Raw genomic sequence first — 144,179 nt, forward strand, 5'->3', positions numbered from 1 at the left:
CGCCGGAGCATCACCAGCTCGCGTCTCCCCCACCCGCTCTCAGCCGGGGGGGGGGTACATATAACCTGGGCCCGGCCATTTCAGGGCGGCCCGGGTCAGGGTTCACAAAAACTGCGAGCTGGCAGCAGGGAGGGGTGGGGTGGCGCAGTGCTACTATGGATGATGTGTCCTGCTGGTCCCCTCCTCTCTCCTCCACTGATTGGCGACAGCATCGCTGGTTCCAGCTGGGTCTCCTCCCGGCTCCCGCACTGCATCTGCCACTAGATCACCGGCTCCTCTGCTTCCTGCCGCTGCCACCCACCCACCCACACTCCTCATGGCCCGCTGGCTGTATCCCCGGGGCACAGGGTAAGGAGCAGGCGCAAGGGGAGGAGGCATGGAGAAAGGAGCAGGCATGGGAGGGACAACGGGGAAAGGAGCAGGGTGTAAGGGGCAGGCACAGTGTGCACAGAGTAGACATCAGACACAGGGTGCACATGGTAAGGAGCAGACACAGAGTAGGCATCAGGCACAGGGTAAGGAGAAGGCACAGGGGACACAGAGTAGGCATCAGGCACAGGGGGTATGGGGTAAGGAGCAGGCACGGGGGGGGGGGCGCAAAACGTGCCCTTGCTCCAGGCACCATGGCACCTAGCTACACCACTGCGTCCGGGATTACTCCGGACAGTCCGGTAATTCAGTATAGAGGTGTGGCTTTCCCAGGCTATACACTGTCCATGAGATCTTCTTATTGACAGTGCAGCACGGCCAACCAAAAGATATTGTTAACAACCTGTGGTCGATATGTTGTTCCAATATGCCTGAAAACTACATATCATACCGATGTCATCCTGGTGTGTACCCGGCTTATGGCTGCATACACACTACACACTTATACAAACTCTCTTCCTCGAATAGCCCTCCTCCCACTGAAGAAGCGATAGTCTTCTTAAACCAATGCCACCTTCCTAAACTTCCTTCCTGAGCATTAGATTTACTCTGTGCTAAAATGGAAGCTTCTGACATCTCGTCTGCAATTAAGAACCTCAAATCCAATCCGTATATGTAAATTGTATACTACTGCTTCTAATCGCTGTTGGAGAGGTTGTGGCTTGCAGATCACTTATGTACATATTTGGTGGTCTTGCTTAAAAATTGCTAATTTCTTGGACAAGGTTTCCCCATCTACTCTATGAGGTTCTTCACGTAAGTATAATCAAATCACCCTGGTCTTTTCTAATAGGCTGTCCTATAGAGGGTCTAGATAAGACTGCTGACGAATTATCTATGCCTGGGGTAGCCAATTTAAGTCCTCGAGAGCTACCAACAGTTAATGTTTTCCAGATCTCCTCACAGAATCACAAGTGAAGTAATTAGCTCCACGTGTGGATCTTTTAAAATGTATTAGTGATTAATGAGTGCACCTGCCAGTGACCTGGAAAATGTGAACTGTTGGTAGCTCTCGAGAACTGGAGTTGGCTACCACTGATCTATGCACATACTGAACACTGCCATTGTTTAATTGCCAAGCAAGAGAAATGTATTGACCCAGCCTCTCGCCTGCATCTTTTAAACAAAATATGGTATGTGGCAGCCATGGAGAAAATATTAGCTTATCTTTACAATACTTCCCATAAAGTCCATGCAGCATACTGGCCTACCTGACCCTCTCCATGCGAGAGAAAATGCTCTGCTCCTGGACTTCCCTGGTAATGTATGATTGCCAGCACCTGTGGGGAAACACCTTTACCTAGCTCCCCACAGGTGATGGCAATCATACATTACCAGGAAGTCCAGGAACAGAGCATTTTCTCCCGAATGCAGCAGGGTGTGATTGGTTCCTGTATAATAAAACCACCTCTAATGGTGCCCTCCCATCTGGTTTCTCAGACCTTTAGCTATAATTGAGTACCAATGTAACATTAAGAGATCCTCAAAATATGGTAAAAATGCCACTGCCATTCACAGCATCTATTTATTTATTTTTGGTCGCAATACTTAACTAAAGTTTCATGAATCGTCTTAGCTGCATTTGTATTTATTTAGAAAAAAAGAACAGTCACTGTGAGCGATGCTGGCATTTTTAAACAATATTTTGAGGATCGCTCACGGCAACGTTGGCACTCAAAGGGTTAATGTATTTTTTCACATTTGGGAGTAGTTACTGAAATCCCTATATTTTTTGTATGTTACTTTCGCACTTGTGTAGTTTCACGGCGCCAGTATGGCGCCGTGCGTCTGAGTCCCCTTGCGGGGCTCGGTGGCTCGCCACGCTATTTAAAATCAACTCCATGCCAACACGGATAGTGGAGGTATGAACTATCCATGTTGACATGGAGTGAAGTTACTTTTTTTAACATAGTTTGTGGCAAGCGTAGAACCCGGAAGTAGCACGGCGCCAAGTACCGTTATTTTTGTTCTCCCCATTTTCTTTTTTTGTGGATTATTTGCATACATGTTTGTTTGTACTTTTTTCTTAATTACAAACCAATAAAAAAAAAAAATATATATATATATTCTGTGAAAGCAGGAGAATTTTCCATAGGTGAAACACTTTCTGTCTTGTCAGGTGGTAGCTACAAAGCTGGCCATACACTGGACGATTTACATGTGATTTGGGCTCTTTTCACGCGATTGCAGTAATACATCGCATGAAAAGCATCCAAATCACATGTACTTAACAGCAGGTTGTGGTCCCGTGCCCATCACACCACAGCCTGCGAGTGCCACAACAATATGCCTGGATTTTTGCAATCCCCAATAACATCTCCTAATGGTCAACTCCTGCCAATCAGTTTGCCTCTAAATGCTTATTGTAAGCAGGAATGCAGCAGTACCTTAAAGGATGCACAGTGCAAACACAGAATATGCAGTCTGCTGATAATCGCATTTTTGTGCAAGCATCGTCCACCGTGTGCAAACATGAATTATGCCCATTGTAAGAAATGTTCTCCTTAGAGATTAGTATCTTGGCCCCTGTCTGCTTTATTCCTGTCTTCTTGAAGCCTGCATTGTATTAAGCTCAAGTCATTAGCATAGCTACAAGAATTTGCACTTGTTTCAGTTACATTTAACCATCACTAACAGCACTCTGGGGAGATTCAGTTGAAATTTGTTCTACACTGCAAACTACCAATTATCGGTACTTTTGCTGAAGACCCTTTCGGTGCATGCACAAGCCGAGGATGAGGGCTACACCGTGGTATCAGAAAGGGGGGGGCGGCAACACTTACTCCTGTCACTGTGTAGATATCAGCACTGTGGCCACAGCATTCCCTGGGAGCAGCCCGCACCTCTCTCTGCACATGTTACATCTGCCCCACCTGCAGTGCATATGGTTTTGTCCATTAGAGAGTGATGGTTCCTTCCCAAGTGAATCAGAATAACCCCCTAAATCCTTTGACACTAGACAAATCTGCCTAACAAGGAATCGGTTGTATGTAGTCTAATCATTATGCAACTTTGTAGCAGGAGCACTCCTATGGAGTTAAAAACGTTTCCATTAATCCATAAGAGCCAGCCAAATGTTCATCAAAGAATCACTGTGCTCACACTGGGATCCTCTTACATTCTGGCAGCAGCAGATTGACCCACTACTGATACCAGACATCCGTTTTCTATTTCCCATTTACTGTACTCAGACAGTAGGGCTTGCTCTCCAGGTTCAGATCAATATTACGCAGACAGATGCAAGCTATGCCTATGAAATCTACCTTATTTGACACATACAGGTGTAATCATCCACACTTGCTGTTGCGCGACACATACCAGGAAGAAGCAGTCAATCACATCTGATTTGAGCATTTTCCACACTTTAATTATACACCTATATATGATTTTGGAAACTGTGCCAGTAACCATAGTTTATAAAGCATAACCAATGCAAGAGCTCACCACTCTTCTTTAACCCCTTCCTGACAGAGCCAGTTTTTGCGTTCCTGACAGAGCCCTTTTTTTCAAATCTGACATGTCTCACTTAAGTGGGGATAACTTTTTTTTGCTTTTACTTATCCCAGTGATTTTGAGATTGTTTTTTCGTGACACATTGTACTTCAAATTAGTGGTACATTTGGGTCGATACAGTCTGTGTTTTTTTGTGAAAAATACCAAAATATCGTGAAAAAATGGAAAATTTAGCGATTTGCAAAATGTTAAATTTTCTGCTTGTGAGACAAATAATCTTACCACTCAAAATAGTGAATAACTAACATAGGCCATATGTCTACTTTATGTTGACATCATTATTTCAACTTCCTTTTAATTTTTTGGGACACTAGGAGGCTTACAATATGAATAGCAAATTCTCAAATTTTCAAGAAAATTTCAAACACTGATTTTTTTAGGGACCAGTTCAGTTCTGATGTAACTTTGAGGGACTTGTATGTGAGACACCCCCATAAATGATGCCATTTCAAAAACTGCACCCCTCACAGTATTCAAAACAGCATTTTGGAAGTTTGTTAACCCTTTAGGTGTTTCACAGGAATTAAAACAAAGTGTAGGTGAAATTTCAAAATTTCTTTTTTTTTGCAGATTTGCAATTTTAATACATTTTTATAAGGAACACAGTACATTTTACTAGAGAAATGTGACTAAAAATTGATTCCCCCAATTCTTTTGTTTTCATAAATATCCTATATGTGGCCCTAGTGTGCACGGTGACCAAACCACAGGCTTCATAATAGAAGGAGCACCTACTTGATTTTGGAGCCTCCTTTTTATGAGATTATTTTTTAGGCACCATGTAGGTTTCAAGGCACCATAAGATGCTAAAAGTTAGGAACCCCCCCACAAGTGACCCCATTTTGCAAACTACACCCCTCAGGGAATTCATCTAGGGGTATAGTGTACATTTCAAACCCCCAGGGGTTTCACCAATTGTGGTACAACTGGGCAGTGAAAATGAAAAATTATTTTTTTTACACAAAAATGCAGTTCTGGCTCCAAATTTGTCATTTTCAGAAGGTATGAAGGAGACAAAGCACCCCAAAATCTGTGCCCCAATTTCTCCCGAGTACGGCAATGCCTCACATGTGACCAAAAAATACCAGTTGGGTGCATGGCAGGACTCAGAAGGGAAGGAGTGATTTTTGGATTTTGCAGCTCAGATTCTGGTGGAATTTTGGTGGGTGCTATGTCGCATTAGCAAGACCCCCCAAGCACCAATACAGTGGAACCCCCCCACAAGTCACCCCATTTTGCAAACTACACCCCTCAGGGAATTCATCTAGGGGTATAGTGTACATTTCAAACCCCCAGGGGTTTCACCAATTTTGATACAAGTGGGCAGTGAAAATGAAAAATTACATTTTTTTACACAAAAATGCAGTTCTGGCTCAAAATTTTTCATTTTCAGAAGGTATGAAGGAGAAAAAGCACCCCAAAATCTGTGCCCCAATTTCTCCCGAGTACGGCAATGCCTCACATGTGACCAAAAAATACCAGTTGGGTGCATGGCAGGACTCAGAAGGGAAGGAGTGATTTTTGGATTTTGCAGCACAGATTCTGGTGGAATGAATGGTGGGTGCTATGTTGCACCAATACAGTGGAACCCCCCCACAAGTCACCCCATTTTGCAAAGTACACCCCTCAGGGAATTCATCTAGGGGTATAGTGTACATTTCAAACCCCCAGGGGTTTCACCAATTTTGATACAAGTGGGCAGTGAAAATGAAAAATTACATTTTTTTACACAAAAATGCAGTTCTGGCTCAAAATTTTTCATTTTCAGAAGGTATGAAGGAGAAAAAGCACCCCAAAATATGTGCCCCAATTTCTCCCGAGTACGGCAATGCCTCACATGTGACCAAAAAATACCAGTTGGGTGCATGGCAGGACTCAGAACGGAAGGAGTGATTTTTGGATTTTGCGGCTCAGATTCTGGTGGAATTTTGGTGGGTGCTATGTCGCATTAGCAAGACCCCCCAAGCACCAATACAGTGGAACCCCCCCACAAGTCACCCCATTTTGAAAACTACACCCCTCAGGGAATTCATCTAGGGGTATAGTGTACATTTCAAACCCCCAGGGGTTTCACCAATTTTGATACAAGTGGGCAGTGAAAATGAAAAATTACATTTTTTTACACAAAAATGCAGTTCTGGCTCAACATTTTTCATTTTCAGAAGGTATGAAGGAGAAAAAGCACCCCAAAATCTGTGCCCCAATTTCTCCCGAGTACGGCAATGCCTCACATGTGACCAAAAAATACCAGTTGGGTGCATGGCAGGACTCAGAAGGGAAGGAGTGATTTTTGGATTTTGCAGCACAGATTCTGGTGGAATGAATGGTGGGTGCTATGTTGCACCAATACAGTGGAACCCCCCCACAAGTCACCCCATTTTGCAAAGTACACCCCTCAGGGAATTCATCTAGGGGTATAGTGTACATTTCAAACCCCCAGGGGTTTCACCAATTTTGATACAAGTGGGCAGTGAAAATGAAAAATTACATTTTTTTACACAAAAATGCAGTTCTGGCTCAAAATTTTTCATTTTCAGAAGGTATGAAGGAGAAAAAGCACCCCAAAATATGTGCCCCAATTTCTCCCGAGTACGGCAATGCCTCACATGTGACCAAAAAATACCAGTTGGGTGCATGGCAGGACTCAGAACGGAAGGAGTGATTTTTGGATTTTGCGGCTCAGATTCTGGTGGAATTTTGGTGGGTGCTATGTCGCATTAGCAAGACCCCCCAAGCACCAATACAGTGGAACCCCCCCACAAGTCACCCCATTTTGCAAACTACACCCCTCAGGGAATTCATCTAGGGGTATAGTGTACATTTCAAACCCCCAGGGGTTTCACCAATTTTGATACAAGTGGGCAGTGAAAATGAAAAATTACATTTTTTTACACAAAAATGCAGTTCTGGCTCAAAATTTTTCATTTTCAGAAGGTATGAAGGAGAAAAAGCACCCCAAAATATGTGCCCCAATTTCTCCCGAGTACGGAAATGCCTCACATGTGACCAAAAAATACCAGTTGGGTGCATGGCAGGACTCAGAACGGAAGGAGTGATTTTTGGATTTTGCGGCTCAGATTCTGGTGGAATTTTGGTGGGTGCTATGTCGCATTAGCAAGACCCCCCAAGCACCAATACAGTGGAACCCCCCCACAAGTGACCCCATTTTGCAAACTACACCCCTCAGGGAATTCATCTAGGGGTATAGTGTACATTTCAAACCCCCAGGGGTTTCACCAATTTTGATACAAGTGGGCAGTGAACATGAAAAATTAAATTTTTTACACAAAAATGCAGTTCTGGCTCAAAATTTTTCATTTTCAGAAGGTATGAAGGAGAAAAAGCACCCCAAAATCTGTGCCCCAATTTCTCCCGAGTACGGCAATGCCTCACATGTGACCAAAAAATACCAGTTGGGTGCATGGCAGGACTCAGAAGGGAAGGAGTGATTTTTGGATTTTGCAGCACATATTCTGGTGGAATGAATGGTGGGTGCTATGTTGCACCAATACAGTGGAACCCCCCCACAAGTCACCCCATTTTGCAAACTACACCCCTCAGGGAATTCATCTAGGGGTATAGTGTACATTTAAAACCCCCAGGGGTTTCACCAATTTTGATACAAGTGGGCAGTGAAAATGAAAAATTACATTTTTTTACACAAAAATGCAGTTCTGGCTCAAAATTTTTCATTTTCAGAAGGAATGAAGGAGACAAAGCACCCCAAAATCTGTGCCCCAATTTCTCCCGAGTACGGCAATGCCTCATGTGTGACCAAAAAGTGGCAGGACTCAGAAGGGAAGGAGTGATATTTGGATTTTGCAGCACAAATTCTGGTGGAATGATGGTGGGTGCTATGTCGCATTAGCAAGACCCCCAAAGCACCAATACAGTGGAACCCCCCCACAAGTGACCCCATTTTGCAAACTACACCCCTCAGGGAATTCATCTAGGGGTATAGTGTACATTTCAAACCCCCAGGGGTTTCACCAATTTTGATACAAGTGGGCAGTGAACATGAAAAATTACATTTTTTTACACAAAAATGCAGTTCTGGCTCAAAATTTTTCATTTTCACAAGGAATGAAGGAGACAAAGCACCCCAAAATATGTGCCCCAATTTCTCCCGAGTACGGCAATGCCTCACATGTGACCAAAAAATACCAGTTGGGTGCATGGCAGGACTCAGAAGGGAAGGAGTGATTTTTGGATTTTGCAGCACAGATTCTGGTGGAATGAATGGTGGGTGCTATGTGGCATTAGCAAGACCCCCGAAGCACGGTGAAATTATGAACCTAATATTCCATAGATGTGTGGTATATTTTAAAACACTCCTTTATACATAGGCCGGGTTTGTCGGGGCAAGTGTCACACTGGAAAATAGTTTGCTTTCTTATTCCCTTTTTATAGCAAACTTTGCACCTTTTTTGTGTCCTGCCCTTTTTTCCAGTGGAGGGGATTTCATCAGGAAAATGCTGCCCTGGTACAATACGGGGGCCAGTACTAGAAGTACTGGGGCCCTCTGCCTGCTGGTTCCCAAATATTAGGCCCTTTATGACTTCCTCTTGAAAGTGCATAAATGTCCCCCTCTGGCCGGTAGAACGGAATAGCACGTAAGCGTTATACAGTGCCATCTGGATGATATACACGGCCACCTTCTTGTACCAGATTTTTGTTTTCCGCAGGGCACTGTACGGCTTCAGTACCTGATCTGAAAGATCCACTCCGCCCATGTACCTATTGTAATCCAGGATACAATTAGGTTTTGAGGTGTGGGTACTGGTACCTCGTACAGGGACGGAGGTGGTACTGTCTCCGTGAATTGTTGTCAGTATAAGGACATCCCTCTTGTCCTTATATTTGACCAACAACATATTTTCGGTGCATATTCCCCTGCTTTCACCCCTTCTCATTACTTGGGCAATGTGCGTTTTTGGGAGGCCTCTTTGGTTCTTGCGCACAGTACCGCAAGCTGCTGTACCTCTTGAACCAAGGGCCTTAAACAGGGGGATGCTGGTGTAAAAGTTATCCACATAGAGGTGATAACCTTTATCCAGGAAGGGGTGCACTAAATCCCAGACAATTTTCCCACTAACACCTACGAGGGAGGGGGGGCATTCTGGCGGTTCAATTCTTGAATCCTTCCCTTCATAAACCCTAAACCTGTGGGTGTACCCTGAGGTGCTTTCACACAGTTTGTACATTTTTATGCCATACCTTGCCCTCTTACTGGGAAGGTACTGGCGGAATTTAACCCTTCCTTTAAAATGTATAAGGGACTCGTCGATACAAATAAATTTTTCAGGGATGTACACCTCTTCAAATTTGGCACTGAAATGATCAATGACCGGCCTGACTTTGAATAGCCGGTCAAAGGTGGGATCATCTCTGGGTGGGCACTGTGCATTATCGGTGTAATGTATAAATTTAAGAATTGTCTCAAATCGAGTCCGGGGCATGGCCATACGGTAAAATGGAGTACTGTACAGAACATCTGTACTCCAATATTGCCTAATTTCTGGCTTTTTTACTATGCCCATATGAAACACCAGACCCCAAAACGTCATCATCTCTACTGCATCTACAGGGGTCCACCTAGCAAATGATGACGTGGGGTTTTGAGCAATAAACTGCTGGGCATATAAATTAGTTTGGTCCACCATTAAATTTATAAAATCATCAGAGAAAAATAATTTGAAAAAGTCAATTTCTCTGAGACCTGTGGAATCAAATTGGATTCCTGGCATGGCCAAAAACTCAGGAACCTGGGGCTCAAAATTGTCTGGTGGTGGGGTCCATACGAGATCAATTATTGGGGGGGGGTCTCAGCTGCTCTACGGGGGCGTCTTTGAGGGGGTCCCTCATCACCAGAGGAGGAAGAGGAGCTTAAGGCGAATCCTTCAAATTCCCCGCTTGCATCACTGGCTGTGTCAGAGTCAGAAGCAAGCAGGGCATATGCCTCCTCCGCTGAATACATTCTCCTGGATGACTGGGAGGACATTTGGGAGGACATTTGGGATGCCATTTTTATTTTTGTGTTACTGGTAGTGAAATGTTTCAACACGTGTATAGTGTAGGGGGGGGTACAAACTTTATTTCAATCCGGGGGGTATGTAGTGTGTAGTGTGTATGTGGTGCAGAAAAAAAAAAATACTTTATACCAATAAAAAAAAAAAAAATGAAGGGGTTAAAAATAAAAAATTTAAGGGGTTAAAAAAAAAAAAAAGGTCCTGCGCCAAAAATTGAGCACAGATGTTGGTCAGTAACGTCTGTCACTGAACAGCGCTCAAAGGCAACAGGAATTTGATCAAAAAAAAAAATATATAGATCAACCCTGTACCGAAAAAGATGATCAGTGATGTACGTCACTGATCAGCGCACAGCGGCCACAGGACACCCACAAAATCACAGTGTGTGTAAAAAAAAAATTAAAAAAAGACCCCACAGCACACACACAAAAAAAAAAAAGGTGATCAGTGATGCGACACTGATTACCAGTGAGGTGCAGCAGGTGCACAACCTTTGGTGCAACTGACAGGTATATATAAAAAAAAAAAAACCTCTGTACCCCCAAAAAAGTTGCTGATCACCTCAGATATAGTGATCAGCACAAAAGGCGGGGGCAGCAGACAAAAAATTTAGCACTCTCTATCACTCTCTGTCACTATCTCTCTCTATCTCTCTATCTCTCACTATCTATCACTCTATGACACTGCAGCAGCAGCACTGACAGGTATATCTATATATAAAAAAAAACCTGCGCCCCCAAAAAGTTGCTGATCAGTTAATTTATACTGATCAGCACAAAAGGAGGGGGCAGCAGTCAGTTATATCAAAAATATATAGCACAATCTGTCACTATCTCTCTCTATCTCTCTCTCTCTATCTCTCTATAACTATCACACTGCAGCAGCACAAAATATAGCACTCTGTCACTAGGCCTCTCTATCTATCTCTCTCTCTCTATCTCTCTCTATCTATAACTATATCACACTGCAGCAGCACAAAATATAGCACTCTCTGACACTATCTCTCTATCTCTCTCTATCTCTCTATAACTATCACACTGCAGCAGCACAAAATATAGCACTCTGTCACTAGGCCTCTCTATCTATCTCTCTCTCTCTATCTCTCTCTCTCTATCTATAACTATATCACACTGCAGCAGCACAAAATATAGCACTCTCTGACACTATCTCTCTCTCTATCTCTCTCTATCTCTCTCTATCTCTCTATCTAGCTAGTACACTGCAGCAGCACAATTTCACAGGAAGGCACAAGTAGCAACAGGATCCAGGAAGCAGTGATGAAGCAGCGATCAGCACTCTCTGACACTATCTCTCTCTCTATCTCTCTCTATCTCTCTCTATCTCTCTCTATCTCTATCTAGCTAGTACACTGCAGCAGCACAATTTCACAGGAAGGCACAAGTAGTAACAGGATCCAGGAAGCAGTGATGAAGCAGCGATCAGGTAAGTATGGAGCAAGCTATGGAGCAAGGTTCTGGTCAGTATGGCGGCAGGGAGGTACGGTGACCGCACTGCACGCTATTCCAGACCGGAATGGCGTCTGCAGTGCAGTCACCGTTAGTTTAAATCCCCCTCCTTGGCTGTGATTGGTCCGTCGGTCCGACGGACCAATCACGGCCTTTAGGGGCGGGCGGGGTGCGGTGGGGTGACACCAGTGTCACCCTTACACCCCGCGGTGATTGGTGCTGTACTTTACAGCACCAATCACCTCTGATCCCGTGTCACCGGCGAACGTTATTCGCCGGTGACACAGGAAAACGCTGTAATTGGCTGTTCACACTGAACAGCCAATCACAGCGATCGCCGACGGGGGGGGCGGCATCGCAGCCCCCCCTGGGCATGCACGGACATGTCTGCTGTCAGGGACAGCAGACATGTTGAAACTGTCACCGCGTCTATAGACGCGGTGACAGTTAAATGCCATGACGTACATTTACGCCATGTGTCGGGAAGTACTTCCCGACCATGACGTAAATGTACGTCAAATGTCGGGAAGGGGTTAACAATATTATTTTTAACTTGGCTCTTGTCAGTAGATCTGTGATAGACAAAGGCTTTTTCAATGAATTCTACACAAGGCCAGGCCGTGATACACTAGGCGATTCCCATGCAATTTGAGCATCTTAATTGCATGTAATTGACAGAAAGTCTGTTGTGATGCATGGTCCCGTACACATCGCACCGCAGGCTACGAGTGACACTGGCTGTAGAAGCCCAAGCCGGGGAAGTTTGGCTAGGATGGCATGCAATAAATTGTATGCAAAAGGACCGCATCCAATATATCGCGTGCGATCCTGTCACCTGGGAAGGTCCTGGGCAGCTTCTCCGAGCTGAGAAGTCGCCCAAGTGTATGCCCAGCTTATAAATTACAGCAATCGCACATAAAAACAGCTGAAATCACTGGTAGAAAAGATTTGACATTACCATCTTTTTGTCAAGTAATTCATAATATTTTATCTTTAGCGTATGAACCTTGTACATTTTATACCTTATATAAACAATATGAACACCAACTCTATGTACAGAAATTTATTAAATTTGCAGTTAATAAAAGCAAATAAAACTGCTATCCTGCTCCAAGTAGCAGCTACCTGTGCAACGTCATTTTATTGCCCAGTAAACCTTAAGGTGCCCATACACGTCCCCGATGCGGGCGGTGCGATCTGTGCATGCTCCATTAGCACCTCATCGCACAGTACAAAAAGTATGTGCTGCACATACTTTTTGTACTTGCTTTTCATCGCATTGCATGCAAAAGGCATGTAATGCGATGTGTGCTATTTAAGCTCAAAACGCACGCTCGCATCGGGACGTGTATGGGCACCTTTAGGCTTCATATGGGAACAGAACTTTAGGTTTGTGTTGGCGACTTCATTGCTGTTTTGTCATAAGATAAGAGCTGGACACAGGAGACCTAACTGTTATTGCTAATAGTCAGTCCAGGCTGATATGTCGACTGTGTTTTATGCTAGACTGGATTTTCTTTTGACGCAGGCGTTCACGGTTCATGTTTTCGAATCTGAAAGAAAAAAAAAAAGTTGTCAGCTTAAGTTTTACATTAATAGCTACTAGAACTACATATTCAGGTGCCATTGGGAACCCTTATCTGTGCTCATTCAGTTAACCACAAAAAAAAAAACATACAACGTGAGATTTCAATATCAGAGACAGTAAGTGCAAATTTTTTCCTAATTTACAGTGGATTAAACTTACATTTCTGGATCATTACACTGCTTTTGCTTGAGCGAGCAGGTCTGCTATCCTTTTACGCTCTACCCTTGACTTTGGATGTGAATTAGTTGGCAAAGTTTAATCCATCTATCATGACATCCCACCAGACCCTCAACATCCCATCTTATTCTTTCCCACCTGCCTCTCCTCATCCATTTCATCATCTCTTCTTCCCAGTATCTGGAGATACTGTAATATGGCCCTTTTCCATTCTTCACACCATGCCACTTCCTCCCATGCCCCTATCCATCCCCACACCTATTGCCTGTTCCAGCTCTTCATAGAAACATAGAATTTGACGGCAGATAAGAACCACTTGGCCCATCTAGTCTGCCCCTTTTTTAAACATGTTACCTCAAACCATATTTGATCCTTATTTTTTTGTAAGGATATCAATATGCCTATCCCAAGCATGTTTAAATTGTACTACTGTATTTGCCTCTACCACCTCTGATGGGAGGCTATTCCACTTATCTACTACTCTTTCTGTGAAGTAATTCTTCCTCAAATTTCCCCTGAATCTTCCTCCCTCTAGTTTCAGTGCATGTCCTCGTGTTCTGCTGCTCCTCTTCCTGTGAAGACTGTCTCCCACCTGTACCTTGTTGTTAAAACCCTTGATATATTTGAAAGCATTAAAAGCATATTCTTGTCTACACCCAAAAAAACAAACATTGTTGATCATCATACAATTGCGATTGGTGGTTAAATGGAAGAATGCATAAAAACAATAGAAATTGTTTTCATTGTCTAACTTGTATAAAAAAAGGATTGATTTACTTTAGTGCAGGTCAGCATATTTAAAAAAAAAAAAAAAAAAAAGTGTAACCCAACCTGATTTAAATGAGCATTTTTCAAACATGTGAAATATAAATTACACAATATCCACTGGGCATTCTGTTTGTGCCTGAATCACAGATCATACTATTTACCCATGTGTTGGAACAATAGAATTACAGTACACATTCAAATAATTCTGTATTTACTTAATTTATCAATACAATACAGGTTGAGATAGATAGATAGAAATTTATCAATACAATACAGGTTGAGATAGAGATATATATATATATATATATATATATATATATATATATATATATATATATATATATATATATATATACATACATACATACATACATACATACATACATACATACATACATACATACATACACATATATATATATATATATATATATATATATATATATATACATACATACACACACACACACACACAATAAAGGCCAGAGACCAAAAGCATTTTGGATCATTGATTATTCTGTATATTTTTATATTTCAATGACCCGTGTGTAAACACAAAATGCAATTATGTTGTATAAAAATGCAAACATTTTATTTGTGCATGAAACAAGGCTTCAAAGCAAGAATCAAAGCTTGTGTACTATCTCAGGCACTTAATTTTAATGCTAAGCAATTTTTTTCTTGTACATATGTCCCCAGTAGTGCTTTTAGAGAATTTTTGAAATGATGGTTTTTGAAAACAGGAATTTTGGTCTTACCTGTTAATTCTGTTTTTCTGAAGCCATGGTGGATCACTGGTACCATGGGATATTCTAGGTCCTCCAGACCGGGCACCAAGGAGTTAAACTTCTGAGAGTGCAGCTGGGCTGGCCTCCTTAATACCCTGCCCTGCCCCAGGCTAATCAGTTTACTTACTACCAAAGCCCAAGGAACAGGAAAAGGCGAAGCCGACCCACACACACATACACCCCAACACCAGAGTCTTGAAGAAACAAGACAGAGAGACACTCAAACACAGTAGATAAGAGCGAAGGGTGGGCGCCCAGTGATCCACCATGGCTTCAGAAAAACAGAATTAAAAGGTAAGACCAAAATTCCTGTTTTTTCCTTCAGCCTATGGTGGACCACTGGTACCATGGGACGTCCTAAAGCAGTCCCTCAAGGGTGGGAACGCTCCCTAACTGCACTGAGGACTCCTCTGCCAAATGCTGCAGCAGCAGTGGCGAAGGAATCAAACCTGTAAAAACAGATAAACGTATGTACAGAAAACCAGGTAGCTGCTCTGCAAATCTGCACAGCAGAAGCACCCCGGCCCACCGCCCAGGACGATACTACCGAGCTTAGTAGAATGGGCTCTAACGGAGACCGGAACTGGCTTACACGAGAAAAGATAGGCTTGACGAATGGCCGTTATAAACAGTCCATTGCAAGATGGATCAGAGGCTGGCCAGCCTCTCTTACGCCCATCATAAAGAATAAAAAAAAGAATACGTTTTTCAGAGAGCCTTGGTTCTCCGAACATAAAGGCGTAATGCACGCACAACATCTAAAGTAACTAAATCCGAATCCTCGGAAGAAGAATTAGAAGGCAAAAAAGCTGGGACAACAATCTCCTGGTTCAAGTGGAAACTGGATACCACTTTTAGGAAGATAGTCCAAACGAGTACGGAGTACTACCCGGTCTTCGTGGATAACTAGAAAAGGTGTCTTAACTGATAAAACACCTAGGTCCGAAACCCTCCGAGCCGAAGCGATGGCCAGGAAAAAAAAACAGTCTTCCACGTCAACCAATGCAAAGTGGCCTCCGCCAAAGGCTCATACGGAGCCTTCTGTAAAGCCTTGAGAACAATGATCAAATCCCAAGGGTGAACTGGGGAAACATAAGGAGGCTGCAAGTGTAAAACACCCTGCAGGAAAGTCTTAACCGCAGAAGACTGAGCAATCCTCTTATGAAATAAAACAGAAAAAGGCGGATACCTGGACCTTTAAGGATGCCAGACGCAATCCTGTATCCAGTCCCTCTTGTAAAAAAGTCAATAACCCTGACAAAGAATATTGCCTAGGAGGCAAATGACACGTTAAACACCGGGCAAAATAAGTCTGCCACACTCGGTGGTAAACTCTAACAGTAGACCGTTTACGAGTAGAAATCATAGTATGAATAACTTGGTCTGAAATCCTCTAGCCTTTAAGACCGGCCGCTCAACCACCATGCCATCAAATTTAGACGGGGAAGGTCTGGATGAAGACAGGGGCCTTGCGTGAGTAAGTCTGGCCGTAGAGGTAGACGCCACGGGGGTGTGCTGGAGAGATCCTTGAGATCTGTGAACCACGCTCGCTTTGGCCAGTTGGGTGCAACCAGAATGGCTATTACCCTTTCCACCTGAATCTTCTCTGAAACAGGGCAATCGGAGGAAAGAGATACACCACGGAACCACCAGTGCGCCTATTAGAAATGCACCGGGTCTCTTGTGGGTGCTCGTAACAAAGAACCTTGTGGTTTTGCCGTGAGGCCAACAGGTCGATCTGAGGCCAAACCCACCGCACCACCAACTGGTGAAATACCTCTGAATGGAGGGAAGGCGCATGCAAGGTGAATTGAGACTGTCCTTAGATATAGGAACGTCCGCACTAAGTCCTGAACAGACTCTCTCTCTTGTCCTGGGGAGGAAAACTTGTTGCGACGAGGTATCCAGAAGGGTACCCAGGAGAATCATGTGCTGGGAGGGAATCATGCTGGACTTACGCCAGTTGATGAACCATCTGTATCCCTGTAAGATTGACATGTTCCTGGAGACTGGCCTGAGAGTTTACCATTGGAGAATATCGCCCAGTTATGTCAGGATTCAAATCCCTTGCAGTCGCAAATGGGCTGTCATCACTGTCTAGTGATCACACAAATTGTGATGAAGTGACCAAAAAGACAAAACTGGGAACTGGAAGAGATTTCTCTGAACAGTGCACCTGAGGAATTTGTGATGGTCCTCATGAATGGCGATATGCAGGTATGCATCCTGCACATGCAAGGAGGCCATTACCAGGAACAGGGTGTAATAGAACCTGGTGCCCTGTTGATATAAAGGGACCGAGATTACAACCCCCGCCGTGAAGAGGGAGCGAACGGCCCTGAGGAGAGCAGTAGCCCTGTCAATGTCTACAGGCAGACTTGTTGAAAAAGAATTGCCTGGGAATGTACCCTTTGAAAACAGAAGAGTAGATTCTGTTGATCGATGTGTCCGATGCGGTTTGCTGTTAAGCCCCATGGTGAGAACAAACCTAGTCAGGCAGATGGTTTGTACTTCTGCTCTGGGGCCTGCCCAGTCTAGCAAAATTACCTCATCCTAGGCTTTGGGACCGCTGAGGGTAATAAGGCAGTTTTTGGAAGCTGTCCTATTTAGGTATTGGCCACACGAGTACTATCCACGAGGACTATAAGATCTGAACATTTTGTTCCGGATCTTAGCTCTTCAGACAAGGTACAGTTGAAGCCTCTCTCAACTTTGTTGCTTAGGTCATGGCACACCATGGCCAGCCCTGGCTATCCTATTGTTCTCAGCAGAAATACAATACATAGAACAATACAGTAGGGGATTAGCATAGTAATCCCATTACTCACTTAATCCTATTAACAGGTTAAATGAGGAGGGCTACATCTGTATGTCAAAAGTAAGGCCAATGAAACTCATGCAGAAGCAAATGCAGGGCATATAACTGCTCCTGAATTTGCATAGATAGAAAATTGGAACAATTCCATAAATCTATCCGTAGGTTCCTTAAGGGACTTTACCAGACGTGCAACATGGGCATTGACTGGTGGTAAAAGGAAAAAACACCTAGTCAAGAGAAAGTTCTTGGTACAGTAGGATGTGCCCAGGTCTCCTACATAAAGAGCTTTCCTAGCTGTGGAGACGTGAAAACGGACAGGTCCTTCCTTTGAATAAAGGAGGCTGTACTGTAGGCTGAGGGTCTGCCTTAGGTAAGGACAAGCCCATACTAACGCAGCCACGCTGGTCAGGGACATTTTTCAGTGTCTGACTTGGGAGAAATTTCTGATGCAAAGCAGAAATCCTCTGATTGTGAGTCGTCAGACTGCAAAATTTGGCAAGTGAGCAGAAGCTAAGGATTTACGCTTAGCAGATTAGCTCAGATTGTTGCATGGATGCAGAAACCTGCACTAAATCCTGCACACCAGGATAAGCCATGAATTCATGCGGTTTTTCCCTTGCTTTGAAACCACAAGCCCCAACATGCTGAGACATGTAGTTACACAGTAGCTGGAGAGCCATGGTTAGGTCAGGACTGTGCTAGAGGGTGGTTCCGATCCGTGGAACTCACAATCAATGCCAGTAATGAGAGCAGATACTAAACCCCCAGGCTACGCATCTGATTGTTGCGTTACAGCAACATGAGGCGCTGTAGAGGCCACTGAGAAGCAGCTCCACTTTGGCTCAGCTGAACCTTTTACAGTAGCAAGTGGCAGTAGAGCCACAGAGCAGCTGTCACATGCCTGTGTAATCCTGTACTGCACAGGTAAAAAACCTGGCACTCTGTGCAGGTATAAATATGCCGCATCCTTTTGGGGGGATGGGGCCTTTAGAAGACATAGTGACCCTTGTAGAACAAGAGGGCCGATATGTACACTCACACCGAGAAAATGCATGCACACACTTACAAGTAAGTGAACAGTGGGGCAACAAGACACTGAAAAGGATAACTATCTATATGGAATAAATAGTTAAAACTACTGCACTGTGAGCCCACCACAGAAGTAGCTGCTGTTTAGGTAAACAGAGGTACTTAACATGGAATGTGTATAATACAATGAAACACCTTAAATTGACATGCAGTATAAACTGGCAGCCAATATATATACCAAAAGTGGCAGAAGTAAAAAAAAAATAATAATAAGATGAAAAATCGTCCGATTTCGATTGATAATCGGATGATATCGATCGGATGCGTGTCCCACGGATCCTCTGATCTTAAGCAATAAAACACATTCTAGAGCAGTAATCCTAGATAGTGTCTGGAAAACAGAAAGTGAAACTAACACTCTGTTCCCAGCTACCAAACACCATGGGCGGTATTCAATGAGCTGAATCGTTGGTCACAACGATTCAGTTTTTTCATTCGCCAGCCAATCGCCGGTTTTTTGCTGCCAATCGCCATGCATGGGGATTCGTGTGGAGTCGCCGAGTCACCCTATTCAACGTGGCTGAGAATCGCCGGCCCTAACGGCGATTCTCAGCCAACCCTGCGTTTCCCTAAACAGCTTCATTAATGTCGTCAGTGTTTAAAAAATTGCAGTGAAATGCAAGACAAATGCAAATTACCCTGAATAAACGCTTCCAATACAGCAGACGGCAAAATCTGGGTAATCTGCACAAAGGCCAAACGAAGGAGTGAGGTGGGGAGGAGAATCATGGGTAAGTGAGGTGCACCATGGGTAAGAACAGTGCTTTGTGGGAGAAAAAAAAAATACCTCAAAAAAATAGGAATTTGGTACTCACCGATAATTCCCTTTCTCCGAATCCGAAGGGGACACTGAAGTACTACGCTGGGGATAGTGTGGTGTTATGGAGGAGTTGGCACTTTAAGAACTTGAAGTGTGGTGTGGCTCCTCCCCCTCTATCCCCCCCTCAGACTCCAGTCTTAGTTACTGTGCCCGAGAGGAGAAAAGAGACCAGGAAACCTCTGACAGAGAGAGAGAGAGAATGAAAACAAGACACCGAAACAAAAATAAGTCAAAAGAACTTACATACAGACCATCGCATGCAACACAACCTGGCCACATGCGACCTGTAAAAACCCCTCCCTTACCAGAAGACCAGTGCCGGGAGGGCGCTCAGTGTCCCCTTCGGATTCGGAGAAAGGGAATTATCGGTGAGTACCAAATTCCTATTTTCTCCTTCATCCTCTGGGGACACTGAAGTACTACGCTGGGGACGTCCCAAAGCCATCCCCACGGGCGGGAAGGCGCTGGGCATCCTGAAGCACCGCGCGGCCAAACCTAGTAGAGGATGCCGCGAAGGTGTCAAACCTATAAAACTTAATAAAGGTATTGGGCCCAGACCAAGTGGCTGCCCTACATACCTGAGAAAGAGACACCCCCCTGGCCGCCGCCCAAGAAGGTCCCACCGAACGGGTGGAATGAGCCGAAACTCTAGTAGGCGGAGGCCGGGAGGCCTGAACATAAGCTTGTTTAATGGTTAGACAAATCCACCTGGCCAAAGTTTGCTTGGTAGCCGGCCAACCACGTTTTGCGGAACAGTATAGGACAAACAGAGAATCCGACTTCCTGAGATCCTTGGTTCTGTCCACATAAACCTGCAAAGTTCTGACCACATCCAGTGAAGCGAACTCTCCTGTCAAGGCCGGAACCACGATTGGCTGATTAAGATGATAAGCCGTCACCACCTTTGGCAAGTAATCCAATCTAGTCCGGAGTTCCGCCCTATCTGAGTGGAACACCAAATACGGAGAACGACATGAGAGAGCACTGAGGTCAGACACTCGTCTAGCCGATGCCAAAGCCAGTAAGATCACCGTCTTCCAGGTAAGTAAACGTAAATCAATAGATTCTAAAGGCTCAAACACCTCCGACTTGAGATAGTCCAGCACCAAAGGAAGATCCCAAGGTTCTTCCGGAGGTCTTACCGGAGGCTGCAGCCTTAGAACCCCATTCAAAAATGTTTGTATTTCCGGCATCAAGGCTAATCGCCTATGAAAGAAAACCGACAAGGCGGACACCTGGACCTTAAGGGACCCTAAACGAAGGCCCGCCTCAAACCCTGATTGCAGAAACCTCAACAATCGGGACAAAGAAAAAACAGCTGTAGGGCACTTGTGTCGTTCACACCACGACACATAAGCCTTCCAAATCCTGTAATAATGCCGGGAAGTAACCTCCTTCCTGGCTCTCATCATTGTGGGAATGACCTCTTTAGGTACCCCACGCCTACTCAGCAGCTCGGCCTCAACAGCCACGCCGTCAAACGCAGCTGCCTTAATTCTTGGTAGACGAATGGTCCCTGTTGCAATAGATCCTCTCTTTGAGGCAGTAGCCAGGGTTGATCTATCAGGAGCCCCTGAAGATCGGCAAACCAAGGCCGACGAGGCCAATTTGGAGCTATGAAAATCACAGTTGCCTTCTCGCGCTTGATCCGTTTGAGTACTAACTGAATCAAGGGTAACGGAGGGAACACATAGATTAGATGGTAATTCCACTCTGCGGTCAGAGCATCCGTCGCCACTGCCTCCGGATCTCGTGACCTGGAACAATACTGAGCCACCTTGCAATTCCGTTTGGATGCCATCATGTCTATCTGAGGTAACCCCCAACGATTGACAATCTGGCCAAACACCTCCGGATGCAGTGCCCACTCCCCTGGGTGCACATCCTGGCGACTTAAGTAGTCCGCTTCCCAATTGTCTACCCCTGGAATGAACACCGCCGAGAAGGCCAGAGAATTCCTATCCGCCCATTGAAGGATCGGGCGTACCTCCTGCATAGCTGCCCGACTGCGCGTTCCACCCTGTCTGTTGATATATGCCACAGCCGTGGCATTGTCCGACTGAATTCGGATCGGCTTCCCTCTGATGAACAGGTCCGCCTTGAGAAGAGCCAGATGGATAGCCCGAATCTCCAGAATATTTATCGGCAGCCTTGATTCCTGCGGAGACCAACGGCCCTGAAAGTGACGTCCCATCACAACCGCCCCCGAGCCCCTCAGGCTGGCATCCGTCGTGATGATAGTCCACTCCCAGACTCCGAACCGACGCCCCTCCAACAGATTGGGCGTGTGAAGCCACCAGTGAAGGGACAGCCGACTGCAGGGTGAAAGAATTACCGTCCTGTGCATGTGGACATGCGAACCCGACCACTGTCTCAACAGATCGAGTTGAAAAGTCCTGGAGTGGAAACGGCCGAAAGGCAGAGCCTCGAAGGAGGCGACCATCTTGCCAAGCAACCGAATGCAAAGGTGCACCGACACCCTCCGAGGACGAAGCACCTGCTTCACCAAGTCCTGAATCGAGGCAATTTTCTCCAAGGGAAGGAAGACCCGCTGTACTTCTGTGTCCAGAATCAGTCCAAGAAACAAAATCCTTTGGGAAGGTACCATCTGGGATTTGCCATAGTTTAGAATCCAGCCATGCCGAATCAAGGTCTGACAAGTCACGTGAAGAGCCTGTTCCAGCTGACTCCTGGATCCGGCTTTTATCAACAAATCGTCCAGATACGGAACAATCTTGACTCCTAGTGTGTGGAGAAAGGCAACCATGACTGCCATTACCTTGGTGAAAAGGCGAGGCGCCGATGACAGGTCAAAGGGCAGAGCCCGAAATTGAAAATGTTGGTCCTTGATTGCAAACCGAAGGAACCTCTGGTGTAAGTCGTAAATGGGAATATGTAGATAGGCATCCTTGACGTCCAAGGATGCCAAATATTCCCCCGGTTCCAGACCTGCCACCACCGAGCGAAGCGACTCCATTTTGAATCTGTGGTACATAATGTACTCGTTCAGCTTCTTTAAATTTAAGATCGGCCTTACCGACCCGTCTGGTTTTGGAACCAGGAAAAGAGGAGAATAAAACCCCTCTTTGCGTTGATCGGTTGGGACATGCATTACCACGCCAGCTGATAACAACCGCTGAACTGCTTGGAGTAGTAACTGGGAGTCTTTTTCCGCATGCGGAAGACCCATCGTAAAAAACTGTTGAGGAGGAGAACCGGCAAACTCTAGTTTGTATCCCCGAGACACGACTGAGAGAACCCACTTGTCCTTGCAGGATTCTTCCCAGACCTGCCGGAAATCCAGAAGCCGCGCTCCTACTCTGGGATCCCCCAGGTAGGAGGGGAGGGCGTCATGCCGCGGGCTTTTCTGGCTGCTTGGCGTCTGCACGCCGGGAGCCAGGGTTCGCGGCGGAGGTGGCGGCACCAAAGCCTCTACCTCTACCACGGCCCGAAGTAAAGGAACCTCTGGACTTACCTCTAAATTTCGGGGCCCCTCGAAAGGAGCGAAAAGCCGGACCCTGGTAAGGTTTTTTCGGAGGAGGCGCTGAGGAAGGGAGGAAGGTAGATTTACCCCCTGTCGCCTGAGCAATTAATCTATCCAGCTCTGGGCCAAAAAGAACATCCCCCGTAAAGGGAAGAGCTTCCACTGCTTTTTTTATATCCGCCTCCGCCTGCCAAGACTTAAGCCACAAAGACCGTCTGGCTGTAATAGACAGAGCCGAGATCCTTGCCACCAGTGAAGCCGAATCCCTGGCCGCCTCTCCAATATATGCCGCGGATTCCCGCATTTGATCAGCCAACTGAGCTAACTCCTCAGGAGGCCTCTGCTCCTCCAAGCCCCTGGACAAATCCTCTGCCCATTTCTCCATGGCCCTGCTGACCCAGGAGATAACAAAAATAGGACGCAAAGAGACCCCAGCCGTAGAAAAGATGTGCTTAAGCCCCGCCTCCAAACACCTATCTGGCGCCTCCTTCAGGGCCACCGCTCCCGGAATGGGAAGCGCTGCCTTCTTTGAAAGCTTAGAGACGGAAGCGTCCGCTAACGGCGGGTTCTCCCATTTCGCCCTGGCTTCCGGGGCAAAAGGGTAAGACGCCTTAAAGCGCCTGGATAACTGAAACTTTTTCTCAGGCACTTTCCAAATGTCCAACAGAGGCTTCTCCAACTCTATGGACTCAGGAAAAGTTACCGCAGCTTTAACAGGACGGCCAAAAATAGAAACCGGAGCAGGAGGTTCTTGCTCAGCAACATTAAGAGTCACCTTAATAGCCTGAATCAAGGCCTCTAAACCTTGAGCCTCATCCTGAACACCCTGCTCTTCATCCACAGGTGCAAAGGTATCATCCAACACCTGACACTCCCCCTCCTCTAGAGGGTTAACTTCCTCCTCATCAGAGGTATCAATCCTCAAAACCAAAGGAGCACCCCTTTTTTTAGGTGGAGGGGGGGCGCTGGACTGTGTAGGCATAACGGTGGATTGTACCAGCGAATCCACTGACCTAATCAACTCTCTGGCCCATGAAGGCTCAGCAGAAGACATAGTAGACAGATGAGAATGTAAAATCTCCCTGTCCCTACGAGATGCTGCCAGCTCAGAAGCTAAGGTAGCTAACACACTTGTAACCCCTTCAGCATTAAGGAGAGCAGCTTGCTGTTGAACAGCCCCTCCTCTATAGCAATCCTTACACAGTGACACACCTTTCACATGTTGTGTAAATTGCTGATTACACTGAGTGCAGGTGAACAGCTTCTGAGAAGCCTTAGAGCCAGAAGCTTTTGTTGCCATAATGCAATCCAATACAAACACTTCCTTCACTCAGCACACTCTAACACAGCCACACAGATAGCAGTGTAAACCCAGCAGTGTAAAAGAAGGAAATACAATAGGGGGAGAGGAGCTCACCTTCCCCGAATTAGCCCACCTGAATACTCCAAGCGGGGACTCCTAAAAAGGAGAACCCCTTCACTCACCCAGCGCAGTGACACAGTCTGTCCAGTCTGGGATGAAAAACGCTTTGCTGTCCTGAAGCAGAAGGGCTCTGAAGAGGCACAACAAACAGAGGAAGGCAGCGTGGGCTTTAGGAAGGCAGCGTTTGCTGCACTGAGGATTTTTAACCTGGAGGAGACGCCCATGACACGCCTCCTCCTTCCTCCGTCCCAGCGCGCGCTGAGGACAGCGGCTCTGAGACACAGACTGCCCCTCAGCTGGACCAGCGCGTGACTCTGATCCAGCAGTCACCCGGCGCCCAGCGCCCCAGTCCTGATCTCTCCGGCGGGTGACTAGCCAACAGAGCAGTAACACAAGCCGCGAGCGGCTGTGGCTGCTTCCCCACACCTAGAGTGCAGGCGGCTGAGGTCAGCAGCGTGCACCGCACGCAGTGCCGCTCTGACCTCCCAGAGAGCTTTATACACACTGCAGGCAGCCAGTCTAACACTCAGGCTGCCTGCACACTTCTATATAAAACAAAAAACGGACAACCAGAGACCCCTGCGGGAGCCTCTTGCCCAGGGATCCTACTCCTCCGGGCACTAAACTAAGACTGGAGTCTGAGGGGGGGATAGAGGGGGAGGAGCCACACCACACTTCAAGTTCTTAAAGTGCCAACTCCTCCATAACACCACACTATCCCCAGCGTAGTACTTCAGTGTCCCCAGAGGATGAAGGAGAAATTAAATATATATTTGTATAGCACTTCTACGACCATCACATCACACAAGGGCAGCAAATAATAATACATTACACTTGCACAGTTAAATAGAACACTTAAAACCAATTATTTGACATGTTCCTATAAAAGTTCACCAGAAAAAGATGACGAGGGACACTCGGTGAGGAACGGCGATATGTAACAAGAAAAAGGAATCGCCAACTTCTCATTGAATACACTTTTGGCGATTCCCCTCGACTACCGTCGATTCCCCATGAAAAATCCTATAGACTAAAAACGGCGATTTGGAGAGAATAACATTTGGCGATTGGTGCTTCATTCACCGGTCCTCATCGGCGATTATAGGTCATTGAATAGGGTGATTCGCATTTGGAGCTCCAAAAATCACCGTCAGACACGAAAAAAACACAGAATCGCCATAAAACTTGGCGATTCTGGCTCATTGAATACCGCCCCATGAGGTGAGGTAGGGGACATGTACCCCGACACTAGGACAGTGTTGGTATTGGGTAGTAGTAACCTTCCTCTATCACTCTCTCTCTATCACACTAATCACCCTGAGGTGAGGTAGCTGTGCATGACATAGGCTGTGACAGGCAGCTCCACACTCCTCTGCTATAATGCCTAACCCACAGCACCTGGTGTGCACATGTGGTCTCCCACTCAGTACTAACCAGGCCCCACACTGCTCAGCTGCCAAGATCAGATGAAATAAGGTCTATCCAGTGTGGTATGGCTGTAGGTCTGGGAGAATGAGAGGAGAGAGGGAGAAAATGGGAGCCCTGTGGCAGAAAGCCCCTGAAGGGAACTGTCTACAGGGTTGTGGAGACAAAAATCACACACAGCCTTAATTAGGACAGTGGGTAATGACAGGCACTACACTAATTGGAAGAGACACAAACATAAGATAAGTGTCTCTGTTATCTGCTTCTGTGAGCATACCACAGTAGTAATAAACTGTAAAGTAACAGAGTATACTAAATAAAAAACACAGATAACCTCAATTAGTGAGAAAAAATAGGGTAAAAATTAACCCCTATTTAGGCATCTATTCTCAACAACCAGCACCATGAGGTGAGGAAGGAGGAATATGCAACCTGACACCAGGACAGTGCAGGACAGGGAGGCATAACACTCAGCGCCAGCAGTCTCTCCTTCAAGTCTTCCTCCGTGCAGCATGCAGGATAGGCAGTGTCTGACTAACATTCTGGCACACCTGTTTGAAACAGGCACCAGAAGGAAGGAGAGAGGCGGGAGTGATGTCAACCAGGCAGGAAATTTGAAACAAAGGACCTGCACTGGGGCTGGGGGTGGAGCTATGGGCTGCTCAAAAAAAATAACCCCCTCCCGGAGCCTAACCAGGGCTATATGCCCATATAGGACCTGCAACAGGTCAGCCCTGGTGGCCTAGAGGGGAGACCGAAAGAACGGGACCCCGCTGCCGGGACCGCTGGCGTTGCCTCCTCCGCCAGCGGTGGTCACCGCTATTGGTATGCCGGAGCCCCACACCGGGACTCCGCTTACCTGACTGAAGCTTTCAGACGCTGCAGCGGCTCCCCCGATGCCTTGTGGAGATGCTGAGGCATCTGGCCATGGAGGTCAGAGACCCAGCACAGCATGCTTCCTTCTGTTGCAGTGCACTGTGCACAGCGCCTGCAGCAGGCAACCTACAGCACCTGGTGTTCCCATGAGGTCTCCCACAAAAGTACTAACCAGGCCCAACACTGCTTAGCTGCCAAGTTCGGATGAGATTGGGCCTATTCAGTGTGGTATGGCTGTAGGTTGAAATAAAATAAAAAATGAAGTTTAAAACCAGGGCTGTAACAGCCCTACTCCTACAAATGTGCCTGTTCCTGAGGCACCAAGAAAAAAACTGATTAGCCTGGGGCAGGGCAGGGTATTAAGGAGGCCAGCCCAGCTGCACTCTCAGAAGTTTAACTCCTTGGTGCCCGGTCTGGAGGACCTAGAATATCCCATGGTACCAGTGGTCCACCATAGGCTGAAGGAAAAATGATGGTTTTCAGAATTATTTGGATAACCTATCTGGATAAGGGATACTCAAACTGTAATCCTATTGCAGCTACTACAAAGAGTGTCAAGGTGACATTGGAATGTAGTTATTTAATACTGAAGGTCTCTATTTTAGACCGTTTTTTCATCTGATAATATGAAATACTAACCACAGTTTACATAATTTTGCCACTACTCTAGCACGGTTTGATATTGTACTTTGAGGAATTTTAAATTAACAGCAGCAGAGGCAGATAGCTACGTGTCCACGTGGTGTTTTTTAAACCCATATACACGAAAATAAAAGAGTGCTGCATACAGATGTATTAAGCCACATAGACACTAGATGAGAGAGTAGTAGATATCGCTCAGAAGGGCCCAGCCTGAGCGATATCTTTTTCTATCACATCTAGGGGCAGATTCATTAAGCCTGGTGAAGTGATAAAGTGGCTTGTACTTTATAAACGGCTTATCAGCTCCTAGCCCGTCAAGTTACAGGCCGGGTTTGAAAAATAACAAATAGGAGCTGACTGGCTGGAGATAAAGTACTAGCCACTTTATCACTTCACCGGGCTTAATAAATCTGCCCTATAGTGTGTATGGTCAACATCGTTAACGATGTGTGCCTCCACTGGGAGTGGGGTGGTGGTGGTGTCTATTTGGCTAGATCACATAAAAAATTCCCATTACTACTTTGCTGTGTATACCACATGGGTACACATAACAGCTGAGTTCCTTAGGACTCAACAGGCAGGAGACACGTGCGCTGGTTTCCATTGCATGCAACCCACTATGCAGCAATCAGGGTGCTGCCTTGTGTACCCATCACAGCAACACTGTAGGAGGTCACGTCTGTAGCAAAGCAACATACTTCAGAAAAATGTCAGTGGTGGGCGAAGCACCAATGTACCTGATCTGCCGAAGTTCAAGATCTTCCTGCGTTTCAGACTTTGGCTTCTGGCTGGCCTCAGAAATCATCTCTCGGATTTTATCCAGACAGTCTGCCAGGTTACGCATTTGGTACCGACTCACTTGTGACACTACTATTAGCTCTCCACTTCGATTTATGCGATTTTTATACTAGAGAACAGCAGAAACACAGTAGAATCCATGAATGTTAGATAGCAGACAATAAGCGGCCAGCAAAACAAAATGATAGAAAAGGGACTAAAAAAAAAAAAAAAAAAAATAATTAGAATAATTGTAAATAGCAGTATAAAGATAGGATTGCTGACAGCTAACCAACCAAGAATAAAATATTTAAGAACTTAAGGTACTTGTGTACTAGCACGGCGCCCACGATATTTGGTCGTACGACATATAATTGCATCACATGGCATACACCCGATGCGATTTAAAATTGCATAAGCCCCCTATACGATGTTTAATTGTATAAGCACCCTAATGGGGGCTTACAATGTTAAATGCACCCCCACTATGAACGTGAACCCGAAGCGTGGCGAGCACAGCGAGCCCGTGAGGGGCAGCGGTACGCGTCCTACGACCTTTTCATACCCCCACTATCCACGTCGGCTTGGAGTTGATTTTATATAGCGTGGCGAGCGCAGGGCTCGGTGGCTCGCAACACTATATAAAGTCAACTCCACGCGACGTGGATAGTGGGGGTATGAAAAGGTCGTAGGATGCGTACCGCCGCCGCTCTCCACGCTTCGGGTTCACGTTCATCTTGGGGGTGCATTTAACATGGTAAGCCCCCATTAGGGTGCTTATATAATTTTAAATCGCATACCATTGTATATGCGATAGAATGGCATACAATGCCATAAAATTCGATGGTATACAATTTAAAATTGTATAACATCGGCTGCCATCGCATCGCATGCCTTATGGTCTGCGATGCGATGGGCGCCGTGCTAGTACACAAGTACCGAACTTAATTTTTTAATTCAGAAGCATATCAGTGCCCATATAATTATTCTTAGATATATATATATATATATATATAGTTTATTACGAAAAAAGCGACTTATACAGTACATAGGCACTCCATTCGTTGACGGAGAAGTAGATTTGTTTAAGCTTCTAAAAAATACAAAGAAGTGATGTTGCCAAAGCAAACCAATCAGATTCTGGCTATAATTGTTCTGTTGAATTCAAGAAAATTATAGACTTTTTAGTTGCTATAGGCCACACCACTACTTGTCTGTTTTAGAAGTGTTAGTAAATCTACCCTTTAGTCTAAACCGTACAACCTAAAAGAGAGTTAACACAGAATCAATGGAAGACTTTGCCACCTGTAGAGAAATGTTCTGCCTGACGTCTTCTGGAATCCAGTTAGCTGAGGATAAGTGAAAACGAACTTCAGCCTTCGTGTTAACTGCGTGAACATAAAAAAATAAAAATAAAAAAAACACCCCAGTACCCATGGTAATATACTGCAGGCTTGTGGTAGTTTATGCATTGTTCCCTGTGGCTACACAATTAGACTCAAAGTCAGCCCTTCTCCTGCACTTACCTGGAAGTTTTTGCAGACCTCCTGAGGTTCCCCAAAATAATTACCCCATTTCACTATAGCAGCAGTGAAAATAGTAGTAATTTCAATACAAAAAAACACAAACAGTAAATTGACTACAGTTTTTAAAAATGAAAATAGGTGACGTTGTCCATAGAAATATCTCCTATTCATTTTTAGACATGTCAATAAATTTACCCCATAGTATCAATGATAATTTGACAAACCTATGCAGAGTCCAGTCCATAGCACACACAAAATTATCAAAGGCCCCCTTCTGTCAGTTATCAGCATTAAACATGTATAACTAGTGTTCCCTCTAAGCTTCTTTTGCAGGGTGCAGCACTCTGCCTGTTTTTAAAACCTCAAAAGGCACCCTGCCCTTTTTGTGTGTGGCACCACACTGACTTTCAGTGTGTGCCATCATGTGTAATGGGCATTATGGTGTGTGGTATAATGTGTAAGAGGCATTACAGTGTGTGTCATAATGTGTTATTGTCAATACGATAAAATATGTAATGGACATAGCAGAGTATGACAATGTTTAATGGTTACATTTATAATGTCAATTTCTAATCTAAAATGTGCCCATCTGATTAAAAAAAAAAAAAAAGGGCCCTGTCCAGTTGTCAGTACCCTGCTCTAGAGTGAACACTATATAACTATACACAAACTAGTGGAAAGTTAAAAGAAAATATAGAACAAAACACATACTGATTTTGCAGTGTAAATGATTGCTGCTTTAAAAAATAAACTGGAGATATCTCACCAAATCTCTCACTTTCTGAATCTCTCATCCTATTACATTTCACCCAGAGTCTTATTGGCAACATCACACCTCTTTTCATTTTTAGAAAATTTAGTAAATTTACCAAACAATCACTCCCTGTGGAGAGCTTTGCTAAGAAGCAGTGAATATCCAATTCACAGGGGCATATTTCACTGCTTAAATCAAATAAAAAATAAAATAAAAAATTCTCACTGAGGGGTAGATGTATGAAGCAGTGATAAGGGAGAAGAAGAGATAAAGGGGAAGATGTATTATCCGTCGTTATGGGGGAGAAGGGTATCAGCGTACGTTATGTGCACTGATACCGCTTCTCCCCCATGTATGATAGAGCCGGGATGCGGTAATGGACAGGGGCGCTATGCTCCCCTGTCCATATCGGCGCTGCTATCAAAATGATAGCAGGCCGAATGTATGAACGGTCAGCATCGCTGACCGTTCCGCACGAAGCCTGCTGTCCCTGCTGTTAGGTCTGGGCTGCGCTGGGGATCTCGCGTGAACAGCGAGATCCTGCGCATGCCCAGTGCTGCCGGCCGGGGGACAGGAGATAGCGCATCAGTATTAACTGATGCGCTATCTCCAGAAAGGGACATCGCCGGAGGGGGGAGTTAACGCTCCCCCGCTTCGGCAGACAAGATGTTAATACATCTTGTCGATGTCCCTTCCTGCTTCGCCTCGCTATTGAGGCGAAGCAGGAAAGTGCCTTGTGCTTTATAGCCAATCAGCTCCTAAAGGTGCCCATACACTAGTAAGATTTATCTTCAGGTCTGGCTGGTTGGAACAAAAACATGATTATGGATGAGTGACAGTTTGTCAGTTTTCCAGCATTTCCAAGCAAATGGTCAACTGTCATTTGCTCTCATCCATAACCATGTTTTTGTTCCAACCAGACAGATCTGAAGATAAACCTGCGTGTGTATGGCCACCTTAACTGTTCCTTTTTAAACCTAGCCTGTAACTTAACAGTCAGGAGCTGATTGGCCCCGTGATAAAGTACTAGGCACTAAGGGGCAGATTTATTAAGCTTGGTGAAGTGATAAAGGGGCAGATTTATTAAGCTCGGTGAAGTGATAATGTGTCTGGTTTTTATCACTGGCCAATCAGCTCCTAGCTCTGAAGATACAGGCTTGGTTTGAAAAATGACAGGTAGGAGCTGATTGGTTTTTATCACCAGCCAATCATTTTTCAAACCAAGCCTGTAACTTCAGAGTTAGGAGCGGATTGGCCAGTGATAAAAACCAGACACTATCACTTCACCGAGCTTAAAACCAGACACTATCACTTCACCGAGCTTAATACATCTACCCCCTTATTACTTCTCCTCCCTTATAACTGCTTCATACATTTACCCCCCCCCCCCCCCCCCCCCCCGAGTCATTTGAACCATGCTGTGCATATTATTGGTCATTGTTTTTTTTTTTTGCAGTTCTTCTACTTCACCATGTATGTTCTTACCTTTATTGACATTCTGCCCACCTGGACCACTACTTCTGCTGTAGGAAATGCTCAAACGATCTGAAATTGCAGTTTACTAACATTTTAGGAGTCATACAACAACCTCCTACAACCTGAATGCACAGGTGGCCTAATGGGGGCGTATGTATGTACACACACACACACACACACAAGATCCTAATTCCCTGTTGGTAGGAATTAAAAAGCAAAGATATACAACACTAGAGGACTGGCACCAATATGGAGGTCACAACCTTGTGACCAATAGATATTTTATCAGTGTGTTTCTGAACAGACCCGTATTGGTCACAAGGTTGCGACCTCCGTATTGACGTCAGTTAACAGAACAACCCCATCTAGTCGCAAGCAATAGGTCACCATGGCCCAAAGGATCGACAAGTTTTTGTGGATTTATTTAAAAACTTTTACTTTATTTACCATTCTCGTGGACGAAGATTAAGGGGGAGATTCAATCATGGCCACGGGGCAGAAATAGCGGCCAAAAGGTACTCAATCCCAGCTGGGACTCGCCTGCAACAGGTTCGTGTCTCTATTGAGGGAAATCTGTATTGTCAGAAATGGCCGCTGGATTGTCGAATCCGTGGCAGTTTCCGTCTATCTGAACCCATTTTCACAGATACTGGGAAGAATCTGTGAAAATGGGCGTCGACTTTTACCTGTGTCCATCATTATGTCGACCTTTTTACGATGTCAACATAACAACTAGAACACAATTGGAATTTAATAGCAACCAATTTACTTGCAACTCTGAATTGACCGCCAAAATCAGTTTCAATACATAACAAGGGAATCTGATCTCTGGAGAACATTTCACCAAAAAATAGGATTATACTTGTACGGTGCAAACACCGATTCAAAACACATTAAAAAAAGGTGAGATGTTCAAAATATCAGCTTCACTCACATTTGTTATATAAATAAAGAAAAGTTTATCTAACAAGATAATATATCCTATATAAAAAGGTATACATTACAGGTCATTATGATAAATAAAAATGTGTGTGTGCAATTTTCACACCTATTTTGACAAATTCACTTGGCACTCAAAGGGTGTGTCAAAATAACATGTTAGTATACTTTGGAGAACATTTTCCTGTATAGATTATGGCATTTTAACGTCAAAGCTCAAAGAACAAATCTCCACCATTCGGTACTTCAAAGTGGTGGTGCCGGCCCTGCCCACGAGTCGGTCAGAACAATGACCTACTAACCTGAATGTGCAACAGTGTATTTTATAATGTAATATGCTCCATACCGCCCAACGGCGCATTCGGCACCGGAAATTTTTGGAGAGTGACCTAACGAAAGAGGGAATGGCCTATACCGGCGGTCCCCCCCCCCCGCAAGGCCACGCCCCCTTTTCCCACTGTGGGCGCATGCCCAACAGCTCTGTGAGCTGCAGGCTATGCCCCCAGCCCCTCTGGCTGCAGGAATAGACGCTGTGGGGGGGGGGGGGGGGGGGGGGGGGGGTGTGACACTGCTGGCTGCAGGAATGTCCCAAAAAACTGGGAAGTTTCCACGATAAGCGGGACAGTTGGGAGGTATGATGCTCTGATATGCTGCCATTTACAGATGTCTATAGTTACTGTATATACTGCCATAGGTACATACTCCAGGCAATGTTCACAGGTTAAGGGGCGCGATGAATCACCTAGTACTCTGTAAATAACATCCTCAGAATCTTATTGATAAAGTGTAAAAGTTCCAGAAAGGAATTAGGGGATGCAGCTAGGAATCCAGAGGTTGAAATCCCAACAGAGGTATCCACATGCCAATTATTCGTGATAGGCTTAGACACTGGGAAGAGGTGGTGGTGGTGGGGATTCTCAGATGTGTAAAATCTGCATTGACTGATGGGAGAGAATGAAAAAGTGCCTTATGCATGGAGTAAACGTACAGGTGCACCTAATTTTGTGAAGAGATTTTTGATGAAAGACTAGTAGACAATCTATGACTGAATGTTAAGCTGTGTACACACTGGCATATAATTGCTGAGCGACCAAATTGCCAGCGATTGGAGTGAGCACCGGCGATAAATCGCCGGGTGCGCGCTCCCGTTTTCAGCCCCCTAATGGTCGCTGGTCGGAGGAGCATGCTCCTCCGACCAGTGACTTCACCTGCCTCTTTTCCTGGCAGTGTGACATTTTCATCAGCGACCATCTCTTCTCACTGATGAAAACAGGACACTGAGCAATATGATTGCTGAGCAATATATTGCCAGCGATCATATTGCTCTGTGTGTACACACCTTTACAGGACAGACTAATGTCACAGGAACTTTCACTATTTACTCACCAATGGGAATATCTTTTTGAGCCTCTATTTTATTCTGTAATAGTAAAAAGAAAAAACACAATATGAAGAGAATGCAAATTATTAAGACTTAAAATTACAGAATACAAATTCGATTCTAAAAAGGTATATTTACTAAAATTACTACTATGTACATTTGGCAATAGCAGCCATTTAACTGCCAGAAACGAAATTTACTACACAATTATTGAGTTATTTGTATTAATCAGTATGAGGCTACACTGAAGTCTCACACATCAGGTTAGCATTATCATTGGTGCTTAACATTGAGGGTTTATAGCAACTGTTCACTTGACCATCGATGGCCATCCATTGGGTGCCATGGTGGGTCAATGTGAGAAGAGGGTTGGGCTGAAAAGCACAACAGGGGGCAGGACTAAACACTGTGCTCCCTATGCCAAGGAACAAATAGGGGGCACAGTGTTGCCTCTCTGCCATCTATGGCAAATAAAGTTTCCATAAGTGGTCCTCCTCACAGCAAATAAGTACACAATCCATATGTTTCAGATCAAATGTTTAGTGCAAAGGTTTCCAAGTATGTGAACAAAGCGGTAAATGGGTCCTACGCAACTATGTGCTTACAATTCAGCAAACTAGCCTGAGAAAATGAGCACATGATTGTTGGAAGCTATATTACTATTAACATTTAAACTAGGCATGCACACTACAATAATTTGGACAATCCACCCAATACCAGCAGATTGCCCAGATAACTTTCCAGTGTATGTGGGTGATCGGTCAGAAAATATTGATGATTTGGGCATGCCGGATTGTGTATGATACCCATCCAATGCAATAATTGATGATATGGGTCATTGGGTCCACCCTATTTAGGTCAACACGCATTGGGTCAACCACTGAAGGTCAACACAAGCATTAGGTCAACAATACCAAGATCAACGGTCAAAAGATCGATATGAGTTTCCACAGTTTTTTTGTCTGGAAAGTCAACGTGTACCACTGCGCTCACCATGCTTCGGGCATGGTTCCTCTCTCAACCAGCATACTTTTATTCTCCCGCCATGCTGTAGTGGCACAAAAAAACATAAGAAACTCATGTCACCTTTGTCAACCTACCAACCTTAGCCATGTCAACCTAGTCATTTCAGGTGTGGACCTAAGCGCCCTGCTGAACTTCAATGGTCATCCTAGTGACCCTATCCCCAGGGGCGTAACTATAGCACCGCAGCCCCCACCACCGCGGTGGGGGCGCTGTGCATGTGGGGGCGCCGGGGGCTGCGGTGCTATAGTTACCCCCCCCAATCCCCCGCAGACTTACGTATCTCGCTGGTCCCGGCGGCTCCGTTCTTCTGATGAGGACCACCACAAAATGGCCGCCCCCATATAGCACACTGTTCTCTGAAACTGTCTGCTGTATGGGGGCGGCCATTTTGTGGTGGTCCTCAGCAGAAGAACGGAGCAGCCGGGACCAGCGCAGCGCGATAGGTAAGACTGCGGGGGAGGCCGGGGTGCTTGACGGGGCATAGGCGACGGGGCGGCCGGGGTGCTTGACGGGGCGGCGGGGGGTGGGTATGGGCGCCCCCCCTAACGGCGGGGGGGCGCCCAAAACGTAGCTACACCACTGCCTATCCCTACCTGATAATGCTGGACATACACGTGCAGATAAAAAGCATGCGCAGTAGGCTCTGGCATAATGACAATAGTTGACTGCGCCGTGAAGAGGAGAGGCCCCTTCTATAATAACCACTGCACAAAGCGTATGTTCATGATATCTGCAGGGTCTGAGGCTGCCAGATAAACGTGACTGACCAACATTTTATCTGCATACGTATGCCCAGAATTACATGACGCCTACATACTCCATCCTACTTTTCAGGTGGACATTATACTACTGACATTATTTCTGGGCAACTGAAACTTAATATATGCTACAGGGGTTAATTATGCACCCTGTCCTTTATATGTGAAATACACCCCCCGGGCAGGTGCGAGAAGGCTGCAGCTTACACGGTAACCCACAGCGCATCACAAACCGCACAGGCTTCCCAGTGGGTGAAATAACCTTCACTCGGTTTCCAATCATGTAGAGCCGCAGTACAGCTCCTCTCCCTCCCCTTCCTGTGTCCTCCCCGCTCACCTCCGCCGTCCGGCACACGCTATCCGGGTATAACTTATCTAAACTATATGCGCTTCGAAATTGGGAACGGGTGCCAAATGCACGAAGCGCTGCAAAGCGTGACAGCAAACTGACAGTCGCCATATTGGCTCCAATAACCGTCCCGTCCCGGTGACGTAGAAGTGTGTAGCCTGCTACCAGCTATTTTTCCCTTTCAGCTCGTCATCAGCATCATGTCTACTCTGTGCCTCATGACGTCGGAGTGACGTTTCCTCTCACAGGTCATGTGACAGTGAGAGTCACATGGTACAGCGCTTTGGCGTAGATGGGCAAAACGGGTCCAGTAGATCAGTCCGTGAAAAGATCCGTATCTTTTACACGGATCAACGGCTCGCTTTGGAAGAAGGGGTCATTTCATAAAAACGAAGCATAATTTGTTTTACAAACATTTATTGCCATTTTTTTTTAAACTTTTTTTTTTTTTTTTTAAACAGTGAGCTGAACAAATAAGAACATACATGACCGAGTAAAACACTGATCGATGGCTGGGTGCAGAATTTCCATCGATGGCGTCTGCACCGATGGCCATCCCTAGCAGCAGCCTTGTTATTCTTTATTTTACTTACAGTCGCAGCACTGAACTCAGTCTCCAGAGTTTAGTACATCTCAGCTGCCACAGATGGAAGTGCTGAGATCAGGCAAATGCATTGTAATTAAAAACGAAACTGAAAGTAAAGGAACGACGGTTCACCTTTTTGGGATCGGCGGCTCACTCAAAGTCTTTTTCGAGATCCGCTCAAAAGACCCGATTCGTTCGCAAACGACCCATCTCTACTTTTGGCGTGTGGCTGCTGTGGCTGACAGCAGCCAGTCTGCTCTGTGAGTCTGTTTGACTATTTCATTCATGGGGCAATCGCACAATAAAATGTGGCAGAAGCATACCTCCCAACATGACCCTTTCCAGGAGGGACACAATGCTCTGTTTCTGGACTTTCATCTGAATGTATGTGCTGAACAGGGTAATTGATAACACAGGTGATGGCAGTTATTCATTCAGAGGGAAGTCGAGAAACAGAGCATTATGTCCTTCCTGGAGAGGGTCATGTTGGGAGGTATGCAGAAGAAGCCTCAGTACTTCATTATCTTTGCGGCCACAGCTTACGCCAGTTACATTAGCCATTTTCAGAATAGCACCATTGTTTGTCCGTGGGCTCGATTCGCTCACCACGTTTCATGCCTGGTGCCTCAATCTGCTCTGCTTCGCTCGCCACGACTTTACTAAAGGTAATAGATGGTGGTGTCTGTGGCTGCAAAGATGAGGAAGTACCGAAGCCTCTGTGTGTGTACACAGCATCCGTGTGGCTGAGATATGTTCCCCAGGCCCCTTCTCTGGAGTCCTTAGTAACCCTCAGCCCATACATGCCTACCTGACCCTCTCCATGAGGGAGAAAATGCTCTGTTTCTGGACTTCCCTGGTAATGTATGATTGCCATCACCTATGGTGAGCCAAATAATTGATTAGAAAGGTGTTTCACCACAGGTGATGGCAATCATACATTAACAGGGAAGTCCTGGAACCATACTTGCCTACCTGACCCTCTCCATGCCGGAGAAAATGCTTTGCTCCTGGACTTCCCTGGTACTTTATGATTGCCAGCACCTGTGGTGAAACACCTTTACCTAGCTCCCCACAGGTGATGGCAATCCTTCATTCCCAGGGAAGACCAGAAACAGCATTTTCTCCCGCATGGAAAGGGTCAGGTAGGCAAGTATGCCTCAGCCACTCCCTCACCTCTGCTGCCCACCACCTGCCCAGTACTAGTAGTATCTCACATGCCTGCCCTTTACCACCATCTTGCTATTCCCAAAGGTTAGGTCTACATTCAAGTGGACTAAGGGACCTTGTCACTTGACTGGGGAGGAGATGGGGCGGAGAGAGGTGGAGCAAGGTCAGAACATAGGACCCAAACGCACCCTTGTGGGCTTGCTTCACTCGCCACACTTCGCTAGAGATGGCCATCGGTGCAGTCGCCATCGATGGCGATTCTGCAACCAGCCATCAATAGTTTTAAACTATGTGATGATCAACCATCAATGGTTATCCAATCTCTTTAACTGACTGGCCCATAGGTCAATCAGAATGTGGGGGCAGGGCTCTGAATTGTTGTGGGCGGAGCTATGCTCAGTGTCCCGACACCTTGAAAAAAAAAAGAAAAGTTGTTTCTACTGTGCCATGGATGTAGGGAAACCATCTGGTCCTCCCCCATCGATGGTAAAATTATTCAATATCGGCCATAAGCAATCGATGATTTCAAATCATCGATGGCCATCCCTATGCTTGCCAGCTGGTTACTAAAGGCAACCAGTGGTGGCGTGGATAGTGAAGGAGCAATCCCCCAGCCCTGCTACTCCCCCTGCGCATGGAAGGTCCTTTAGCCCTCTAGAATTCCGCAACTACCATTCCCTGAATGGCCTAATGCTTATTACTTTATAAGTCCAGAATTTTATTTGTAACATCCTGATACATTCTTCTGTTACTAGCGCTGCGGCAGTACCTTTCCACCATTCTTGCCAATTTACATAAACTATTTTCCAGGAGATTATGGTTTGTAGTCGAATGCGCAGCACTGAACCATTGAGGCCGTGTGTCATTCTTCATCCAAAGGACGTGTCTACTCTTTATACCTATTGGCATTCAGGGGTAATGGGCACTACATACAGGGCCTTATTCTGGTTGACTCTGTAGGGCACGAATTTGCACGGGGGACATGTTTTGCGTATGCGCAGCTGCATTTCTGCGCATGTGCATACAATGGGAGTGTGTGAACTTCGCTTAAAATCTGTTCGCTGAGGGCATGCTCCCTGCCTTCCGAGCTGGGGGGTGGACAGAGGCATGGGGTGCTGGGTATGGGGCATTAGCAAATGCATATGCATATGCCCAGCGTTTCATGGGCGTTCTCAAGAAAACGCTGGGCGTACATATGGTAATGCAGTGGTGAGGCGCGTGCGAATGTCAGCTGCCCAGTCATATCGCTGCATTTCTTTGCTCATATGGTCGACAGGGTCATTAGGTCGACATGGGGAAGGTCAACATTCAAAAGGTTGACATGGGGTTTTTCACTTTTTTTGGAGCTGACGTGCCGACAGATGGTATTTCATGCCCTACTATCCACTAGGGCATGGTGGGGAAAAAAATAGTGTAGCGAGCCATGCGCGGGGAAGCAGTGCAATTTTTTTGTGTCCATGTAGACACTCGGGACAAAAAAAAGTGAAAAACGACGTCGACCTTTCCCCATGTTGACCTTCAGTCATGTCAACCTAGTTACTGTCTATCCAATGATCCATACCCGCTCAGAGACCTGAGTGATGTAGCATTGCTCAGAACGCTCTCCCTACATACATTGGTTTGTGTGTAGGGCCTATAAGTCCTGCATCTCTGCAGGTTAAAACTGATATTACCACAGCATGTCGCCAGAGCTGATTCATTGTGCATTGTCTTCTCTCTAAGGGGCCCATTTATCGTTTTATATTAGTTGCTATTTCCCCGAAACAACCATTTTCGGGAGATAGCCACAGGGTATAATCCTTCTATACTCTATACTACACAACTGAGCCATCACATTATTGATCCCTCTATGGCCCTTATTTAGATCTGATCGCAGTACAAACTTGTTCTCAAAAAGGGCAAAACCATGTGCACACCTGTGCAGAGAGAGAGATAAATTTGGGTGGGGTGTGTTGAAACTGAAATCTAAATTGCAGTGTAAAAATAATGCAACCAATATTTACCCTGCACATAAACAAAATAACTCACACAAATGTAACTCTCTCTATACATGTTACATCTGCCCCACCTGCAGTGCACATGGTTTTGCCAATTTGAGACCAAATTTGTACTGTGATCAGATCTGAATAAGGGCTTATATCAATATTTAGAACCACATGAATCGCAAGGTATGCAACTGCTTTTATAAGGATAAATTATCATAGCGCTAAAAATGCGTCTAAAAATCGACTTCAATTTGATTTTGCTTCTAGAAGCAAAATCGAATCGAAAACATGTCAAAATCGAAGCACGTGTACACCCCATTAGATTTGATGTTCGATTTTCAATTAGATTTGGCATTGGTTCCATTAGATTTGGCATTGGATCTTTCCATTCAATTTGGCACTTTTGAATTTGATTCGATATTGATTTCACAGTGTACACATTCGATTTACTGGATTCAATATACTCTTGCCTGCACAGTCTATTTTTCTATTTGATTTCGACAAAACGGGAGTGTGCATCGCATTGAATGCGGATCAAACATGTCTAAAACCCGTTCGATCCCTATTTGATTTGATTTTGCTTCTAGAAGCAAAAACGAATTGAAAACATGTCAAAATTAAAGTATGTGTACACCCCATTAGAAGAATATAGAAATTAGTTCACAGTAAACATTAAACACATTACACACCAAACATCTGCTTTGTTAGAATATTTATTACCTGAAGAATAAAGCAACTATAAATAGAAGAGTAAATAAATTGCCCATTACTGCCAATATACAAGATGGCTTATTTGAGGCTAATACTGAGATATACACTGTCAAGCCAGTTCAATACAGTAGGGGTACATTTAATACTGATCTCCATGATGACAGATTGGAGGAAGGGTGTCAACCCTGAGAATTCTGCACATCTATAGAATGGAACTCTCGGCATCCTGAGTTTCCAATGTATAATATCTACTCCCTGAGGTCCAGTCACACAGACTAATGCAAAGGGATCATATGGATTTCTTAGCTATATCTGACATAATAAACTTCAGGAGGTGTGGCAACTTTTAAACGGATTCTTACATATTAAGGTGTCAATGTGAAATAGAATAAAGACATTTTCAAACCCCTGGGAAACCAGTAGTACAAATAGAGGACTAAAAACAGAACAAGTCGCATATAAGTGAAACAGACCGAAGAAAACTTTTTCTGTGAATTTGTAACACCGTGAAGCACCTAATTAATGAATATCTATAAGCAGACTGTGCACAAGTCTGGTAACCTCTGTATTCCACTGTGAGAGGAACTTCTAAGCCAGTGGTGTCAAACTCCTGGCCCTCTAGCAGTTGTGGAACTACACATCCCAGCAAGCCCTGCCACAATTTTTTTATAATGGATTGCTAAAACTGTGGCATGGCATGCTGGGAAGTGTAGTTCCACAACAGCTAGAGGGCCATGAGTTTGACGACACTGTTCTAAGCGGTCATTTCACACTTGTTTTTCAATTGCAATTAATTAGCTGATTTTAAATCATTTTTAACTCCATTATTTAAATACTAAAACAAGTGTTAAAAGCTGGATAGCAACCAATAGCTCCATGATTTGGGTCATATAGTAGTAGAAACTGCTTCCAATAAATGGCTGCAACGGAAGAAAAAACAAGGCAATGTAATGAAGACACATGCCTTTGTCTCATTACCTAAAGGGTTCTCTGCATGACAGGATAGGAGTGATGGGAATCTATAAGTGCAATTACATTGCTTGCTGAAGAACTACTTACAAAGCATATATGTGAGAATGCAATGGAGTGAAAGAAGGACAGCTAGACTGTAATCATATAGGGCAGTATAGTGGACACAGAATACAACAGAACAACATCATATTGCATACATGTTTGGGCTCCCAACAGCACCTTTATGGCATGATACATTTAATCCCCAAGGTGCTAGAAGCATGGCTTTCATATTGTCATCATATGTCTCTAATGAGCAGCAGGAAGGAATTCCAGTATTTATAATGGTCTGTATAGATGTTCAGCATAGAGTCACAGCGTCAGGTCCAGCATCAGAGAAAAGAGGTGTAAACTTTTCATTTTCAATACTGCTTAGACTTTTGGCAGAGGTAACTTATATCGCTAGAATGGTTATTAACAAAAGAAAATGTTTTTTTTTTTCTTCATTTTTTTTTCTTTTAGTTGCAATATTCTAAGGAATCTGGGTTTGGTAAGGAGAGACATTAGCAAACACAAATGATAAGGATTATGGGGTTAGCAGCATAGTGCAGAGACAGACTCTGATTTAAAATAGGAGTACAGATCTGCTCTGCAAACAATGCTAGAGCAAGTATAGGTCACAGAACGTGCGTCTTGCCAACTGTGCATTACAGTACCTTTTATGTTACATAATACCTGCACACATCATTGTTCATACTTATGTTGCATATTGTATGTTCATGAGTATAGAGCAATGTTTGCACAAGAAACAATGTAATGCAATTATATAAAGTGAATAATGGCCGGTCGTTTTGCAAGGAGTACAGGCATTGTAAAATGTATATATTTGTCTGCACAGCACCACCAGCCAAGAATTTACAAGTCATCATGCAGTTATGGGCAACTGTCAGCACTGACTGATGCAAAAACATCATGGGAACTATAGTTCAGCAACAACTGAAGAACCCTCCTTGCCTGACCTATCTGGTGGTGTTACCCATGAAATGGGGCAAGACAATTATTGAATTTGCCTACAGATAAATGCTCATGGCTATATCAATAGCACTTCACTTGCAATATTTGCTTAAATAATAAAGAATGTATCTATGTGCATACCAATGCAATAAAAGCTTATTCATGAAGTAGGCTGTTCAGACCAACCAGTGGATTACTACTATCTGATTGGGTGGGAGTTTTATAAATTAGTTTACAACCGGCGTCTTAGGACAGTGTGAAAAAGTGCTCTGACAGGCATGTGGAGTAAATAGAATGCAAGAAGTTAGTGTGAGGAAAGATGTAAATCTGTACTCCTTATGTATCACTTTCCACAGGCCCCTTCCCAGCACCAATATCTTGCTTGGTTCTCTGGATACGATTAAATATCTCTTTGAACAGAGCCTTATATTCTGGTTGGCTCTGTTCCAGCCTCCTGTCTGCAGCCTCTAGCTGTAGTGTCAGTGCTCGCTCAGGCTCTATCTCCTCTGAGGGGAGGTCTCTGCTAGAACTGTCTCTTGACACTGGCCGGGAAGTCTGCACACCAGCATGGCAAAGATTGTCATCGTGACGTCTGCATTTGGCCAACAGCTCCTCATATCGTTCCAGCAATGCATGATACTGCTCATCCACTTCACGCAGGATGGACATGCCACGCCGTCTTGTGTTGTTGGCATGTAATGTGTAATTTCCCTCATGCCGGCTAGCAGCGTCTCTTCCCACAATGTCACTCAGTGCTGTGTCACTACAGCTTTTCCTGACAGTTGAGTTTGGAGGGGTCTGATTCCTGCTGACATCCCCTTCTCCATTTAATGGCACTGGGTCATCGGTTTCTGGGGTTTTGTTAAGTGGTTCCAGCAATGCCTGAGAAAGGCTGTCCCCTTGGCCAAGCAGGTAACGCTTCACCTGTTGACATAGGAGTAATCAATTAATCACTTACTAAAATTTTTATATATAAACAAAGAGAATGCAATTTTAAGAATTTCCTTTGCAGAAAACAAATATAGTAAGTATGAATATTTCTATTACTATATCTCTCTGCTGTTTTCTTTGCGCAAACTATTTCACCTATCTGTTAAGCGCCTTGAGTCCTATTGGAGAAAGAGCACTATATAAATACAATTATTATTATTATTACTTACGGTTGTTCAGACAAAAGGATTAAGGACCTCATTCTGGTCCACACGCAATGCTCATACACACTTCTCATACAAACACTACAATTCCTAGGTCTTAAAGACACAGCCCTCTCTTGGTTCTCATCCTACCTATCTAACCGCTCCTTTAGGGTTTGTTTCTCTGATTCTACCTCCTATTTGATACCTCTTTCAGTTGGAGTACCTCATGGTTCAGTTTTAGGTCTTCTGCATTTCTCAATCTATACCTCATATTTTGGCAAACTAATCAGCTCCTTTGGATTTCAGTATCTTCTGTATGCGGATGATACTCAGCTCTACCTATCCTCCACAGACCCATCCCCATCTGTATTGAGCCATGTCTCTGAATGCCTTTCTGCCGTTTCATCCTGGATGTCATCTCGCCACATCAAACTTAATATTTCAAAAACAGAATTAATTATATTTCTGACAATAAATAGTAGTTACCAACCTGATATCTTTATTGCTATTGAGAATATGACAATCACTCCTACCTCTCAAGCTCGCTGCCTAGGTGTTATCCTTGACTCTGAACTTTGTACCCCACATTCAATCTGTCTCAAAATCATGCCACATGCACCTAAAAAACATATTCAAAATACGCCCTTACCTTACACAAGACGCTGCAAAAACTCTAATCCATGCTCTCATCATCTCACGCATTGATTATTGCACTAGTCTCCTTATTGGCCTTCCCCAATACAGACTCTCACCACTACAGTCCATCATGAATGCAGCTGCTAGGCTAATCTTTCCAGCCAGACGTTTATCGTCTGCAAAGCTACCCTGTCAGTCACTTCATTGGTTACCTGTATTCTACCGTATTCAATACAACATTCTTTTATTAACACACAAAGCCATAAACCAAACTACACCAACATACATATCTTCTCTCATCTCAAAATATCATCCAACACGACCTCTACGCTCCTCCCAAGATCTGCTTCTCTCATCCACACTCATTACTCGCTCCCATTCCCGATTGCAGGACTTTCTTTGGGCTGCACCCACTCTGTGGAATGCCCTCCCAAGCACAATAAGACTCTCCTCTAGTCTCTAAACCTATAAGCATTCCCTGAAAACCAATCTCTTCAGGCAAGCTTCTCAAATTCCAGAACCAGTCAGGGAACCTTGCATTCTGCTGGAATTGGTGCAATAAAGAATACAGTATCTATCCGTATGTATCAATGCCTTTCCCTATAGATTGTAAGCTTGCGAGCAGGGCCCTCCTACATTTTGACTGTCTGTAAATACCCCGTTTGTTGTATCACTGTCTCCTTTAGTAAAGTGCAACGGAATATGCTGCGCTATAAAAGAAACTGTTAATAAATAAAAGTAAATAAATAAAATGCTGCAAATTTCCCAGTGTTGCATGTGGACTAAATGCTGCTCGCAGGTCGGGCCCCCCTCCTCACACGCCAGATTTCCCATAGGCTGCAAATGGATGTTTTTGGTAAAACATCCATTCGCAGCCTATGGGGCAACCCCCACATCATTTGATGTTCGCCAACCATCGAATGATGTGGAAGGTGCATATATGTCAGCTGCCCGCCCCCAACCCCCACGTCACAGGGTGATTTCCATGGGACTGCCCAGCGTTTTCATGTGAACATCCATGAAACGCTGGGCGTTCCCATGGGCGAATCCCCTGACCCGTCCCCCGCCAGCAGTCTTGGGTACATGCGCCCGGCGAACACTCTGTTAGCATGTAACATGCGTATTTAAAATTATTTCGCTTGCATGTGAATTCGCATGCGAGTGTGTGGACCAGAATAACACCCTAAATCCATTTGATTTTAACAATTTGTCTAAACGACTGTCTATATCAGGCATGTCCAACCTGCAGCCCTCCAGATGTGCTAAAACTACACATCCCAGCATGCCTTGCCACAATTTGGCTATTAGGGAATGCTAGAATGATGGCAATGCATGCTGGGATGTGTAGTGTTAGCACATCTGGAGGGCCGCAGGTTGGACATGCCTGGTCTATATGCTCCCAAACACTTGAAAAGAGGAAATACAATTATCAACTGCTCCTATGCATTACCAGATTTTCATGCCAACTAGTTGGATGGTTGGAAAGGTAACCTTAAGGTGTATTGTCAGATTAACACTAACCCTAAAATTTCTATTGACAACATTTGCAATGTGTCTATAGTTCAAATGTCGTTTTCACATTCAACTTAATGGTGTTGACGTCTGACTGTCAACATTGGGATGGTTGACATGATAACTAAATCCCAGGTAAAGGAAATCTAGGAAAAGAAGTTGCTACAATCAACATATTATCATATAAATATATAAAACAGCATATTAAACGTCTGCTGCAAACATCATGTTTTTAAGAACAATTTTAATAAATCTACAAGACCACCCAATACAGTGGTTCCAAGCACGTAACTACCATAGGTGCAGGGGGTGCAGCTGCTATGGGGCCCAGAGTTGGAAGGGGCCCACTTTGCCTGTCAAAGTATCATGTGCTGTATACATTTTTCACCGTTAGGTGATAAATAGGGGCTCTTACAAACTTTTGCTATGGGGCCCACATGTATCTAGTTACGCCACTGAGTGGTTCCCAAACTGTGTGCCTTGGCTCCCTGGGGTGCCTTGGGACACTTTCAGGGGTGCCTCGGGTTGGTGGTCCAAGACCAACTCAAATTATTTATGGTCAACTATTTATGGACAAAACCAGTTCTGGGGACTACCAATCATAACACTTGTGTACAAACAGAACCCTTTACCATATGACTGAAACTAAGGATCACATAACACAATTCACTTACTTTTATATTTTTTTCTACATTTTTTTGGCCTAGGGGTGCTGTGAAAAAAAAAACCTCTTGTACTTTAGGGTGCTGTGATTCAAAAAAGATTGGGAACCCCTGACCTAATATTCCTATGGCTACTATATACAGTGGTGTATGTAAGCAGGAAGACCCTTTAGTATGTAACACATCTAATTATGAAATACATTGATCATAATTCAGACCTGATCGCAGGACAAATTTGTCCTCAAAATGTGCAAAACTTATTCTGGTTGACTCGCTCAGATGCAAATTTGCACCCTTGTGATTCAACCAGAATCTGCCCTACAAGGGGTTAAACCCCCCCCCCCCCCCCCCCTCGCATGCTGGGTGCATGCAAATACGTGTTTAACAAAAACATCCATTTGCAGGCCAGGTGTAACCTCCCACATCTTTCGATGGTCACCGACCATCGAAAGATGTGGTGCGTGCACGCATATCAAAAGTGACTCTCATGGCACTCAGATATGCGTGCATATTCAGGAGGAAATGGGCGGGCAGCTGACATCCGATGATGTCAGCTGCCAGCCCCGATGCCCATGTCACCGGGCGATTACCATGGGAACATCCAGCGTTTTCATGGGAATGCCCATGAAACACTGGGCATTCCCATGGGCGAGTACCCCGGCCCGCCGCCCACCGTGTTGGGAGCGTGCACCCGGTGACCTTTCTGTTTGCCATGGCCGCACGCACCCAGCGTATGCACATGCACAGAAATGCAGCTGCGCATGCGAATACGCCAAACATCGGTCCCTGTGCGAACGAACGGCCGATGAAAATGGACCTGAATAAGGTGGGGCAGATGTAATATGTGCAGAAAGAGTTAGATTTGGTTGAGTTGTTTTGTTTCTGTGCAGGGTAAGTACTGGCTGCTTTACTTTTACATGGCAATTTAAAATTTCAGTTTGAACACACCTCACCCAAAACTCTCTCTGCTCATGTTACATTTGGCCCAAGTGTAGTGCAGCCTGGTTTTGCTCATTTTAAGAACAAAGTTGTCCTGCAATCAAGTCTGGATTAGGCTCACAGTGTGTGGAAAATGCACAACAAACAAAATGCAGTAAGGATCTTATTAAAATCCCCTTCAGTAGAGTTGCATTAACATGCAGGGGCATGGGAATTTGCAGCAAGACCTTTGTTTGCCAGCGGCGCCATCTTCCATTTGATGTTTTTAGAAGATGGCGCATATGCAGAAGATAGAAAAGGCTCTGGCATAATGCCAGTCTTTACTATATCCTGCCACATCTTTCTAAATATATCACAAAAATGGTGCAGCCTGTAAAAGAAAGTGCAGACATGGCTTATTCTTTTCATCAGTTACAGGCACTCCGCTTACCACAAATACAGGGTGAATTCTCCTTCCCTAATGTTAGGCTCACCTGTTTCATTTGCTGTAACTCTTGTAGCTCATTCTCCAGTTCTTTTATGCGCAACCTGCAATTTTCCATCTCACAGGCTCTTTGTTCCAGATCAGCATATTCCTGAACCACTGCCTGGTACTCGTGCTCTGCCCTCTCCTTTCGCTGACGTTCCTGTGCAACCTGGGCTCGTAGAGCAATTACTGCACTCTGCAACCGGTCATTTTCCCTCTGCAAGGGTCTCTGGGACAGGTCAAGGCAGGAAGCATGCATACTAAAAGTGTCATCATACCTGTAGATACGAATGATAGAACACCAACCAGGTCTCTATGGTGCACAAGTGACAATAATGTATCATGGACTGTTTAAATAATACATAACACAAGCTCTTAAAAACATTTAAAAACATTTTCCTGCAATTTTCATTGAATTAGTTTGAGTCCTTGTAGTCTATATGTTGATCTGAATTTTAGATCTGTAATATTGTGGGGGAAATTGAATAGGAGGAGAGATTTGGTAATAAATCTCCTTTTTTTTATTTTTAAAGCGGCAATCATTTCCATGGCAAAACCAGTTTAATTTTGCAGTGTAAATGATTGCTACTTTAAAAAAAGTGGAGATTTCTTACCAAATCTCTCACTTTCTGAATCTCTCATCCAATTAAATTCCACCCTAAGTGCTATTTGCATAACATTATTCACATGTTTTAAAAATTACATAACATATTCGCTATTGTAATTGTAAGGATACTTCAGGTAATCTTGACATTAGAAGCCTTGAACTCAACAATTACTTTCAATATTCTTATAGTTTATGATATATCATGTAGGTGCTGACAATTACAAGTGCCATCTTAGGCAGGCACGGGTTGGCGCCGTGCTAAGTGCCGCGCCTGGGAATCTGGGATCGTAGGCCCAACTGCACGCTTCATCCCAGGAACTGAACAACAAGTTCCATCTTATTACAAACACATTGAATTCACATTTGATATAAACCATGACTGGCACTGGGAAAAACCTGGCACTAGGAAAGTATATGAATTTGAACACAGTTACCTGCTCTGGAAGAGACAGAGGAGAAAATACAAGATGTTCCTTCAAGGTTAGGGATTAACTAAATATTTTGGGCCAAATATAAGTGGGTGTGCGAATCAGAAAGTGAGAGATATTTTCAATTTTTTCATTAAAGCGGCAATCACTAACATGGCAACCTAGTTTTTCAGTGTAATTGATTGCCGCTTTAAACAAATTGGAAAACTCTCCCAAAAACTCTCACTTTCTGATTCTCACACCCTATTACATTTGTACCTTTAGGTCTATTATGTTGCCCCTTGGATGTTTGTTCTTCCTACACAAGTTCACATATTACAAGCAGTGTTTAAGATATCTATTTCTTATGATTGACTGTCCAGTAAAGGAAGACCATATGAAATAAATCACATAACCAACATTTCTGTACTACTTTTACTATCTGCTAAGCACTTTGATTCATGCACTCACCTGTTGTACAGTTCACGTACACAGGGAAAGGTATGGATAGTACGGCGTCTTTCTCTCTTTTCCCTTCGGACTCGTACCTTTTCCAGACCATGCAGCTCCTCAACCTGTCTCTGAAGATCTTCTACCTGTTTCTGTAAACCTTCTATGGTGTCTGTTAGGCTGGAAACAGGGATGAAAATCACAATGTTTAAGTGAAAATCTTTTCCTCCCTTTCTTTCCAACCAATTTACCCACTATTTCTTTTTGTATGTTGTGCTTCCCACTAATAGAAATGTACAGCACCCTCAGGACGGAGTTACTCGGTAATGCTGTTAGTACAGCTGACAGCCTATTGGTAACTCATGAACATGCATGACAGATGGATATTTGGGAAATGTAATGTCATTTTTCTTAAAAGCTCCAACTTTTTCACAGTTGTGTCCTTTTATGAAATTTCATCTACTCCATTATGATTTTTCTCCCTTCTCACCTTTCTATCTTTTGCCGACCTGCCTTGCTTTCTTGCACCAGTCGTAAATTGGTGACTTCCAAATCTCGTGCTACAGTGTCCAGTTGCTCATACACCTTAGCATGCTGCTCATTCACCTGACGGATCATCTCTAACTGTTTACTCAGGTACTGAAGAGACAGAAAGTATTCAAGCATCAAGTTCTAGCACATTTTCACAATTCCTGGTTTATGTGTAGTCGTTCTATCCAGTCTGTCATTCATTTTAGTCAATCAACAACAACATTGTAAACCAATGTGAACTGTCCAATAATATACCTCCTGTCTGACTTGCCATCTCTTTTCCTCACATATGGATGCCTTTATGTGGATGCGGATGCCTTTATCTGGCTGATGATAAGACCAGAAAGGCAATATGTTTACACTGGACAGATCAGAGCACTGCTTGCAAAATCTGGGAGGATTGTAAATCCTAAAATCAACTACATATGGGGCTACAATTGAACAGGATATGGTCAAAATCATGGCATTTTTTCTCTCAACAGATAAGTAAGGGGGTTAGGCTGCAGGGGTGGGGGGGTTTGGGTAATGGTGTTCCCATGAAAACACTTGGCGTTCCCATGAAATTAGGCGGTGATGCGGCTGCTGGGGGCAGGCAGATGACATCACCAGATGTCAGCTGCCCGCCCTGTTCCCATACAGGGAACACGCAAGGCTAAGGTACCTGAGAGTGTAAGTTCCAAATCATTCGATGGTCGGCGACCATCGAATGATTAGGTCGCTGCACCCAAGGCTGCGAATGGATGTTTATGCAAAACATCCATTCGCAGCCGTGCGGGGAGCTCAGCGAGTGAGGGGGGGAGGGCAGCTGTACGAGTGGTGGGTGGCATTAAAACCACACGCAGCACTGCAAAATTCACAGTGATGCAGGTGGACCAGAATAAGGTTCATTGGCTCGGTGCCTATTTTGACCACGCTGATTTTGGCTCGGTGCCTATTTTGACCACGCTGATTTTGGCTAAGTGCACTAAACTATTTTGATTATGTGTGTATGTGACTTAGTTAAAATTGCCTTGCTTACACGGTCTATTCCGCCAGCCGATAATGATGCCATGGTGCTGCACATCGCTATTGCCCGCAGTGTACACACAGTGTGTTTCTGGCTAATTTGCTAGGCTAGTTCGACTAGTCAAAATCGCCTGGCCAAATCTCACCGTGTGTACACCTTATTGTCTGTTTGCTCCTTCCCTCATGTGCTTTTCCTAACCTTTCATACACTATCATCTAACGCCGTACTCCCTACAGCTGCACCTACAGGAACCCTGTAGATTTGATTGTATAACTGTTTATGCAGCAATGTTTAAAACCATGTACTTGTTTGCAGGTACTGACAATATATCCTCACATTTGTACCCAGCTTAACTAGCCCTCATGTTCATGGATAGGTTAGTAGATACTAGTTAATGCTCTGCTGTCTAGGTACCTCGATCTCTTGCACCTGCTCCTCATTGTTAAGGTACATTTGCTGCAGAGATATTTCCAGCTCCTTGTTGCGCTCCAGGAGGGTCTTCCCCAGTTCTGCTGCCAAATGCAGATCTGTGTAGGAAAAAAATAAGATTTAAAATGGAACTAGCTGTACTCTACTATTGCTTCTGTGGGTATTATTATCTTACTCTGTTATTTACAGAAAAATGCATGCAGCAAATTAGCACTGCTACACATTCAATGGCTGGAAGCTAGCAGCTTTGGAACAATATGCACAATAACTTTCATTTTCCTATGGCTATGGATAGAATCTAGTCTTAACCATCTTCCAAATTATGTTTATCTTTGTTTCCAGGCTGCCAGTAACTCATATATCAAGTCTTTATTTCACTGTAAAATGACAAAAACAAACACTAGTGCTGAGGTAATATAAGGCTATGTAAATATTAGCAGGAAGACCAATCCTATGGAAGCCTGCTTGGTTCATGTTCCTTTAAGTGATTAATGATATACTGGCTTTGCATATCTCCATGAAAATGAAATTATGTCTTAAAGCTGCATGCTAACAAATCTTCCCCGCCTACTGCACATTACACACAAAGGGACAAATCTGTCCACTGTCACCAAAAAACACACAATGCATCTCTTATCATACTATGACAGTGTGCTCTGAGCTCATCGTGGAACATACAATCTGTGCCTTTATGTTCTGATAAGGCAATCGGCAGCTATCCAGCTGTTTTCAGCTGTATCTTAGCTTCGTGTCTGAGACAAGGTACAGGCTTACACATGAAATTTTGCATTCTACACAATTAACAAGATTAAAAGCATTGGTATTTTTGGTTGTTTCTTTTTTACCAAATATCTGACCTTTTTGCTTACCAGTTTGTGTTTCTGCAGTAATTTATGGATATACAACTTGCACGGCTACCTGGCAGATCTACTGTGCTCCTAAATCTATTATATGCTACCCCACTGGTTGCCAAATTTTAATGAATCATGTAACACTACAGTATAAGCCCTTTTCATGGCACCTTTAGTCCAAAAGTTTCTTACTGAGAAATTCTGCAAAAAAACTTCTGTTAATATATTGTGCTTATATGTATGTAATTATTATTAATTTATGTGGTGGACTGTTTGCCATTTGGTTTGTTTCACATATTATATAATTGACATTAATCTGGTTTCAATGGATCATAATTAATTTGATTTGGCTCTGGACCACCGAACTGTGGCACCCTTGCAAGTGTACCATGGCACCCCAGGGTGCCAGAGACACAATTTGTATAATTTGTATAATTACTAGTGGGTTATGTAATTATGCAGAGCTGTGTACATGTGGAACACAGAAGGTTTACTTATATAAATTAGAAATGTCCTTTTTTATGAAGTTTTTGCATCTGGAAGAAACACCTGCATTTTGAATGCTTTGGGATTCCGTTGGGACCAGGGTCAAAGCAAAAAAAAAGGGAAATTAACTGCGCTACTTATGGAAACCATGCTGCACTGAAAGTGGGGCATATACAAAATGTGCAGAGATTTAGGTATGAGAGGGGTGTGTCCAAACGCAAATCTATAGTGTAAAAAATAAAACTGTTCTGTATTTGTGAGCTACATACAAAAACAGGCAGCATTTACCCTGCAAGCAAAAATAATACATGTATTTACACCACTTGCATCTCAAAATGGAGATGTGTCACCACAGCTGTTAAGTAGGGATGAGGCCAGGATCTCGGTCAGAGGATGGAGACTTCCTGGCCTCCTGCTCAGGCCTGCGGTGGCTGTGTGACCCCATGGTTGTCGAAGATGATCCAATTATATGACCCATTGCACCGACTGGATCAGTAATATGCGGCACCTCATGATGCATTATCATATTAGAGCCATCACTGATGTTTCCATGATGCAAGCTGCAGATATAGCTCCTCCAACCACATATGTTCCAGATAAAACTTACTTGCAGTTTTTGCATCTACAGCCCCATTGTTTTGCTTAGGTGTAGCAGGAATTCTGTTTTTTTTTTTTTTAAAGCACTTTTTAAAAGCATATTTATGATTAACCCCCAAAAATAGATGTTCTGAAATTAATTATGATAGTAGTCTCAGGAGGGTCCCCATTACAAATTCACTAAAGTACGAGTGCCCATTTTAAAAAATTCTAAATTTCTCATTATCATTTTTCTTTTCTCCATATGAGCCAGTAGGATAATAATGCAACTATGCGCTGTAATTATACCATCAGAAAAAAATGCAGCTCTTACCTTGTTCCAGATCATGCTGATCATACCAGGGCTCATCCTCCTCGCTGTGGAACTCCTCCATCCTTCCTGCTCCCAGCATTTGTCCAGCCGTTTATATATTATATATGCAATAATACTATAATTGATAGCTATATAAATGATGGGATAACCATAAGGGTGGCATGAAATGATGGTTGGTGTCTCAGTGCAGCCTATAAAATGTATGATTGATAAACAGCCTTATAGAACACTTTTCCAGGCCTGCAGCCTTTTTTAAATTCTGTGACTTGTTATGCAACTTGGTCACTTAACTGCTAATTCCGCTTCTGTGACATTGTGGTACCATCACTGTAGTAATTATTATTAAATGCCCTGTGTGACCAGTTTAGATGATTTACACTGTAAACCTGGAATGGAGCTATCTATAATACACCTTTAAGTCACCAGATCCATTGCCACTCAATGTGGCAAATGTAACACTAATGTCCTGTGTAGACACAAATCCTAATCTACCTTGTGCAACAGTGTTTCAGGCTCCTTATTCATGGCCCATGTATTTCCAATCCCAGGCACAGTCCCACAGGCCTCCTGCCCCCAGATAACTGCCACTAATACTGTGCGAGTCCGCCGCCTGTGACCAGTGCCCTGCCAGTACTGGGGTTAGGAGCTATGATGGGACACACCGGCACGGTAGCAGCTGGTGCAGCAGTGCGGGCACCGGGCACTATTGTCTCCCATGCATAGTCTCTCTCCTCCGTCCGTCATCCACAGCTATTCCCCTGTCACTGCGATGTACTATGCCCCCCCCTGATTGCCCCGCTGCTCTCACTGCGCCCGCCGCCTCAGGATTCCAGACCCCCTTGATATTCCCGATCCCGGTCCTGTATCCCCGGCTCCCCGTAGCATCCCGTCACATCCCTGGGCCTGGACCGGCTGCACCCCGCCCTCCCATCCTAGCCGGAGTCGCACCAGCTGATTGGAGGCCCCGTCCCCTCCTACCCCGCATCATCCGGGGCTCCTGCATCTCCGCTCCACCCTCACTGGGTACATAGCAGACATCAGCTACCTCCTCCTGGCTAAAATACACATGGCATTCATCACATACATGCTATAATGTGCAGAGCGCATGTCACCCCAGAGAGCACATACATGTACACTGTACGGAGACAAACATCTCAAGAAGACAGTATTTGGGCGGAGCTTAATGTTTGTAGGAGGAGCGTATGGTGATGGCTCAACCCACACACACATTACACACATCAGCAGCAGACTGGGTGACGCATTAGGAGGGCGCGGCATGGTGGCTCTATGGGCGGAGTCTATGGCGGTGACGGAGCGGTAGCCGGTGAGAGACCTGCAGCAGCTCTGTGCGTTAGTCCTGGTGACGCAGGAGAAGGGCGGGACCGCCTCTCATTCCCTGTCGGATCCGGCTCCTGCAGGCGAATTGCACAGGGATCCTCCTTACCGGGCCGTGAACAGGCGGAGCTTGCAGCTCGGGCCGGTACCGGGATGGGGAACACCGATACCAAGCTTAACTTTAGGAAAGCGGTCATTCAGCTGACAACAAAAACACAGGTACCGGGGGAGGGGCGAGCGGAGTCCACACCTTCAGCTATACAGGCTGCACATTACAGGTGTCACTGTCTATTATACTGAGTATGTAACATATGGGAGACACATGCAGAACTCCTACATTTTACACACATGTATGATACTAAGCACCAAATGTGTGTGTACTGCATTTATTGTATTACAGGAACAGTCACTTATTAATAAATACAGGTTACATGTAACCCTAAACTCAGAATCGCACATGTTGTAAACATGCAATTGCATGGCCTTCAGAAGGAAAGGTTCATACAATATTTGCATCTCTTCCACAGGCTGGGCAAGTCTTATGATGCTTTTTAAAATATTTTTTATTATTAATTTCTCGAAAGATTCAATTTAAAAAATGTTTTTGTAACAAAGTCAAAAAATTTTGGCAATAGAAAAAAGTTGTGCTATTGCATGCTACTGAGTGCCACCAGAAGTGCCCCGCACTGCCTGGCACTAGTGTGTGCTCTCACATCATATATGTTTACATAGAAAATATTCTTTCATTTGTTGTATGGTCTATAATAAATATGTGCATTTAAGGATTGGCAGTTGCTAAATTGAGACCTAACCTTTAAGGTATCTGGACTATCTGGATTCACTTGTTGGAACTATTGGCATGAGGTGTATATATTATTCTTTGATGGGACATGTATTGCAATCAAAATGATCCGAGGTTCATCATTCTACTGTAGCTGCATCCTTAATGAGTAGATGTTTAATATACAGGACAAATAATGCTGAGCTGACACATGAGATACTAATCTTTCTTGTGCTGCTAAGTATTGTCAGCCAATTGAAATGCCTTCTGTTTAATGTCAGGATATGCCATACAGCTCATTTAAAATACTGCTTTTGGGGGATGGGGCTAGTTTCTTTGTGTCACTTGTTCCATCCAAGTGATTTCGGAAGGGGGAAGGAATTCACCTTTCTCATTGCACCTGTCTCTGTGGAGGAGAGGCCTGTAGAACAAGTTTTGCAAGCATGCTCTCTACAAAGATCTTACCTTGTGTCCACTGTCACAATAGAGGCCTCAGAGGTCAAATCTTACTTTAATTTATAGTTTAAGCAAGTTCCACCCTCTTTTCATACCCCTTTACCCATGTAATGCTTTACCTGTACTACAGCACACTAATAAAGGGAGGCATCCTAATTTCAGCCTGTGTTCAACCACTGCACACGTTTTACACCTCCACCTTTGTTTACTCACCTAGAATATTACGTTTAACAGCTGCAGAGCTCAGATACAGAGTATTTACGTCACCAGGGTAAAAGCTGCACTCACAATCTCTGGCTCTCTACACTACCCTTTATGTTAACCTCCTCTCTCCTAATATTTCTCTTCCTCCTGTAGGAAGTCCTCCTGTTATGCCTATTACATTTCTTTGTTTACTTCTTCAGTTTTGAGAGCTGTGTTCTGGTCATCTCCACTGCTAGTGGATGAATGAAGGTCCTACTTCACTCATCCGTATTTGTTTCAATTCTCTGGGGTTTTGCGAACCTAAATCAGGAATCGGAGACTCGGCTTGGTAGTTTGGAGAGTGTAGGAAGCTAGGAGGCCTGATGAGGCTCCTCATGGGGGAGGTTGTGGTGAATAGTCTGGAAAGAAAAGCAGTGGCGTAACTATAAATTTTGCCCCCCCCCTCCAGGCTCCTCTCCAGCATGTTTCCCCAGCGTGTGACACACATGTGATGTCACACGCATAACGGAGCAGCTGAAGCAGGAGGGAGGAAGAGAGACCAGCATACACTGCTGCTTCCCTTGGCTCTGACGCATCCCATAGCACGCCCATCCGCCCGCCCATCCTGTACACAGTAGCCAATAGCCGGCTCTGTGTACAGTCAATTGAATCAGTGGGGGAATTTGACATCTCTGCCAAAGCCCCACCCATGCTGCGGCTGACGCCTCCAGTGCTCAGTCAGTGGGCAGCGGCAGGCAGCAGCATGTCAGTGTGTCGAGCGGGTGCCGGCGCCCACACAGACCCTGCTGCTTGCTCCCCCAAGCGGCTGCTGGGGCCGCCTTACAGTAGTTACGCCACTGAAGAAAAGGACCAATATGACAGACTAGGGAGCACTGTGCTGTATAGAGTGCTCTACCCATTATAGTACAGGTTGAGTATCCAAAATGCTCGGGACCGGGAGAATTTTGGATAACGTATTATTCCATATTTCGGAATATTTTAATATTTCAATGATGTATTTTGAAGTATCTTGCATTTATGCTGTATAAACACATCAAACCCATGAAATACACACAAATATATTTTATTTGTTCAATAAACAAGGTTTAAAAACATGAAACAAAATTTGTGTAATATGTCAGATATTGAATTTGAATGGCAAGCAATCAGTTTCTTGTACATATATAGTGCCAGTTAAATATAATGTCCTCAGTGGTGCTGTTACAGATGTCCCCAGTAAGTTTTTACTTTCTGGAATGTATGGTTTTGTATGCAAATGAATGTGTTTCGTCCGGTTGCAGATAAAAGTAAATCTGATCTGACTGTTATCTGGGCCAGAGATGGGCGAACGCCAACGTCATGAGACGTCAGCCTCCCACCTCGTGCAGGTTTTGCTATGCCTGCATTCGCATGTGGGCACACAAACCGTCTTTGTGGGCATACCCAGGAAATGCTTGGCATCCCCATGTTTCAGCCTCCTGTCCGCCCACTATCCGCCCTACTGTCTCTATGTGAATGCCTTGCTGACTGTGATAGTCGCCGAAGGTGTTTGCAAAATGGCCCTGCACATGCACATTTTTGCCGATACGCATACGCAGAGCTGCACCATCGGACCCCATAGCTAATTCGTGCTTTGCAGAGCCAAGCTGAATCACCCCCTCTGTCTATTTGCACCAGACAGGTTGTGTTTTGGAACCTGTTAGATTCAATAAAAAAACAAATAAAAAAGACCTTTGTTTCAGTGTTGTTGCAATATGATATACATTATGAGGGTGATTCCGGTTGACCTCTAAACGCTGCCCCCCTTGCACGCAGCTGTCCCCGCATACATGCGAATGGAGCTTGAGTGTGGGGCTGAAATCATTCTCTGATGTCTTAGATTTGCGGATACCTGTACGGGAAGCGGGTGAGCAGCTGAAGTCAACTGCCCGCCCGCTTGCGTCACAGGTGAATTAACATGGGAACGCCCATCATTTTCATAGGAACGATCATGAAAAGCTGGGTCTTCCCATGGGTGTGGCCATGGCCCCATGCCCCCGCTGTGTGCGAGTGGCTGGCGAATAATCAATTTGCAGTGGAGCAATAACACTAGAATCAAGGCCTATATGCATACTCAAATTAACAAATATATGTAGAATTAAATTAAGTCATTTTGTAGCCAGCTTATTATGGATAATAGTGGGATGGAGTAGTATCGGGAAGATACATAGATCCTATAGTACATGCATTCTGTCCAGAATTAAACAAACAGATCAATTGTTCAACATAGTGCAAGTGGTATACGGTTGTGAAATTGAGAAACTAAAGGTCAACACCTGAAATTGGTCGACATCAGTGGCAGGGGGGGAGGGGGGGGAGGGGGGGGGGGGCTGCCACAGGCTGTAATGCAGGCACCCCCCATGCTGCCATCGCCCTCCTGGTCCCCTCCTCAGGTGCTGCATTCCCGGTTCCTGTACTATGATGACAGGCATCGGGATTGACGCATGCGCAGTAAAAACCTCTTTACTGCGCATGCGGCCATATCGGTGCAAGCAGGTACCATTACTTCACAGTCAAGGAAAGTCCTGGTTCACAGTCCCAAGGGTCCGATCGGTGGTGGCAGCAAGCTTAAGCGCACTTTCGGGCATAAGATAGCCCTTCATCAAAAAGGTTGACACAAGTATTAGGTCGACATGGGCAAAGTTGACCTAATGCTTTCATGCTCAAAAAACAGCTTCACTGTTTTTTGAGCCGACAAGTGCCGACAGGCAGTATTTCATGCCCTACCATCCTCTAGGACGTGGTGGGAGAATAAAATAGTGTGCCCCGAAGCATTGCGAGCGATGCAGTGCACTTGAATCTCTGTCCATGTCAACTGTGTCGACATTCCGGTAAAAAAACTGTGAAAACCGCCATGTCGACCTTTTGACTGTCGACCTTGCCCATGTTGACCTAACGCTTGTGTTGACCTAATGTCCTGTCGACCTAGACCCATATCGACCTTGCTGTCTGTCAACCTAGTGGTGTCGACCCAATGCTTGTCGATCGAGTTGGTGTAGACCTAACAACCCACACCCGCTTGCACCGACCTTCCAACCATTTTGACCTATTTCAGGTGTCGGCCTAGCCCATGTCGACATTCAGTTTGTCGACCCAGTGACCCATACCTGTGCAAGCATTTCAGAGAACAAAGGCATGCATTAGTTCTGGGGTTCTCAAACTATTTGCTCTGGGACCCCGTCAAACAATAAATATTTGTTACAGGACCCCAGCAAGTTACCAAAGAATGGCCGCCACATGTGTGGTCAGTGAAGTGAAGTGGCCACTATTGTGACAGGGAGGCAGTGGGTATGGAGGGGATGGGAAAGGGGGATAGAAGAGGGAGTGTGTTTACTTAATGAGATATCCCCTGTCCCCCCTCAACAAACACATTAGTCTGATGGCCAGCAACATGGAGTCGGGACCCACTTTGGGGTCAGGACCCACAGTTTGAGAACTGCTGCATTAAGGTGCGTACACTCGGGGGAGATATATTGCTCAGCAATACTATTGCTCAGTCTCTCCTTTTCATCAGCGACCAGAGATGGTCGCTGATGAAAAGAAACCTCTGCCGGGGGGGAGCCGCAGACCAGCAATTATAATGGGGGTGAAAACGGGAGCACGCACTAGGTGATTTATCGCCGGGGCACACTCCCATCACTGGCAATATGGTCGCCAGCGACCATATTCCCAGCGATATCAGCCCCTATCGCAGCCGTGTGTACACGGTTTAAGTTCTTGTTCATGTTGGAAAACAAGTCATCATGAAGGATACTAGTTATGTAATCCATGGCATATAAAAATAAAAACCATATAATAAATAATCAAATATTTCTAACCCTGTAAAATGGCACGATATATATATATATATATATATATTAGTAGCCTGACGTGGAGACGTCATCACAGGGCGTCTGACACCAGAAGACCAGCCTGGAAGCTCACGTGTGGGGTGTTGCCGGAGTGGGGGTAAGTATGTACTGATTATGCATCTATATATGTTTGCACTTGTTGTATATGTTTTGTTATTCACCAGCCGCATTGTCCTGACGACGGGGGCTTGACCCCCGAAACGTAGACAGGCTCAGCACCTTTCTGGATTAAAATTGGTCCACAGTTTGCTACATAAGACAAGTCTCCAAGTGCCTTTGTCTCCCCCAGCTATATATATATATATATATATATATATATATATATATATAAAAACACAATTGTGGTATGGCGCCTTTAGAAATAGTAAATAAAGTCCATATATATGGTAGTCACAAATCAGTGAAGCAGACCAGAAGAATTCATCCAATTTCTTTGTTTATTAACTTCAATTTTTTTCATCGGCAAAACCGTGAGAAGTATCCCAACGCGTTTCGTCTAGAACGACTTCATCAGGGGTAACATCATAAAATTCTAAAATACAATTATTCACATTTTAATAACAAATATTACAATCATTTTTACATGAATTACATACATGGTTTCACTGATAGACCCAATTACTACAGAGGAAAAAGAACAAGAGAAGATAGGTGGTGGTGCAAGAAAAAACAATGACTTGAACCCTGTGATTGGGCTAAAAGGTAATATATATACCTCTTCATTCCTATGGCAGGAAAGAAAGTGCTTATAATTCTTCAAAAAATGTTTCTAACTCCTCCAGTGAATAACGAGGAGAAGTAGCTGTTATTCCAGACCTAGAAATTAACATTTTTCTCAGTGACTCAAATACTGAAGGTTTAAGTGCCTTTTAATTTATAAATTGAAAAATATACATACCAGTTATTTCTATAGAGTAGAGTATAAGCTGAAGGTATGCTTATTTATATACGAGTGTGTGAACACCTACAACATATATGGAAAGTGTTTGATATCACTACATTATAAGTGCTAATTTTCAAATTACTGTATTGTACATACCAATAAAATTGTACATACCAATAAAATTGTGGCAAAAATACTTTTCTTCCCTGTGTGGTAAACCTATAACAAGGCAATAATTTTAGTGGTTTTTTTTTTTTTTTTTTTTTTTTTTTTTTTCTCAAACAAGGATCTATCAGTAACAATTGACCTCACACTTCATTTTCCCATTTCCAACCATACAAATAGGTACCAGTCAAGTATATAATTACCTTTTTCTCAAGGATCTCTCTCCTACAGGGAAGAACTGCAGACTGAGTGTCCTAAATCTTGTGGGTATATATAGGGGAATACATTCCTATGTCATATCCTCCCACTTCCTATTGGTTCAATTTTAATTCATCTAATTAGTGTCTATAGGTCTTATTTTTAGTAGTCCAATTACCATGATATATGCTAAATAAAGTTCTAATAACATCTAATATTCCTAAATGCTTAAATAAGCCTTCCTATGATACGAAAAGTATAATTAAGGGGATCTACCCATAATTCCCCGTTTTACCCATAATGCTATTCTCCGTTTCTATTTATCTATTTCACCTTTAGACTATAAAATACGTGTCTCTTATTTAACCCAGAAGCACTCTCATGTAGCTAGGACCATGATCAGGCTAACCGTGTATTGCGATCTCTTCTGGGATCGTTTAATTAGGGCCAAGAGTTTACTGCATGCGGCCGCCCGCTACTTCCGGCTTGCGTTTCACACAAACACCGGAAGTGCGGCTTGCGTTCCATCTCCCTTAGAGCCGCTATAGATGTCCACACGCTGGCTGTATTATACGGAGTGGACACCCGCTACTTCCGGCTTGCGTTCCACCCAACCCGGAAGTGCGGCTTGCGTTCCATTGCCGCTACACGGGGATACACTTACTCATGCCTCGCTATGACTTGGAATAGTTTTATTATTATTTCTATTGGGGTATTTGTTTCTGAAGGTGTTGTCCAACTAAGTATTAACTAAGCAAGGTAAATCCTCGTTAATTGTAAATAATCATGCGTTCCATTTAGCGGCCATCTTAGATATTTGCGTTTCACTAACTTTATCCTCTATAGTTGTTTTCTTATGCAGTCATCCCTATTAATTAATTAATTGTTTTTATAACCATTTTATATTATTACTCCTAAATGAGAAATCTTTTCATATTTAGTGTTATTATTATGGATCGGCAATCTACCTCTTTTAACGACCTATTAAAGGTCAATTCCCCTTAATAATACTGACTGGTACCTTCACAATTATAATCAATTTTATTAATCTCTAAAAATCCTCTTAATATCGCGGATACACCGCTTAAAAAATTAATTATTAAAAAATTATTAAAAATACAAAAAGACAGAATACAATAATAATACTAAAATGTATATTTACCCTCATTTAAATAAACATTAATCCATTGTATAAAAAAGAATTAAATTATTACACAAATACCCCTTTCGATTGTACATACATACACTCGTCTACTCTACAACTGAGTTAGCTTACTTTGGTTAGATTTTTTGTTTTATATGGGACCTATTTAATTGCGGTAACTCTAAACAAGATTTTTCTTTCACAGAAAAGCTGTCATTTCTATGGTTTCGTTTAGACCATTAGGCATTAAACTGTTCAAGGAATAAATCCAAAAGGACTCCCGCCTCGTTAGAACTAACTCTCGGTCACCCCCTCTCTCATCTATTTTAACTTGTTCTAGGGCAACAAAGGAAAAATCCTTAAGGTCGGATCTGTGTTCTTTTTGGAAGTGACGTGGGACACTGTGGTTTTGTACTTGATTTCTAATATTCCTCATGTGTTCTTGTATTCTCAATTTGAGATTTCTTTTCGTTTTTCCCACGTAAATGAGGTTACAGCTACATTTCAACAAGTACACTATGTGAGTTGATTCACAAGTAATAATGTCCTTACACTTTGGAAGTCCAGGAAAATTGTTGTTCAGCCAATCATAGTGTTTTCTGTCGATATGCTTACAACAAATACACTTGTTACAGGGATAAATCCCTGCCCTTTTATTCAAAAAGGATGGTCTTCCGGATGTTGGGGAATCTCTGCACGATTTTAATCTGCTTGGTGCTAGCATATTCTTCAAATTGTTTGCTTTTTTGAAAATAATAGTTGGCTTTTCAGGGAGATGAGGGCCCAACACTGGGTCCTTCTGGAGAAGATGCCAGTGTGTATCTAAACATTTTCTTATTTTATAGTGTTCTTGATTATACTTTGTTACGAATGGTCTTGAATCAGAATAGTAGGTTGATTCTGTCTTTAATTTTTCTTGTAACAAGGGTTGTCTAGGTAAGTTTGAAGCTTTCTGTTGATCCCTTTTTACTTGAATAGGGTCATAACCCTTTTCCACAAAGTTCTGAAATAACAGGTCAGACTGTTCCCAATATAGATCTATCGTACTACAGTTCTTTCGCAATCGAACAAACTGTGAATATGGGACTGAGGTCTTCCATCTTTTAAGATGACAGCTGTTGCTAGGGATGTAACTGTTCGCATCCGTCGGTTTAAAGAAGGTCTTTGAAGTCACAGCTTCATCTTCCCTAGCCATAAGTATCAGGTCGAGATAATCAATCTCTACTTCATTCTGTTTGTGTGTAAATCTTAAATTGAAGTTGTTCTCTTGGATCTCATCCACGAACCTTTTCACGCTATTCTCATCTCCTTCCCATATAAAAATCAGATCGTCAATGTAACGTTTGTAATAGATAATTTCTGGATATTTGTAACCCGTGGACTCGTAGAGGTACTCTTTTTCCCAGCAGTCCATGTAAATGTTTGCGAACGAGGGGGCGAATTTCGTCCCCATAGCCGTTCCGCAACGTTGTACAAAATAATTGCCCTCAAATTCAAAGTAATTGTGGTCCAAAATAAACTTTATTCCATCCAAAATGAACTTATTCTCCATTTCTGAGACTGTCTTATCGTCGCTTAATATATTGTTCACAGCTTTCAAACCATTTTTGTGAGGGATGCAGGTGTATAAGGCTTGTACATCTATTGTTAGCCATCTAAACGTCTTACGCCACTCTAAATCCTTCAACTCCCTTAGCAACTGGGTTGAGTCTTTCAGATGTGATCTCTGTTCTTTTACATATTTTTGTAATTTCAGATCCAAAAAATGGGATAAATTCGAGGATAAAGAGTTGACCCCTGCCACAATAGGTCTTCCGGGGGGGTCATCTTTATTTTTATGGACTTTCGGCAGATGGTAAAATACCGGAATCCTGGGCTTCGCTACATAAATGTAAAGGTACTCTTCCTTACAGATGACTTTATTGGAATTAGCCTCTTTCAACAAATCCAGGAGTTGATTATTGTACAATGTGGTGGGGTCTGAATCCAGTTTTTCATATGTTTCGGTATCGTCTATGAGTTTATGTGCTTCCGTGACGTACTTGGTTTTGTCTTGGATTACTACCGCCCCACCTTTATCTGCCATTTTAATTATAATTTCTTTATCCTTTTTTAGTTGTTTAAGGGCCTGTTGTTCTTGCGGGTTCAAATTGGTATGGCTAGATTTCTTTGGTTTAATTTCCCTAAAATCATTTCTCACTGATTCGTAAAAAATCTCAATGTGACTACCCCTTGACTCTATTGGGTAGTACTTAGAGGGTGGGGCCACTAATGGTTTTACTTTCGTATTGGTGTTTGCTTGATTGTTTGAAGGATTCTTCAAAAAATGCCTTTTCAAAGTTAGATTTCTCACATACTTATTTAGATCGACGAACAAGTCGAACTTGTCCAGGTGTTGGTCCGGCGCAAACTTTAAACCCTTATTTAATAAGGCTTTTTCTGATTCAGAAAGTTCCTTCTGGGAAATGTTAATGTAGTTTGTTCTATCGGATCCTTTTGTGTTTGTGTGATTCTCTTCTTTTTTGGGGAACTTTTTTCTTCCTCCTCCTCCTCTACATCCTCTTCTCTTATATATCTTTTTAAACCTTGAGGAGAATCCATTCTCGTATGTAATTGTTCTTTCCTCTGAAGGTTTCGAAAACCGACCTTTCTTTGGGGTTGCTCCCCTAAAAAAGATGTTCGGTGATGATAGGGGGATGGAGACCTCTGAAATCTTTGTTGTCTCATTTGGTACCCTCTATTTTCCGGTGAATAGTTGCCACTTGAAGATATTCTCCTTCTTCTATATTGTGGAGAGGGTCTTCTTTGTCTGTACCTCTTATGCTGGTAGTCATCATAGTCGTTTCGATATACCGACTGTTGTGATCTTGAAAAGACATCATTATCAAATCTTCTTACAGGTCTTTCCTTTCTTTGGTTGTATTTATAGTCCCTTGTTTCGAATCTTTGGGGTGGATTTGATGCCCAGTCGTGGATTCTCCCATTCAAATAGTCATTCTTGTCCCTAAGGAATTTTTTCTGTTTGCGTCCTATGATCTCATCTTCAAGAATGTCTAATTTACATTGCATATCTTTCACATCTCTTTGAAAGAGATGTGAAAGATATGCAATGTAAATTAGACATTCTTGAAGATGAGATCATAGGACGCAAACAGAAAAAATTCCTTAGGGACAAGAATGACTATTTGAATGGGAGAATCCACGACTGGGCATCAAATCCACCCCAAAGATTCGAAACAAGGGACTATAAATACAACCAAAGAAAGGAAAGACCTGTAAGAAGATTTGATAATGATGTCTTTTCAAGATCACAACAGTCGGTATATCGAAACGACTATGATGACTACCAGCATAAGAGGTACAGACAAAGAAGACCCTCTCCACAATATAGAAGAAGGAGAATATCTTCAAGTGGCAACTATTCACCGGAAAATAGAGGGTACCAAATGAGACAACAAAGATTTCAGAGGTCTCCATCCCCCTATCATCACCGAACATCTTTTTTAGGGGAGCAACCCCAAAGAAAGGTCGGTTTTCGAAACCTTCAAAGGAAAGAACAATTACATACGAGAATGGATTCTCCTCAAGGTTTAAAAAGATATATAAGAGAAGAGGATGTAGAGGAGGAGGAGGAAGAAAAAAGTTCCCCAAAAAAGAAGAGAATCACACAAACACAAAAGGATCCGATAGAACAAACTACATTAACATTTCCCAGAAGGAACTTTCTGAATCAGAAAAAGCCTTATTAAATAAGGGTTTAAAGTTTGCGCCGGACCAACACCTGGACAAGTTCGACTTGTTCGTCGATCTAAATAAGTATGTGAGAAATCTAACTTTGAAAAGGCATTTTTTGAAGAATCCTTCAAACAATCAAGCAAACACCAATACGAAAGTAAAACCATTAGTGGCCCCACCCTCTAAGTACTACCCAATAGAGTCAAGGGGTAGTCACATTGAGATTTTTTACGAATCAGTGAGAAATGATTTTAGGGAAATTAAACCAAAGAAATCTAGCCATACCAATTTGAACCCGCAAGAACAACAGGCCCTTAAACAACTAAAAAAGGATAAAGAAATTATAATTAAAATGGCAGATAAAGGTGGGGCGGTAGTAATCCAAGACAAAACCAAGTACGTCACGGAAGCACATAAACTCATAGACGATACCGAAACATATGAAAAACTGGATTCAGACCCCACCACATTGTACAATAATCAACTCCTGGATTTGTTGAAAGAGGCTAATTCCAATAAAGTCATCTGTAAGGAAGAGTACCTTTACATTTATGTAGCGAAGCCCAGGATTCCGGTATTTTACCATCTGCCGAAAGTCCATAAAAATAAAGATGACCCCCCCGGAAGACCTATTGTGGCAGGGGTCAACTCTTTATCCTCGAATTTATCCCATTTTTTGGATCTGAAATTACAAAAATATGTAAAAGAACAGAGATCACATCTGAAAGACTCAACCCAGTTGCTAAGGGAGTTGAAGGATTTAGAGTGGCGTAAGACGTTTAGATGGCTAACAATAGATGTACAAGCCTTATACACCTGCATCCCTCACAAAAATGGTTTGAAAGCTGTGAACAATATATTAAGCGACGATAAGACAGTCTCAGAAATGGAGAATAAGTTCATTTTGGATGGAATAAAGTTTATTTTGGACCACAATTACTTTGAATTTGAGGGCAATTATTTTGTACAACGTTGCGGAACGGCTATGGGGACGAAATTCGCCCCCTCGTTCGCAAACATTTACATGGACTGCTGGGAAAAAGAGTACCTCTACGAGTCCACGGGTTACAAATATCCAGAAATTACCTATTACAAACGTTACATTGACGATCTGATTTTTATATGGGAAGGAGATGAGAATAGCGTGAAAAGGTTCGTGGATGAGATCCAAGAGAACAACTTCAATTTAAGATTTACACACAAACAGAATGAAGTAGAGATTGATTATCTCGACCTGATACTTATGGCTAGGGAAGATGAAGCTGTGACTTCAAAGACCTTCTTTAAACCGACGGATGCGAACAGTTACATCCCTAGCAACAGCTGTCATCTTAAAAGATGGAAGACCTCAGTCCCATATTCACAGTTTGTTCGATTGCGAAAGAACTGTAGTACGATAGATCTATATTGGGAACAGTCTGACCTGTTATTTCAGAACTTTGTGGAAAAGGGTTATGACCCTATTCAAGTAAAAAGGGATCAACAGAAAGCTTCAAACTTACCTAGACAACCCTTGTTACAAGAAAAATTAAAGACAGAATCAACCTACTATTCTGATTCAAGACCATTCGTAACAAAGTATAATCAAGAACACTATAAAATAAGAAAATGTTTAGATACACACTGGCATCTTCTCCAGAAGGACCCAGTGTTGGGCCCTCATCTCCCTGAAAAGCCAACTATTATTTTCAAAAAAGCAAACAATTTGAAGAATATGCTAGCACCAAGCAGATTAAAATCGTGCAGAGATTCCCCAACATCCGGAAGACCATCCTTTTTGAATAAAAGGGCAGGGATTTATCCCTGTAACAAGTGTATTTGTTGTAAGCATATCGACAGAAAACACTATGATTGGCTGAACAACAATTTTCCTGGACTTCCAAAGTGTAAGGACATTATTACTTGTGAATCAACTCACATAGTGTACTTGTTGAAATGTAGCTGTAACCTCATTTACGTGGGAAAAACGAAAAGAAATCTCAAATTGAGAATACAAGAACACATGAGGAATATTAGAAATCAAGTACAAAACCACAGTGTCCCACGTCACTTCCAAAAAGAACACAGATCCGACCTTAAGGATTTTTCCTTTGTTGCCCTAGAACAAGTTAAAATAGATGAGAGAGGGGGTGACCGAGAGTTAGTTCTAACGAGGCGGGAGTCCTTTTGGATTTATTCCTTGAACAGTTTAATGCCTAATGGTCTAAACGAAACCATAGAAATGACAGCTTTTCTGTGAAAGAAAAATCTTGTTTAGAGTTACCGCAATTAAATAGGTCCCATATAAAACAAAAAATCTAACCAAAGTAAGCTAACTCAGTTGTAGAGTAGACGAGTGTATGTATGTACAATCGAAAGGGGTATTTGTGTAATAATTTAATTCTTTTTTATACAATGGATTAATGTTTATTTAAATGAGGGTAAATATACATTTTAGTATTATTATTGTATTCTGTCTTTTTGTATTTTTAATAATTTTTTAATAATTAATTTTTTAAGCGGTGTATCCGCGATATTAAGAGGATTTTTAGAGATTAATAAAATTGATTATAATTGTGAAGGTACCAGTCAGTATTATTAAGGGGAATTGACCTTTAATAGGTCGTTAAAAGAGGTAGATTGCCGATCCATAATAATAACACTAAATATGAAAAGATTTCTCATTTATGAGTAATAATATAAAATGGTTATAAAAACAATTAATTAATTAATAGGGATGACTGCATAAGAAAACAACTATAGAGGATAAAGTTAGTGAAACGCAAATATCTAAGATGGCCGCTAAATGGAACGCATGATTATTTACAATTAACGAGGATTTACCTTGCTTAGTTAATACTTAGTTGGACAACACCTTCAGAAACAAATACCCCAATAGAAATAATAATAAAACTATTCCAAGTCATAGCGAGGCATGAGTAAGTGTATCCCCGTGTAGCGGCAATGGAACGCAAGCCGCACTTCCGGGTTGGGTGGAACGCAAGCCGGAAGTAGCGGGTGTCCACTCCGTATAATACAGCCAGCGTGTGGACATCTATAGCGGCTCTAAGGGAGATGGAACGCAAGCCGCACTTCCGGTGTTTGTGTGAAACGCAAGCCGGAAGTAGCGGGCGGCCGCATGCAGTAAACTCTTGGCCCTAATTAAACGATCCCAGAAGAGATCGCAATACACGGTTAGCCTGATCATGGTCCTAGCTACATGAGAGTGCTTCTGGGTTAAATAAGAGACACGTATTTTATAGTCTAAAGGTGAAATAGATAAATAGAAACGGAGAATAGCATTATGGGTAAAACGGGGAATTATGGGTAGATCCCCTTAATTATACTTTTCGTATCATAGGAAGGCTTATTTAAGCATTTAGGAATATTAGATGTTATTAGAACTTTATTTAGCATATATCATGGTAATTGGACTACTAAAAATAAGACCTATAGACACTAATTAGATGAATTAAAATTGAACCAATAGGAAGTGGGAGGATATGACATAGGAATGTATTCCCCTATATATACCCACAAGATTTAGGACACTCAGTCTGCAGTTCTTCCCTGTAGGAGAGAGATCCTTGAGAAAAAGGTAATTATATACTTGACTGGTACCTATTTGTATGGTTGTAAATGGGAAAATGAAGTGTGAGGTCAATTGTTACTGATAGATCCTTGTTTGAGAAAAAAATGGCATGCCATCGACGCGATCAACGAGATTTTACATAGGGAACAATGTTAAATGGGCCAATGGCCCCGATTTTTGATTGTATAGGCACCCTAATGGGTATTAAGTATGTGAAATGGCCCATTGTTAATGCCACCCCACTATTGACGCCAACCCGAAGCGTGGCGAGCGCAGCAGTACGCGTCCTCCGACCTTTTCATACCCCCACTATCCACGTCGGTGTGGAGTTGATTTTATAAAGTGTGGCGAGCGCAGCCAGCCACCGAGCCCGAAGCGTGGCGAGTGGACGCGTAATACCTGTGAAGTAATGTGCGTCCCCTCGCGGGGCTCGCCACACTTCGGGCTCGGTGGCTGGCTGCGCTCACCACACTTTATAAAATCAACTCCACGCCGACGTGGATAGTGGGGTATGAAAAGGTCGGAGGACGCGTACCGCCGCCCCTCGCTGGCGCGCTGAGCGCGCCACGCTTCGGGTTGGCGTTCATCGTGGGGTGGCGTTAACAATGGGAGGCATTTGACCCATGAGGGGGGGGTTATGCAATTAAAATTGGGGTCTGGGGGGCATTTTACATTGGGCACAATGTAAAATCGGGTCTCAGGGACCATTTTACATTGCTTCCAATGTAAAAATCGCGTTGATCGCATCGCATGCGATTTGGTTGCATGCGATGCGATCGACGTGATTTTTTAGGTCCCGATGCATGCAATTAAAATTGCTGGCGCCGTGCTAGGAAACAAGTACCCTAATTTCCCCCACCCTTTATGCCTTTATGCCTTTTACATTCATCACCCCCATAATTTGTGCCCATCAACACCATCCTCACCTCATCTACCGTATATGTTATGCCCATCACACTTCACAGTTTATATAATTCTGCACTAACTGGCTTGAATGCAGTGTGCACTCAGCAGCAAGGAGTCAAGTAATGTGGGAGATGGTGTATCGCGCTCTACCCACTGGTTGGTGGTGCTGCAGGTCCTGGGTCTGTCCTAGGACCCAAAAGTAGTACGATATTATATTAGTGGGATGGACTGCGCACTCGGGATGTGAGTTGGGTAAATGTGTGGAATGGTTCGGAATCAGACTGGTACAATAAAGTGAGTGAAAAGCTTGTTTTTATTAATGAAAAAAACATGGGGTGAATGTGGGTGGGTAATGGGGGAGTCTCCTTGAGGAGAAAACCCTAAGAAGGATACCTCCCTAGCGCTCACGTTGGGAGGAGGTGGTGAGGAGGGGGTCCTAATGCTTGCACAGTTCAATGTCAAAAGTCAACCTGGAGTTGCTCAACAGGTGGTGCCCTGACTGTGTATGTATGGGGAGCCCTTACGGGAATTAAGGTGTCAACAGACCCCTTTCAACCATAAATCAGGTGTGGGACTTATGGTTCCGATGCTGGGTGGTGTGTGTGTGCACACTGTGCTGTGTGCACCACTCGATGGGCGCGATGTTGAATTTGGCGGTGCGGTGGGAGGGATAGTGGAGGGCAAGGAGCTGCGTCCCACACCTTGCCTCTTACCCGCTTCCTGGTGTGCGCTCTGGGTCCGTCCGGTACCCGGCTGGGCAGGAGATGGCTCGTCCTGTGGTGGTGGGGTGTCGCGGGTGCGGTGTGTACCCGAGAAGCCGTGCGCCTTCCCGTGCCGCGCGTCTAAGTAACTTCTATGTCCCCACTGACGGTGTGATGGATGCCCGGAGTCAAGTAATAGCGGCGACCACGGCAGTGAGCACTCCCGTGCCCTGTGAGGGAGTGCACCCTTGAGCTGAGCTGGGCCGGCCCTAAGCCTAGAATGCACGCCCCCTAAGCAGCTTACACAGGAGGAGAATTCTAGCGCGTCTGCGGCTATTAACTATGCAGGGCGAGCAGAAAAAAGGCAGGGCGGAAATCGGCAACTATTAAAGGGGCAGGGCGCAGCGCCCCGTGAAATAAGCGTAGCAGGAACACTAAATGAACTGGAGAGTCTGGGCTACTCAATGCAGCTTGGTGGCAGTTCCTGCACTAATTCCTTCCTATATGTTGTGGCATTTGAGGCAACAAATGCTGTAAAAAGATGGGAACAATTACTTTTGATATTTTGCTACAGGAATATACTGTACAATATGTGCAAAAGTTACCCAGAGTGCAGTGCCTCTAAAAGAAAAAATCTAGACAATGACGGGCGATGACAAAACGTCATCGCCTGGCGTCGGATTCTCGCGAGATCCAGAATCCCTTAAATTGCACCTCCAGCACCATCCTCTTCACTGCATTCTAGGAGCAGGGTGGGAAATGGTGTGCTGCTGCTGCTGCTGCTGTGTACTGTCTCTCTGCTGGGGCCTCGTGTGCTGCTGTGTACTGTTGTGTACTGTGTCTCCTCTCTGCTCAGTGGGATCACCATTGAAAGGATGACTGTGTCCTTCTGCTGTGTACTGTCTCTCCTCTTTTGTGCTGGGGCCTGCCTCTGCTCTATAGTCCACTGGTGCTGCTAGTGCCTGCACTGCCTAGGGCTGCAAGTGCCTACTTACCTACTGCAGTATATAATTCCAGTCTGCTGTTGCCAATGGCTACCAGTACCTATCGCAGTATATATAATTCCAGTCTGCTGTTGCCACTGGCTACCAGTACCTATCGCAGTATATAAGTCCAGTCTGCTGTTGCCACTGGCTACCAGTACCTATCGCAGTATACACAGTCTGCTGTTGCCACTGCCTACCAGTACCTATCGCAGTATAAAATTCCAGTCTGCTGTTGCCACTGGGTCCCAGTACCTATCGCAGTATAAAATTCCAGTCTGCGGTTTCCACTGGATACCAGTACCAATCGCAGTATATAAATCCAGTCTGTTGTTGCTACTGCCTACCAGTACCTATCACAGTATTTAATTCCTGTCTGCTGGGGCCACCCTACTGGCATATATAATTGCACTCCAGTGGTGTGGTTCTGTGGCATAACTCCACAAAAATAATTGAGATCCAAAATATGGAGGATAAAATATTTCCCTATATTTTAGATATAGCGTCGCTTCCTAGTAGTTCTGAAGCTGGTGCAACTTGTTATGACATAGACAATGAAATGCCATCAACGTCGTCTGCCAAGGGCGATGTCCAGTGTCAAAGTAGAGGGCATGGAAAATCAAAGCCAAAGCTAGGTAAAAGGACTCTAAAAAATAAATGTAAATCATTGGAGGAGAAACGTAAACTTGCCAATATGCCATTTACGACACAGAGTGGCAAGGAGCGGCTAAGGCCATGGCCTCCATGCATGACTAGTGGTTCAGCTTCACACAATGATCAGCTTTATCCAAGGCAGGCTACACTGTGTATCACCGGTTTCAGTAAGAGGCACAACGCCGACAACCTCTTAGCGAAACTGAGGGAAATCATCTCGCAGTGGCATTACACATGGGCAATTTCCAGCACGTGCCATGTTTTGCCCACACAATAAAATTGGTGGTGCAGCATTTCATCAGAAGTGACAGGAGCGTGCAGAAGATGCGTGCTGTGGCCAGCAAAATATGCGGACACTTTCGGCATTCTGCCATTGCCTGCCAAAGGCTGGAGCGGCAGCAAAAACTCCTCAACCTGCCCTGCCATCAGCTTAAACAAGAGGTGGTGACACGCTGGAACTCCACCCTCTATATGCTGCAGAGGATGGAGGAGCAACAAAAGGCCATTCAAGCCTACACAGCCACCTACGACATAGGCAGAGGCGCGGGGATGCATCTCACTCAAGCACAGTGGAGGATAATTTCTGTGTTGTGCAAGGTTCTCCAGCCGTTTGAACTTGCCACACATGAAGTCCGCTCCGACACCTCCAGCTTGAGTCAGGTGATTCCCCTGATCAGGCTGTTGCAGAAGCGGCTGGAGAAAGTGAAGGAGGAGTGATGAAGCCCTCCATACGCTTTGCCAGGATACGAGGGTGGTCAGTCTGTTAAGGTCAGAGGAATACATTCTGGCCACCCTATCCCCTTTCAGCTATACAAGGATTGACCACAGGATTGTTCAAATACCATCGTCTCCCACCCTTGGGTGAAACGGGACTCTAGACCATAAGTATCAGACCCATTTTTCACAATTTTTTTATTTTTCATACTATAATGTACATTTTTAATGTTCTGTAATATTATACATTTTGTGCAATATATTATGCTATCCATGCATTGATTGTATACCTACCCAGTGAAATTGCACACTGATTGAGGATTTTATTTTAGAAATAAATTTTCCAGTTGATAGAAACTGATTGTAAAACCAATTATTGCTCTTAGCGCTCCACCCACCCCCCTTTTTACATTCTGGCCACAATGCTCCATCCTCGATTTAAAGCGTATGTTGTGTCTCTGTTTCCGGTGGACACAAGTCTACAAGGGTGCAAAGACCTGCTGGTTAGGAGATTGTCATCTGAAGTGGACCGTGACATGGCCACAGCTCCTCCTTCATTTTCTCCCACACCTGTGGCTGCGAGGAAACAACTGCGATTTCCCACACAACCTGCTGGATGCAGGGCAGGCAGGAGGGAGTTTGGACATCAGGTCCGGACTAAAGGACCTGGCAATGATTGCTGACGTGTCTACTTTCGATGCATTGGATGCTGTCACCATTGGAAAAAATGGTGGAGGATTACTTTGGTGACTGCATCCAAGAAGACATGTCAGACAGTCCATACCTTTACTGGCAGGAAAAAAGGCAGCTTGGAGGCCCCTGTACAAACTGGCTCTATTTTACCTGAGTTGTCCCCCCTCCAGGATGTACTCCAAAAGAGTTTAGTGCAGCGGGGAACCTGGTCAGTGAGTGGCGGAGGAGGTTGCTTCCACAAAATGTGGAGAAGATGATGTTCATAAAAATGAATTATCAATTCTTCAATGAAGACCAGCAATTGCCTCCAGAGATTATACAGGGACCTAAGGGTGGGACCAAGGACAATTCCATCTTGCACCCTTTTTTTTTTTTTTACCATTATGTACTTTGTGGGGCCTAGTTTTTAAAACTGCCATCCTGTCTACTGCAGTGCCACTCCTAGATGATCCACATGTTTGTGCCTCCCACTTGTGTGGATTAGCATAGTTATCCAGCTACCTTGGTGCAACCTTTTGCCCTAAAAACAATATTGTGAGGTGTCAGGTGTTCAGAATAGACTTGAAATGAGTGGAAATTAATGTTATCGAGGTTAATAGCGTAGGAGCAAAAGAAACCCCCCAAAATTCTACGATTTTAGCAGTTTTTTTATGCTTTTTAAAAAATAAAAAAATCAGAATCCAAAACCCAAAACATTGAGGGGGTGTTTTGGCAAAACCCAGTAGAACCCAAAACCTGAAGGTAATCCCAAAACTCGAAAAGTGGCAGGTGCACAGTCCTAGTTATAGCCAGGGAGAACTGGGTTGTTTCACATTACAGGTTGAGTATCCCTTATCCAAAATGCTCAAGATCAGAAGAATTTTGCATAACAGATTATTCCGTATTTTGGAATATTTTTATATTTGAATGAGGTATCTTGAGGTATCTTGCATTTATGTTGTATAAATACATCAAACACATGAAATACACACAAATACATTTTATTTGTGCATGAAACAAGGTTTTAAACCAGAAACAAAGTTTTGTGTACAATCTCAGGCACTGACTTTGAATGCCAAGCAATCAAGTCCTTGCACATATTTAGTGCCAGTTAAATGTTATTTTCTCTGTAGTGCCAGTTACAGATGTAGCCATTATGTTTTTAGCAAAAAATAAAAGAACATTTGGGAGACTATGGTTTTTGGAATAATTTGGATAAGGGATACTCAACCTGTATTAGAAAGCAGATTAAATTATTTAAAAGATATTTCCCCAAACAGCATGAGACTATAGTCACCAGATGCTCTTTCAAATATTATGTCCTCAAGTTACTGGAGATCATGAGAAAGGTAGAAACTGAGGAAACCTTAAGGTGTGCAGGCAGTTTGACCCTAGGGAGCGAATGCTTCTTTACACGTTGGGGGAAATTTACTAAAGGATATTTGTAAAAAAAATAGGTGTATTTGTATCCAGAAATACACTTATTTTTGACATTTACTATCCCGAAAATACGGCAATTCGTAATCGTATTGATGTGCTATCAATCCAAATACGAACTGCTGTATTTTCGGGATAGTAAATTTAAAAAATAAGTGTATTTCTGGATACAAATAAACCTATTTTTTACAAATTTCCTTTAGTAAATTTCCCCCGTTGTGTCAGGTTGTGAGATTGTCAAAATAACCACATTACCAAATAATTGGAAGAAAGCAGCTGTTAAAAGAGGTATAGTCCGTCCCATTTATCATACAAAAAAAAAAAAACCACGCTTCTTTGAGGGTAATTAAACGGTCACCGTGTTTATGTATATTTAATATATGCTATCTGGATATAGAGATTTAGATACAGGTTGTGTATCCCGTATCCGTTATCCGAATTATTCCAAAAACCATACATTCCAGAAATTGGATTTTTTTTTTTTTTGCTGCTAAAAACTTACTGGGGATATTTGTAACAGCACTACTGAGGACATGATATGTAACTGGCACTATATATGTGCAAGAAAATGATTGCTTGGCATTCACATTCAGTGCCTGAGATAGTACACAAATTTTGTTTCATGTTTTGAAACCTTGTTTTTTGAACAAATAAAATATATCTGTGTGCATTTCATGTGGTTGATGTGTTTATACAGCATAAATGCAAGATACTTCAAAATACATCATTGAAAATTAAAATATTCCAAAATACGGAATAATCCGTTATCCAAAATTCTGCTGGTCCCAAGCATTTTGGATAAGGGATACTCAACCTGTATATGCATGCATAGGTAAAATACCAAACACAAATAAAATAATTGATGTTGGTGTGAGGAAAATTGATCTCTATATAGCTGCTACATGAGTGTCCTGTTCCTATTAAGACCTCCTAAATCTGGTACTTAGATGTGGTGATGGTTCCCAAAGTTGGTACTGCTCACTCACAATTTTAGGGTCCCTATGGTGCTATAGATAATTGAAAACAGGAATGTAAGTGCTGCATGTAAGATTACTCTGATCCCGTAGCACTTGCTGGGGTCGCATATGATACATGGCATGCTAAAGGACCGCATATGATTTATATGAGCCCGGTGGCTCTCCTGTGGGCAGTTGCGGAGGTATAGCATGCAAGGCTGCATGCAATACCTCAGAATAGTGTTTGGGGGCCTTTAGCAGCTGAGAGGGTGGTACATTATCACCTTCCACTGTATTACTTCTCTAGGCTTAATCTGCCCCCATTTTTACTCTGGGAATGTCTGGTTTCCAGTTTAGCAGCAAGGAGGGAGTGTGCTTAATTCAGAGTTGCCCACAATGCCACTGTTCAGAGTTTATGGATTTTTCTTCCTACTACGCATATGTGACTATCCCAAAAAATTATTATGGTGTATGTGGTACAGTATGCACAAAGGTTCTGTTGCGATTGAGATGCACACTATCACTCCATGCATCTGTTTAGCCATCTCCCAGGCCGTGAATGGGTGATGGATAGTCATATGCACTGAGATGTTCTGGCTTATGGAAGTGTTGTGTATACAGACACACTTTTTTTTCACTTTTGAGGCCACTCTTAAGGCCATAAGGCTGCTACAAGTTTTAATGGTGCAATCAATGTTGGCATCTAAATACCCACCAGTTGGATTACCACATGTGATGGAGATGTTGTATGTACACGCAGACCGCAGTATCAGAACTGTATTGAATGTAGAAAATTAATTTCACCTAGGTGAATCGGTTGTGGATCAGTTGGTCACCAGCAAGTTGTTAGACAGTCACTAGGCCGACACCATTAGGCCAACATGCATTTTGGTCAACAGGGTGATATGGTTGACAGAGGTAAGGTCGACAGGGTAATTAGGTCCACAGGTAAGGTCAACAGGGTCATTAGGTCGACATGGGTAGTGTCGACAGGGTCATTAGGTTGACATGGGTCAGGTCGACAGTGAAAAAGTCGACATGTATGTCCTAGTGTCAACATGGACACCGAAACGCACCACCACGTCCCCTCGCATGGCTCGCTGCGCAAGCCATACTTCGGGCACGGTAGCTACGCTCGGCACACTATTTTATTCTTCCACCACACCCTAATGGATGGTAGGGCATGTAATACCGCCTGTCGGCTCAAAAAAACTGAAAAAACCCTTGTGGACCTAATGACCCTGTCGACCTAATCCATGTCAACCTAAACGCATGTCGACCCATCTGCAGGGCCGGTGCGAGGCACCGGAGCGCCCCAGGCGAGTCGGGGTTCCTGCGGTGCTGTCACTGGGTATAAAGCTGCTGGCGGCGGGGTCGGGTCCCTGCAGTGAATAGAGAATAACAAGCGATATGCGCGCGGCGGCGCGGGAAGCGCTTCTGATTTTGAAAACACTTGCCGCACGCTGATAGGCTGAATCTCAGCCAATCAGCGTGCGGCAAGTGTTTTCAAACCCAGAAGCGCTTGCCGCGCGCATAGCGCTTGTTATTCTCTATTCACTGCAGGGACCCGACCCCGCCGCCAGCAGCTTTATACCCAGTGACAGCACCGCAGGTACCCCCGCGGCACGGACGACACCCCTGCCCGCTCCAGCACCTGCATGGATGCCGACAGCTATATGAACAGTGCCCTAACCCTCCATGCTGGGGGTGAGGGGTGAACTGCCGCCCTCCAGGTGCCGGCGCCCTAGGCAAATGCCTAGAGCTGCCTAGTGGTGGCGCCGGCCCTGCCCATCTGCATGTCGACCTAGGTGGTGGTAACCCAATGACCGTATCCCGATGAATCAATAGCGTGTGCTATGTGACCCATGTATTTTTCTGAGATTTCCATGTTCTGTATTTCGTGTCCATATGTAATTTTTTTATTTTTTTTTGTTCTGATGCTATAGGTATTATTGTTGTTTGGGTGCTTTGTGTGTATTAAAATCTATATGCACAAAAGGGAAGTTTGGTGCCACTAATGTGTGCAAAATCTAAAATCATATGAGGAACTATAAAATCACCAACGATATTCTCATTTAAAATATAAGAAAAAATCTATAAAAGTGTATGTTTTACACTTCCTTAACTTTAAAGGGTGTCCCGATCCCCTAAATAGGAGTAGTGGTAGATTACGGTAAAGTGGTTATGGTATAGCGGAGCCACCATGTTATGGTCAACCATGCTTAGGGGGGTATTCAATCTTCGGGTCATGGCAGACGAGCTTGCTCGCCCGCCGTGACCCAGTCCTGTTCTCGGTCAGCTCGACCGAGAACATGCAGGCGGGATTCAATGTCCCGCCTGCAGCGGGACGAGAAGGGGGCGTGGCCGCGAGTTGCGCCGGGAAGTGACGAGATGCAGCCGGCAGCTCGTCACTTCCCGGCTGTTCTCGGCAGAACGAGCCCGACAGCTAGAGATGTCGGGCTCGTTCTGCCAGGAAACCCTGTTCAATGCTGTCGGGGAAGACAGCATTGAATAGGGCCCGTCGAGCATCTCCCCCACGGGAGATGCTCGACGGCGATTGAATACCCCCCTTAGTCTCTCCTGTCTAGTTAGACGCCTAAAGATAGCAGACAGCATCTAGATAAACAGTAATGACAGTTAGACACAAGTGTCGTGATCGACAGTCACAAGGTCGATATGAATTTTTTAAGTTTTTTTCATGGCTATGTCGACATAGGTCAACATGGATACCAAATAAGTGTGCAGTGTCCCCACACATGGCTTGCTATGCTTGCCATGTTTAGGGCTTACGCTTGGCACACTACTATGTTCTAGCTCTATTCCCACTTGGATGGTAACGTATGAAACAAATAAAGCCAAAAAAAGTGAAAAACTCATGTCAACCTTGTGTGTGTCAATCACGTTTCTGTCGACCTAACGCTTGTATATAACTTTCGCTACTGACGATGTAGACACGGTCGACTATCTTTAGGCTTCTAACTAGATGCACTTGACAAAGCGTGGCTGACCATAACATGGATGATCTAGACACCGTCCACCAGATCTGCTGTAAAGCTATGTGCACATGGATAGAGGTTTCAGCAACCACTGGTGATATACATCTCTAGTGAGTATGATAAACAGATTTAAAAATGACTGGGAAAAAATGGCTATATAGTGACTAGTTCGAACAATGTTTAAAAATTCAACAGTGTATTTATTAAGACTAAAAAAAAAAAAAAAAAAAATATATATATCTATATCTATATATCAGGTCAGATAAAAAACAAAATTACCATGTCAGTATAATACAGTGGTCTCCAAACTTTTTTGAATCAAAAATCCCTACAGCATAAGTATTTTTAATGGGCTCCTTAGACAAACACTTTGTTATGGAGAAATTTAGAAAACAATCATTTTAGTAAAATGTGTGTACTGTATATGTCATCCTTATGTTCAATTATGTGGGGCAATATTTGTATATGTTTGTCCACATATTTTTTTGAGTGGAAGCCACAAGCACTTGTTTGTCTATCACATTATTGATAAATAAATTTAATTGGTCCTGGACTTCCAACAAAAGGCACCCATGCAAGTACCCCAAGACAACCCAGGGTGCCACGGCACACTGTTTGGGAACCACTGGTATAATAGTTATAAAACTGATCAGAGGGGACTGGGCTGACATTTTTACCTCCGGATCTAATTCATTGACATTGTTTTCTGCAAGTGTGGTACGCACGGTCCGGTTCGTTTGTTCCGGGGAATTGGGATGGTAGTTGATGGGGACAAACTTGAAAAGGCAGTTGTAGTTTAAACGGATTAGGTTTTATTTACGTACATTTGATAACTGTAAACAACGCCACAAATTTCAATCTATGCTTTTGCGGCTAAGTAAGGCACACAATTCACTTCTGCACTACTACTGGTATAAATCTGCACCAACAGGCAACTGGTAGGCTGATACCATATTTACCTTTCCAATATTACAGATACAACTAAACGCACATATAAGACACAGCACAATGTGACCAAGTGGTGCCGCTACATAAAACTTGTCCCGGATACGGGTCTAGGACCCGGCCTGTGCACAGGACTTAATGAACACTGGTAATTGGCCATCCTACGGATCAATACACAGGGTGGTGTAACTGCCTGGCCTTCCTACGGATCAATAGCCAGGGTGGTGTAACTGCCTGGCCTTCCTACGGATCAATAGCCAGGGTGGTGGTGTAATTGCCTGATCTTGGTGGTATTTGCTCCTTATTATGGGTTTCGTATTTGCAAAACATAGGGAGCACTTAAGGCACAGCAGGACACAGGGGTACACATCCAATCAATACAATAATGTATTGATACCCAGCTACACTGTTGTATGTCCTGCGCAGGGAATATCCTCTCAGCTGCAGTCACTTTTCTGACTATGGAGCCTCACTGCTCCTGTGGCTCCTACAGCTCCTCTAAGACGCAGGGGCTACTGTATAAGTGCCCTAGAGCTTTCCGGCCAACCCCTTGCTCTCTTGCCACCAACCGTGGCTTTTCTCTGTTGGGGTATCAAACCCCCTGCTGATGTAGTTATCTCCCTTCTGGTCACTAGGACCCAACTCACGTTTTTTGTGCAGGTTACTGAAATAGGGGCATCTTTTCTCCCTGCCGGGGCGTACTGGTGGTGTGGTGCTGTCACAAGGAGGCACCGGGTCCGTCCACCCGGTCAGGAGGGCGCCGGGGACACGCGCTGCCTCCAGCGCTGTAGCTTGGCTGCATCTTCTAATCCCCCGTGCGGGACCCTGCCGCCTGTCTGCACGTGCCGTCCCTCTTTTCGCGCCGAGCGCTGACCTCTCTCCCTCCTCACTTCCTCCTTCCGCCTCGCAGCCTCCTCTCCCATCCTCGCTGTCAATCAACCGGGGGAGTCCCACCTCCTCCTCCCCGGCGCCTGCGGTGAGTCCAGCGTCAGTGCCACTGACTAGTGGCACGCGCTGCGGGGTGCCACATTCACCCCCACTTTTCATGGCCGTGTCCTCACGTGCCAGTGTTGTACTTGAGTACTCCTGGTCCCTACTTACGCCTTTTACACCCGACTCTGTAGCATTCTCCCTCTTTGGCCGGTGGAAACGCCTGCGGAACTGACGTCTGTCAGGGGCAAACCGGCTTCCTTTAACTGGCACACCGCCAGGGCCAGCCACGTTTGCTGCCTCAGCCCCCTTTTCTCCTTCCACTACATCAAATTCCACCGTCTCGCCATCTTTGACACTGCGCAGGAACTTCCGGGGGTTGTTTCTCTTTATGGCCGTCTGATGGACAAAGACATCAACTTTTGTGTCGTTCCTGTTGATGAAGCCGTACCCGCTTCGGACATTAAACCACTTGACGGTTCCTTGTACCTGTGTAGCCAGCACTTTCTTCCCCGCCTGGCTCCTCTGAACGCAGATGGCGTGTTGCAGGGCTCGCTTTTCAGTCTGATCTGTCAGCCGCCTGTCCGATTGCTTTGGGTGGTTCCATTGGCTTCCCACTTCTCTATGCCCTTCGGTTCTCCACCCAGAATCTCTATCATTGCCGGTTTGTGATCTGTTCTTCTGATACATCTCCCTTTTCATGTTTGCTAATCCTGCTGTCAGCTGTTCTATCTGTCTGCTCAGCGTCTGGAGTTTGTCTTCTCGGAGGTTCTGTCCCCCTTGTACAGCCATGCCTTTGCTTGTCCTGGCTCCTTCCTGGCTGGTGGGCCCATGCAGGTCCTGCTGTTCCTTTGAACCCAATAACCTGGGATATTCATCTTCTCGCTTGACTTCAGTGCCAACTACTGCGATGGCGGCTTCTTTGAATTCCCTGAACGATTTCCCAGGCATCTGTCGACGGAGTAATCTCAGTTGCGCACGCATACTTTTCTTCACCACCCCTTCCGTAAGTTGAACGGTCAGTGTCTCGTCTGCGTTTTTAGCTTCTTCTGGGTCGATGGCTTGTATTGCCCTCAAAGCCTCCTGCAGGCTGAGGGCGTAGTCCCGTAGTGTTTCTCCAGGTTGCTGTTTCCTCCCATATAGTTTCACTTTCAATTCCGGGAGATTTCTTGTTTCAAACATGGTAGATAATCTCTTTAGGATCTGTTCCACTGTCTGTTTATGTTCTGGGGGCCATGACATCACCTCACGTAGGGCAGACCCTGTCAGCTGTCCTATCAATATTTCTATCGACTGTTGCTCTTGAAGGATGTAGAGCCGGGACGTCGATCCTATTTTGTCTTTAAACTGTGTGAACGTCGCCCCTGACGATTTGTTTGCATCCCCGCTGTAGGTCGGCATCCACGGGGCCCCGAAGTGGTATGGGAGCGTGATGGATGTGACCCCCGGTGGTGCGGGCTGTTCTTGTTGGGGTTCCCCTCCTGGCGTTGCATTTGCGTTCGGTGGCACTGGTTCTTCCATCCTTTTTTTTTTTTTTTTTACCCTGGATCCTGTTCGTATGACGCCAAATGTGGTACGCACGGTCCGGTTCGTTTGTTCCGGGGAATTGGGATGGTAGTTGATGGGGACAAACTTGAAAAGGCAGTTGTAGTTTAAACGGATTAGGTTTTATTTACGTACATTTGATAACTGTAAACAACGCCACAAATTTCAATCTATGCTTTTGCGGCTAAGTAAGGCACACAATTCACTTCTGCACTACTACTGGTATAAATCTGCACCAACAGGCAACTGGTAGGCTGATACTATATTTACCTTTCCAATATTACAGATACAACTAAACGCACATATAAGACACAGCACAATGTGACCAAGTGGTGCCGCTACATAAAACTTGTCCCGGATACGGGTCTAGGACCCGGCCTGTGCACAGGACTTAATGAACACTGGTAATTGGCCATCCTACGGATCAATACACAGGGTGGTGTAACTGCCTGGCCTTCCTACGGATCAATAGCCAGGGTGGTGTAACTGCCTGGCCTTCCTACGGATCAATAGCCAGGGTGGTGGTGTAATTGCCTGATCTTGGTGGTATTTGCTCCTTATTATGGGTTTCGTATTTGCAAAACATAGGGAGCACTTAAGGCACAGCAGGACACAGGGGTACACATCCAATCAATACAATAATGTATTGATACCCAGCTACACTGTTGTATGTCCTGCGCAGGGAATATCCTCTCAGCTGCAGTCACTTTTCTGACTATGGAGCCTCACTGCTCCTGTGGCTCCTACAGCTCCTCTAAGACGCAGGGGCTACTGTATAAGTGCCCTAGAGCTTTCCGGCCAACCCCTTGCTCTCTTGCCACCAACCGTGGCTTTTCTCTGTTGGGGTATCAAACCCCCTGCTGATGTAGTTATCTCCCTTCTGGTCACTAGGACCCAACTCACGTTTTTTGTGCAGGTTACTGAAATAGGGGCATCTTTTCTCCCTGCCGGGGCGTACTGGTGGTGTGGTGCTGTCACAAGGAGGCACCGGGTCCGTCCACCCGGTCAGGAGGGCGCCGGGGACACGCGCTGCCTCCAGCGCTGTAGCTTGGCTGCATCTTCTAATCCCCCGTGCGGGACCCTGCCGCCTGTCTGCACGTGCCGTCCCTCTTCTCGCGCCGAGCGCTGACCTCTCTCCCTCCTCACTTCCTCCTTCCGCCTCGCAGCCTCCTCTCCCATCCTCGCTGTCAATCAACCGGGGGAGTCCCACCTCCTCCTCCCCGGCGCCTGCGGTGAGTCCAGCGTCAGTGCCACTGACTAGTGGCACGCGCTGCGGGGTGCCACACAAGGAAGTGCAAGTTCATTTGTCAAACTTATAGTATTAAGATAAGAGGCCGGGAAGCAGTGGTATTCTATAATAGAACTAATAATTTAAAAAGGGAGTGTTAATGATAAATAAAACGCTTATAAATACAGTTGATACAATTGTGATCAGGGCTTTTGCCACATTTCCTGTGTCACAATCTATCTTTTAGTGGCTGGGCAATAGGCTGTGGGAATGAGGGAATTATGCTAGGGAATCTCAGGAGTGTACCTGTGTTGTAAAGCCTATGTGTTGCCTGCTGGAAAACCTGCCATGCTGTAATTTAGACATTGCCAAGCTGTTACCTTGTATGCTGTCAGGATCAGACTTCATTTCATCCAGTGTATTTCATTCTTTGTCACAATAGAATAAACTAGTTATATGCATTTATTGACTTTATTGCATTTAGTTTATACAGTGACTTGCACAATATTCCAGATGAGTAATATTTTTATTCATGTCATTCATTAGTCTGAAAAATGTTACCAGCCCATTATTTACTTCCATCTTTGGTGCTTCTTGCAGCCAGTAGAAGCTACAGATGATGCCTTTTGGGACCAGTTTTGGTCAGATTCAGCCACCTCTGTGCAGGATGTGTTTGCTTTGATCCCAGCTGCTGAGATTCGTGCAGTGCGAGAGGAGTCGCCATCAAATCTGGCCACACTTTGTTATAAGGTGATTGTCCACATTCAAATGCAAAAAACAAAATACATTATCTAATGGAAATTCTGTGTACTGCTAACTGCTCCATGCTTGAAAACGCCTTACAGTATTTAGTCATGTCTATTATTGATATATGCCCTGCAGGCAGTGGAAAAGCTGGTGGCAGGTGCAGACAGTGGATGTCACTCAGACACAGAAAAGCAAATTGTGTTGAATTGTGCTCGGCTGCTGACTCGCGTGCTGCCATATATCTTTGAAGACCCCGATTGGAGAGGATTCTTCTGGTCATCTGTGCCTGGGGCAGGACGGAGCCAGGTAACTCCCTTCAAAGTTACTCTGTAAAGTATTTAATGTATTGTAATATCCATTATATGCTATTTTTATTTCTTATTTTTTCTCAGAATGTTAGGAACAAAAGGGTTATTCAATATGGGATTCCAACTACCAAAACGTCCTGACAGTCGGAATCCTGGGCTGTTTTCGTCTGATCCAACAGTAACTCGACAGTCGGAATTTAATGTTCCAGCTGTTGAGTGTCGGAAAGTCCATGGATTGTCAAAAATGCCTGTAAATTTGACAATCCACTGCTGTTTCCGACAAAACAGATCCGACTTTAAAAAAGTCGTCTCACACCCTTCAATGCTGTCGTTAACGGCAGTATTGAATAGGGGAGTGCCGATATTTCACCTGTTGGGAAATATCATCACGTATTGAATACCCCCCTATGTCTTTCAGATTTTTTTATGCTTATTTTTGGAACTGGTCCATGATTTGAATAATTCTACCGCTTGAATTGTTACTGCTACACATCCTAACTGGCATTTTGTCTTAGGAGGAAGATGATGAGGAGGATGGGTCTCGTCCACTTGCAGAATCTTTGCTCCTGGCCATTGCTGATCTGCTCTTCTGTCCAGAGTTTACAGTGCAAAGTCACAAAAGAACTGGAACAGTGAGTAACCCCGGTACCGCTATGTATTGCCTTTATCTGGAATGTGGCTACACTATACTCCGTGGCATTTATCATTATGCCTGAGCTATAAATAATTGACTGCTTTTGATTCTGATGACTTTTCTGTAGGATGCAGCAGAAGACATTCACACACTTGACAGCTGTGAGTACATCTGGGAAGCTGGTGTTGGCTTTGCTCATTCTCCAACCCCCAACCACACACATGACTTCAACAGGTAATTTAGCTTCACTTTTGTGACTGGAAACCTGAAAGGAGAACTATATCCAAAAAGTAACATTTTCTCTTATATGGAATGATATAAACGTGACTAGTAAGATTTGGCCCTTTTCTAGACCATTTCCATGCATTGGGCCAATAAATTGTGAGAAAAGTGTCAAATCATATGTCATTTACTTTCAATTCTGATCCGGTGTGCTGTCCCATGCATCGTATGTCATAGCCCCAGATTGTCACCACTGCATCAAGGCTTTATTGTATGTGGAGCCTTGTATGGGACAGCATGTAATACATTTTATGCAGAATGACTGCAAACAATGTATTGCATGCGATCGAGTTGCCGGAGTTACCATAAAATTGTGAAAAATTGTGTTACAATAGTCCAGTGATCAGATCGGTCCACTCTGAAACTTTAATCCGATGCGGCACTGCGTTCTGCTTAAGGTGTCACTTTTCAACCACCTAGTGACTCCCCTTCTCCATAAATTTACCAATTTCACGCAAGAAGTTCACAGGGATGTTGATATCTTCAGTTCGAAGGAGGGAGCTGGGGGGTATTTTTGTTTTGCTGCCTGCAACATAGGAAAAGCTGTCTTTTTTTATTATAATGGCAGGACCACCAGCAAAATAAAAGTTCAGGTTTTAGATGTCACTTTCTTTGAAGGGAGTTGGTTAGAGAAAAATATTTTTACTTAAAAATGAACTCTGTACACCCTCCTACCCTGTCCCTGGTTCACAAAAAGCAGCATTTTGGTAAACGTTGTCATACATCTATATAAGCGATTTATATTTATTGTATTTCACAATTATCCATTATGTCCCCCCTTTTTTTTTCAGAACAGAACTTTTAAAACTACTACTGACCTGCTTCTCTGAGGCCATGTATCTTCCACCTTCATCGGAGAGCAGCGGCATAGCCAACCCTTGGGTACAGTTTTTCTGCTCCACAGAAAATAGGTGAGGGAATGTAAATAAATCCTCTTGTTGCCTACTGGGGAGTACACCAAATCCTTCCCACACTTTTATATTAGTTACATATATTTCATATAATACTATTGTTTAATGCAAATGTTTCTAATATCTAAAGTAACTATTTATTTATTTTTTTTGTGGGGGAATTTTGTAACGGTCATGATTTTCCCCCTATATCGTTTATGTACTGCTTTCTTCCTTGTCCATTTTACTCATCACTCTAGCTTGGAACATCTGACTACAGCCTCCCACATTCTCATTCCATGAGCCTTTGTGTAGGCAGCATTGCTTTCAGTGAGCATTTGTTTCACTCATGAAAAACATCAACATTGAAATGCCACAATTTAGTAAAGTGTATTTGTTTTGTCAGTTGTGTGCGTTTTGTTATGGATGTAACCGTGGTCCTCACTCTGTCCTCAGGGCACCCTAACTGTCCAGATTTTAAACATATGCATGCTTAAGTATCCATGATTTAATGAGCTCCTAATGAGCTCCTCAGTCAGTTAGATTACCATCTGTGCAGAAGCATGGATATCTTTAAGACCAGATTCTACTTATCATTTATGTACAACCTTCTAGAATATGATAGCTAGTATCTCCACTTCTATAAACCTGCACTACAGTAAATATACCAGTTAGGATGCCATGAGGCCTGTGATTTAATTTGGATATAGTAAAGTGTCTGTGCTAATGGCTTTTAGAAATCTTTTTTGTTTAAAGGAACCACAAATTTACCATAAGCGCTCAAACATGTACATACAGTTTATTTGACTGGAAATGTACTTCTTACCCTGTTTCCACTAGCAACCTGGGTCAGCCCTGAACTTTGTACCCAGATCGATACCGGGTTGAACCTGGGTTTAAGACGCATTTCCACTACAGTGGTACCCAGTAAATTGCTGGGTAAGGCCTGTTTTTTTCCTATAGATTACATAAGAAAAAGGACAAAAAAGGAAAGGAAAATAAACCATTTTCTGATTAATGAAGAGACCACAAATATTTATTTGAAAAAGTTTGTGCTTTTATTGTTGTCCCAAATATTCAATATGAAACCTTTTCAAACGTGTCTTCAAACAAAAAAATGTAAAACTTTTGTGAAAACTGTTGTTTGCAGTATATCTGAGCCAATGCTGTACCTAGACACGTATAAACTGCCCATAAACATGTACAACATGCACATAAAAATGCCCCAGAAGCTCCAATCAGCTCTTTTTTTTTAAATATACCAGTTTGGGAGCTACCCCAAAACCCAGGCGCAAACTGGGTCCAACCCTGATCATTACCTGGGTTTGCTTGCCAGGGAATAAAAAACAGGTTATTTGACATGGGAGCATTTCCACTAGCAGAAAACCTGGGTAGATGTTAATTTATTGACAAATATTTTTAACTGATCAAATATCATAATAAAATGCTAAAAGCAGTGGGATCTGAGTATGCCTGTGGCTCATACTTGCCTACTGTCCTGGATTGACGGGGAGGCTCCTGAAAATTTGGTGTCACTCCCAGCCCCCCTCGGGTAAGCACCTTACTAGTCTCCCTTATCCCCCTCACCCGCCTTGCACAAACTCCCCATTATCCTCCCATCCCAAACTTTGGAAGGAACAACCATGGAGAGTAAGTATGCCGTGGATGTAGTGACATCATACTTAGCCGCTGCCACTTCACAGCCAGGAGACTACCAATATCATGTGAACACTTTGCTATATATCGAAGCGCTCACATAGTAGGGATGTAATCGCAACATTTTGCAGTTGCAATGCAGGGTGGGAACCGGCATGGGGGGGCATGCCATGTGCTGTCTGTTCCTCTGCATGCCACCGCCGGCAGTTGTAGTTTTGCAGATATTTGTAAAACTACAGCAGAAGCTGAATTAGGCTCAGAATGCGACAGATAATATCAAGAGATTCTTTGCTATGTTAACAAGTGAAAACTGGTATGAAAACAATACTAGGGAGGTAAAGTACAAAAATATATAAAAATGTTTAAAAGTATTTAGTGTGAACCATGATAATAATGTATATGCAAATATAAGAAGTTGGAAAGTAAATGGGATATCACTTCCTCTAAACCATATTTACAATGCACATAGATATATACACCATTAAATGGTACAGAGTCCCTAGAGAATTCTCTGCATCACTACAGCCTTTGTGTCTATCTCCTCTATGGTAACAAGATGTGTTTTCTTTTTTTAGTAGTGACATCATATACTCCTTTTACATTTGTTTTCTTTTTTTTTTTTTGTCTACCAATCATTGTTTGCTTTAGTTTACCCAGCTTTATGTGGATTTATTGTGTTGATATGTTATGGTTGCCATGATCGCAGTGCTTTTTAAAGGATTTTTATGTACAGTAAATGTTTCATATCTAAAACTGTGAATCTAATTGCTTTTGTTGTGGTTTTCTGGTCCGGTATAAATAAAAAGCAATTAGTGCCTGCTTCAAAAGTTAGATTTTGTCCCCTAAAGAAATAGTTAATTTAGGAAAAAAAAATATATATATATATATCGGTCCTATACTGTTATTATTTTTAATAATTACAGGTTGAGTATCCCATATCCGAGTATCCGTTATCCAAATTATTTCAAAAACCATACATTCCAGAAAGTGGAATTTTTTTTTATTTTTTTGCTAAAAACTTACTGGGGACAACTGTAACAGCACTACTGAGGGAATGATCTGTAACTGCCATTATACATGTGCAAGACAATGATTGCTTGGCATTCAAATTCAGTGCCTGAGATGGTACACAAACTTTATTTCATGTTTTTTGAACAAATAAAATATATTTGTGTGCATTTCATGTGGTTGATGTGTTTATACAGCATAAATGCAAGATACTTCAAAATACATAATTGAAATATGAAAATATTCAGAAATACGGAATAATTCGTTATCCAAAATTCTGCTGGTCCCGAGCATTTTGGATAAGGGATAGTCAACCTGTACTATAATAATAATATTAAAAGTAGTGCATCATTTTTATGCAAAATCAAAATGATTAGAAGTATCTTACCTAGGATCAAGGCTTAAATTTGGGTTTTGGGTAAATATTTTTGAGATGTCCACCTAAAAAAGTACATTCTGCAAAGTACAGTTTTCATACTAATTCGGATAACAGATAGCCGGATAAGGGGTACACAACCTGTACTGTAGATCCATCAACTGGGGAGAGATATTCCTAGTATGTACCCAGCTTAAAATTTTTATTTTATGTCTGCAAACCTGGTTATGTTGAATAGGTTTGATAGCTCAACAATGGCAAGGAAGTCAATAGGTCAGGCAATAAGTTGCCACATGACAAAATGGTCGACACAAGGAAGATGTTGACATGAAAATGGTCGACACCTTAAAAGGTTGACATGTATTTTATGCCTTCACGAACAAGTGTTACTACAGAAGCTCACCATATTGTTTGCAAGGTGGTGTCCAATCCCTTTTGTGTACATAGTGTATAATAACCTTTTCTTTATTTGTATATACAGTATGCTGAGATGTGTAGTTCAACAACAGCTGGAGGGATGCTCATTGCCATCCCTGTTCTAGACCTGCATGGAACATTGCGGGGGGTTTAGGCATGATCGCTAAGGTCCGAATCTACCACCCCCCCTGCTCCCGATGGTGGTGGTTTGTGCATGCGTGAATATGCGCATGTGCAAACGCCTTTGTTGGCGCTGGGGTGTTCTAACAGTATGGGCAAACAAGCAGATGAAGGGGACTGGTGGGCACACCTATAGAAATGCTGGGCGTACCCCTGCAAGAGCAGGCATGCCCATGCATCCTCGGGGTGGCCAGCTGATTTTCACATGATGTCAGCGCCGCTCCCAAATCGGCAGATAGCATACATCTGAAAAGTAAGTATAGACTTTTCAGAGCGAAGGCTAGAGAAATCATTTGATGGTGAGGATCCACATCAAGCGGGTGTGTAAGCATGCAGAATGCTAGTGCAGGGATTCAAGCAGTGGGCGGGTCATGTGTTCGGCCAGCCGGCGTTTACCTGCTCTAAGTGAGTACCTATTACACTGCTAGTGATGAGCGCTCCTGCGGGTCACTAGTGTCATCCCCCGACATCTGTACATGCAGTTCAATCTGCTAGCCATGCCTTGCTTAAGAATTTCTTTGTTATTCTGTAATCAAATGTTATTTTCATACTATCCTTACGGTACATCTAGAAGTATAAATAGTTTAATAACTAGTCTGAATTAAATTAAAAATGCAGTTGACATTTGAAGAACAAGCCAATTCTTAAATCACTAGTTACCAGCTGGTCAAAATGACAGAACAACGTAACAGTAATGTCCACACTGGCTGCTGTGGATGCTCAAATGGAGCAACACTTTATTGATCCCTCAAGTGCTATCTAGTGGCTACCGGCATGCAAACCACTTGAATTCCCCCATAGAGGTGAGGAGCAGCGTTAGCCTTTAGTTATGTAGGATAGTTTTGGAAAGGTTAGGAAGGGCATTTTTTGGACCTTTGCCAGGTCGGTAACTCTGGGACTTGTCACTTCTGTTTGTAATCATTCCCCCTGTTTTACTTTTTTCAGTTCTCCTAATCCAACATTCCAAGGTGGTATTTTACTATATGTATAAGTACTGTAATCTTGCATTCACTCTCTCTCTCTCTCTGCAGACATGCTCTACCCCTCTTCACTTCACTCTTGAATGTAGTTTGTGCATACGACCCTGTTGGCTATGGAATTCCTTACAACCACCTGCTGTTCTGGGATTCACGTGAGCCAATGGTTGAAGTCTCTGCCCAGCTCCTCATTGTTACTTTGGATTCTGATTGCACTATCACCTCTGGTCCCAGCATGGATGGAACTACCACCAGCACTGCCATGGATGAGGGTGAGGTAAGTTACACCATAGTTTTATTTTGTAACCTCATTACTGCTTCCACATGACTTGAGACCCTAACTCATTGTCTGTGTTCTTATAGAGCCCAACCCCGGACAATCTCTTTGTGAATTATCTGTCACGGATCCACAGGGAAGAGGTGAGGAGGGGGTTCATTAGGCAAGACTGTTCCAGTGTAGCTAGTAATTTATTTATATGTGTTTGTTATACAGCAAAGTAGCTGCAACTCAGCTTTGTGAACTACAAATAATGGGTGTGTTCAAATTGTGAGTCTTCATACATATGTCCACGTATATGTGAATATACTGGTTATTAATTTATTTTTTGCATATTTGTGGCCTGTTTTGTCACCTATATTAATTGTGAGAAGATTTAAACTGCCCATAAACGACATTATTTAGCACAGTGCACCATGCTTATAAGTGTAAGTCTCTGGAGTTGTATACCTCTCTGTGCTTTCCTCTCACTGTGGCATACACTATGCCTAGCTTCACTTTATTCCTTGCTTATTGTGTGCAGTGATTGGTTGAAACCACTGCCTAATTTTTTTTCTCATTTTTTTTTTCTGAGTAATCACAGTTGAGTGTGTTCACTAATTAGGTGGAGAATGATACTCATTGGTCAGGTGTAAAATGTCACTATTGCGTTTTTAGTAATAACCTGTACTGTCTGCATTTTGTGCAAACAGAGTTTCTGGTGTCCACTTTCTGAATTTCAAAATGATTCAAACCCTGTTGGCCAACTGGATTGCTTTGAGTGCCATTCTAGTGATATACATTTCCAATGTCCCCCTGTTTTGGTGAATGCAATATGTGGCCAAATGTAGTAGCCTTCGAGTTTGGCGGCCCTGTGGGATGTTGGCTGAACTGGGAGTTTTTTTAAAAGGGGCGTTAATTTACCAGGCATGGTTTTGCCCTGTAAATGGCTGCCTCTTAAAAAAAAAAACCTTTGCGTTCGCCTTGCATCCCTTGAGGCCGGCGAACTCAGAAGATATTCCGTTTAGCCGCTGCTATCATGTTTAGTTTCTATACAGATGTGTCCCACTGCAGCCTTGTTGTATATAGCAGCTGCTGTAGCGGACTAGGAAACGAAGCAGCGCTGCATGCCATGACTGTTCGCATTGCTGCCAGCTCCCATAGGAATCAATGGGAGGCGGATGCATGCGGCTCTTATTGAACTAAATCATAGAGTGTGGTGCAATGCGTACTCATCAAAGCTTCTCTGTATGAGAACGCATCTGTGTATACTGAACTCTGCAGTGAGCGATATCACTTTTAGAGTTCCAGAGAAAATGTTTAGATACATTTCAAATAAAGTTGATGGACGGGAAAAGACTGAGTATAGGACGTGCTTTCTTCAGTTATGGCATGTGGAAAATTGCCCTGTCCTAAATTGATTTTCCACATGTATCAATGTGGTGAAGTATGTAAGATGATGGAGTACTATATGCCCTCATTTATCGGTGATAAAACGCCATGCCAATGTGCACGTACAGTCAGTCTGTACAGTCAGTGGATTTCTGACCTGGGTATATGCACAATCTATGCAAGTATCCATAGCCGACAGAGGAAGAGTGACCGTCACCAAAGAGGTGAATTCACACTCTCCCTTTTAAAGTCTGCCATTATAAAGCCTGCCCGTGTCAGGACATGCTTCACCGCACTACTGTAAATGGGGAAGCAGATCCAGACCAAACATCATACACAAGTAAAACATAATAAATCTACACTTGTATGTAGGCACGCATGGGCTAAACTATCCATAAAATCAGCACGTTAAGGACTGGTGGCATGGCTGTGAACATAACATGTATTGGTGAAAATGCTTTTCATTGCCTGGGTATGTAGCATATTCTGAGAGATTATGACCGTCCATCAGGTTTGTGGTCAAGGGGTCATTTGAGCAATTGGAATCTGCTGTCTATTGTGTGCAAATGTATCTATTTTATGTTGGTAATATTTTACTATATTTACCATGTACTCTTCTTACACCCCAGGATTTCCAGTTCATTTTGAAGGGTCTGGCTCGCCTTCTTCTAAACCCACTCACACAGACCTACCTACCAAACTCCACAAAAAAAATTCAGTTCCACCAAGAACTACTGGTGCTATTCTGGAAGCTGTGTGACTTTAACAAGGTCAGGATTGTCTCTCTTCTCTCCATATTTAATTGGTCTGCAATGAAAGAGTCTTATTTAATTGGTGCTGTGTCTGGTGGGTTTGGTGCCTTCTATCTCACATTGCCTTCTCTCGCTCCTACAGAAGTTCCTGTTCTTTGTTCTGAAGAGCAGCGATGTCCTGGATGTACTGGTCCCAATTCTGTACTTTCTGAATGATGCACGAGCGGATCAGTGTGAGACTGTTCTCCCTTCATCTCTCTTCTTACCTCTACGTTCATTCATCACCCACCATTTTCACATTTTACATATGAGCTTTCAATGTTATTTGCTTTCATTGTTCATTTGCTGTTCTTGCTTACATTCTTTCAGCTCGTGTCGGTCTGATGCACATCGGGGTGTTCATCCTTTTGCTGCTAAGTGGGGAGCGGAATTTTGGAGTTCGTTTGAACAAACCATACTCTGTGCGAGTCCCCATGGATATCCCAGTGTTTACAGGAACACATGCAGACTTGCTTATTGTGGTGAGGGATTACATCATTTGCCTTTTACCTGTGCTTGTAATATTTCTGCTAGCTAATGTGAACATCATTTTCCTCCTTAGGTTTTCCACAAGATCATCACCAGTGGACACCAGCGTTTACAACCCTTGTATGATTGTCTGCTTACCATCGTAGTGAATGGTACAAGAATGGGGTCAATGGAATGGGAATATGTTTTATTATCATTGACATTTCAGTTTAGGTTTTAGATGTTGTGAAATTGATTTATTTTATTGTGTGTCCACTAGGTGGCACTGTGACTTTACCATTCATAATTATGTTCTACTCTTTGATAGTTACTATTATACATCAGTTATACTTTTTTCATGCTAGTGAGTAATGCTTTTACATATTTAGTGATACTATAGCTTTTGCTGTTTTCTAATTGCATTATTATTTCAATAGTTCCACTTTTGATTTATAACCCACTTTACTGAAAATATGATCTAAGCTAATTGTAAAAACATTTGTGCTAAATGTTTTTAAATATGCATATTTTATAACTGTGTATAGATACTGTGTGTGTGTGTGTGTGTGTGTATATATATATATATATATATGTGTGTATATATATATATATATATATATCTACATCTGGAAGAGAACTGATGAATTAGTGATAGGGTTGGCACTTAACAGTGGAAAGACAAATCTGTGGCAAAGCGTTATCTTGTGGCAGTCCACCAACTAACTACCATATGATTATTAGTTGGATACCACCATTATAATGCAGGGGTTACAGAGAGATTGCAGCACATAAAAAGCACACAATGGATTTAGAGGCTGTATTTCTGATCTCCACAAGGTTTACACGAGGCAGAGCAATTCATGTGTTAACTTGTATAATTGGTTGTAGGTTTGTTATATATGTTGATATTATGATGCATTCACATATCAATTTCCTTCATCCTAGTGTTAGAATGTAATATTTTGGAGGTTATCATCTGCTATGTAATTCAATGGTGAGCCTAAATTATAATTGAGAACATGATAATATGGCTTTGCAGGTTATTGGTGATCTGAGTTTGCCTTTGGTGATTTTATTCTGAAATTGGTGATACTGATGGCGGTGATGATGTATGTGGCTGAGTTCAGCCCTAATGGACTCCTTAAGGTTCATGTTTCCCTTATAACTTGAATACCTTTTTACATTTGTCAGTTGGTAATGAATACACCTGTGCTCTAGCTAGAAGAGCTGAAAAACCAGAACAGTTAGGGCTCCTTGAGGTACTAACATGGCCACCCCTAGAGTATGTGATTACTGTTAAGTTCACAGGGAGGTGTGTTTGTATGTGGCACTCCATATAACTTCCTCAAAGGGACCACTGCATCAAATATTATGTTTTTTTACTGCTATTTCTGGAGTGTCCTCTTTTTCTTTTATATTTACTACTTATATTCTGTTTTTCCGAGCAGTATCTCCCTACTTGAAGTCCCTCTCCATGGTGGCATCTAACAAACTACTGCATTTGCTTGAAGCTTTCTCCAGCCCCTGGTTCCTCTTCTCCTCTCCACAAAATCATCATCTCGTTTTTTTCCTGCTTGAAGTTTTTAACAACATTATCCAGTACCAGTTTGATGGTGAGTATCTGCTAGCATTTCCATATTGCTTTTTTATTTTATTTTTTATTTCCTTATTTTTGCTAATTATTTTGACAAGTTCAAATTATTTCTGTAGGTATACATGTATTGGTTTGTTTCCTCTCCATGTTACATTTATTATACTTTTTGTTTTCTCACTTCCTCCTAATGCTTTTTCTTTGTCATCAATAGGTAATTCAAGTTTAGTTTATGCCATTATACGGAAACGTAATGTATTTCACCAGTTAGCAAACCTCTCTTCAGACCTTCCATCAATACAGCGTGCACTGCAGCGGAAAAAGAAACCAGCTGAGCCAATATCCCGTACCAACTCTCAAGATGGAGCGTCCATGGAAGGCTCACGGCCTGCTGCCCCAGCAGAACCAGGCACCCTAAAAACCAGTCTGATAGCCACACCTGGTAAGTACTATGTTTTAACAAGCACCCTATGTCTGCCTAGCAATGACTTATACCTTTACCAGGATCCTTAGCAAATCTTTGAGCATTGGCTTATACTGTAGGAGGCAATACAAATAATTACGAGTTTGCAAAAATTAGTTATTGTTATGAAACTTTCATACATTGCACTAATGTATGCACCAGAGAAATTAGAGATCCGTTTAGAGAGGTCAATTCACAGTACCCGCAGCGAGGTTGCACAACTTTTCTACAAAGTGCAACCTCGGAGAAGTACACGAAAAAACCAACCTAAACTGCAACAAATGTGACTTCTGAGATATCCAGTCCATATAGAATGCTGTCATTGGCTTTAAGGCCATGTTAACAATAGATTCAAACATTCAAGATGTTGCTTCAAAAAATGGCATCGGCCCCTGTTTTCCTGCACGCCTGAAGGAGGCAGTATTGTTCAAGACATGAATTACACAATGTTCTCGCGTTGCTAGTCTGGAAAACAGTAACAAAGATCAGTATTTGTGCTGTTGGTTTTTGAAATGCATCAAATGGATAATTTTGACACTTTTTATTAATGATTGAAAACTTATAGCAACAGTTTTTCATCAAATTAAAGTATTTCCAATGTTATGGGGGTACAGGTATATGTATATTCATTTTAAGTGTATTTATACAAGTTTGTAAATGTTGAAATACTTTTTACCTCTCATCTTCCAGCCCAACAATACAACACCTCACCATACTATTGCACATAGTTGAATACATTATAGATCTTTTTGGATAAATATAACTGTAAACTGACATGCCTTTTTTAGCCAAATTGTATATATATTTAAACCCCACTTTTTTTTTTACTTAAAAAATAAAATAAAAAAAACATATTTTTTCTGGGTTACTTAAGGTCTCATTTATCTACTTGATCATCGTCATCACTGGGATACACCAGAAACATGCAATGGATCATAAATTGATTATCGTCAGACATTGGGCCTAGGTGGGGGGGTTAGGGCGGTTATGGGGATCGGCGGGGGAGGTGGCAAACGGCGACGGGAGCTCCGTTGCCACGGGGCATGCGAGCCCCCTGGTGGGAGCTGGCGATTTTATGAAGCGATTGTGCTGGCGATTCTGCAAGAACCAGGCTGGCTCCATCTGTAACGTATTTATTAACAGTTTCTTATATAGCGCAGCAGATTCCGTTGTGCTTTACAATTGATGCTGGTCGACCATAATGTTGGTGACCTAATGATCCATACCCTTTTTATCACCGGGCAATCAGCTGCTAACTGTGAAGTTACAGGCTTGGTTTGAAAAATGACAGGTAGGAGCTGATTGGCTGGTGATAAAAACCAGACACACTATCACTTCACCAAGCACCAAGCTTAATAAATCTAATACATTTACCCCACAGTTCATTGGCTGGTGCTTTACCTCCTTTCACTTTATCTCCAGTTCAAGCTTAATACATCTGCCCAATTGTCCCTTATGTATTGCTTTTTGTGCAAGCCCACTATAGTAAAGAACTGCCCAGTCTCTAAGTTAAATAGGAGGTTGATATGGGTCCTCTGCATGGCAAGGCGTGGTGGTTTATCATTTTCTAGGATGCAATAGAGAAATGATAGAATCTGATTGGCTGCTATGAATGACATCACCTATTTTTCAATTTTAGCAACTGTAGTAAATTTACCCCTAAGGTTGCTAAATCCATCCAGAGACAGATCCTGCCTAAGTTTTGGCTCCATTACCCTTTATCTAGAAGCACTGGTTTACTAATGTTATTTTCATTATTTCTACAACTTGACCTTGTTTTCCTAACTTTTGTTATTTTAGGTATTGTTTTTGTATAAAATTGGTATTTTCTGTTATACTTTCTATGCATGACATTCTTGCATCTATGTAATGTATAGTATGATATATTTCACTGATTTTCATTGTCTGAAGCAGTTGTTCTCAAACTGTGGGTCCTGACCCTAAAGTGGGTCCCAACCATTTCAGCATGGGGTCGCGACTCCAAGTTGCTGACCATCAGCCTGATGACTTCTCTGATCTCTCAGTCAGTGATCCAAGGAATCTAAAAAAATCAGTTGAATTGTCTGTTACTTTGCCTCCCCCGTCATCCACTGCCTCATGCCATCCACAAAACCTCTATAGTATGTATAAGCTTTAATATGAAAAAACACATGCAGGGCGGGGACTCCTGAAGGACCCAGCAGGTTACCGCATATGGCAGCCATTATGCGGTAACCTGCTGGGGTCCGGCATTCATTTTTATTGTCTGACGGTCTCCCAGTGCAAAAGAGAACACCTGGTCTAAAGCATACAGATGTGTCAGGCTACAGTTTTGCTACATATTACATATAACCTCATTCTCTAGCGGCGGTGCTCCATATGCATCAGCTGCCAGTCCCATTGTAGTAAATGCATAGTGGGAGCTTGTGTAAGCACGTGGCCTATGCTGCAATGCGCACTTTTATGTATTTTATGCTTACAGTATATATTTCCTCCTGTGCTACCTTTTGGTTTTCTTTTGCGTTGTTGTTTGCTGGAATGTAATGTACTCTTAAAACTCAATAAAATTGACTGAAACTGTGTATTATGGCCCTTATTCAGATCTGATCGCAGTAAAAATTAGAACCATGTGAACTGCAGGTGGGGCAGATGTAACATGTACAGAGAGAGTTAGATTTGTATGAGTTTTTTTGTTTCTGTGCAGGGTATATACTGGATGCATTATTTTTACACTGCAATTTTTAGATTTCAGTTTCAACACACACCACCCAAATTTAACTCTTTCAGCACAATACATCTGCCCCACCTGCAGTGCACATGGTTTTGCCTATTTTGAGAACAAATTTGTACTGGGATCAGATCTGAATAAGGACCCATGTCCTATTGCAACTTCACTCTTCAGCTATAGAGAAGCTAACTGAGAAAGCTCAGGTATCAGAGGATGGAACTCTTCGAGCTGTGGACCCTGAAGTACCGTCATCACCCGGAGAGAGCAGTCTGGCCCGTCCCATGAGTGACACTGAATCTCAGAGTGGGGTATGTGAGGCTAACCTGTTAATCCCTGCTTCAATTTCAAATCTATTGAGCCTTCTACAATTCTGAAAAATTGTCTACTTTAGTGTATGTATGTATGTGTTCTTGATAAAAATCAGAGAGGATTGAAACGTTGAACGGAACTTACCTGTGTCCAGGTGTATGATTTCTAGAAGAAAACCAGTGAGTGCCGCCCTAAAAACTTTGTGTGTATATATATATATATATATATATATATTTCGTAGTAATTGGAGGTCGGCACAACCAAAATTGCAAAAAAAAAGTCTTTATGTAGAAAAAGCAGTGAAATCCAAGTTGCAGCTACATTTAACAATACACCAGCCTTTCCGTATGCTTAGCAATTCTGCATAGGTGTAACAAGTGAAAAGCAACTGCAAACAGGGCCATGTTCAGTCATGCTTAAAGCATGAAGTGAAGTGTGAGATTATAGGTCTCTTGCAATATAATTTATGGTGTTGGTGTAGACCTAGAACACTCTAATAAACTTTTATGGAAAAATGTGGCAAACATGAGTATAACTGTGGGATCCGTTTTGAAAATGTTGTTCCTTTTCTAGTTACATGATATTTTCCTTAATATGTATACCTGAGTCAACTGTACTCCTCTACATACAGAGCATTTTATATAAAGATTTGGGTTTGGATTTACCCAGATTTACTCGGATCTCAAAGCGGGATCTTATTGGCTATCTGGCTGTCACATGTCAAAACATGTGACAGCCGATAGCCAATAAAGGTGCATACACACTGGGTGTTTTTTTGCCAGCGATGATGCGGGAGCTCACATCAGCAGTCACCACTCATTGCTGGGCCGTACACACTGGGCGGCTTTCAGCTCAAAATCACCCAGTGTGTATGAGCCTTAAATCGAGGTAAATCTGAGCCTGCACATCTCTATTTTTAATGACTGCTTAATAATTTGGTCACATATTTGGTAGCAATGTCTGGCTTTGCTCTTACTATAGCTCATTTATTTTCTGCAGGAAGCTGCACAAAGTAAGCCGATCAGACGTCTGTCAAGCACCTCATCTCATTGGAACCCATCTACAGACTGGGTGAGTCAGGGTGGTGTATATGCACGTACGCAGGAAATAGAAAAGGAAAATTAGTGCAGACACTGATGGTTAATAAATACATGAGTTGATTCAAAGTTAAGAACAAGGCAAAACAAAGGAATAACTGTCTAGCAATGTGTTGGGTGCATTGTTTGAACGCAGTGTAAATAACAGCTGTTTTAGGAGCGAATATATTCCCATACTATACCTAATTCTCTGCACATTTTTACCCCCACCCACACACACATACTCCCACACCACCAAAAGAAAACATGGTATTGTCAAGGTGCAAATCTACATTATTTGCGTTGTTGTCATATAGGAAAGTAATATCATAAATCTTTATTGATCCAGCCTTCTCATGTCTCAATATAGTAACATTTTGTGGTGAGATGGGACTCTAGCTTTGTTACAAGGAAAGCTTTTGGTTTTCCATTGGGGGACACAAAGTTGTATTGTGAGCCCTTTCACACTCTTGGGAGAGTGTTAAAATATATCCAGAATGTGACGGTTGAAAATGGTTAAGGCCAGTTTTCTAATGGAGATCTCTTGTTCTTGTTCAGCCCTGGTTATTTTGTTACTCGTGGAACAGTTAGGGTGCCTGAGGGAAACCTATATGGGTTGGCTGTAATGGACCTGAAGAAGTTGCAGGAGGTTGCACGTTTATAGTATGGCCAGTCCAGGAAGTAATCAGTCAGAAAGTGGGACACAAAACAGATCTACAGATGGAGCGGGTCTCCGCTTTGCAGGGGATGGCGGAAGATTCACCAGCCGCCATCCCCCGCCATCCGCCGGAGGGGATTGCGCGCGCACGAGATGCGCGCGCATCCCCTTACAACGGGGCGTCCCCCGCCTCGCCGACGGTCACCCCGGGTCCCCGCCGCCTTGACGCACCCCCCCCCCCCCTAACCCTGTCAGTCTCCCAGAAGCGGAGACTGACAGGGTTCCCGTCCCCCCGCCGACAGGAAACTGGAACGCACGTGCGTGTGAGACGCACGAGTGTCCCAGTATCTATCGCCGGCGCTCGCCAGTGCAAGGGATCTGGTGAGCACCGGCCAAAGATGGGACCCGCTCCATCTGTATAAATTTGCCAAAATTAGGGCTGTTTTTTTTTTTTTTTTTTTAATGCAGATACAGCCGCAGCATGTCTATACTCTGTGTGTAATTTGCGTCTGTATCTACATACCATTTTATGTTCGTGTTTGGCTGCAAGACACTGTAGCATAACATTTTGTATGCAGATACTGTTGCAATTACACATAGAATGACGGCATTTTTATCTACAGAAGCTGCTTACGCATCCTATTCGCACAACGAGAATAAAATGCGTTTTACTGGAAAAAATTTAAAAATTACATGAACAGTACACGACTGATTTTGAGAGATGATATTTTAATGAACTGTGATGCTGTTACATTGGTGACTTTACAAATTTTTGGACGTTTGGGGACAAATCAAATCCAACATTTCTTTTTCGTCCACTAGGGGGCACAGGAGTTCACGCTGGGTATGAGAGGTGAGGTAGCAGAGCGTGCACCAAAGGGTTACAAAAATGTACCCAGCATGCTCCCTGCCTCCCTTCTCCCTCATAACCCGCCCCCTGACCCTGGGTCACCAGTTTTTTCTTTGGTGCCAAGGAGAGAGCAGCACCATTATTGCGGCTGTTAGAACAGCCATGGGTTAGAGCTGCTGCGGCGGGTGCTCTTTTAGTGAATCACCGGCAGCGCAGCTCCATCACTCGGCGGCGGCGACGGCAGCGCTGGCGACTGGGCTGGGGACTTCCGTCGCGGGACCCTCTCTCGGAGGCTCCCGCAGGCTGCACTCTGTCCCCGGGCAGGTAAGCGGCGGTTCCCTGCTTGCAGGGAGTCGCGTCTAGCAGCGATTCCCCCCCCGTTTGTATGGGAGTCAGCGGGGGGGCAGGCAGTGGGGGTCTGGACTGCTCCACCTTTCCACTAGATCACCAGGGACAATTAGTCAGGCTATGTCCCGGGGGTTGATGCCTGAGGGGGAGGTTAGACAGCCTGGGAACCTACAGCCATACACATTGGAATGTTGTATATTGGGCCTGGTTAGTACTTGAGTGGGAGACCACATAGGAACACCAGGTGCTGTAGGTTAGTCCCTCCCCCACCCCTGGGGAAGTGCTGAGGCTTGCTCTCTGATTGCCCCAGGTGTCCCAGCTCCTCGTTAAGGTCCTAATCAGCAGCCATTCTGGCACTTGCTGGGTTTAGAGACGGAGGCTGCTGGGATTCTCCCCCACACCCTGCTCCTGGAAGCCTGGTGTGTGTGTAGTATTTCTCCTCTCCTGCTGCTGGCTGGATTGTTGAGCTTTGCTGATGTCTTCTTTCCAATATCATTGGAAGCTTGAAGACAGCCTGGGATCTACAGCTAATGCTGTATATTGGGCCTCGTTAGTACTTGAGTGGGTGACCACATAGGAACACCAGGTGATGTAGGATTGCCCCAGGTGTCCCAGCTCCTCGTTAAGGTCCTAATCAGCAGCCATTCTGGCACTTGCTGGGTTTAGAGACGGAGGCTGCTGGGATTCTCCCCCACACCCTGCTCCTGGAGCCTGGTGTGTGTGTGTGGTATTTCTCCTCTCCTGCTGCTGGCTGGATTGTTGAGCTTTGCTGATGTCTTCTTTCCAATATCATTGGAAGCTTGAAGACAGCCTGGGATCTACAGCTAATGCGGTATATTGGGCCTGGTAAGTACTTGAGTGGGTGACCACATAGGAACACCAGGTGCTGTAGGAGTACGGAGGGTGTAATGGTTAGCATTACTGCCTCACAGCACTGAGGTCCTGGGTTTGATTCCCACCATGGTCCTAACTGTGCGGAGTTTGTATATTCTCCCCGTACTTGAGTGGGTTTCCTCCGGGTACTCCGGTTTCCTCCCACAATCCATAAAAAATAATAATATTTTTGCCCCAGGTGTCCCAGCTCCTCATTAAGGTCCTAATCAGCAGCCATTCTGGCACTTGCTGGGTTTAGAGATGGAGGCTGCTGGGATTCTCCCCCACACCCTGCTTCTGGAGCCTGGTGTTTGTGGTATTTATCCTCTCCTGCGGCTGGTACTCTGATGCTGTCTTCCTTCCAATATCATTGGAAGAGATGAAAGTTTGAAACACTGTCACCATTCATAGTATTGGCTTTGCATATACGGTGTCTCCTTTTCAGCTTGCTGAATTGTTGAGTTTATCTGCCCATACCAAATGGCTTTGCTAAAGCTTTGTGGGTAAGGCTGCAAGTGTGTTGCTTGGGTGTCAGTGTTGTAACTGCTGGTGTTTTTTGTCTTTTATCATGGACAGTATGCCTAAGGCGAAACCTGGCAAGGAGACTCCATCTCCCATGCAGCGTACCTGTAGGGTATGTGTGGACATACTCTCTCAGCAGGAGGAGGATATCTGTTCCAGGTGTTTGGCCCTTGAAGCAGATCTTCTGCTGCCTTCACAGCAGGAACCGGCCTGGGCTTCGACCTTGACTCAGGTATTGACATATTGACCGCTTGTCAACTCCTTACCTCCTGCGCCCCTTCCCCCTGTGCCCATGCCCCCTGTGGCAGTGGCCAGCACCAGTGTTGGGGCAGCTCCTGCTTATGTAGAGCCCCCTTGGTGGCAATCCTTTGCACAATCTGTGCAGGGGTTGACGGCTACTCGGGCGGGCAGGGATTCCAGGAGGCAGTGTAGGCAGCAGAGTCCCGATGCGGGTTCTCCGCGTTCCGATTCGGATTCCAGCTCAGTGGCGGAATCCGCAGGGGCCGATGACACTTTGTCCTGAGTGGAGGTAGAGTCTCTGATGCAGGAGGTTAAGGCAGTCCTCCAGAGGGAGGATGAGGCTCCTGCCCCTAAAAGTAAAGACCTGCTTTTTAAGCGTCTTAAGAAAGTATCGGCCCAGCTCCCGCCTTCGGCCCTCATGGAGGATTTATTGGAGACTGCGTGGTCTCAACCGTTTAGAAGGTTCCAGCTTTCCAAGCGACTTACTACTTTTTAACCTGTTCCTCCCACAGAGAGGGCTAAGTGGGAAAATCCTCCCCTGGCGGATGATCATGTTGCGCGATTAGCTCGCGCTTCAGTACTGCCTATTTCGGATTCTTCATCTTTGAAGGACCCTTCTGAGAATTTCCTCAGGACTGCTTTTCACAGGCAGGGGCCATTAGGTGTACCACGCTTGCCGCGTCATGGGTGGCCAAGGCAGTGTCTGAGTGGGCGGGCAAGGTGGAGAGAGGTTTGTCCGACGGCTGGACGGCCCACTGATTTTGGAAAGTCCCCAGGCCTACTACGGAGTCATTTGCAGGTCGTGATTACACTTCTGTTATCTCACGGTTGGAGGATAACCTGGAAGAAATCGTTTCTTACTCCTTCCCAAAGGACACTTCACTTGGGAGCTCGGCTGGGCACTCGGTTGTAGAGAGTATATCTTCCAGAGGATAAGATCCACTTCCTTCAGAGGAAGATTCATTCCCTTATAGGTCACAGAAGGGTCTCAGTACACAAGTGTATGGTGGTGTCTTCGACATGGTAGAGTATACACAGTTTCACTCGCGCCCACTTCGGCTTTACACTCTCAGCCAGTGGACAGGAGATCATACTCGTCTAAGGAGCCAATTGATCACACTGTTCCCGAAGGTTCGCCTGTCTCTCACATGGTGGTTAAAGACAGACAACTTGTCTCAGGGCCGCCCGTTTTGGATTCCAACCTGAGTCTTGCTTACCACGGATGCCAGCCTACGGGGCTGGGGAGCGGTTTGCAATTCTCAATCTTTTCAGGGTCGCTGGACGGCTCAGGAGTGTCACCTTCCGATCAATCTCCAGGAATTGAGAGCAATCCTTCTGGCTCTTCAGAGGTTGGGGTCCCTCATCCGAGGGTGCCCTGTAAAGATCCGGTCCGACAGCACCACGCCTGTGGCCTTTATCAACAGGCAGGGCGGGACATGCAGCAAAGGAGCGATAAAAGAAGTCTCCTAGATATTCAGGTGGGCGGAGAAGCAGATTTCTGCAATCTCTGCAGTCTTCATCCCAGGGGTTCTCAATTTTGAGGCAGAAGTCTCCTAGATATTCAGGTGGGCGGAGAAGCAGATTTCTGCAATCTCTGCAGTCTTCATCCCAGGGGTTCTCAATTTTGAGGCAGACTTTTTAAGTCGGCAAGATAGTGTACGCATTCCCCCTGTTTCAACTCCTACTTCGCCTTCTGTGGAAGTTCAGGATGGAGGGAGGAATGATGATCCTATTGGCCCCGTCGAGGTTGGTACGCGGATCTATGGAACCTGTTGGTAGCCTCTCCTCTGAGTCTATCTCTGCGTCCAGACCTGATTTCACAGGGGCCATTCCGATACCCGGACTTCAGTGGCCTGGCTTTGACGGGCTGGCTGTTGAGGTGTCCCTCTTTAGAGGTTTTCCGGGCACTTCAATCGTCTCCTTTCGAGCCTCTGGAGGAGGTGGATCTGAAATGGCTATCCTGGAAGGTGGCTTCTTGTTGGCTATTTCCTAAGCACGAAGGGGGTCTGACATGAGTGCATTATCATGGAAACCGTCTTTTCTGGTATTTCACCCGGACAGGGCGGTTCTTTGTACCAAACTGGATTTTCATCCAAAGGTGGTGTCTGAGTTTCACCTTAACCAGGAAATAGTGGTGCCTTCTTTTCCAGGTTCTTCTGAAGCTGAAGCTTCTCTTGATGTAGTCCGTGCGTTGCAGATTTATCTTCGCAGGACTAAGTCAACTTTTAAGTCTGGTTCACTGTTTGTGCTTTATGGGGCCAATAAGAGGGGCTAGCCCGCTTCCAAACAGTCCTTGGCGAGATGGCTCACATCAGTGGTTCGCCAAGCGTATCTTTCCACACTGATTACTCCCCCGGAGGGGATTACTGCACATTCTACCAGGTCTGTGGGTACATCCTGGGCCGCTAATCGAGGCGCCTCGGCTGAACAGCTCTGTAAGGCGGCTACTTGGTCCTCTTCCCAGACCTTTATCAAGTTTTATGCATTTGATACCTTTGCATCGGCTAATGCACAGTTTGGTAGACCTGTGCTTTCCGCAGTCCAGGAGCGTCCCCCACCCGTGAGGGGACAGCTTTAGGATGTCCCAGCGTGAACTCCTGTGCCCCCTAGTGGACGAAAAAGAAAATAGGATTTATGGTCTTACCTTGATAAATCCCTTTCTTTGAGTCCATAGGGGGCACAGGACGCCCTCCCAGACGCACCTGGTAGCGGGGCTTCCTATGTAGGAAAGTTCCATGGCTTTAGGGCCTGTATGCTATGTGGGTGTGCGTTTGCTCTTCCTTCTTCTCTGGCTCTGCTCCTACCTTGGGCTTGCTAACGAAACTGGTGACCCAGGGTCAGGGGGCGGGTTATGAGGGAGAAGGGAGGCAGGGAGCATGCTGGGTACATTTTTGTAACCCTTTGGTGCACGCTCTGCTACCTCACCTCTCATACCCAGCGTGAACTCCTGTGCCCCCTATGGACTCAAAGAAAGGGATTTATCAAGGTAAGACCATAAATCCTATTTTCACAAGATCAGACCAAAATCTGTTCCCATTGCATACGGCCTATATGTCTTAAGCTGGGTACACACAAAACAATATCTCCTCCAATCCGGCGCATTGAACTATATATATTAATATATAGTTAGCATCGTCTAGTGTGTACCCACTATATTGCTGATGATTCAAGCTCTCCAGGGTCGTTGGAGACTTACTCCATCGGCCCTACATGCAGGACTGAAAGGAGATGTCGTTAGTGAGGGCCATGGTGCTGAATGCCGCATGGCCCCTACTGTCGATCCAGCGCTGCCCACATCAGTGTGTGTGTGTGTATGCATTGCAGATGTTGGGCTGGGTATACACTGTCTAGTATGGACCCAGCAGTATTAGACATTCTTCTATTTCAGTTATTTTGGCTCAATTAATTGTCTCTATTATCAATGTTAATAATTATTAGGCAATTGCTTAAGCTAATGTATGACTTGCCTTCAGGGCTGTATGAGCCATATGATAATGCAGAGCTTTCCATGCCCTGTTTTCGTCCATATGAAAATTTTGTCTGTATAGAGCTGAACATCTGTAAACAGAGGAGACTAGGCCTGAGTGGTGAGAGCGGAACGTGGGTTAGTTAAGGCTTTTGTATGCCCAGTGTTATGTACCTCCCTTTTGCTTTAACCATACAGGCCTTAATTTACACTTCCAGCACTGTAAGTGGTATAGTGGCTGTAACCACCTTTCATCCCTTGAGGTTGCTTTGCTGGTGGTTTTCATCTGAACTCTGGGCTGGTGATGCAGCAGCTGGTTTTTGTAGGTATAGTGAAATAGATATGGTGGTTATGTGTCTTGGTATTGTCTTTATTTGCTGGGATTGAGAAAATGACTTATCGCACCACAGTAATATTTTTGTTAGGGGGTCATATCTGGACCTACTTGTTTGGGATTTTCTTTGTTTGAACATCCATGTACTTATTGTTCATTGTTGGTGTTTATGGTGCAGCGTCATTAAAGCGAGTTCTGACTAACCTTTCCTCATGCAGCTTTGGCATTGGTTCATATTTCTCGCTTTCCTCTGTGCCTTTAGCTAAGTGTTCATATTACTACGAAGACTTGTTCTTTATTTGTTTGCCTTGGATGTGCCATGCTGTTTGTATTGTGAAGCAGTTCTATTAAGAGACAAGCTGTCTCCTTCATTGTCCCAGTGCAAATGAACCATTCTTTCTGATGATTTATAAATACATGGCTAAAACCAGAAAGATAATACAAAGCATATAGTAAAGATTTCAATGGGGGACCGCTGCCGATTTATAATTAACCATATCACCCACAGGTGGCCAAAATAGTCTGTACACAATGGACTTTATCATTCAATGATGTCACCAAGGCCCACTAACCATGCAGGTTGTTTGGCTCTATTGCCAAGTTAACCTGCATGTTTGGAAGGCATCAATTACCGCGAACGGGCTCGTGCATCATTAACGATATTGTTAACAATATCTCTCAGAAACCCCTTTTTGCGCAATATTTTTGTATCCATAATATAGGCAAAGAGGTGCATTAAGAATCAAATGCTTCCCACACACTGATCAATCATAATTAAGTTTTTCTCATATATAGGTATATTTAGCTTTCAAGAAAGAAATATATTGTCTCTGAATACAGAGGTTTCAGCAATTGTGCATCAATAATTCAGACAGGTATATGGCTAACTTGTAGTAATAAATTGTTCCACTTTAACCATCCCACAGACCCACACCTCACATGCCATAGATTACAGCCACATGAGACTAGCACAATAAAGTCTAGCAATAAAAAGCAATATATCCCAGAATAACCAAAAGGGAAGTATTTGTCTCTGCTGTTTTTTGATGGTAACGTTGTCCATACCAAAGGTAAAAAAAAACACTTAAATGATCAAGCAGTTCATAAACTGTACCAGAAGGCCCTACAGGATGTAGGTGCATAAACAGACCTATTGCTTCTGTCCTTTTACAATTTGATCTTTTCTCGAGAACTCTTAGAACTTTCAGGGTTGTTTCTGGGGGGGATTTTTGTCGGTCTGTTTGTTCTGACATCATACAAAAACTACTGAATGACTATGGATGGCGTTTTCATTATTATATATCTAAGTGACCTAAAAATAAAAATGTCAATGTGATCAGGTAGAGATGAGCAATGAAGTAAAATCAGTCACTTTACACTCTGCCTGTGCTAAGCCATGTACACATGGTGCCATTTGCCAGGGCCATTTTGATTTAGATAGTGAAAATCACACTAACCAAAATCGCACCATGTGTACACTGCGGGCAATATCGGTGTGCGACTCCGCAGCGTTGCTATTGCCCTGCGTTATAGACAGTGCAGGCAAGGCAGTTTCGACTAGACGCATGTCTGTGTGTATGTGGCCTATGGCCAAATACACAAATAGTCAAAATGGCTTAGTGCATAAGGGATTTGGGTGGGTTATTTTGTTTCTGTGCAGGGTAAATACTGGCTACTTTTTTTTTACACTGCAATATAGATTTCAGTTTGAACACACCCCACCCAAATCTATTTCTCTCTGCACATGTTGCATCTGTCCCACCTGCAGTGCACATGGTTTTGTCCATTACAGAAGGAGTTTGGTTTTGCAAACCAACCTGAATTAGGCCCTAAGTAAGTAGCCTGCCCTTGTGTACACCCCTTTAGTTCAGCCGAGCAATAACGCACTTCCGCATGAGCAAAGCCACCGGCAAACGCTACTATATCTATAAAATTGTAATGATTCTGACATGTCCAAGACTTTTTATTATTATACTGTCCTATGCTGATTGTTTCTTGGTCAGAGTTTCTGTAATGAATAGATAGAGCATAGGTAGACAGATACTATTCCATTCCATTTTCTTACTATATTAACTTATTTCCTATGATGAATGTCAACAGGTCATGTCCTGGAAGGTGAAACTGCCGCTTCAGACAATCATGCGGCTGCTGCAGGTCCTGGTGCCACAGGTGGAGAAGATCTGCATTGACAAGTGAGAGTTTGGAAAAGAGCTCATTGGTGACAGTAGTTGCAGGGAATGAAACGGCTGAGGTTGTCAGTGATCATTTAAAACCATAATGAGGGATAGGTGATAAAAAATCTTGATCATTACAAAGCATAACGGCATATAAGGAATTTTTGTGTGTTTTTTTTCCTCTCATTTATGTATGAAAAGTCGATGGGCGAGATTTAATAGAGTGTGATTTTTAGACTTTTTTTCCTTTTTCAAAATCGTCCAAAATTGCACGTTTTCTGAAAATCGCACATTTAATAGAATGTGAATTGTGGTAAAAATCGCACTTTTTGCCGTTTATTTTTGTAAAATAAAATGCACATTACAATGTCTCCAAAATCGCACATGTCCTCAAATTCACATTTTAATGACTAAAAATCGAACCATATCACATTTTTTTGCCACAAATTCACATCTCATTAAATTGTAGAATTCTTCCAAAACAATGGTATTTTGAAAAATGTGATAAGGTACAATTTCGAAACCTTACAAAAGATCGTACCTACTAAATCTCACCCTATAACTTTCTGTTTTCATTATTGGGAAGCTTTGGTTGGTTGCAATTGTATTTCATATGACTAATCGGAAATGGCTTTTTTTCTTGAGTTTTTAGATGTCCATGAATATGTATAATAATGTTTGTCTCTTCACATGGTATGTCATGCACTAAATGTTTGACTTGTTAACTTACAGGGGACTCACAGATGAGTCTGAGATTTTGAAGTTTCTACAGCATGGAACCTTGGTTGGGTTATTACCTGTTCCTCACCCCATCCTGATCCGCAAATACCAGGCCAATGCCGGCACTGCTATGTGGTTCCGTACATATATGTGGGGGGTCATCTACTTGAGGTGAGAATTGTATTAGTAAATTATAACTTCAGTTTGCAATCATTTGGGGAGAGCTGCATATTTAGGCAATGCTGATAGTTGGGACAATGATGATTGTAACATTTAAGGGTAAAATTGTCAGTCAACTAAATGCAGGTGTACACTACGTGTAACAAGCAATTGTAAATAGTTTTTTCTATAATTCATTGCACTCCACAAATAATGTTTGGTGCTCTTTACCAAGAAGGGCGCCCATCGCGGGCATCGCATGTACCAAAAAATCGCAGTACGCTTCCTCCGACCTTTTCATACCCCCACTATCTACGTCGGCGTGGAGTCGAGAATAGAAAGTGTGGCGAGCACAGCGAGCCACCGAGCCCGAAGGGATGCAGACACCTGTGAAGCCCGCGAGGGGACGCGTATACCTGTGAAGGTGTCCGCGTCCCCTCGCGGGGCTCGCCACGCTTCGGGCACGGTGGCTCGCTGCGCTCGCCACACTTTCTATTCTCCACTCCATGCCGACGTGGATAGTGGGGGTATGAAAAGGTCGTAGGACGCGTACCGCTGCGCTCGCCACGCTATGGGGTGGCGTTAACAATTGGGGGGGCCCATTTCACACTTCAGGGTGCCTATTTGGCCTCTGTGGGCCATTTAACATTGTTCCCTATGGAAAATCGGGTCAATTGGGACATTTAACATTGTTCCCTATGGGAAATCGCTGTAATCGCGTCGGTCGCATCGCATGCGATTTTTTGGTCGCATGCAATGCGACCGACGCGATTTTTTTTACCTTGCGATGCCCACGATCAAAATCGTGGGCGCCCTTCTAGGTAAAGAGTACCTAATGTTTAATAACCGAAAACACACAAAGAATATACACATTTTGAGGGAATTATTTGTGGTTTTTTAACCCTTTGGGTGCCAAGTGAATTTGCCAAAATAGGTGTGAAAATTGCCATGCAAACTATGATTTCATCATAATGACCTGTAATATTTACCTTTTATATAGGAAATACAATCTTTTCTTTGCACAACAATTTTTTAATTTGAATTTATATGTGAGCGACGCTGGCATTTTTAGCTTAAATTTTGTGCATCACAGATGTTGGCCCTCAAAGGGTTAGACATGGTGGGTGAGATGTACTAAGCCTTGAAAATTAAAAAAAATGGAGAGTGATAAACCATAAATCAGCTCCTAAATGCCATTTTTTAAACACAGACGGTGACCGTTCATCACTCTCCACTTTATCACTTTTCACGTTTAGCACATGTGGCCCATTGTGTTAATCCCATTCCTGTGGTTGGATCATTACTGAAATGCATTTAACCAGCGCCACTTCATTACATGTAGTTAGCGGCTTTACCTCTTTTGCAACATATTTCTCAATATTGCTCTTGTTTTTAAGATTATTCCATAGGTGGATGCGTTCAATTGCAAATAGCAGGCACTTATTTCAGATATATGCCTGTTTGTATTGGGAAGTTGGGTAGTGTGTACATCAGTAATGGGGAATCCTAAATGCCCTAGTGAACAGGGCACATCTTTGCGTATCCACATATTTTAATGTTTAGTGCAGGACTTTATATGGTTCTGATAATGGTGTTTACACATCTGTATGAAGTACTCCACAGGGTTGCCATTGTTTTGTTCTCTTCTCTGTAATCCCTTTTATCACCACTAGGATGATTCCTGTAAATCTTAATGATATGTGCTGAGCCCTTTACACTAAAATAGATTTGGGACATGACATTCTGTCAAGTTGGTATTTAGTGCCAGTGATTTATATAGTTACTAGTTATCAGTGTGGTATCACTGGAGATGAGGTACTGAACGATGACATCGGGAGCTTGGTTAGGGCTTCAATTACAAAAAAAGTTGACTTAGAGCAGGGGTCCTCAAATTATTTTGTTCTGGGACCCCATCAGACAATAAAAATAAGGACAGGACCCCAGCAAGTTACTGCAGAAGGTCATAACATCACCTGTGAAGTTATGCGCGTCCCCACGCAGGGCTCGCCACGCTTCGGGCTCGGTGGCTCGCTGCGCTCGCCACACTTTATAAAATCAACTCCACGCCGACGTGGTTAGTGGGGGTATGAAAAGGTCGGAGGACGCGTACCGCCACCCCTTGCGGGCTCGCTGCGCTCGCCACGCTTCGGGTTGGCGTTCATCATGGGGTGTCAGTAACAATGGGGGCCCATTTCACCCATGAGGGGGGGGGGGGGGTATGCAATTAAAATTGGGGTTTCGGGGGCTTTTTACATTGGGACCAATGTAAAAATCGCATCGATCGCATGCGATTTGGTTGCATGCGATCGACGCAATTTTTTTAGGTCCCGATGCTTGAGATAAAAATAGCTGGCGCCGTGCTAGGAAACAAGTACTGAAAAATCATCAGCCTGATGGTCAGCAACATGGAGTCGCGATCCACTTTGGGGTCAGGACCAACAGTTTGAGAACCACTGACTTAGAGCATTCATAAGTGTAGTGTTGAAGATGCTACAACCTAAGTGCGCACATAGCTTATACAAAGGATGCACAAAACTGTGTCTATCATATACATTACTCCAGTCATTATTTTAGTGGTTCATGTAACCTTCATAAACCTTTCCTATCCAATGACATCCCCACTATACAGCACAAACCTATCCTCACTTATTTTTATCTCTCACCTTTTTATTGTCCAGTTCTGTGGAACCATATCATACAGCCTACAAAATATTTTTGCAATCTGTTGGACCATTATGCAATAGATAACACCTATCCTTGTGTATCAATCCCTATTCCCTATAGATTGTAAACTTGTGAGCAGGGTCCTCCTACCAATTTGACTGTCTGTAACTATCCAGTTTGTTTTATCCCTGTTTACAATTGTAAAGCGGAATAGAACTTTCTGCGCTGTATAAGAAACTGAATAAATAAATTAAAAATGTATCCCTGCAGTTTAACAGGTAAATTAATAGGTAAGGGCCCTATTTGCAATCTGTATCGGTGGCAGATGATCTAAATTTATAGAGGCTTCTGTATGGTTTGTCAACATGGACATGTCAGCATTTGATTTATTTACTAAGATGGGAGTTCTATTGGAGATAGAATCTTATTGATTGCCCATAGCAACATCCTATCTTTTATCTACTAGAAGGTACTGAATAAATAAGTAGATTTTGATTGGTTGCTATGGGCAGCATCCCATCTTCAATAGAACTCCCATCTTAGTAACTAACCCCATAGAATACTGGCATTAGATACGTTGCTGTTTAAGGATTGTGATTACTGAAGTTTTGTCTCTTCCATTTGCAGGAACATGGACCCTCCTGTTTGGTATGACACCGATGTGAAGTTGTTTGAAATCCAGAGAGTTTAGATGTCAACTCCTGCTACGTACCTGTTCTATATGAAGGCTTGTCATAGTGTCCCTCACAATCATGCATTTACACAGATTATTGACCACTCCAGTACCAAATGACTTTTCCCCCATGGACACAGGCATATCATGCCACTTGTATCATTGATCTAGTTTTAGTTAATTTTATTTTTATTTTTTGGTTTTACACATTGGTTTAGATTTGGGCTGGGCAACTCGTGGCTTTTCAATGACAATCTTCTGTGTGCTATTCCAGCATGTTTGCAAGCAGTAGTTCAGACAACAGGCCATGTGTTACCCGTGCCTGATTTACACAATGTTCTTACTGCATCTGTGTTCATTATCTTAAGTAGCACTGTTTTCTCCATGTTCATGTGAAATGAGATGTAATCTATTAAATTATATTAATAAATACAGTGTCTGTGCATGAAAGGTCAAGGGTAGCAGGGTCAAGGGTATCTGTGCTCTATAAATCCATTAGGCTGATTGCTGAGATTATCTCCACCCCCACATCATTATCTCTTGCGTATCCAATAAATCCACCGCTCAGCCCATATAGTTTTTTTTTTTCAGCAACAAGTTTCATTATGCACCGAAGCCAAGTGTGATAACTCTGCATGTTCTGTTGATGATTGCCCTGTCCATTCTTGAATGGGTGGTTATAGCGCACCGACAGTCAGGATTCCGACCGTTGTTAATCTGATGTCAGAATCCCGACTACCGGGACTTAGACAGCGGGGTGAGCGCAAGGAAGCCCCTTGCGGGCTTGGTGGCTCACTGCACTCACCACTTATTCTATTCTCCCTCTATGGGGGTCGTGGACCCCCACGAGGGAGAATAGCCCCTGTCAGTCAGGATCCTGATGTAACATATGCAGAGAGAGGTAGATTTGGGTGGGGTGTGTACTTCAAACTGATATCTATATTGCAGTGTAAAAATAAAGCAGCCAGTATTTATCCTGCACAGAAACAATAAAACACCCAAATCTAACTCTCTCTGCACATGTTACATCAGCCCCACCTACAGTGCATATGGTTTTGTCCATTAGAGAGTGATTGTGCCTTTCTGAGTGAATCAGAATAACCCCCTTAGTCTTGTTTGTTACAACTGCATACATCCCATAAAAGAATAGAATAGGTAGCGAGCCACCATGCCCGCAGCGTTGCGTGCCTGCAAGGGGCTTTGTTGCACTCACCATGCTGTCTCAGTCCGGCCAGATGGGGCTAATGACTGTCTAGATCCCGACTGTCGGAACCCTATACCACACCCCAAAAGAAATTCATAGATTCAGTACAAAAGGTATTTTTTCAATAAAAAAAAAAGTGCAAATGCTCATATTGTACATGGGATTCCTCATGGGTCATGGGATCTGCATAGCTAGAGTCTATAGTAGTTCATAAGATAATTAATGTTTTCATAGTCCCGGAATTATTACCTAGCAATGTACTTCCTCAAGCTGATAATTTATACAACTGTCCATCTTCAAGCATAGAGGCTTTGGAGCAATTCAGCAATGGCAGGGGGGAAATGGAGGTTGTGGTATGCGGGCCCAACAGTCAGGATTCTGACGGTCAGTATACCGACATCAGAATCTTGACCGCCGGTACTCCGACAGGGGGGTGAGCGCAAAGAAGCACCTTGTGGGGTTTGCCAGGCTGTGCACTCTGTGGCTCTCTACACTTGCCACAGGTTCCTTTTTCCCTCTATGGGGGTTGTGGACCCCCAAGAGGGATAATAGCGCCTGTCAGCTGGGTTTCTGACTGTTGAGTATTTGAATAGTCAGAATTCCAATGTCAGTATACTGAGCATCGAAATCCTGACTGTCGGGACGTTATCTGGCACCCGAGATGAGCTGGAACAATTAAAAAGTACTGGTATGTTTGTGATGTTAGTATCCAGAGGGTTTCTTAACGTATTTTGTTATAGAAAGTTCCCAAAACTTCTTCAGAAACATAATTCTATTGATTCTATAACCAAGCCATATCTAAAAACATACCGTACTTCATACATTGTCATAGAAAAATGACTGATCATATTCAGTCACAAATGATTAGACAAAATAATTTGATTACATATAAAGTTTCAAAACCACTGTTTTGGCTGGGTCACATGATGTAAACAGTCATGTGACAGTAAGCCAGTTTATTGAATCAGCAGACAGTACATAAATGTTTGTACATAGTAAACCAAATATCAGGAATATACATTAGTATCAGGGGTGACCGCTACAATGTTAACAGTAAGGTAGAGGCCCGTACACACTAGCCGATTTTGAGTTCAAAGTAGCTCACTTTTCCTGTTTTGTGCTACTTTGAGCTCAAAATCTCCTAGTGCGTATGGGTAGGCATCATCGAGGGTCTCTTATTGCCAACTCCTGCTTTAGATCATAGTACCTCTACTTACTGTTGCATTTATTGTTACAGTTTAAGTTGTATTTGTTCTATTGCCGAGCTACATGACTCAGGAGGACATGTAAAAGATCAATTTCCCTGTATTTCTCTGATTTGTTGGAGCGCCACCACAAAAGCCTTCTCTAGTTACAGAAAAGAAAGTGATTGGTTCATGTTTCTACTCATTCCAACAGTCCTGTACCGCTGGTGGCTGCTCATAAATGACAATACCAGCCAGTGACATGTCTGTTTATTTGCATTACAACTTCAAGGAGTCCTCTGTCCCTTAAAACGCACTCACCTTCCAAATATCGAGGCACACATTTACAGTAGAGCTGGTTTGTGATCACCACCTAAAAGTTCTTTTATAATCAACGATTCTCAACCACAGTCCTCAAGGAGCCCCAACGGTGCACGTTTTCCATGTCACCTGGCAGGTGCACTCATTATTCACTGACCCATTTTAAAAGATCACAGGTGGAGCTAATTATTTATGCTGTGATTCTATATGGAGACCTAAAAAACATGCACTGTTGTGGGTACTTGAGGACTGAGGTTGAGAACCACTGTTTTATATCAATGATTTATAGCAACAGGAAGAACATTGGGTAAAAACTTATAAAACAGGAAATAAACGTGCCATGCATATGATTTTTTGTTTACCCATATAACCAGTGCCATTTTTCATCCAGAACTAGCTGCTGAACCTCTTCTTCTAAAATATGAAATCATCAGGAACCAGGTTCCTGAACCTGTCCTGGGCCAAAAAAGTTTTCAAGGTGGTATGGTAACAAAATATTTTTATTAAAAACATAAAATTATACATCTGTTCATTTTGTTCGTTACAGTCTTAATAGACACATGATGTATTGGAAACCCTATGCGTTTCATCTAAAATGACTTCATCAGGGGTCAACATTTAAACAGTATGTCGGAGAATAAATGATGACAGTGGATCCCTTTATAACAGGTTCCTTTTTAAATACAGTTTATCTCCAGTACAATCAAATGGGGGTGGCTATTTTATGTACTTTCTGTTTTAGAAGAAATGTTTCCTATGGATTACATGCCAAGTGTAGAATCCACCAGTGTGTCTTCTCAAACAGCAAGTGTAGTGTATATAAAATATATAAAAAAGAAAATTCTATCAAAATATTTGCTGCATCCCCAGAATTCCTGAACCTAATTTTCCAGTAAAAATAGTACTGCATATAACACATAGTAAAAGGGTATGAAATAAAAAATTGGTATTGAGACAGTGCGCCTCAGGCGAAGTCAGCAAATACGTGTATGGTGATAAAGGGGTATTCCCAGATTACCCCACAGAAAGTGCACATAGAAAGAAAGCTTAACACCAAAACGTTGTCTGCGCCTCCACCTTCACCTATATAGAATAAAGGTATTATACAACCCTTTTGAACTGTAATGTAGAGGATGCTTCAGGTACAGAATCACAAATGTGTTCTCATCAATTGGATGTCATAATCATGTGAAAATAGAAAAGAGAGTGGATCATAGCGTAACAGAGTATATTTTAATACAATAAAATCCAAATAAATGCTTTTGGTTCCCTCCTGGGGTGACAAGCTAAAAGCACAATTACCAAAATAAAATGAGAACCTTAATGAAAAGAGTTCTCAAACAAGCATAAAAAGTATGACAGCCTCGGAATCAGCACATATCCTGAGGTGGCAGAAAGTCTGCAATTACCAGAAAGCGTGGAGAACTAGATGTTATCAGTTCTCAGTAAAGCATTTCAGGGGATGACAGCTTGATGTAATTGTTACCAGTCCCGGACCGCTGCAGCAAGGTTCCTGGCTGGCGTCTTCCTCCTCAGAAAATGTGAAGGTCCTTTAGTAGCTGTAGTCTCGCCGCCAACGCGTTTCAACCACCACTGTGGTCTTTTTCAAGGCTATTTTCACATGATTATGACATCCAATTGATGAGAACACATTTGTGATTCTGTACCTGAAGCATCCTCTACATTACAGATCAAAAGGGTTGTATAATACCTTTATTCCAGGGTTGCCGACCCTCCCGGCATTTCCGGGAGTCTCCCGAAAATCGGGGCCCCCTCCCGGCCCCCCGGAAGGGTGGGCAATCCTCCCGGATTCAGGGGGGGACCCCCACTGTCCCCCGGATTGCGGCATTAAAATGCCGCAATCCTTGGGTCTCAGAGGAGGGGGCGGAGCTAAAATGACACTTCAGACTGACTTTTATTTCCGAAGGGGAGAGAAATCGTTAGGTGGTCGGTGACCATCAAATTACTTTCTCCCCTTCAGCCGCTGTGTAGCAAGTGGTGTTGAATCCCCTCCAGGGTGCATGGCAATATTAATAACATATATGTATAAAAAATAGATGGATAATATGTGTTTATCTAGAAAATGAAAGCATGAAGAATTCCTCATGTGTTGTTGACAACAATTGTCTGGGTATTTTTTAGCATTCGATAAAGCACATTTGCACAAACTGCAGTTACCCTACAAAAACAGTACAGCGTTATACTGGGAGGGGGAAGCCACTCTATTTGTAGGCTATTGATGTGTATTTATAAGTAGTGTGCAATGGCATTCTGCGGAAATAAAAGTGGAATTTAATATTGTACCACTAGGATGCTGCTCATCTGAAATTTCCTGTTCCATCGTAAAATTTGGCTTATATAAAGTTTCACTGTATTTTGCTGATCTCTATTTACAATCCTAATTTTGCTTTATCAGGATCCAACAAATACTGGTCTTTTATAAGAAAATATTTGGAATGACCGCTACACTAGTCTATATTCCATTGGAACATTTATTAGAAAATGAGGATATTAGGCAGTAACGTAGACTTCTAGAAGCCCTCCTACACTATGCATCCTGTAGAAGACTGTCAGAGGAAGTCCAAAGTTGATGATAGAAAACCAAGATGAAGAGCCATAGTATTCACGTTCTAGACCATTTGTATATTGAGGGTGTTCTCCAAAAGCTGACATGACCCATAACTGAAAAACAAAAGCAACAATGTAAAGTGATATACTTTGCTCATGAATACTAGTGTGTTCATTTAAAAGTATGAGCAATTTCATTACTTACTTATAATTGGTGCAGCCTGTTTAGAAGATGTTGTACAGTGGAGTATAGTTTATGGAGCATATTGTACATGGTCTGGTGTTTACTTAACACGCCAATTAAACTCCTTTGATCAGCCGTTGGCTGATGGTGAAATTGCAGTGTCATTTTTTAAGAAAAAGTAATCAAACAGTTGAACAAACTTAGGACAACTGACACCAGGGCAAGTGCAACTTAAACATTGACATTATCTTATGTAATGTCTCACCATGGTTAGGAATAAGCAGCAAAATTTGTAAAAATAGGGGGTCGATCCTATTGGCGCTGAAGAGCATAAAATCGCTCGCACCTCTATGGACTCCCTAGGTGTGCTAATGCTAGGAGCTTACAGATTACAATTCCTGAGCCAATTGCGATAGTAACAAGGGATGGACTGGATATTGGGGCAATTACAAAGTCATGATGCAATGAAATCATGACTGGGACATTGGGCCTTATTCAGATCTGTGTGCATTCACACGCAGTTCCGATGTTGCCCATCTGCGCATGCGCAGATGGGTATCTGCGCATGTGCAGGCATATGGTGCGTGCACCCACGGCGACCTTTCGGGTCGCCAGGTGCACGCACCCATGCCGGCATGGGGGGGGGGGCGCCGGGCTGCTCCATTACCATATGGGAACGCCCAGTGTTCCATGGGCGTTCCCATGAGAACGCTGGGCGTTCTCATGGAAATGAGGCAGTGACGTGGGTGTGGGGGGCGGGTGGCTGACATCACCGGATGTCAGCTGCCCGGCCGTATCCACGCCAGCGTGCACGCAAATATACGCAACTGAAAAGTCACTTATATATGCGTGCACGCTAAACATCATTTGATTGTCGGTGACCATCGAAAGATGTGGGCGGTTACCAGAGCCGTGCGAATGGATGTTTATGCAAAACATCCATTCGCAGCTGTTCGGGCGAAGCCCCACTTTGAGGGGGCGGCAGGGGGGCGGTCGTTCGCCGGGCGCGGTTTGGTGGACTCGCAAGGCGCCTTGCGAATCAACCTGAATAACCCCCATAGCTTTCTGAGCAATTCTTTATTTACAAAAAACAAAATGGGAAAAATCTGAGAAGCATTGTAATGTATGAATGTGGTTCATAAAGTAAAATAACAACTAAAAAGGGTTATGGTATAAATCTTAGACTCCTCATAGACAGTAATATGGTTGACAGGTGAAAGGTCGACATGGTTAAATGGTCGACATGAAAAAGGTCGACATGGTTAAAATATCGACATGGTCAAAAGGTTGACATGAGTTTTTAATGTTTTTAGGGTGTCTATGTTGACATAGGTCGACACAGACACTAAGTGTACCGTGTCCCCTCGCATGGCTCGCTGCGCTCACCATGCTTTGGGCTTGCTGCGCTTGGCAAACTTTTTTATTCTCCAACCACGCCCTAGTGGATGGTAGGGCATAAAATACCGCCTGTCGGCACATGTCGGCTGAAAATTTAGTAAAAAAATGCATGTTGACCTTTTACATGTAGACCTTTTCCATGTCGACCTTTTGACCATGTCGACCTATTGCCTGTCGACCTTTAAACCCTGTCGACCTTTTCCATGTTGACCTTTAGACCCTGTCAACCTATTGTGTGTCGACCTTTAAACCCTGTCGACCTTTTGACCCCATCTACCTTGTGACAGTCGACCATTAGACTGTATTCGAGGAACAACGATGATGGCGCTTGACTCCAAATCATATGAATTGGAGTCAAGCGCCATCATCGTTGTTCCTCGAATACAGTACTATATAAAGGAGGCATTTCCAGTGATCCTCCATCATAGATTGTAAGCTTGCGAGCAGGGCCCTCCTACATTTTGACTGTCTGTAAATACCCTGTTTTGTTGTTTCACTGTCTGCTATTGTAAAGCGCAACGGAATATGCTGCGCTATATAAGAAACTGTTAATAAATAAATAATAAATAACTGTGAGGCAGCAAGGACTCCTATATTGCACCTTGGGACATTCTGTTCTTTTTGTTTGGTCGACCATATGACTGTCTATGATGAGTCTGTCTATGACCAGTCCAGATACCACTTAAAAGATCCCTCATGTATACTGTTCTCTATTTCATTTTAATTTCACACCGGACTAGAGCAGGTAAACCACTGCTTCCCCTTATGGCCATTAGACTTCACCTCGTATAAGTCATACTGTCCCAATATAAGGCGTAAGATAGCAGGGCTAGCAAAAACATGATCAAACATTGAGTTACGTAATGTGATCAAAGTTCTGAATCTAAAGGGCACAGTATCAGCTGAAATTCATTGGTGTATGGTGAAAATGTCACATCAATGAAATAATGAATATTGTTGGAAGAAGGAGGCTAAGATAGTCAGACATACAACATTTTTTCGAAGGTCTGCGCATGCCCAATAGTCTGAAACCTCTAGTGCTCAGAATCTATTCCGCTGTGTGGTGCGGCACTGTGGCCAGGAGAGAGGAGGCTGCACACTGTCCTATTCTCTTAAAGTGCCCCTTGGGGGGCATTATAGAAATGTTCAACTATATTAAGGGTTTTAAGAAGGTACACAAGGGAAACATTCTCCAAAGGAAAATAAATATTGGAACTTGAGTACATGCACGGAAACTGGAGGGAGGTAGATTCAAACCATATTTGAAATTACATTTCTTTACTGAAATATGTTGAATAGCCTCTCATCAGATGTGGTAGTGGGTCTGATTCAGATCTTTTAGCAGATGGACAAAACCATGCTGCACAGGTGGGGCAGATGTAACAAGTGCTGAGAGTGTTAGATTTAGGTGAGGTGGGTTCAAACTGAAATCTAAATTGCGGTGTAAAAATAAAGCAGACAGTAGTTACCCTGCACAGAAGCAAAATAACTCACCCAAATCTAATTCTCTCTGCAAATGTTACATCTGCCCCACCTGCAGTGCAGCATGGTTTTGTCCATCTGAAAAAATTGCAGCCTTGCCAACAGGTCTGAATTAGGTAGGTCTACCTAAGACAGTAGAGCAATTTTAACATGTTCGGAATAGGCAGTCATATGATATCCTTACAAATAACTCGTCAGATCCTTATATTTGATCTTTTGATGATGTTGTTATTATTATAATAACTATCAGTTATTTATATAGCGCACACATATTCCACAGCGCTTTACAGTTTCAGAAAGGCTTGCTTTGGAAAGCCCCATAGTCAAGACTATAGTATCTCCAGATAAGATGTAAAAGGTAATTATAATTTTGTACTCCCCATTAAAACCCTTCCTCCATAATCTGGGGGGTTATTCTAGTTCACTCTTTCTGACAAAATCCTTCTTAGATGGACAAAACCATGTGCACTGCAGGTGGGGCAGATGTAACAGGTGCAGAGAGAATTAGATTTGGGTGGGGTTTTACTTCAAAGTGAGATCTATATTGCAGTGTAAAAATAAAGCAGCCATTATTTACCCTGCACAGAAACAAAATGACTCACCCAAATCTAACTCTCTCTGCACATGTTACATCTGCCCCCCTGCAGTGCACATGGTTTTGTCCATCTAAGAAGGATTTTATCAGAAAGATTGAACTAGAATAAGGCCCCTGGAGTGGATTTAGGGGTGAGGGCGCCCCTAGGCAATACAGCCTACCCCACCCTGATTAATGTGACTATTTTCATTGATTAGTTATAAGCACTTATTTGAAGATATAAAATTTAACGAGAAAAAAAAAGCCATTGACTTTTTTTTTCTAATTATGTGTACATATATACTCATTAGGACAGCTTACAGAGGCAGCGTGTGCATGTCCTGCCAATTCAAGAGGGCACATAGAAATATTTTGCAGTTTCTTATACATTTTTGTCTGACAGTACCAACACAAGCATCCAAGTGCAGCTCTTAAACATGCCTAATGGGAAACCCACAACATTGTTTTTCTACGTTCTGTTTGTTTTCTGGTTACATTTACATGTTTTTGTTGCTCATCCTTTGTGTGGCTTCATTATGGAAAAACTGTGGGCAGGAGGAGGAAGTAGGTGTTATATGGGCTAGAGTCTGGTCGGAGCTTAATACTTAACTTTTTGGTGCCTGAACTCCTATACCAGCCCTCTACCCATGGTATCTGGATCAACAATGTCTAGGTTGACAGTCAGTAGGTCTACACCATATGCAGGGCTGGCATCAGAAATTGTGGGTCCTAGGACTGACAAAATAGGCAGGGGCCCCTTCCCTTTCTCGAACACCTGGAATGCCCGATGAGTCTCGCATATGCAGCACTGGCCGCACTACTCCACCTCTACATTGCTTCAAGGGAAATGTGAACTTTATTTATGACAAATTATACTTTATAAACTCCAGTTCTGGGCCCCCATTTTGTCTGGGCCCGTGACTACCCCCTCCCCCTGATGGCTGGCCTGACCATATGGCTGACTTGGCAAAAGATCAACACAAGAAAAATATTAGCATGACTATTGTCAAGACATGAAAAGGTTTTTGTGCTTGAATGCACAGTGACCTAAAATGGCGGAAGAGAAATAAATGGACATTGGAGAGAAATTAAACTCACCATTATATTGCAGAACACTAGGAAGAGTGCAATCTCCTTTACCAGTCTGCGGCTGACACTGAGACGTCCAACGCTTTGCAAATAGGCCAAGGAGGCTCTGCGTATCTCCAGCATGGACAGTCTACGAGGGGCTTCGTTCGGTTCCTCTTTACTCTCCATATGTGGTGTAGGGCACATGGGTCCCTTGTGCTCTTTTGTCATGCCTTCTATTATGAAAATATTTTGAAACATATGCTGCAAGATCATGAGGACTGAGTATGACAGGTTTAAGCTGTTCAGTATGTTCCATGAACCCGTGGCTACAATAGCAACAATGGAATAATAGGAGATGGTGAATTGTCCCAGGGCAGCTCCAAGCAAGAGGATAATCTCAAGACTGCGGGTATAGTTTTTATTATGTGCACAACTCTGGGTTATGTAGTTGTGGTCCTGATGACCGTATTTCTCCAGGCTAAGTTTTCTATTTGTTGTCCTCTTTTGATGATTGGGTTCCAGATGCTCCTTCTGCTCTTTTTTTTCTAGCACCTGCATTATATTAGTTTCACTGTGTTTTCTGTTTCCTCCCCGCCTTCCATTATCTTGATCACTTCCCTCTTGTCCCCCACTATGCTCCCCAATATTTTCCTGCACTTGCCAGTTACCCTCTTTTTCCCTTGTTTCTGTGTGCTCCCCTATATCTCCTTCCCGGCACTCCCGTGTTTTACGCTTCTCCACATTCCTATGCTTGCACTCTTTTTTCTCTTCTTTTTTCTCTTCTTTTTTTTCATCTTGAATACTTTCTCTTCCATTTCCTCCACTCTCTTCATTATGCTCACTATCATTTTCTGTTGTTTTCGGACTTTTGTCCCTGAAAGTTTGTGCAATTATTCCTATAACACAGGAGATGACCATGATGGGAAGTATTGTGTCACTGTACCCATAATATAGAATATAGGTGCTGGTGGCTATAGCTCCTGCGGAGGCCTGTATCTGGTACAGGATAAAGATGCTAATTCCCATCAGCAAAGCAGCAGCTCCAAAAATTGGACCATAAAGGACCTCTTGTAGACGAAAGCTGGGGTGGGACAAATCAGAAAGAAGGTCGTCTTTTCTGCCAACATTCCTCCACATTATATAAAGCATAGAGGCACATATAAGACTGTATTCCAAATTGAATGGGTATAAGATCACATATCCTCGCTGAAAGGTCTGACATATTGATGAGCTTTGGCACAAGCAAACACTGCTGTCAACTACAGGGAAGGGTGAAGAAGACACTAGATTAGTTAGTGCATGACATGCAACACCAGTAAAAGGAACAAGAGAAGGAATGAAATGCAGATTTGTGCGACTTTAGGCCAATGTCACTTACCTGCTGTGCTGTTTGAAACTAAATTCTGCACTTCTCTGTGCACAGAGTCATTTATAACAGCCAGGAGCCAAAGCAATACATTTGTGGCCAGTGTCACCATAATGCCGCACCTGGAAGCAAAATTGTTATTAGAAATAATCTTTTATTTTTTGATCACGCAGGTATCACATAACGTATAAGAAACCATTTCATGGGTCGCATTTTCTTTGCTATAATATTTATAATGAGATAATTTTTCCTCCTGTACAACAGATTTCCTTTTACCCACCTGCTTAGATTATGTTGGACCTGGATACAGTCCCTGCAGGAAAGCCACAGAAGACATGTCTGCAAGAGAAGCACACACACAGTCACACTCCGCTATAATGATACTGCCTACAGATTTTCCTGTAAATTAGTATTTCCTGTATATGTTCAGAATCAAGGGATGATGTATTAAGGCTTGAGAAGTGATAAAGTGGAGAGAGATAAAGGACCAGCCAATTGGCCCCTAACTGTGGCGGTACACCTGTCAAACCGTGACGCAGGGGTCCTAAGAGGAGCTCAGGGAGGACAGAAGCCTCCCGCAGAAGGGCTAACAGGCTGTATCTGAAATGACATTGGGGGGCCAATTTGTTGGTATTTTCTCTCTCTTCACTTAATCACTCTCCAAGGCTTAGTACATCTGCCCCATGGAATCCAATATCTATTATCTATGTATTATCTGCAAAAATCATCACCTATGCCCTATGGCATATGTGTATGGGTGTGGATCATTTGGTCGACAAGCATTGAGTCGATACCACTAGGTCGACATGCAGCAAGGTTGACATGGGACAAGGTCAACATGGGTCTAGGTCGATATGGACAAGGTCGACAGTCAAAAGGTCGCCATGGGGTTTTTCACTGTTTTTTTTACCCGAATGTTGACACTGTCTACTCTACATGGATGCAGGTTAAAGTGCACCCCGTCCCCTCTCATGGCACGCTGCGCTCGCCATGTTTCAGGCTTGGTGCCTAGCTACACTAATTTATTCTCCTACCATTCCTTAGTGGATGGTAGGACACGAAATACCGCCTGTCGACACGTCGGCTCAAAAAAACTGTGTAAAACCCAATGTCAACCTTTTGACTGTTGACCTTGCCCAATGCTTGTGTCAACCTAGACCCATGTCGACCTTGCTTCATGTCGACCTAGTAGTGTCGACCCAATGCTTGTAGACCTAGTTGTTGTAGACCAAATGACCGTATCCCATCTGTATTAAGCCCTGTACCTACTAGGCAAGAGGCTCAACTCTCGATATCATTAAGGATATCAACGGTAAGCCCGGGCATATGATGCTCAGTGGCAGTGATACAGCCTGATTCAGAGGTGGATGCTAATGTAGATGCGACTGCAGCCTTATGCCACAGCCAGTGGAATTCATACAGAAGCACCCACAGACTGTGGCACTTATATGCCACTTTGGGGCGCATTTATCATTAGAATGCGATGCCGGGGCGGTGACATCGCCCGACATCGCATTGCGGTACCCTGCAATACCGCCAGGATGTATCATCTGGCAGGCGCAGGGACAGGGCTCCGAAAGGAGCCCATCCCTGCGATGCCTGGAGCTGGAAGCCGGGGGGTCTGCGCATGCGCGGTTATGCGCTGACCCCCCCGTGACCCCGCTGACCGCACTGCAGCTCGGCAGTGCGATATGTAGCCATAAGCTACAATGGGCTATCGCCATCCCAGAATGGCGATAGCCCAGGGGTGCGATGCCGGGCTGCCCGATGTTAATACATCGTGCAGCTTCGCATCCCCCATAGAAACCTATAGGGGATGCGGCCGGCGGCGCTGCAGGGGGATCGCAGCAGGGATCGGATGTGAAATAAAAATAATTTTTCACTGACTTTTATTTCCAAAGGGGAAAAAAAAATTCAACCATCGAATGATTTCTGTCCCCTTTAGGCCACAAACGGCATTTGTCGGGGTGGTAGGCAGCGCTTACCCACTCGCTAGGCAGCGAATATACGCTGCTTAGTGAGCTGGTCTGAATCAGGCTTATTGTATGCAATTGATTTTAAATACACTGCTCAACTGTGATTAATGACCAGCATTGATTGGCTCTGCTTCTCTTAAATACCAGAGGTGAGAACTAGGGCATACTTGCACAGAAATGCGTCAAAGATTTTATTGCATGTTTCGTAAGCTAGCAGTTGAAAATACAATTGTGAAACAGCTCACAGCATTTTGGACTTTTGTCTATCAATATATCACCTCAGCTCAGCACTATAGATTAATTCCAGGAAAGGTGAATCACAGCTTCAGTCGCTGAGAGTTCAGCTATATTCAACTCCTGTTTATAGCCGGTTGCTTTTTTCATAATGACAAATTGTCTACATTGCTCAGTGTGTATGCTCAAAAGGGGTTATTCAGACCTGATTGCTGCTCTGCGACTTGCAGAGCCCTGCAATCAGAAAACTACTGCCCTACCAGTGAAAACCTGCCTGGTGCAAGCCAATTGTTGTTCAGCTGCAAATGTCTTCGCAACTCATTCACCATTGAGTGATTTATCCACTGTGTACAGTTTGTGCATTAAGCTGGCCATACACTATGACCTGATCCTATGCAGTTTGTAAGATCGACGAAATGAGCAATCGTATGTGCTTTAAATGCACATATGATCTGCTTACAACCGCATGCAAAAGCGATGGATCATATGTGAAACACGTATCAACTGAGGATCGACCTTTCAACCCTGACCCTTCTACAACTCTGTGATAGAAACAGGCTTATTGAGCCCGAAGCTTCCTGTCAATCAAACAGGAGCCAGCTTGTGATTAAATAAATTGCAGTATTTGTTTTCACTTTGATCCATAAGCATACGCAGTCATTTAATAATCCATTTCTGTACGAATACTCACAACAGCAATCTGGTCTGAGTAACCCACAATATGCGTGCTTTTGCATGCAACATCATCAAGGTTAACGTGCTGCACATCAAAACTAGCGATATCAGTAGTGATATGGTGCCAATCCTACTGTCAACCGGATGACAAACTACTTATTCGGGTGGTTTTGACATCACCTTCATGAAATTCTCTAGAACAGAGTGGCATGAAGGTTGTTCTAGATTGTACAGGGCAGGAGCAACAATAGATCACACAAGACCATGGTACTGTATGCAATATAGAGTTCAGTCATTATAGTAGGTACAGTTCCAGGAAATATCAAACTAAAAATGACAGGTACCACGCCCTTTTCCCTCCCATAACCCCACCCCTTTCATGCCCACATTCACGCCCCTATTGATATGTACTGGAGATGCTTTGATATCGTTTCATATTAAAAGATGGCAGTTTTGAATCGCGTGTCACGGAAAGCCACGTGTCAAAATAAGAATCTGAAAGAGTACTATTACGACGTATTAGAACCAGGTAGTTATAGCGGTATTGATAAATATTATGAAGCGGTTAAAAATAAATTTAAAAGAAACGATGTAAGAAAATGGTTACAAGAGCAAGACGCATACACATTGCACAAGCCGGCGAGAAAAAAATATAAAAGAAATATGATCTGCGTATCGGGGATAAATCATCAATGGCAATGCGATTTGGTTTCGCTCATAGACCGGTCAAAGCACAACAACGGTATTAAATATATATTAACAACCATCGATATATTCAGTAAGAGGGCATGGTTGTAAGTCTGCCCGCTAAGAATGCCACAACAGTCGCTAAGGCTTTTGAAAAAATATTCCAACAGCGCAATGTGCCGAAGAAGCTGCAAACTGATAACGGTAAAGAGTTTCTAAACAAAGTCCTAAAATTTGTTAGAAAAATTTGAATTCAACATTTCACAACCAATAATGATGTGAAAGCCGCTGTTATGTTCGATAATATCTGTGTACACGAACAACGTATATTGGCCGCCGTTGATGTCTGTGCATGGTTTTAAAGAATTAGTTTTAGGTTGTAAACCAAGTATTCTTGTCAGTTTAGGGCTGGCCATGATATGGTACATAGGCTTATTGTCGAAGAATACGGATCGGTCAAGCGGTTCGTACCATAGTTTTAACCCGCCATCCAGTTTATGTTGGCTAATTTCAGCATTGAATGCATCGATTATCGCTTCCATAATGTCATAAAACCCGAGTTTAATGCATACCCTCGTGGCTGACCCGCTCGAGACATCCCACCTTGTTATTTTCAGCACGCAATCGTGTACATCGCTTGTATTCCAGGTGTGGGGGTATTGTATTTCTGTAAGAGCTACTTCCCATTTGCTGTTTAAGTTTATCAGCTTCGGCTGTTTTGTCGTATACGCTGAAATCTTGTTTTGTGGAAATGTATCGGCTGAAGCGTTACTCGGCAACGTTATGTAGAACGGTTTGTCGTGTATTTCCGGCCTCTGACCGTCTTATTTTTTAAAATCTTTTCCACTTTGTAAACCCTATTATAATTTTTTGGTATGCTTTGTAACTCCTCTGGGTAAAAACTTCCGGTTATAGTCTCGCCATATAGGTCCTCCAGCTTTTAAAGCGGCTTAACCCCCTTAGTATTTATGCCGCGTATTACAAATATTTCCTCAGAAAACTTCTGTTCGTAACCTTTCTGAAATATATCCTTATATTTGGAAATACGGACGTGGTCACCGATTGCTAAAAAAAACTGGTGTTTTCTTACTTCTAAAGTAATCGCTGTACGTCGCCTTGAAGATTCTCAACACGTTAGAGCCATTCACGGAACTTGGCGCGCACTTAATCGTTCTATGAAAAGTGCTATTATAACTGGATATGAAATCTTGTAAAACATCTTTATATCTGTAGTTATTCTTTGCCGTGAAATAACGCCACATTCGTGTTTTTAAAGTCCTATTGAAACGCTCTATAACAGCGGCTTTCACATTATTATTGGTTGTGAAATGTTGAATTCCAAATTTTTCTAACAACTTTTATAGGACTTTGTTTAGAAACTCTTTACCGTTATCGGTTTGCAGCTTCTTCGGCACATCGCCCTGTTGGAATATTTTTTCAAAAGCTTTAGCGACTGTTGTGGCGTTCTTAGGGGGCAGCCTTACGGCCAATGCCCTCTGAATATATCGATGATTGTTAATATATATTTAATACCGTCGTTGTGCTTTGACACGTCTAAGGGCAGTATTCAATGAGGATAATTCGCCCTGTTTCACAGCGAATTTGTGCTATTTTCACGTTGGAAGGTGATTTTTTGGGTCAGAAAGTGAATCACCCTATTCAACGTGCACTTCTCGCCGTCTTTATAAGTGATTTTCGCCGTGTAGCAAATCGCCATCTTTTCATGGTGAAGTGGAAAGTGAACTTTTAAAATAAAGTTGTTGTTGTTTTACATTTGGTGTAAAAAAGTCAGGAATTTTATTCTGTGAAGGGGCATGCTATTTTTATTCATGTGCTTATCACGTGCTAGCACATGAATATATATTTAATTTAAAAAATATGTATTTTTTTTACACAGAGCAGCCAGCAGGGGGCCGGGAGCCGAGAGCCGCTCATTAGATATTCATATATTCACTGCACCCGATCATTACATATGCACGATCGGGTGCAGTGAATACCTGGTCCCCTGTTGGCTCTCCCGGGGGGCAGCCTGTGGTGCCTGGCTCCCGGGGAGCCCACCTCCCCCCACATATGTTCTGGGGCAGGCAGGGAGACTTCCATCTCCCTGCCTGCCACCGTCCTCAGGCTCCACTCGCCGTCAGGGGCAGCGAGCCCCTGCAACATTGAATAGGGGGAACACGAGGCTCCAGAACACGGCGGGCAGTGGCGAGTGTGCAGCGAATCCTAAACAGGATTCGCTGCACGCTGTGAATATTCTCATTGAATACGGCCCTATGAGCGAAACCAAATCACATTGCCATTGTTGATTTATCCCCGATACGCAGATCATATTTCTTTTATAGTTTTTTCTAGCCGGCTTGTGCAATGTGTATGCGTCTTGCTCTTGTAACCATTTTCTTTCATCATTTCTTTTACATTTATTTTTAACCGCTTCATAATATTTATCAATACCGCTATAACTACCTGGTTTTAATACGTCGTAATAGTACTCTTTCAGATTCTTATTTTGAAACGCGGCGTTCCGTGACACGCGATTCAAAACAGCCATCTTTTAATATGAAACAATATCAAAGCATCTCCAGAACATATCAATAGGGGCGTGAATGTGGGCGTGAAAGGGGTGGGGTTATGGGAAGGAAAGGGGCGTGGTACCTGTCACTTTTAGTTTGATATTTCCTGGGACTGTACCCACTCGTTATCAAGATTGTTGTTCACATAATGGAGAGTTTATCGTCATAATGCGCATGTCATGTGATCAAACTGCACACATGCCAATGTGCCTTTCCGAGCACGCTCCCACTGAGATTTTTAACGCAGAGTGATTCACATAAAGGGAATCTTTGGGGAGGTAACATCAGTGCTATTTTTCAGCAGAAACTCAGTCCCTGAACCTCTAATTAAATGTGACATCAGGAACTGGGTTCATGAACCCGTCCATAAGATAAGTTTTGGTACTTGTGTATTAGCACGGCGCCCGTTACGCAGTTAGCGTAGCGGTGCTGTCAGAATCAGCGTAGTGTTCGAGCGCCCAGCATAGGCAGCGTAGTGTAGTGTTCCCGCCCGTTCGCAGCCAGCCAGAGCTTACATAGTTAGCGTAGTCAGACAGCGTTATGCAGTTAGCGTAGTCAGTCAGCGCTTATTACATTGTGTGGGCACCATTGACCATTTAAACCTGGCTGACATGACAGGTGTGAATGTGTTCCTAAAACACCCCCACTATCCACGCCAGCCCAAAGTGTGGCGAGCGAACGCGTTATGCGTCCTCCCAAACTTTTCATACCCCCACTATCCACGTCGGCGTGGACTTGATTTTATAAAGTGTGGCGAGCCCGAAGCATGGCGAGCGCAGCAAGCCCTGCAAGGGGACGCGGATTACTTTACATGTGTTCCGTGTTCGCTCGCCACGCTTCGGGGTCGGTGGCTCACTGCGCTCGCCACACTTTATAAAATCAACTCCATGCCGACATGGATAGTGGGGGTATGAACAGGTCGAACAAGAGAAGGAATGAAATGCAGATTTGTGCGACTTTAGGCCAATGTCACTTACCTGCTGTGCTGTTTGAAACTAAATTCTGCACTTCTCTGTGCACAGAGTCATTTATAACAGCCAGGAGCCAAAGCAATACATTTGTGGCCAGTGTCACCATAATGCCGCACCTGGAAGCAAAATTGTTATTAGAAATAATCTTTTATTTTTTGATCACGCAGGTATCACATAACGTATAAGAAACCATTTCATGGGTCGCATTTTCTTTGCTATAATATTTATAATGAGATAATTTTTCCTCCTGTACAACAGATTTCCTTTTACCCACCTGCTTAGATTATGTTGGACCTGGATACAGTCCCTGCAGGAAAGCCACAGAAGACATGTCTGCAAGAGAAGCACACACACAGTCACACTCCGCTATAATGATACTGCCTACAGATTTTCCTGTAAATTAGTATTTCCTGTATATGTTCAGAATCAAGGGATGATGTATTAAGGCTTGAGAAGTGATAAAGTGGAGAGAGATAAAGGACCAGCCAATTGGCCCCTAACTGTGGCGGTACACCTGTCAAACCGTGACGCAGGGGTCCTAAGAGGAGCTCAGGGAGGACAGAAGCCTCCCGCAGAAGGGCTAACAGGCTGTATCTGAAATGACATTGGGGGGCCAATTTGTTGGTATTTTCTCTCTCTTCACTTAATCACTCTCCAAGGCTTAGTACATCTGCCCCATGGAATCCAATATCTATTATCTATGTATTATCTGCAAAAATCATCACCTATGCCCTATGGCATATGTGTATGGGTGTGGATCATTTGGTCGACAAGCATTGAGTCGATACCACTAGGTCGACATGCAGCAAGGTTGACATGGGACAAGGTCAACATGGGTCTAGGTCGATATGGACAAGGTCGACAGTCAAAAGGTCGCCATGGGGTTTTTCACTGTTTTTTTTACCCGAATGTTGACACTGTCTACTCTACATGGATGCAGGTTAAAGTGCACCCCGTCCCCTCTCATGGCACGCTGCGCTCGCCATGTTTCAGGCTTGGTGCCTAGCTACACTAATTTATTCTCCTACCATTCCTTAGTGGATGGTAGGACACGAAATACCGCCTGTCGACACGTCGGCTCAAAAAAACTGTGTAAAACCCAATGTCAACCTTTTGACTGTTGACCTTGCCCAATGCTTGTGTCAACCTAGACCCATGTCGACCTTGCTTCATGTCGACCTAGTAGTGTCGACCCAATGCTTGTAGACCTAGTTGTTGTAGACCAAATGACCGTATCCCATCTGTATTAAGCCCTGTACCTACTAGGCAAGAGGCTCAACTCTCGATATCATTAAGGATATCAACGGTAAGCCCGGGCATATGATGCTCAGTGGCAGTGATACAGCCTGATTCAGAGGTGGATGCTAATGTAGATGCGACTGCAGCCTTATGCCACAGCCAGTGGAATTCATACAGAAGCACCCACAGACTGTGGCACTTATATGCCACTTTGGGGCGCATTTATCATTAGAATGCGATGCCGGGGCGGTGACATCGCCCGACATCGCATTGCGGTACCCTGCAATACCGCCAGGATGTATCATCTGGCAGGCGCAGGGACAGGGCTCCGAAAGGAGCCCATCCCTGCGATGCCTGGAGCTGGAAGCCGGGGGGTCTGCGCATGCGCGGTTATGCGCTGACCCCCCCGTGACCCCGCTGACCGCACTGCAGCTCGGCAGTGCGATATGTAGCCATAAGCTACAATGGGCTATCGCCATCCCAGAATGGCGATAGCCCAGGGGTGCGATGCCGGGCTGCCCGATGTTAATACATCGTGCAGCTTCGCATCCCCCATAGAAACCTATAGGGGATGCGGCCGGCGGCGCTGCAGGGGGATCGCAGCAGGGATCGGATGTGAAATAAAAATAATTTTTCACTGACTTTTATTTCCAAAGGGGAAAAAAAAATTCAACCATCGAATGATTTCTGTCCCCTTTAGGCCACAAACGGCATTTGTCGGGGTGGTAGGCAGCGCTTACCCACTCGCTAGGCAGCGAATATACGCTGCTTAGTGAGCTGGTCTGAATCAGGCTTATTGTATGCAATTGATTTTAAATACACTGCTCAACTGTGATTAATGACCAGCATTGATTGGCTCTGCTTCTCTTAAATACCAGAGGTGAGAACTAGGGCATACTTGCACAGAAATGCGTCAAAGATTTTATTGCATGTTTCGTAAGCTAGCAGTTGAAAATACAATTGTGAAACAGCTCACAGCATTTTGGACTTTTGTCTATCAATATATCACCTCAGCTCAGCACTATAGATTAATTCCAGGAAAGGTGAATCACAGCTTCAGTCGCTGAGAGTTCAGCTATATTCAACTCCTGTTTATAGCCGGTTGCTTTTTTCATAATGACAAATTGTCTACATTGCTCAGTGTGTATGCTCAAAAGGGGTTATTCAGACCTGATTGCTGCTCTGCGACTTGCAGAGCCCTGCAATCAGAAAACTACTGCCCTACCAGTGAAAACCTGCCTGGTGCAAGCCAATTGTTGTTCAGCTGCAAATGTCTTCGCAACTCATTCACCATTGAGTGATTTATCCACTGTGTACAGTTTGTGCATTAAGCTGGCCATACACTATGACCTGATCCTATGCAGTTTGTAAGATCGACGAAATGAGCAATCGTATGTGCTTTAAATGCACATATGATCTGCTTACAACCGCATGCAAAAGCGATGGATCATATGTGAAACACGTATCAACTGAGGATCGACCTTTCAACCCTGACCCTTCTACAACTCTGTGATAGAAACAGGCTTATTGAGCCCGAAGCTTCCTGTCAATCAAACAGGAGCCAGCTTGTGATTAAATAAATTGCAGTATTTGTTTTCACTTTGATCCATAAGCATACGCAGTCATTTAATAATCCATTTCTGTACGAATACTCACAACAGCAATCTGGTCTGAGTAACCCACAATATGCGTGCTTTTGCATGCAACATCATCAAGGTTAACGTGCTGCACATCAAAACTAGCGATATCAGTAGTGATATGGTGCCAATCCTACTGTCAACCGGATGACAAACTACTTATTCGGGTGGTTTTGACATCACCTTCATGAAATTCTCTAGAACAGAGTGGCATGAAGGTTGTTCTAGATTGTACAGGGCAGGAGCAACAATAGATCACACAAGACCATGGTACTGTATGCAATATAGAGTTCAGTCATTATAGTAGGTACAGTTCCAGGAAATATCAAACTAAAAATGACAGGTACCACGCCCTTTTCCCTCCCATAACCCCACCCCTTTCATGCCCACATTCACGCCCCTATTGATATGTACTGGAGATGCTTTGATATCGTTTCATATTAAAAGATGGCAGTTTTGAATCGCGTGTCACGGAAAGCCACGTGTCAAAATAAGAATCTGAAAGAGTACTATTACGACGTATTAGAACCAGGTAGTTATAGCGGTATTGATAAATATTATGAAGCGGTTAAAAATAAATTTAAAAGAAACGATGTAAGAAAATGGTTACAAGAGCAAGACGCATACACATTGCACAAGCCGGCGAGAAAAAAATATAAAAGAAATATGATCTGCGTATCGGGGATAAATCATCAATGGCAATGCGATTTGGTTTCGCTCATAGACCGGTCAAAGCACAACAACGGTATTAAATATATATTAACAACCATCGATATATTCAGTAAGAGGGCATGGTTGTAAGTCTGCCCGCTAAGAATGCCACAACAGTCGCTAAGGCTTTTGAAAAAATATTCCAACAGCGCAATGTGCCGAAGAAGCTGCAAACTGATAACGGTAAAGAGTTTCTAAACAAAGTCCTAAAATTTGTTAGAAAAATTTGAATTCAACATTTCACAACCAATAATGATGTGAAAGCCGCTGTTATGTTCGATAATATCTGTGTACACGAACAACGTATATTGGCCGCCGTTGATGTCTGTGCATGGTTTTAAAGAATTAGTTTTAGGTTGTAAACCAAGTATTCTTGTCAGTTTAGGGCTGGCCATGATATGGTACATAGGCTTATTGTCGAAGAATACGGATCGGTCAAGCGGTTCGTACCATAGTTTTAACCCGCCATCCAGTTTATGTTGGCTAATTTCAGCATTGAATGCATCGATTATCGCTTCCATAATGTCATAAAACCCGAGTTTAATGCATACCCTCGTGGCTGACCCGCTCGAGACATCCCACCTTGTTATTTTCAGCACGCAATCGTGTACATCGCTTGTATTCCAGGTGTGGGGGTATTGTATTTCTGTAAGAGCTACTTCCCATTTGCTGTTTAAGTTTATCAGCTTCGGCTGTTTTGTCGTATACGCTGAAATCTTGTTTTGTGGAAATGTATCGGCTGAAGCGTTACTCGGCAACGTTATGTAGAACGGTTTGTCGTGTATTTCCGGCCTCTGACCGTCTTATTTTTTAAAATCTTTTCCACTTTGTAAACCCTATTATAATTTTTTGGTATGCTTTGTAACTCCTCTGGGTAAAAACTTCCGGTTATAGTCTCGCCATATAGGTCCTCCAGCTTTTAAAGCGGCTTAACCCCCTTAGTATTTATGCCGCGTATTACAAATATTTCCTCAGAAAACTTCTGTTCGTAACCTTTCTGAAATATATCCTTATATTTGGAAATACGGACGTGGTCACCGATTGCTAAAAAAAACTGGTGTTTTCTTACTTCTAAAGTAATCGCTGTACGTCGCCTTGAAGATTCTCAACACGTTAGAGCCATTCACGGAACTTGGCGCGCACTTAATCGTTCTATGAAAAGTGCTATTATAACTGGATATGAAATCTTGTAAAACATCTTTATATCTGTAGTTATTCTTTGCCGTGAAATAACGCCACATTCGTGTTTTTAAAGTCCTATTGAAACGCTCTATAACAGCGGCTTTCACATTATTATTGGTTGTGAAATGTTGAATTCCAAATTTTTCTAACAACTTTTATAGGACTTTGTTTAGAAACTCTTTACCGTTATCGGTTTGCAGCTTCTTCGGCACATCGCCCTGTTGGAATATTTTTTCAAAAGCTTTAGCGACTGTTGTGGCGTTCTTAGGGGGCAGCCTTACGGCCAATGCCCTCTGAATATATCGATGATTGTTAATATATATTTAATACCGTCGTTGTGCTTTGACACGTCTAAGGGCAGTATTCAATGAGGATAATTCGCCCTGTTTCACAGCGAATTTGTGCTATTTTCACGTTGGAAGGTGATTTTTTGGGTCAGAAAGTGAATCACCCTATTCAACGTGCACTTCTCGCCGTCTTTATAAGTGATTTTCGCCGTGTAGCAAATCGCCATCTTTTCATGGTGAAGTGGAAAGTGAACTTTTAAAATAAAGTTGTTGTTGTTTTACATTTGGTGTAAAAAAGTCAGGAATTTTATTCTGTGAAGGGGCATGCTATTTTTATTCATGTGCTTATCACGTGCTAGCACATGAATATATATTTAATTTAAAAAATATGTATTTTTTTTACACAGAGCAGCCAGCAGGGGGCCGGGAGCCGAGAGCCGCTCATTAGATATTCATATATTCACTGCACCCGATCATTACATATGCACGATCGGGTGCAGTGAATACCTGGTCCCCTGTTGGCTCTCCCGGGGGGCAGCCTGTGGTGCCTGGCTCCCGGGGAGCCCACCTCCCCCCACATATGTTCTGGGGCAGGCAGGGAGACTTCCATCTCCCTGCCTGCCACCGTCCTCAGGCTCCACTCGCCGTCAGGGGCAGCGAGCCCCTGCAACATTGAATAGGGGGAACACGAGGCTCCAGAACACGGCGGGCAGTGGCGAGTGTGCAGCGAATCCTAAACAGGATTCGCTGCACGCTGTGAATATTCTCATTGAATACGGCCCTATGAGCGAAACCAAATCACATTGCCATTGTTGATTTATCCCCGATACGCAGATCATATTTCTTTTATAGTTTTTTCTAGCCGGCTTGTGCAATGTGTATGCGTCTTGCTCTTGTAACCATTTTCTTTCATCATTTCTTTTACATTTATTTTTAACCGCTTCATAATATTTATCAATACCGCTATAACTACCTGGTTTTAATACGTCGTAATAGTACTCTTTCAGATTCTTATTTTGAAACGCGGCGTTCCGTGACACGCGATTCAAAACAGCCATCTTTTAATATGAAACAATATCAAAGCATCTCCAGAACATATCAATAGGGGCGTGAATGTGGGCGTGAAAGGGGTGGGGTTATGGGAAGGAAAGGGGCGTGGTACCTGTCACTTTTAGTTTGATATTTCCTGGGACTGTACCCACTCGTTATCAAGATTGTTGTTCACATAATGGAGAGTTTATCGTCATAATGCGCATGTCATGTGATCAAACTGCACACATGCCAATGTGCCTTTCCGAGCACGCTCCCACTGAGATTTTTAACGCAGAGTGATTCACATAAAGGGAATCTTTGGGGAGGTAACATCAGTGCTATTTTTCAGCAGAAACTCAGTCCCTGAACCTCTAATTAAATGTGACATCAGGAACTGGGTTCATGAACCCGTCCATAAGATAAGTTTTGGTACTTGTGTATTAGCACGGCGCCCGTTACGCAGTTAGCGTAGCGGTGCTGTCAGAATCAGCGTAGTGTTCGAGCGCCCAGCATAGGCAGCGTAGTGTAGTGTTCCCGCCCGTTCGCAGCCAGCCAGAGCTTACATAGTTAGCGTAGTCAGACAGCGTTATGCAGTTAGCGTAGTCAGTCAGCGCTTATTACATTGTGTGGGCACCATTGACCATTTAAACCTGGCTGACATGACAGGTGTGAATGTGTTCCTAAAACACCCCCACTATCCACGCCAGCCCAAAGTGTGGCGAGCGAACGCGTTATGCGTCCTCCCAAACTTTTCATACCCCCACTATCCACGTCGGCGTGGACTTGATTTTATAAAGTGTGGCGAGCCCGAAGCATGGCGAGCGCAGCAAGCCCTGCAAGGGGACGCGGATTACTTTACATGTGTTCCGTGTTCGCTCGCCACGCTTCGGGGTCGGTGGCTCACTGCGCTCGCCACACTTTATAAAATCAACTCCATGCCGACATGGATAGTGGGGGTATGAACAGGTCGGGAGGACACGTAACGCGTGTGCTCGCCACGCTTCGGGCTGGCGTGGATAGTGGGGGTTTGAAAAGGAGGCATTTGTTAGTATGTAACATGGAGCACTGGCAAAGGCCTCCTTTATTGTGCATAAGACGCACTTGCGGACACGGGCCGGGTTGCCGTACCCTGCTCCAATAATTACTGAGGCGCGGGAGCGTCTGAGACGCACCTGCGTCTCAGACAGCTGGAGCACCTCTCAGCCGGCGCTCGCATGATCCCTTCTCCGCCGGCGTCCACCAGCACATGGGATCTGGTGGTTACCGGCGCTGTGTGAGAGGCACTCACTAGGCTTGCCATGGATGCCGGGGACAGAGCCATGGACGCCGGGGACAGAGCTATGGACGCTGAGGACAGAGCCAGGCTGCTGCGGTGTGCCTACGCTAACTACGCTAGGCAGCCATTGGGCTTCCGCGGAGTCACTACGCTAACTACGCTAGGCAGCCGTTGGCCTACACTGACAGCGTAGCTTGGGCTATGCTGGAAACGTAGAGTATTATGGGTGCTGTGCTAATACACAAGTACCTAAGTTTTATTCCTTAACAATTGCAACCTAAAACAGATATATTTACTGGTTAACCGATACATTATATAATTACAAGCATAAATTTTACCTGTGTGCTTATAAAGATGATTTCCATGACAGAAAATAGGATTTCCATTGGCAGTTTACAATACAACAAAGTCACATCATAGCCAATTTTGAATACAGAAAGGAGGAGGCTGCAGTTTCCAAACAGAATGAGAGATGCTGCAAAGAGAAGGTACCACAGTCACAAATAAGGAACTGGTGAATTGGGGGAATCTGATCAGCAAACCGGCGTTCAGGATGCCAACAGTCAGAATGTAACAAACCTCTGACATTGATCACAATGCCAGTGCCGGAATCCCTACTGTCAGCATCCTGAGTGTAAGTATGCCGGGGGGGATGTAGTGAGGTCGGGGTGGGGGTGGGGGGAGACGTGGAGAGGATTAGGTTTAGGCAGTATATGGGAGGTTAGAGTTAGGCTGCAGGGGGTAGTTAGTGTATTTGTTAGGCACTAAGAAGGGGAGTATAAGACTTATTGGTACTTATGTAGTATCTGGGCGCCCGATTTTTTGATTGTATGCCTTAAGTTAAGGCATACAATCAGATGCGATGCGATACGATATCGCATCGCATCGCATACGACCATATCGCATGCGATGCGATGACCCGATTTTTCCATAGGATTCAATGTTAAAATGGACTGAGTCCATTTTAACATGGAATTCAATGGGAAAAAGGGGTCCTTTTCATACCCCTACTATCCAAGTGGGCATGGAGTTGGATATAAACCTGTGGCGAGCGTAGCGAGGGGACACAGAATACCGTCCGCTCGCCACGCTTCGGGCTCGTTGGCTCGCTACGCTCGCCACAGGTTTATATCCAACTCCATGCCCACTTGGATAGTAGGGGTATGAAAAGGACCCCTTTTTCCCATTGAATTCTATGTTAAAATGGACTCAGACCATTTTAACATTGAATCCTATGGAAAAATCGGGTCCATCCCATCGCATCGCATCCGATTTGGTCGCATGCGATGCGATGCGATGAGCCCGATCCGACCCGATTTCTAAATCGGGCGCCCAGATACTACATAAGTACCGAATTATTCACTATGGGGGTACGGTTAGGTATAGACTGCAGGGGGGGGGGGGGAGTTAGGTTACACTGCAGGAAAGGAGGGGTAGGATTGGGGGCGTTAGCATGATTATTCTCCAGGTTTTGGGATTCTGCGCATTGGGATGCTGCTGTTGATCCTGTTCCCAATCTTAATCAGGGATTGGTTTATCAAATACTGAACATAAGGTAGAAGTGAACAAGTGGAGACATTGCCAATAGCAACAAATGGGCTTTATTCCGACCTGATCACATGGCTGCGATGTCACAGGCTAGACGATTATTGATAGACTGCACATAAACGGCGGAAATAGTGCCCATTTCCAACATTAGGTCAAATGTAATTCGACCTATTCAATGTGGGGTCCATTCTTCTGACTGGCAGAATATATTCTGACAGTCTGAAAGTCCTGGCACCAGCGAAAATGGGTGCTGATGGTTGAAAATGGCTGCGGATTCGACATTCTAGCGCCATATCCGACTTTACAGATTCACCTACATAGGGAGGTAAACCTGTTGCAGGCGAGTCCTGGCCAGGAGTGAATACTGTCGACCGCTATTGCTGCCTGGCGGAAATAGTGGCCAAGATTGAATATCCCCCACAGACTGCCCACACTGGAAAAAAATCAGTTGATGGTGAGTGTCTTGCGAATGGATTTGGAGCAATATTTTCACAAGCCGTGGTCAGCAATTCGCAGGCTTGCACAGGGCAGGATCTCTCTCTGGCTACGTGGCATATACATGATCACTGGGCTCTGCAAATTAGCAGCCCATGCAGTCAAGCCTGAATCAGGCCTAATGATCTTCAAAGTAGCATGTATCAAGTACATGTTTTATGTGCTTGATGCATGCTGTGGTTGCTATGGACTTCTTATCCAATTCTCCTATCTTTTCATTGCTTGATACTTCAACCCCTCAGGGCTTTATTTACTAAGATGGGAGTTCTGTAGATCAGCAACAAAGGTTTGACATGCACTAGGCCGACATTAAAAAAAGTTTGATTTTGACAAAATGGCGACATAGGCAATATGTCCACATTGACAAAGGGTGAACAGAAGCAATAGGTTAACATGAGTTTTTCACAATTTTTTTTCATTTTATGTAGAATTTTTCATGCTTGACGATGCACGTGGACTCCAGTTGTGAACGGTAAAGTGTACCAAGCACAGCGAGGCACCAGGCTCGAAATAAGACAAGAGAAGCGAGGAACCATTGGCGTATCTACATATGTGGCAGACCCTGCGGTGGCTTGGGGGAACTGCGCCAGCAGGGTCTGTGGTGGGCGCCACCTAGGCAGCAGTGAGTGCTGAGCTGGTCCCGCTCCGTGCATATTTAATGAGCAGGGATCCAGTGCAGTGTATATTTAATGAGTGGGTCCCCGCCCCGTGCATATGCTCAGCGCTCACTGCTGCCTGAGTCGCCTGTCAGCCCATAGTCAATCGCCTTGCCCCTTCTTGGGGGGCGCCAGAATTTTTCTGGCAGGGGGTAGAAAAAATTCTAGCTACGCCGCTGCGAGGAACGCGAGGGTTTGCAATATGTCAACATTGACAAAAGGTCAACATAAGCAATATGTTAACATGAGTTTTTCACAATGTTTTTTATTTTATTTTGACTTCTTTATTGAGAATGGTAAAGACAAGACAAGACAAGACAAGACAAGAGAAGCGAGCCATGAGAGGGTATGTGCAACACTAATTGGAGCTTCACATGCTCAGGTGTTGACATTGACGTAAAAAAGGGAAAAACTCATGTCGACCTTTTCATTTGTTGACCTTTTCCATGTTGACTTTTTGCTTGTGTCGACCTTTTGTTAATGTCGATCTACTGCAAGTCAATTTTTTTTCAAAGTTGACCTAGTGCATGTTTATCTTTTGGTGTCGATCTATTGACTGTCAATCTTTACATTTTAAATTTCTGTGCTACTAAATCTTTATACTAATTGATTTGATTTTGTAAATCGCCTTGAGTCCTGTTTGGCGAAAGAGTGGTTTGTAAAAAAAAATG

General features: G+C 43.7%; 3 protein-coding genes, 1 long non-coding RNA gene, 1 other non-coding gene and 1 pseudogene across 5 annotated transcripts; 2 read left to right on the top strand and 4 right to left on the bottom strand.

Annotated features, from left to right (window-relative positions):
• Positions 1–12,485: 12,485 nt before the first annotated feature.
• On the bottom strand, positions 12,486–36,534 carry MRPL58 (mitochondrial ribosomal protein L58). The gene is made up of 6 exons (XM_083148048.1): positions 36,310–36,534; positions 34,194–34,227; positions 31,878–31,937; positions 29,418–29,500; positions 28,073–28,242; positions 12,486–12,990 (listed from the first exon to the last, which is right to left on the bottom strand). The coding sequence occupies exons 1-6, from the start codon at positions 36,430–36,432 to the stop codon at positions 12,906–12,908; spliced, it is 555 nt and encodes a 184-aa protein (XP_083004174.1). The 5' UTR covers positions 36,433–36,534; the 3' UTR covers positions 12,486–12,905.
• LOC146011678 (5S ribosomal RNA) lies at positions 25,779–25,896 on the bottom strand (annotated as a pseudogene).
• LOC146017170 (5S ribosomal RNA) lies at positions 26,817–26,935 on the bottom strand. The gene has a single exon (XR_014450043.1). It is a non-coding gene; the product is annotated as a 5S ribosomal RNA (ribosomal RNA).
• Positions 36,535–40,759: 4,225 nt separating the features above from the next.
• CDR2L (cerebellar degeneration related protein 2 like) lies at positions 40,760–54,892 on the bottom strand. The gene is made up of 6 exons (XM_083148050.1): positions 53,764–54,892; positions 51,502–51,614; positions 50,041–50,189; positions 49,572–49,730; positions 48,094–48,364; positions 40,760–43,659 (listed from the first exon to the last, which is right to left on the bottom strand). The coding sequence occupies exons 1-6, from the start codon at positions 53,840–53,842 to the stop codon at positions 43,072–43,074; spliced, it is 1,359 nt and encodes a 452-aa protein (XP_083004176.1). The 5' UTR covers positions 53,843–54,892; the 3' UTR covers positions 40,760–43,071.
• Positions 54,893–55,035: 143 nt separating this feature from the next.
• Positions 55,036–115,410, top strand: HID1 (HID1 domain containing). The gene is made up of 19 exons (XM_083148049.1): positions 55,036–55,317; positions 85,372–85,521; positions 85,654–85,824; positions 86,342–86,458; positions 86,588–86,694; positions 87,534–87,653; positions 92,301–92,523; positions 92,610–92,666; positions 94,524–94,664; positions 94,789–94,879; positions 95,016–95,167; positions 95,248–95,326; positions 96,602–96,766; positions 96,959–97,186; positions 100,089–100,222; positions 101,223–101,294; positions 110,691–110,782; positions 111,497–111,655; positions 114,935–115,410. Exons 1-19 carry the CDS (start codon positions 55,051–55,053, stop codon positions 114,996–114,998), a joined length of 2,589 nt encoding a protein of 862 aa, XP_083004175.1. The 5' UTR covers positions 55,036–55,050; the 3' UTR covers positions 114,999–115,410.
• On the top strand, positions 103,140–109,648 carry LOC146008593 (uncharacterized). The gene is made up of 2 exons (XR_014444536.1): positions 103,140–106,268; positions 106,356–109,648. It is a non-coding gene; the product is annotated as an uncharacterized LOC146008593 (long non-coding RNA).
• Positions 115,411–144,179: the final 28,769 nt, after the last annotated feature.

The sequence above is a fragment of the Crinia signifera genome, chromosome 6, assembly GCF_055691185.1.
Source record: "Crinia signifera chromosome 6, ASM5569118v1, whole genome shotgun sequence".
NCBI classification, from domain to species: domain Eukaryota; kingdom Metazoa; phylum Chordata; class Amphibia; order Anura; family Myobatrachidae; genus Crinia; species Crinia signifera.

Coding starts and splice junctions, on each gene's coding strand:
- MRPL58 (XM_083148048.1), bottom strand. CDS start 36,432: ATGGCGACTGTCAGTTTGCTGTCACGCTTTGCAGCGCTTCGTGCATTT. Junction 29,501..31,877: donor TGGGCAGAATGTCAATAAAG/GTAAGAACATAC, acceptor ATGTTCACGCAG/TTAACACGAAGGCTGAAGTT. Junction 12,991..28,072: donor CTTGAACTTCGGCAGATCAG/GTACATTGGTGC, acceptor TTTTTCTTTCAG/ATTCGAAAACATGAACCGTG.
- HID1 (XM_083148049.1), top strand. CDS start 55,051: ATGGGCGGAGTCTATGGCGGTGACGGAGCGGTAGCCGGTGAGAGACCT. Junction 95,327..96,601: donor GCTTACCATCGTAGTGAATG/GTACAAGAATGG, acceptor TTTTCCGAGCAG/TATCTCCCTACTTGAAGTCC. Junction 110,783..111,496: donor GAGAAGATCTGCATTGACAA/GTGAGAGTTTGG, acceptor GTTAACTTACAG/GGGACTCACAGATGAGTCTG.
- CDR2L (XM_083148050.1), bottom strand. CDS start 53,842: ATGCTGGGAGCAGGAAGGATGGAGGAGTTCCACAGCGAGGAGGATGAG. Junction 51,615..53,763: donor TCAGCATGATCTGGAACAAG/GTAAGAGCTGCA, acceptor TTTCCTACACAG/ATCTGCATTTGGCAGCAGAA. Junction 48,365..49,571: donor GTACGTGAACTGTACAACAG/GTGAGTGCATGA, acceptor TCGTATCTACAG/GTATGATGACACTTTTAGTA.